The 119,694-nt window shown below is 64.9% G+C and overlaps 11 protein-coding genes across 18 annotated transcripts; 6 read left to right on the top strand and 5 right to left on the bottom strand.

The window, feature by feature from the left end:
- The first annotated feature begins 22,446 nt into the window (after positions 1 to 22,446).
- POLR2H (RNA polymerase II, I and III subunit H) lies at positions 22,447 to 24,785 on the top strand. Of its 2 annotated transcripts, XM_084267288.1 has the most exons (5): positions 22,447 to 22,594; positions 23,043 to 23,126; positions 23,828 to 23,921; positions 24,046 to 24,129; positions 24,265 to 24,785. In XM_084267288.1, the coding sequence occupies exons 1-5, from the start codon at positions 22,522 to 22,524 to the stop codon at positions 24,380 to 24,382; spliced, it is 453 nt and encodes a 150-aa protein (XP_084123414.1). In that variant the 5' UTR covers positions 22,447 to 22,521; the 3' UTR covers positions 24,383 to 24,785. The 2 variants fall into 2 exon arrangements, with proteins under 2 accessions (XP_084123414.1, XP_084123415.1); XM_084267289.1 differs by lacking the exons at positions 23,828 to 23,921; positions 24,046 to 24,129.
- Positions 24,786 to 25,132: 347 nt separating this feature from the next.
- THPO (thrombopoietin) lies at positions 25,133 to 28,731 on the bottom strand. Of its 3 annotated transcripts, XM_084267675.1 has the most exons (6): positions 28,496 to 28,538; positions 27,225 to 27,684; positions 26,228 to 26,355; positions 26,049 to 26,135; positions 25,677 to 25,841; positions 25,133 to 25,577 (listed from the first exon to the last, which is right to left on the bottom strand). In XM_084267675.1, the coding sequence occupies exons 2-6, from the start codon at positions 27,262 to 27,264 to the stop codon at positions 25,434 to 25,436; spliced, it is 564 nt and encodes a 187-aa protein (XP_084123801.1). In that variant the 5' UTR covers positions 27,265 to 27,684; positions 28,496 to 28,538; the 3' UTR covers positions 25,133 to 25,433. The 3 variants fall into 3 exon arrangements, with proteins under 3 accessions (XP_084123801.1, XP_084123800.1, XP_084123799.1); XM_084267674.1 differs by lacking the exon at positions 28,496 to 28,538 and adding an exon at positions 28,684 to 28,731 and having other exon boundaries at positions 25,133 to 25,841; XM_084267673.1 differs by having other exon boundaries at positions 25,133 to 25,841.
- Positions 28,732 to 34,777: 6,046 nt separating this feature from the next.
- CHRD (chordin) lies at positions 34,778 to 42,736 on the top strand (the record flags this gene model as incomplete). Its single annotated transcript, XM_084267358.1, has 23 exons — positions 34,778 to 34,907; positions 35,349 to 35,452; positions 36,015 to 36,141; positions 36,585 to 36,722; positions 36,806 to 36,923; positions 37,728 to 37,824; positions 37,929 to 38,070; positions 38,145 to 38,285; positions 38,770 to 38,852; positions 38,943 to 39,090; positions 39,180 to 39,286; positions 39,376 to 39,492; positions 39,582 to 39,738; positions 39,846 to 40,087; positions 40,179 to 40,292; positions 40,559 to 40,759; positions 40,850 to 40,943; positions 41,067 to 41,123; positions 41,217 to 41,320; positions 41,506 to 41,608; positions 41,711 to 41,865; positions 42,015 to 42,108; positions 42,270 to 42,736. The coding sequence occupies 23 exons, from the start codon at positions 34,778 to 34,780 to the stop codon at positions 42,335 to 42,337; spliced, it is 2,841 nt and encodes a 946-aa protein (XP_084123484.1). The 3' UTR covers positions 42,338 to 42,736.
- Positions 42,737 to 49,656: 6,920 nt separating this feature from the next.
- Positions 49,657 to 58,540, top strand: CLCN2 (chloride voltage-gated channel 2; the record flags this gene model as incomplete). The annotated part of the gene is made up of 23 exons (XM_084267197.1): positions 49,657 to 49,813; positions 50,299 to 50,430; positions 50,549 to 50,677; positions 51,225 to 51,358; positions 51,462 to 51,539; positions 51,665 to 51,743; positions 52,330 to 52,455; positions 52,537 to 52,621; positions 52,732 to 52,833; positions 52,925 to 53,009; positions 53,097 to 53,252; positions 53,660 to 53,729; positions 53,918 to 54,028; positions 54,189 to 54,402; positions 54,502 to 54,635; positions 54,764 to 54,915; positions 55,003 to 55,108; positions 55,179 to 55,252; positions 56,231 to 56,281; positions 57,272 to 57,310; positions 57,503 to 57,607; positions 57,691 to 57,777; positions 57,864 to 58,540. The coding sequence occupies 23 exons, from the start codon at positions 49,657 to 49,659 to the stop codon at positions 58,074 to 58,076; spliced, it is 2,619 nt and encodes an 872-aa protein (XP_084123323.1). The 3' UTR covers positions 58,077 to 58,540.
- Positions 58,541 to 58,645: 105 nt separating this feature from the next.
- LOC311194171 (heat shock protein beta-8-like) lies at positions 58,646 to 60,391 on the bottom strand (the record flags this gene model as incomplete). Its single annotated transcript, XM_084267192.1, has 3 exons — positions 58,646 to 58,834; positions 59,256 to 59,407; positions 60,166 to 60,391. 3 exons carry the CDS (start codon positions 60,389 to 60,391, stop codon positions 58,646 to 58,648), a joined length of 567 nt encoding a protein of 188 aa, XP_084123318.1.
- A 1,809-nt stretch (positions 60,392 to 62,200) lies between these two features.
- Positions 62,201 to 66,505, bottom strand: FAM131A (family with sequence similarity 131 member A; the record flags this gene model as incomplete). Its single annotated transcript, XM_084267454.1, has 6 exons — positions 62,201 to 62,646; positions 63,021 to 63,149; positions 63,379 to 63,561; positions 63,783 to 63,876; positions 64,834 to 64,958; positions 66,475 to 66,505. 6 exons carry the CDS (start codon positions 66,503 to 66,505, stop codon positions 62,201 to 62,203), a joined length of 1,008 nt encoding a protein of 335 aa, XP_084123580.1.
- Positions 66,506 to 68,220: 1,715 nt separating this feature from the next.
- On the bottom strand, positions 68,221 to 86,906 carry EIF4G1 (eukaryotic translation initiation factor 4 gamma 1). 4 transcript variants are annotated; one of them, XM_084267750.1, is made up of 32 exons: positions 86,846 to 86,906; positions 85,391 to 85,499; positions 85,204 to 85,290; positions 83,407 to 83,580; positions 82,939 to 83,038; positions 81,026 to 81,138; positions 79,844 to 79,936; positions 79,690 to 79,756; positions 77,482 to 78,372; positions 76,268 to 76,356; positions 75,883 to 76,069; positions 75,382 to 75,515; positions 74,994 to 75,131; positions 74,626 to 74,799; positions 74,354 to 74,551; positions 74,026 to 74,172; positions 73,695 to 73,931; positions 73,519 to 73,623; positions 72,957 to 73,110; positions 72,750 to 72,850; positions 72,544 to 72,646; positions 72,320 to 72,422; positions 71,426 to 71,679; positions 71,225 to 71,340; positions 70,891 to 71,063; positions 70,604 to 70,729; positions 70,429 to 70,510; positions 70,100 to 70,198; positions 69,860 to 69,994; positions 69,689 to 69,770; positions 69,456 to 69,596; positions 68,221 to 69,332 (listed from the first exon to the last, which is right to left on the bottom strand). In XM_084267750.1, exons 2-32 carry the CDS (start codon positions 85,463 to 85,465, stop codon positions 69,151 to 69,153), a joined length of 4,860 nt encoding a protein of 1,619 aa, XP_084123876.1. In that variant the 5' UTR covers positions 85,466 to 85,499; positions 86,846 to 86,906; the 3' UTR covers positions 68,221 to 69,150. The 4 variants fall into 4 exon arrangements, with proteins under 4 accessions (XP_084123876.1, XP_084123877.1, XP_084123878.1 ...); XM_084267751.1 differs by having other exon boundaries at positions 72,320 to 72,410; XM_084267752.1 differs by having other exon boundaries at positions 74,994 to 75,113.
- A 2,208-nt stretch (positions 86,907 to 89,114) lies between these two features.
- Positions 89,115 to 95,992, bottom strand: PSMD2 (proteasome 26S subunit ubiquitin receptor, non-ATPase 2; the record flags this gene model as incomplete). The annotated part of the gene is made up of 21 exons (XM_084267406.1): positions 89,115 to 89,303; positions 89,388 to 89,506; positions 89,595 to 89,721; positions 89,891 to 89,985; positions 90,089 to 90,257; positions 90,395 to 90,478; positions 90,699 to 90,844; positions 90,933 to 91,034; positions 91,133 to 91,295; positions 91,436 to 91,523; positions 91,636 to 91,763; positions 92,132 to 92,238; positions 92,394 to 92,540; positions 92,829 to 92,889; positions 93,093 to 93,237; positions 93,519 to 93,677; positions 93,782 to 94,006; positions 94,292 to 94,413; positions 94,659 to 94,823; positions 95,083 to 95,139; positions 95,858 to 95,992. The coding sequence occupies 21 exons, from the start codon at positions 95,990 to 95,992 to the stop codon at positions 89,121 to 89,123; spliced, it is 2,727 nt and encodes a 908-aa protein (XP_084123532.1). The 3' UTR covers positions 89,115 to 89,120.
- Positions 95,993 to 97,697: 1,705 nt separating this feature from the next.
- Positions 97,698 to 105,496, top strand: ECE2 (endothelin converting enzyme 2; the record flags this gene model as incomplete). Its single annotated transcript, XM_084267503.1, has 19 exons — positions 97,698 to 97,739; positions 99,454 to 99,540; positions 99,916 to 100,060; positions 100,284 to 100,499; positions 100,598 to 100,722; positions 100,867 to 101,013; positions 101,101 to 101,166; positions 101,296 to 101,484; positions 101,699 to 101,841; positions 101,972 to 102,086; positions 102,348 to 102,458; positions 102,648 to 102,746; positions 102,845 to 102,922; positions 103,134 to 103,237; positions 103,569 to 103,679; positions 103,989 to 104,056; positions 104,707 to 104,897; positions 104,979 to 105,074; positions 105,209 to 105,496. 19 exons carry the CDS (start codon positions 97,698 to 97,700, stop codon positions 105,383 to 105,385), a joined length of 2,310 nt encoding a protein of 769 aa, XP_084123629.1. The 3' UTR covers positions 105,386 to 105,496.
- A 1,113-nt stretch (positions 105,497 to 106,609) lies between these two features.
- LOC311194592 (mitochondrial ubiquitin ligase activator of nfkb 1-A-like) lies at positions 106,610 to 108,479 on the top strand. 2 transcript variants are annotated; one of them, XM_084267739.1, is made up of 5 exons: positions 106,610 to 106,614; positions 106,942 to 107,085; positions 107,318 to 107,405; positions 107,487 to 107,607; positions 107,777 to 108,479. In XM_084267739.1, exons 2-5 carry the CDS (start codon positions 106,969 to 106,971, stop codon positions 108,471 to 108,473), a joined length of 1,023 nt encoding a protein of 340 aa, XP_084123865.1. In that variant the 5' UTR covers positions 106,610 to 106,614; positions 106,942 to 106,968; the 3' UTR covers positions 108,474 to 108,479. The 2 variants fall into 2 exon arrangements, with proteins under 2 accessions (XP_084123865.1, XP_084123864.1); XM_084267738.1 differs by lacking the exon at positions 106,610 to 106,614 and adding an exon at positions 106,653 to 106,735.
- Positions 108,480 to 114,671: 6,192 nt separating this feature from the next.
- On the top strand, positions 114,672 to 117,908 carry CAMK2N2 (calcium/calmodulin dependent protein kinase II inhibitor 2). Its single transcript, XM_084267523.1, has 2 exons — positions 114,672 to 114,892; positions 117,427 to 117,908. Exons 1-2 carry the CDS (start codon positions 114,724 to 114,726, stop codon positions 117,495 to 117,497), a joined length of 240 nt encoding a protein of 79 aa, XP_084123649.1. The 5' UTR covers positions 114,672 to 114,723; the 3' UTR covers positions 117,498 to 117,908.
- Positions 117,909 to 119,694: the final 1,786 nt, after the last annotated feature.

Here is a 119,694-nt window from a genome sequence, read left to right as displayed (position 1 = left end):
CAGGGACCCTCCACCCCCGGACCTACGGCAGCCGCGCTCCCCCCACGCGCTGGAGAGTGGGGCTGGGGTTGGGGGCTGCTCCGGGGGGGGGGCCGAGGCCCGGCCTCCCCCAGTCTCCTCTTTTATGCAGAAGGAGCGGGGTGCCGCCGGCGTGGCCGCCCCGCTCCCGACACACGCTGTGATTGCTGCCAAAAGACTCACTCACCTTTCCCTGAGGATTCACTGCAGCCCGGTTCCTCCGAGCCGAGGGAGAGACTCCCAGCGTGCCTGAGTGTGCGTGAGTGTGTGCATGCGTGCGTGGGTGTGTGCTGGCCGGCAGGACTGTGTGAGGCAATGGGCAGAATAAAGGCAATAAGAATTTTACCAGAGTTTCCTTTGCTCGATCGCGTTCTCCCTCAAGCGAGCCCAGCTGCCTCTGGCTTCCATGCCTGCCAGGGTCCTCTTGGCCAGCCCTGGGCTGGCTCTGTGCCCCACCTCTTCTCCCCCCTTGTCTTGTTCTTGTGTACTCGGGTGGTCTCGCAGGGTCCCCTTCAGCATGGGGGCTGCTGCAGGGTCAGGGTGGGCAGCGATGTTGTACCCACCCTGCAGCTCCCAGGGTCCCAGCGTGTGCTTTCTTATGGGGTGAGGAGGGTGGATTCTGAGTCCCAGAGCAGACCCAGCTGTGAAACTCCATGTAATGCACTTGGAGATGTTCCTCATTTCCCACCCACCCCTCCATCCCCTCCTCCAGCTGGAACCCTGGGGAGCAGTGGGGTTCACTGCCCCTCCCACCACCAGCGCGACCCCAAGGCTTTTCTGCAGACCCTGGGTCCTCTGCTCCCCCCAGGCAGAGGCCAGAGTCCCCCCCCCCTGCGTAGGAGTGTTGGGACAGCCCCTGGACCCCCTGAAGGACTGGCCGCCCCCACTGCGTGGTACAGAAGAGCAGCTGCTGAGCTGGGGGGAGCACACTAGGTAACCGACCCCGGGGCCCTCCTGTCCCTGGGAGAGCCGGGCCGAGGGTTCCCCATGTTCCCAACCCAGGGGGGATCACTCCCTGTCGCTGAGGAGGACCCCAGGCTGTTCCTTCTGGGGGGCTTCAGGTCCTGATGCGCCCCCAGCCCCCTTGCCTGCAGTGCACCTCCCTGGCTTCCTTACAGGCACGCTTTGCTGGTGCTGCAGAGGAACAAATGGGCACTCCCTGAAATGGGTGCACCTCTGTGGGCCGGCCAAGCAGGTCGCTGCCCCTGGGTCTCATTTACCAGCCCTGGGCAGCAGTAAATTGGGAGGGCAGCAGGTCCTGTGCCGGGGAGTAGCGCCCCGCATCCCAGAGGGATGCTACTGGGAATGCTGGCTGCTGGGGTCACTGCACCCCCTTTTCATTAGGGTTTCCTAGCCCTGCCCACCCTGGCTTGCCCCCTAATCTGGCTGCTCCCTGGCCCCCACCATGGTGGGGCCTCAAAGAGGGGCTGGTCAGACCTCGCCCCCCTCCCAGGTCAGGTGAAGCAACCTGATGGTGGGAGGCTTCTAAGAGCCAGTGGCTGAATAGGTGTCAAAGCCTGTTTAGGGCGTACTATCCCCCTTCAGACCGCCCAGCTGGAAGCACTGTGGGTCTCAGGGGCTGCTTGCTCCCCCAGCCCCAATGCTGTGAGGGTCCTGCTGCTGCAAGGTTTTGGGGTCTGGCTGCATCCCAGGAATCCTCACCTCAACCCTCCATCCTGGCGTGGCTTTGTTTTGAGTGAGGAGGTGGGGATTCCCACTAATCTTAAACAGCACACCCATAATACACCCCTCCTTCCAGCCTTCTCCCTGCCCACGGGGCAGGATGCAGCACCCCTGCAGCCAGCCCGGGGTCTCTCCCCCAGCCTCAGCCCCCCAACGCTGCCTGGCTTGCACCCAGCAGCTTCCCACCCTGTACCTGCTGCCTCCTTTTCCATACAGGTACATGTGGGAGGAAGGCTGGGGGGGGGGGGGGGGGAGGCATCAGCAAGGGCGTCGGATGCGAGCGTGCGTTTGTACAAATATTTTTTAACTGAAAAGACTTTTTTTCAATTAAATTATTTAAGAAATTTTATGGAGGTCTGAGGTGCCTGCGTGGTTCTTGGAGGGGCTCCGGGTGGCGGGGAGCCCCGCTGTGCTGGGTGGGCGTGAGTGTCTTTGGGCACTCGTGGGTGTGAGAGTAGCTCCGCAGCAGCGAGTGGGGGGCACTGGCCTCCAGCCTGAACCCCCCCGCAAGATGCTCCCTTGACACCTCCCAGGACAGCTGGTGGGTGAGGACCTTCGAGGGTCTTGAGGGGAGCAGACAGTGCTCCTGAGCCACCGGATGCCTGTGGGAACGTCCTGGGGCAGTGGGGATGGGGATGGCATGGCCAGAATGGGGGGGAGGGGGTGAAAGGTTAGCCTTGCCTGCACCCTCCTGCACCCTTCTGCACCCTGCCTGCTGCACTTCCCCCCTCCCAGCCTGTGCAAAAGAGCCTTTTGTACTGCTGGGTTCCCGCCCCCCCCTCCTTTAATTCCTAACCGGGAGATTAAGGGAAGACAAAGGCTGTGATTGTTCCCGCTCTGCAGAGAGATGGAAAGTTCGGGGAGGGGGGACAGTCCCTTTCCAGACAGGCCCGGAGGAGGGGGTCTGTGCCCCAGATGGGGGGGCCGGAGACACCCCGGGAGCGGCGGGGGCACGGCTGGGGTGATGGCACATCGGGTGCTTAAGGGGGGACCCCGATGGGGCGGGCCGGGGTCTCAGGGCTCCGGCGGGAGGGTGGGAGGCTCTCCCCGGCAGAGGAGGAGGAGGAAGGCTGGGGATGATGGCTTGGCCGGCTCGCCGGCTGCTTGGCGTTTTCCCTGCTAACTCTTGGCTGACACCTCAGTGTCTTGGCAGGGAGAGGATCCCGCAGCCCCGTCAGCCGCCGGCTGGAAGGGATCCTGGCTCGGCACGGCGGCCGCGCCGGACAGCCGGGGCCACGGGCATCCCCCCCACGGGCGCTGCCATCCCTCCTTCCCGCTCCCACCCCGCGCCCACAGCAGTCTCTTAGTGTGGCCATGCCAGGGGCCGCATCCCACACCCGTGCTCAGCCAGGGATGGTCCGGACCCCGGCCAGGAGGGTCATCGCCTCATCCCGGAGCCAGGGACGCGCCGTGGCCCGGGAAAGGGCCATCCCATGGTGCGAGGAACAGGACCCGGCGAGTTTTCCCATGCTCGCAGGGAGCCACGAGACACCCACGAACGCCCCGGCTCTGCTCCTTCTGTTTCCCGTTAAGATTATTTATTGGTGATTGTGAAGAGCGCTCACAGCCTCTGTTCACGTGCCAGGACCCTGCGCGACTTTTTCCCAGGGCTTTTTTTTTTTTTTTTTCTTTTTTAATTATTATTATTAAAAAAAGAGACGGTTTTAATCGTTTTCTTCCCACTCGTTCCTTCCAGTCCACGCTGGCAGCTGGCGGGGGGGCTCACACACGGTGCTGTGCCCACCCTTGGCTGCCATCGCAGCCCATCCTCCCTGCCTGCTGCTGGGGCTGTGTCCTCGGCCCCCAAGCAGGGCTGAGCGTCCCCACAGGAGGACCACAGGGGACAAGAACTCCCTGAGTGGCGCCCGGCATCTCCATGCCAGGAGCAGCCCCGGGATGCTCCCAAAAATGGGATCTGGGGGCCAGGGCTGCCTTGGGGGGAGCAGGAGGCAGCTCTTCCCCAGACGCTTAGGAGCTGACATCGTCTTTGGCAGCGCGCAGCAAACGCGCCCGCATCAATCACCCCGCGCCCGACGCCTCGCTCCAGGAGCAGAATCCGACCTGGCGCTGGACTGGAGGGTGAAAAGCAGCTTTGGGCTGTGAAACAAGACCAGGGCAATGCCTGAACCCGGTGTGGGGGGGGTCTGGTGGTGGGGAAATGTGGGGTGAAATCAGAGGGAAAGCTGCCTCCTCTCCCACCCCCTCGCCCCCGGCCACCCCGGCTGGAGGCATCGGCTCCTTTGAAAATGAGGGGAGCAAATGGGGTGCTGCATGGCCAGGGGCAGTAAGTAGAGATGCCCTGGTCCCTGCCAGCATGCCTCTATGGCGTGTCACTGGTCATGGCCCCTGCCCATCCCCAGTGCAGACCACCCCACAGCCAATGTCACTGCCCCACCACTGCCCCCCTCCCACCCCCCCCCCCCCCCAGCCCCTCCTGCCTCCAAATCTGGCTTCTGGAGGAGTGCTCAGGGAAAACAGGGAGACCCCTTCCCCCTCCGAAGCCCCTTTCCCCTCTATGGCTGCATCCCCACCATCTGCTGAGACCCCTTATTGAGAGCACTCCTGCCTTGATCTCCTGGACAGTATTGCTGTGGGCTGAGGGTGTCACCATGGGCTGAGGGTGTCACCGTGGAGTGAGGGTGTCACCATGGGGTGAGGGCATCACCGTGGGCTCAGGGTATGACCGTGGGGTGGGGGTATCACTGCAGGTGTCAGACAGGTTCGGCCACACATTTCTGGCTAATGAGAAATTTCCTCTCCCCGCAGCTCACCCGGGTTTTTTTTAGCTCTGGTATCACTACCCCACCTCTGCCTCCGTGGGACCAGCTGAGTCATGGGGGCGTGCGGGCCGCCTCCCGGCACGCTCCCTTCGCCTGCCAGCCCGGTGCTTGCCAGGCCCTGGCAGCACCCCCTCCCCACCCCTTCCCCTGGGCATGGCGTGACGGGGAGCCCGGCAAAACCAAAACTCTGATTACCCATCTGGTGCAGCTCTCCAGAGTGATGCCCTGAACCCGGGTGCCACCCTGAAGCTGGGATGGATGGGCTGATCCCAGGGAGGGGGGCAGTGTGGTGGAAGGCGGGGGGTACGGGTGCTGCACCCCACTGTGCCCTGCCACCCCAGCTGCCCCAGTCTGTGCTCAGGGGAATCAGCTCCAGGCAGCTGCCAGAGTTCAGAGGGAAGGGACAAAGCAGCCATCCTCGCACCACAAGGGTTTGGCCTCTGCTTCCTCCACACTCCCCACAGTCATTCTGTGCCATTAAGGGGCTTCCTTGCTCCGAACTTGCTAATGAGCCAGCTGGGGACATGACAGGACCAAGGGCCCACAAACTGGGGTGGTGGAGGAGGTGAGCAGCTCCTCCTAGCACAGCACATGGGGGGCAAGAGGCACCCACCCTAGGCTCCCATTGGGTCCCACCATCTTTTGGGGCTCCCCAGCCATCCCCACTGACCCCCAGCACAACCCTCAGCAGCCCCAGAGAAGGCTGCCCTGTGCCACTACCCCTCAGGGCAGCTCAACCTCTGCCACCACCCTCAACACACGTTTCCCCCATCCCGCTGTCCCCATCGTCACTCAGGCGGGGACTCAGGACTGCCCCAGGAGGGTGAAGCTGAAACCATGACCCATCCCAGGGGTGAGTCAGGCTGCGCCAGGTGGCTTGTGCTGGAAAGCACCTTCCAGCGCTGTCCCCATCTCCGTTCCTTCCCTGTCCCCATCCCCACCCGACAATGCCACGGCACAGGAGGACTCCACAGAAACCACTCATGGAGAGGAAAACAGCTCCAAGGAGGTGGCAAGGGTTTCTGTCTGCAGCCCAGCCTTGCAGGAAGGGGGATGAGCCAGGCCTGAGGCAGGAGCACCGGGGCGGGAGTGCCCAGGCGTCATCAGCACTGCAAACAAACCCACGGGACGGTGCCGGGACGGGGCGAGCCGGGCACGGGGATGGGGGCAGCCCATCCCACGCCAGCCCCAGCTCTGGGGGTCGTGGACCTGGGCAGTGGACCCACGACACACCATGTCCGGGGGCTGGTATGGAGAGGGGCTGCCTGTGACAGCCTGACAGCAGCCAAGCTGCAACCCCAGCCCGTGTCTCCTTGTCCCCTCGGGCCCAGGCACGGGCAGGGATGGAGCGCGCCGGCACTGGGTGCGTGGGCTCTCGTTCACATGCTCCCGGCGGGTGGGTGGTGGGTGATGGATGAGGCATGTCCCAAGCCTCCACGCCGAGATAATCCCATCCCTGCCAGCACCGCCGGTCCGAAACCGGAATTTATCTCACGCCAGGGCTGACGTCACCCTCCCAAGACCCCGGCCAAGGAGGCCTTGCTGCTCGTCCTGGCTTTTCCCAGGGACAAGGGGCTTTGGGCCCCTCGCCCCAGGCTGCGAGCAGGTGGATTTATGACCACAGCCATGCTCCGGCATCCAGGGGACAGGGGAGGCAACGGGGCCTTTATGGCTTTAATACACCTTTCTGACAGTGAAGTTTAAATGGCCTCATAAAACCCCCCCCCCATCACCCACCCCCAGCAGAAGGCTGTGGTTTATTAGGGCTGTAACTCTTCTCCTGGCATTTCATCAGTGTCCTTTTAATCTGCACTCTGGGTTTTTTATTTCTGCCTAATACCAGCAGCTGTAAATGCTGTTAGGGACAGTCTTGTGCAGGAACCCTTCGCAGGGGGACAGGGCGCTGAGGCAGGGGTGCGGTGGAGCAGGGGGAGCTGGGGGCTGGGACATCCCCATCATCATCAAGGGGTTCACACCAGTGAAGAAGAAGAGGCAAATTTTGCCTCTCTGAGCACATCCCTCTGCTGCAGAGCAGGGATGCAGCCACGGTGCAAGGAAAGGCTTCCCAGGGAACCTTGGGATTTCAGCAGTGGAGCCGGCCAGGAGCTAATCCTTTGTGCCAGGCTTCCCACTTTCATCTCATTAAGTCCCGCTCTCTGTGCTGCTGCCCCTTCGGTTTTTCTGGCAGGGAGATAAGTCTCCACGCTCGGCACGGCGAATCCTCCGTGCCCGCTCGCCCGATGCTCCCGGTCCTGCTGACGCTGGCAGGCAGCTTCCATCCAATTACAGTGGGGTGAAGCTCATTTTAATTGCATAGAGCAACTGGGATTATGCAGACTTTATCTCCTAATTCCCTCTTTATCTCTTAACTTCACGCTCGCCCGTTTGTATGGAAGGCAGGGCAGCTTGTGAGGGAGTTTGCAGTTTCTGCAGTAGCCCTTCCTCACGAGCTGCCCCTTTCCCCAGATGAGGTTGGCCCCAAAATACCCCAAAATGCCGGCGCTGGGGAACCCTCTGTATCCCATGAAGTTGCAGGTTGCAGCCCCCAGGACATCCCCCCAGCACTGCAGGGGGGTTAAACCCATTGAGTCGGCTGCTTTGGGAAGAGGGCTGTCCCTCGAGCTGGTGTCCCAGTGAAGGACACTTGTCACACGGAGACAGAGGCTCTCCACAAGTGGCTGGGATGGGCACGGTGCGGGGAAAGGGCTTTCCCCCTTAATACCCCATGACCCTGCCCCAGGCAGCCCAGCAGGTGCTCAGCACCACTGCTGGGACTGCTGCAGGACTCTGGAGGTCCCTGCAAGAGGGTCAGGGTGCTTGACCCCCAAAATGCACTCTGGAAAGGGCAAGCATCTCAGCCCTCTGCTCCGGGACTCTTGAGGACCTGTTATCTGTTCTGTGCACTTAACACAGACGAATGCTGCTCCGGGGCTCTGGGGGCTTGTCTGAGGAGCCAAGAGGTGCTTTTTAATCCTCTGGGTACGAGTAGTGCCCGTGGTACCAACCTGCCCCTAATGGAAGGTGCCCCATCGTCCCTCCCCACAGCAGGAGCGGCACAGAGCCATGGTGCTCTGCCCTTCCCACTCCTACTTATTCCCCCCTTCCCCAAGTCATCCCTCGGTGCCCAGGGCGGGGTGGTTTGGGCATCCAGCAACACCCACTTCTGCGTGCGGACATGTCCACCCTGACCCAGAACGAGCTCTTGAGATAACGAGATAGCCGGAGGCTGCCCGGCCAGGGGCACTTGGCGGAGCCGCCCTGATAACACGCCGGCAGCTTGTCCCCTCTCCCTGCAAGAGCCTTTCCCCGTTGGTCTGATGTCCCTGGGCATCACAGGGAGTGTAGTGCCAGGCTCACCCATGCTGCAGGTGGGTAAACTGAGGCAGCAGGGCAAGGAGCAGGTGCCCGGCTTAGCAAGCTCTGCATCAGTGCAGCTGGGTGCTAATTAGCTGCCATTAGCACACACTAATTAATCTAATTCCTATGACCCACAATTCCTGAGCATGAGAGCTGCTCCTCTCCTTCTGCCACCACTGTGTGTGTGTGGCTCTGCCAGTGCCGTGACTGGTGACAACAGGGAGGGGATGGACCAGGGAGACACAGGTGCCAGTGCCACCCTGCAGATGTGCCCACCCAGGCTGAGCCCTGTGTGGGGGCAACTCCTGGTCTCCCCTCCCCACATACCACTGACACAAGCCAGACCTGGCAGATCAGGCATTGTGGGTACCCGGAGAGCTGCACTAAACCTGACAGCTTTTACTGTGGGAGTGACCATCCCCGTGGCCTCCCATCTGCTGCCCCCGCTCTGGGAGCACCAGAGAGGGGCTGGGCATGCTGGGAGGGGCTGGGTGCTTTGGCACTGGGGCTATGGCAGCGAAAGGGTGTCTCCTTAATCCGGCAGCAGCTGCAGGGCCTGGGCTTGCTTGTTCAAGGGATATGGCAGCTCGGTCAACAATCCCCCAGCCTGTTTCGGGGGGGATTAGCAGCCCCCCGGGGAGGGAAGGGGCCCACATGAATATTGGGCGAGTGGGAACGCAGCCCCGCGGAAACAAAGCTGGCTGGGGAATTGGCGGGGAGCAGGGACCCACCATCCCTGGGCGTCCCTGGGGTGGGGGACGGGGGGCTTGCAGACTGTCCCTGTCCCTGCCCAGCTCTCACACCCCGGGGTGCCGACAGGAGGGAGCTCTGGCTATCATCCCGTGCCGCACCGGGGCGATAACCCCAAACAGTGCTGGGGCAGGTGGCAGCCCCACAACACCCCCTCAACCTCCTGCCTGTCCCCACGTCCTGCACTCCGAGGGGAGATGGCACGGGAAGCACCCAAATGCTGACACCTGGCAGCTCCTGGCAAACGAGGGCAAGTGTATAATTAGTCCTCATTTGCATGGGCAGCCAGCTGAAATCTGGGCTGGGAGAAGTGGTGGGGTGTAAGGGCAGTTTGGCTGGGGCAGGGGGGAAGCTGGGCTCTTCTGAGATCCTCAGAGACTGTAGGAGTTTCCCTGCCGCTCCTGCACTGCCCTGGCCCCTGAAATGCTGGACTGAACCCCAGGGTTCAAACTGGAAGGTTCTGACTTCTGTCTGAGTATCAGGTAGGACCTGGGGGGGGGAGAGCAGGAGGGTTTGCCATTGGGTCCTGTGTTTCCCATGGGAACAGGGTGAGGGGGCTGTGGGGGGAGCCTGTGGGAGCACCCCAAAACACAAGATGTGTCCCTGCAGATGGGCACTCTGTCTCTGAGTACCACTGGCATCAGGGACTTGTCGGCACCCCTCCATCCCCTCTGCACCCCACTGTTCCCTGCACTGGGTCCCAGAACAGCCCCCCTAGCCTGCCTCTGCCCAATATTTGGGGATACCAGTGTGCAAGGTGTCAGTGAGTAGCCCTGCTGCCCTCAGGGTTTGCTGAGCAGCCTACAGTTAAGCCCCGGGGTCTGCCTGAGGCTTCTCTCCTGGGGAGCAGCCCTCGGTCCTGGGGGTGGGTGTGGGTCCCCTGGGGCAACCAAGGCAGGAGGGGGCTGGGGTGTGCATTTAGGCAGGGGTTCCCACACTCAGGGATGGAGTGCCTGCCTCGAGGGGTGGATGCGCCTCAGGCACGTGTGCGGGTGTGTGCATATGTGTATTGGGGTGCTCCCGTGGGGTCCCCCTAAGGCCCCCTCACCCCGTTCCCCGCAGGTGCTGAGCAGGGGCCGCTTTTCTGCTCCGTTAGGCACGGCTGTGCCGGCACATAATGACATGGTAATTGCGAGCTGAGCCCGGCCACACGCACTGCCCGGCTCACTGGCCGGGCCTCGCCGCACCCAGGTTAGCCACTGCCCGGGGGGTCCCACCACCCGCTCCCCTCGCCCACCCGGGGAGGCCCCCGCATCCAGCTCTATCGGGGGGTCTGCCCCGGCGGCAATGTGGGGGGGAAGCCCCCCAAGCAGGCTGCGGTCACCTCCTCGCCTGGGAGCTGGGAAACCTGTCCCCCGTGGTGTTTACACGGGTAAGAGGGGTCCTCTGCCGCTGCACATCGCATTTTCTGCTTGGTCACTTCCATCTGTGTCCCTGCATAATGATTTTTTCTGCTACATTAATTTAACACACTGCGGCGAGCCGAGGCGCTGGGACCCCGGGCTGCTTAATTGTGTCAAAGGAAAGGCTCCCTGCTCCTGCTTTCATCGGCGGCCGGGGCTCCTGCGGGGTGGGTGTCCCCACGGGGGGGTGGGAAAGGGTCTGGGGGTGGTTGTGGGGTCTGGTGGGAGGCAGCAGTGGAAGGGTGTGGGGTGTTTTAAGGGTTGATGTGAGTCCACCCGCTGTGCGAGGGGAAGGAGTCCTGGCTCAGGGTATCTATCAGAGGTTGTGGGGTGAGGGAGGGGGGGGTGTGTGTGTCCCCAAAACATCCCTTCCAGAGAGACTGGCAGCACGGGGTGTCCCACCCCATCCCTATGGATGCTGCAGGATGGCATTAGCACGTCCCAGTGCTCGATGTGTTGCCTGGAGCCGGCCGGCCCTGCACCCCGGGACAGCGGGAGCCGGAGGGTTAAGTGCTGTGTTTGTGTTGGCTGAATGCGATGGGAGCTGAACAAGGCCCCCACAAATGGAGGTGAAGGGCTGCCCAGACGGGATGTGACAGCCTGATTTCAGGGCTGTCAGCCCCAGCATGGTGGGCATTGAGCGGGGACATTCCTCCCCACTGCTCCCCGCTCCCCTGGCTCCCGCGCCCCAGCTGCCAACAAAGCCGATGGGCAGCCCCTGCCCACCTCAGCCCCACCATCTGGGGTGCCATGGGGCATCAGTGGGGCAGTGCCAGGCTCGGGATTGGGCTCCGTGCCCAGCTTTGCCCCCAACCCCCCAGCATAGTGCAGAGAAACGCTCAGTGAGCCCCCGGCTGCAGGGGGATGCCGGGAACCCCCCTCGCCCTCCCCGCCGGCGGCCCCGCCATAAGTGGCCTCCAGTATTTGCAAACATTGTGGTGAGGGGCTGGGAAGGTCTCGGCCCACCCCAGCAGGCGCCTTTGTGCGGTGCAGACCCCCGGGGACTCATTTCCATCCCGCCCGGGCTCTCGCCCTGCTCCTTTCTGCGCTGCCGGGCCTCATTCCCGGCTCTGCCAGCGTGCCGGAGCCTGGCAGCAGCCGCGCCGGGCACAGAGCTGTGTGCCAGCGCAGCACCGGTCCCATCCTGGGCCTCACACCCGCATCAGCGGCAGGCCGTGCCATTGTGTGTGCCACTGTCCTTGCTGAGCTGGTCTGTCCTGGTCCCTCCCAAGCCCACGGAGGATCCTCGTGTCCGTGTGTGCTTGTGCAAGCGTGTGCACACGCCTGCGTGTGAGTTCCTGTGCTCGGTGTGGGCAGCTGCGTGCCCACCTCCCACACGTGGATGCCCCCGCTCATCCGTGCCCACCCCAGCTCCCTCTGCCCTCGTACCCCCACTTCCACCAACTCCAGCCACGCGTGCCCCACCACGTGCACTCCCTGCCCTGCCTTTGGGCTCCCCCAAACCTTCCCACCCCAGCTAACGGCTGTGCCCCAGGCTGGCAGGCAGTGCCCATGGCACAGGGATTCCACAGGTGGCTCTGGGCTCCCCAACGGCTCCCAACATCTTCCTTGTGTACCCAGCTGTGGGGTCACCCCGGCCCCTTTGACGTATTTTGTGAGGCTACATGAAGGCACATCCCCCCCCCAAATGTGGGGACCCAGCCTGGCGCGGCCGGATCTTGGGCAGAGCCCTTCGGTTAACGAAAGCGGTTTATGGCCCCGTGCAGCACCGGCCGATCACTGGCAAGCCCCGATTTGTTTGCTTTTGGTGTCATAAAGGTGAATTAGCTCGTCTGCACCTTCGCAACTGCTCTCTGTTGCCAGGTGCAGGGCAGAGGCGATGGGCGGGGGACAGGACAGTGGGACCGCGGGGATGCGATGCCCATCCCTCCCCGTGCCCGGGGAGCGTCCCAGGGAGCTGGGGTTGCTCTTTTCTCGTGCTTTTTGTGGCCGGTAAATCTCTTTCGGGGGCCCCCGGCGGTGACCTCTTCCTGGGCGCAGCCGCTAAGCTCTTTGTAATGGGATTTTGTGGCAGAACCGGCAAATTAGGGGCGAAGTGAATGTGTTAAGCTGCTGGTTTCTTTCTGGCGGGTTCCCCCTCCCCGGCCCACGCAGGCCAAAGCTGGAACAAAGGCGATGAGCTCTGCTTTTATCTCTGGCCCTTAGAAGTTGGAGCTGTACAGGGCTGCGTGTCCCCCACCCCCAAAAAAGGCAGGCTAGGACAGGGATGGGACAGGGACAGGCAGAGCCTGGGGCTGCGGGAAAGGAGCGTGGGAGGATCCAGCTGCAAGCAGGTTGTGCTGCTGTGCTGGCTGTGGCTGCAGATTTGGGGGGTGGGGGGGAAGGGCCCCATCTCTAGGCTAGGAAGATGTTTCACCCAGGGGTCCCCCTGGGATGGGTCCCCTCAGAAGCTAAACCAGGGCATGGCATTGGGAGGGCAGCGAGGATGGGGCAGCAGCCAGGGCTGCCCCACAGTGAGGATGGTCCCTTGGTGATGCTGGGTTGGGAGGCGCAGTGGGAGCACCCACCTCTGCTCTGGGGTTAGTGTTGTTCCAACACAAGGACTTTGTTAACACCAGCAAATACAGGCAATTAATTCCCGGCACCACTGGTGGCCTTGGGAGCTGATGCACCCCCACTGCGCACCCCCAGCCACCCCAGGGGCCCTTCACCAGCCCCATCCCCAGGGGGGTACTGGCTCTCCCTTGGTGGAGGACAGTGAGTGACCCCCAGCCTGGGGCATCTCCTCCAGGCATGGCTGTGTGCCATACTCGCGTCTGTCCCCCCCCAGGGATGTCACCCTGCAGGGGTACCCCACCAGCCACCCCACTGAGGGTGATGCCTGATCCCACCACCTCAGGAAGCTCTAGGCATCTGCAGCCAGGAGGGAAACACCCGGGGCTGGGGGTGGGGGGGGCTCTACTTTGGCACCTCAACCCCCCCCAAAAGCAGACAGGGGGCAGGCAGGGGACAGCATGCTGCCCCCCAGGCCCCCATAAGGGTCTGATTTATTGCTGGCTCCTGAAGGATGCCGTTAAGGGAGCGGCCGGAGCGAGGAGCGCAGCTGCTGGAGCAGATCAGCGCCTGATTAATGTTGGGCAACTTGTTATATTGTCAGATAATTATCCCCAAACTGTATGACTTTTCTGCTAAGTGGCAGTGCTTAATTGAGTTTTTAATTACACCGCCATCATTGCAGCCCCTCTCCACGGGAGGTGGGGATGCCAGGAGCCGGGCAGGAGAGGGGTAGGAGGCCCAGGACCCTTTGCAGAGGGCATGGCAGGGGCATCCCGCTCCCACAGAGCATCCCTGGGTGTGGGGCACGCAGCTGCGGCCTCCCTGAGCCACGAGGGCTTCAGGCAGACAGGTTTTGGGGTCATCCCTGTCAGTGCTCCCTGAGGCACATGAGGTGCAGGGAAAGGGGAGGGGGTGAGGCGGGGTGCTCCCCCTTGCCCGCTGCAGGCTTCGAGGTCTCGCTGTCCCCTGCGGCCCCTCGGCCCCATCCGGCTGGGGGCAGCCGGGGGTCTGGCTTCCCCTCACAGGCAGGGCTGGGTCAGGGGTCAATGCATTTAAAATTCCTCCTCGCTCTTAAACTCCAGAGTGCGGCCGGGGGGGTTGGCGTAGGCAGGGGGGGCAGCGGCTGCTTGGGGAGCACCCACTGGCACCCTGGTCGGGCAGCTCAGGTGTGTGGGCAGCAGAGAGTGCGTGTGCCTGTGTCCACGGGTGTGTGTTCACGTGGGTGAGGGTGCAGCGTGTGCACGGCTGGGGATTGGGATGATGCATGCCAAGGGACACAGGCCTGTGCGCCCATGCTTGCTCAGCTGGCTGCTGGTGTGTAGGTCACAGGCACAGGGGTGTGTGTGTGAGCCCGGCTGCGTGTCTGTGCCCGTGGAGGAGCGTGTCTGTGTCGGAATCCGCGTGGGGCAGCAGCCGGTGCTGCGTGTAGGGGGTGGGGGGGGAAAAGGCTGCGTGTGCAAATGTGCCTGCGTGGGGTGCAGGGATGCTCCTGTGGAACCCAGGGTGGCCGTGAGGGGTCCTGGCGCTGCCCTCCCCCCCCCCCCACACACACACACCCATCCCAGCCAGACCTCCCAGGCAGCCTTTCCCAGGTGACCCCATGGGGGCCAGCCCTGTGCAGGGGGCAGCAGGGGGAGTAGGTCCCCCCGGGGCTTCAGGTGCAGAAGGCACCTGTGGGTTGCAGCAGCCCCTCTCCCCCATCCCTCCCTGGGACAGAGGTGCTCCTGGTACTGAGAGGGGCAAAACCCCACACCCCTGGCACTGCTGGAGAGCCAGACCCCCATGGGGTTCTGCTGTGCTCCCCAGGGCTGTGGGGCAGCTGGGGCTGTTCCTGCTGAGCGACAGGGTGCTGTGGCTGGGCAGTCCCCACGCCACAGCCCTCTCCATCGGCCGGACACCAGGCAGTGCCGGGAGGAAACCGGGGCGTTATCGGGCGTCTGGCTGCAGCCCCTGCCGCGGTCGTGGCCTCTGGCCTCGAATTTCCTGGCAGGGCCATCATAACAGCATCAGCCTGGGCTTTGCCTTCTCCCCCTGAGGTGGAGCTGAGCCGGCAGGACACATGGCTTCCCCCTGAGCCTTGGGGGTGCAGCGACAGGGTGGATCAGACCCCCCAGGTCCCCATTGCACTGGTGGAGAGGAGTAGACCTGGATTTTGATGGGGAAGGAGCCCATCCCAAGCACCCTTGGTGGTGTTCAGCTGTGCCCCCACCCGAGGGGTATGCAGAGACTGGGACAAGCATCAAGGTTTAGGGGGAAAATAAGCCCCCCTGAAATGCATCCGGATTCCCCAGCCAGCACCCCCTCTTATCTTCAGGGCAGCCAGATGGGGTGTCACCAGAGAGAGGCCAAAATTTCAAGGGAAAAATGTAAATAAAGGTCCCTGTCCTGCCTGTCGCCGTTATCTCAGGAATCCGGAGCGCGCCAGCCCCTTCTCCCAGCCGTATTTCATCCCGGCCATTGCCGCTGGCCGCCGACCAAAGCCGCGACGATGGGGATGGAGAGCGGCTGTGCTTCAAAGCCCACTGGGAACCCAGAACTGGGGGAGCCACAGGGGTTGCGGCCCCCTTTTCAACCCCACAGTGCTGGGGAAAAGAGGGTGGGCAGGGGGTCTGGGTGCTTTGGACTTCACCCCGTGTCACCCAGCCATGGGGACATCAGGATGGGGACACTTTTGGGTCCCTGTCGCCCACCTGGTGTCCCCAGCCAGCAGGGTGGGGGCTCATCCGCTTCCCCTCCCTTCACTATCAGCTGCTAATGATGTCTCCCAACCTGCTCCAAAGCACGTAAATTATTCAGCTCCTCATCAGGGCAATTAAATTAACTCGTCATTGCAGGCCATGAATATTTCAGGGGGGCAGGGGCCTGGGAGCTGGAGGGGGGGCACAAGGGCTAAGCCCTCTCCCTCAGCCAGGAGGTGCAGCAAGTGTTTGTGCTCTCAGCCCAGAGGGGGTAAGGACAAGGGTTTGGGGGGGGGTCTCTGGGAGGGGGGGCTTGCAGACGGGTACCCAGCAGTCTGGGTCCTGCACCCGGCCTCGCTGTCACCCTGTCTGCCCGGGTTACTTCCACTGGCTGCTGATGGAGGCCAGGTGCCCACAGCCCCCCCTCCCCGCCTGAGCACCTCCTGCACACACACCCCCCACCACCATCCCCCCTTTTAGGCTTTGTTGGCACTGCAAGGGGCTACCTCCCCCACAGGGACCCCAAATTCCTCCTGCCCTCCCCTTGCCCCAATCTGTGCCAGCCCTGCCTGCTGCCCTCCCCGGGGCCTGGGGGGTCTCTGTCAGGATTTCTCTTTCCTTTCTTCCTCACACTGAACAATTAATAATTTATCCCGTAATAAAAGAGGAAACGGTTAATGAGATGAAAACAAGCCAGAAACATCTGCTGGGGCTGCTTTCATCGCCTCCCCGGGCCGCCTGCGCAGGAAGCAATGGTGGGAGGGGGTCTGGAGGGGGGGGGCACAGCAGCAGGGGGCTGCCCCCCTGCACCCAGCTATCTTTGCCGCAGCCCCCTCCTCCTCAGGGACCCCCAGGCCACCACAGCCTGCCAACCTCTCGCCCCTGCGCCATCAAAGCATGGCTGAGACCTGCTGGGCTCGGCTCATGAATGGTGTTGGGGGTCCTACTGTGGGGGCAGCAAAGCTCATTGGGGCTGGCGCTGCCCAGTGTCCCCAGAGATGTGCCTGGCTGCCAGAGGGGGACAAGGTTGTCCCCTCCGCCCTTTCCACCCCAGCCCCCATGCCCAGATGTTATTCGTTACTGGTGATCCCATCTCTAGTGAGGGGGAGGCAGCCCGGGGACCCACTGCTATCATGGTGGCAGTGTGACCCCAAATGCTCATGGGGTACTGGGGAGGGGGCGGATGGGGCACGGCACCCTGTCAGCAAAGGGGCTGCAGCACTGCCCCCTCCCCACCCCACCCCCCACCCCCCCCGCTAGTGCCTTGCTGAGATTTGCGGGTCCCCAGAAGGAAGTGGGTTTCATGACGGCAAGGAGAGGTGGAAGGGGACACGGATAGGATGCGGGTGGGGATGGGGGGTGCTGGGGAAGGGGAGGGCAGGGAGAGGGGGCACAGAGAGAGGGAAAGGGAAGGGCAGGGAAAGGGAAGGGGAAGGCAGCAACGCCCGGAGGCTGCTGACGTGCAGCCAAGAGCCGGGCTGGAGGGAAGAGCAGCTTCACCACTGGCTCTGCAGCAGGAGGGGGCTGTGAGGACCCCATGGAGGCACCCTGGGCTGGCGGGGTGGGGACAGGGCCGGGTGGGGGTCTGGGCAGGGGGGAGCGGGGTTCGGGCAGGCCACTGCCGACCGCCTCTGCTTCCAATTTAGCTGATCCTTGCCCCGATCCCTGCAGCTCCCTAATCTGTTTGTCTTCCAAAGCCGTTAAATTAATTTGGAGCCTGGCAAAATCCCCTGACTCTAATCCCAGCCCGCCCTCCGGCTCGGCTGGGTTCTGCGCAGTGGGTCTGGCAGGGGCATGGCAGGCAGCTGCCGGGCACTGCCCGGGCCTGGCGCAGAGCCCCTTGCCATCCCAGAGGAGCGGGGACCCGGGGCCGGGTGCCGCTAAGGGCCATCGCAGGGACAGGCGGGTGTGATGACAGCTGGGGGAGATGGCCTGTCCCTCCACCAGCCCAGCCCGGCCCCCTGCCCCGGTCCTGAGAGGTGTTAAGGAAAAACCGACATCAGAATCAGCCTGGAGGAATTTGGCTGTCCTGGCCCACCCCTGCTAGGGACAGGGATGGGGGGCCTCTGCCATGCAGCACAGCCATGTTGAGCAGGCAATGGAGGGGGAGCTATAAACCCCCTTTCCTTGCTGTGCCCCTTCCTGGGGCCAGGAGCAACCAGATGGGCTGGGAGCATCCCTGGGGTACAGCCATGTCCAGTCCCTGTAGGCACATGCCTCTCCATGGCCCGAGCGCAGAGAACAGCCAGCTCGTGACGCTGGTGACACCCCTGTGCCAGGCAGAGACAGCTTTGGGGGTTATTTCTTCCTTCAGAGCCTCAGCAGGGGTGTAAGGAGCCGCTAATCCCTTCCTGGGGCCCCTGGGGCTTCTGGCATGGTGCTGTCCCTTGGTCCCTTCTGTCCCCCAGGATGTGGCTGGTAGTTCCTGGGGAGACAGTGGCGGTGAGGAAGCTGTCGAGACACGGTGACACCCCCCAGCTGCCCCTCTGGCATCCTGCTCCCCTTCCCCAGCTATGCCACCCTCCATCATCTCCTCATTCCCAGCCTGGTAATTGGTGACCTGGTGACAGACAGGCTCATTAACAGCTTAATTTCGGCTGCTTCTCTTCCTGCTTGACCCCCAGCGCAGGTGGGGGACCAATCTGGCAGGGTGGAGGGATGAGCACCCCGAGGCCACTACACCCCACTGCTGTACCCCATGGGGGCACGTGCGGAGCTGGCAGGAGAGCACGTGTGTGCACATGCATGTGCAACACGCCAGCGGGCAGCGCTGCCCTGGGCAGCCCCACATGGCTTTGGCTCCCCACTGTTGGGGTGCATGGGGGGGGTCTCCCATCCCTGGGCACGGGGACGGTGCCACCCTGTGCCTTGCCACAGAGCCCGCAGTGGTGCCACCCAGGCAGGAGCCCACCCACGGGTGCCAGCAGCTGCTCACTCTCCCAGCCAGGCCCTACCTTTGTTTGCTCCATAACGGCACTGGCACTGCGGCTCTTTTGTGCAGCCGATAACAGGGGCTGCCGCCAGCTCTGAAACACCGGCCCGCAGCCCCACTGCCGCCCCGTACCCCAAACTGGGCAGGGGGTAGGGGTGACAGCAGGGGTGCAAGCCAGACGCGTCAACAAGGGGTGCAGGCAGGTTTCCCATCCACACTCCTCTTCTCCTTCTGCCCTTGGGTCCATATTGTAGCCCAAGAGCCCATCCCAGGCACTTCCCTGGGTTGGAGAACATCCCTGTCCCCTTCCCAGTCCTCATCCCTGCCCTGTCCCCCTTCCCACAAGGGCAGGCAGAGGCAGCCCTCAAATGGCTGAGTTTGGGCACCAAAGGCCTCCCGACCGGATGTGAGCCTGGGCACCTCATAAAAGGTGCGCTTGGGTTGTATAATTTATCTGCAGGAGATAAGAGCCAAGTGCCTAACGAGGCGGGGGGGGGGGGTGAAGGGGGGGATGTTTGCTCCAGGGAGCCTGGCACAGCGGTGCCGGGCTGCAGGGATCCACCATGCTGGGGTAAACTGGCACCTTCCTGGCCACAGCCCGATGGGGTGGGTGGGTGGCTGAAGTGGGTCTCATTTTGTGCTGGGATGGTTTGGGGGTTCCCTGAGGCAGGGGCAGAGCTGGTGCTGTACTGCGTCCTGCTTTGGGAGAACGGTCTGGGTGCTGCCCCCAATCCCAAGGTATGCCTGCCCCAGCCACCCCAAAGCACAGAGAGCCGGGGGGCTATAGCATGAGCCCGAGGTCAGTTTTGGGGGAGAATCTTCACCCACAAGGACTCATGTCCTGGGTGACCCTTACAGCCCAGCGTGGAGGCAGCAGTGGGCACAAGGGAGTCCCGGGATGGGGAAGTGCTGGTCCCAGGGGCACAAGGACAGCGCCTGGCGCCAGATCTAGGAGTGCTTGTTTAATCTCAGATAAGGAGGCGACGCCAAGCACCTGGCTGGCAACAGTATGGAGGGTAGTGCTGACCCCCAGCACCCACCCTGGAGCCATCTGCTCACCCCTGGGAACACAGGGCTGGCATTAGCCGGACACACGGGTCCCTCCAGCCACGCACGCTGCTGTGGCACAGCATGGCACAGCATGGCACAACATGGCACAGGATTGACAAGGCAGCAGGCATGTAGGATAGCCAGGGTAGATGGGGATATGGTACAGGGAAAAGCAGTGTGCTTTGTCCTCTGCCAGACCTGGACCAATTTCCACCATGTCCAGTCCCTCCCAGCCAATCCTGCCCCACAGGCTGCCTGGGCACAGGGCTGAGGAGGGATCTTGGCACCGTGGCCATGCTGCACAACCAGCTCCTGAGGGCTCAGGGCTGTGCCAGGCTCCTGCTGCCACCCCATCCCCGTGGCATCTGGAGGGCACATAGAAACCTGCCCCCCCCTGCCCTCCACCAGCTGGCTCCATGGGTGGCTGTGTGCCCGTGACCCTCGTGCGAGGCCGTGGCCGCCTGTGCCTGGGGCTCAGCTGTGCCCCACTCCCATGAGGTCAAGGAGACAGACGGTGCTGCCGGCTGGCAGAGGCTGTGGGCATCAGCATCCCTGGGGTGCTGTCTCAACGGCTGGCGTGCATGGCCACGGCTGCCTTCCGGCCTGCACCGAGCGTGCCAGGCCTCAGCAGGGGTGGGCAGGGACAGCCGGGAGGGACAAGCCTGGGGTGAGCCCTTCGTGCCACCCTGCAACGGCCCTGAGACGGCCCAAGCAGGGGGCACGGCCATGCCAGGACCCCCAGACTGAATTGCATAGGGATCCCAGTAGGTCCCCTTGGGCACAGTGGGACTGACACATGGGTCCCTCCCCGAAAAACAGCCCTGTCCCCCACATCGCCCTACCCCGGCTGGCTGCCCCCCGGCCGGTGGGTCCCAGCCTTCCTGGAGAGCATCCTGGGGATGCTGGGGGGAGCAACTGGTCAGACTGGTGAGCCTGGCTGGGGTAGAGATCACCCCACACCCGCACAGCCCGGAATGCTCCGCCGTGCCTGGTGTGTTGCTGCCACCCCCTGGCAACGTGCACAGTCCCGGGTGCCCCCAGCAGCCCAGCCCCGCACCCCTCACGGCGGGCAGGGGCACCCCGAAGTGCAGGATGCGAGGCGGGGTGCGGGGAGCTCCTGGGGGTGCGCACACCTCACTCCTTGCACTGGGCAGGGGGCTGGGCACGCCCTCCCCCCACTCTAACAGGGAGGTTTGTGCCCCCCCCCCCGCCCCGGGTGGGCAGAGCGGGGAGAGGATGTGGGGGTTGGGGGGGATATCACCCACATACATGATGATGGGATGGAGCCGAGGTCACGTCCCAGCACATTAAGGCTGTCCCCGCTGAGTGCCACCGCCGCGGGGTGACCCCACCGTGAACCGCCTGCGCGTTCCCACATCCCCCCCCTCGCCCCCCCCCCCCCCCCCCCCCGCGATGGGCCACCAGCCTCCTCGCGACAGTATCCCCTGTGTCACACCAGCGTGTGATCGCGCTGCCGCATCACGCTGACTGCGCTGCGGGGACGCGCTGGCACCGTGTCGTGGGGAGGGGACGCGCCGGGGAGAGGTGACAGCTGGGTGGGTCTGGGTACCACAGACATCCTGCGACGGGCATCCCGGTGTGGATGCTGGGGGCACCTCAGCTCTGGGTGCCGGGGACACGTCCGGCTCACGGGGACAGTGTGGGCTGTGTCCCCACGCAGCCACCTCGCCGCGGCCCAAAAACGTCCCCGTTAAAGGCCTCGTGGTCCCCGGTGAGCTGCTGGCATATACCGCGCCCACGGTGCCGTGCCACCCGCCTTCCCCGGTCCCCATCACACCGGGACAACCGTCCCCGCCACCCACCTCCGGGCGGGCACCCCCGGCCCAAACGGGGCGCAGGGTCCCCCACATCGCCCTGCCCCGGCCGCGCCCCTCCTGAGCCGGGGAAAACTCGGTTGAGGCAGGGCGGCGGTGGAGCTCGGGCCCGGGGGGGTGGGAGCAGAGCTGAACTCTCGACCCTGTCCCGGCAGCTTCCCCCGATGCCGGGCGTGCGGACACCCCGCCGTGCCACGACGCAGGAGCCGCCCCCGGCCCTGCCAGACGCCCCCCCCCCGCTCCCTCACGGTTCATCGGCAGGCCACGGGTGGCCGTCACCCGTCCCTCGCCCACGTGGCTGACGTGGGAGGGGGCAGGAGCCAGCGGGGGTGTAGTGCCCCCCCCAATCCCAGTGCCGCCCCCGCCCCATCGCTGTCTGACTGCGCGGTTCGTGACACCGATGCCCAGCTGCGGAGGACGAGGACGGGGCGGGCGAAGCCCCTCTGTCCCACGCCTCGAATTTGGGTACGGGAGCTGCGAGCTCCCCTGGGGCAGCTCGGACCTCCCCATGCGGGGGCCGCGGACCGGGGCGGCTCCGGGCCGGGGTCCGGCCGTGGGCGCCGCCGTGGCGTGCGCGGCTCCACCGGTGCCATCTGCGGCCTCGCAGCTCCCCCTGCCGGCACCCGGCGGGACGGGACGGGACGGGACGGGACGGGAGCCGCGGCGGCACAGGTACCCCGGGAGAGGTCTAAGCGCATGGACAGCCCCAACACACAACCCGGTGACAGGCTTTGCGGGACCCTGCGGGTCCAGCAGTGCGGCCAGGCCAGGGGTGCTGGCAGCCCCCATTGCAGCGCTCCCTCTGCGGCGCATCCCCCTGCAATGTGTCCCCTCTGTGCACCCCTACCGCTGCGCACCCCCCTGCAATGTGTCCCCTCAGTGCACCCCCACCGCTGCGCACCCCCCTGCAACGTGTCCCCTCTGTGCACCCCCCCTGAAATGTGTCCCCTCTATGCACCCCCCTGCAATGTGTCCCCTCTGTGCACCCCTACCGCTGCGCACCCCCCTGCAACGTGTCCCCTCTGTGCACCCCCCCTGCAATGTGTCCCCTCCCCGTGCACCCCTACCCCTGCTCACCCCCCTGCAATGCACCCCCGCCACAACGCCCCCGTCGCAATGCACCCCCATTGCGATGCACCTCCACTGCCCTGCGCCCCATCTCACCGCTCCCCCTTTGCAATGTCCCCCCTCAATCTCAGGGCACCCCTGCCAGACGCAGTGCCCCCGCCAGCCCCGTCTCTGGGGGGGGGACACGCCACGACCCGTGTGCTCGGCGCTGCACAGCGCGGCGCAGCGTCCCCCCGGGATGCAGCCCACGGCGGGGGGCCGGGACCGGCGGGCGCTAGGACCGCGCGGATAGTAGCCGCCGGCCGGCAGCAACTGCGCAAGCGCGGAAAATCGCCACGCCCACTCTGAGGCTTCTTCCGCCCGGCGGCGGGAAGGCGCGCGCGTGGCGGACGTGGGGGCGCGTCATCGGCGGGCGCCGGGCGGGAGCGGGACGGGAGCGGAGCCGCCGCCATGGCCGGGATCCTCTTCGAGGACATCTTCGACGTGAAGGACATCGACCCCGAGGGAAAGAAGTTCGACCGCGGTGAGCGCCGCCCGGCGCCGGCTCCCTGCCCGCCCGCCCGGCGCCGGCTGCTCCCCGTCGAGCCCCGTCCCGCCCGCGGGGTCCCGTTCCCGTGCCCCCCCTCAGCCCGGCCCTTCCCGCCGGCCCCGGCCCCAGTCCCCTCGCCGCTGTTTGGTACCGGCCCCCCGGAGCGCTGCCGGGCCCCGCTGCCCCTGCTTCCCCAGCCCGGGGGTGTGTGTCCCTCCGCACCACGCTGGCCCCGCTGCGATCTGCTTCCCCTGTCCCTGCCCGCACGCACCCCGGGCCAGTCCCAGGCTCTGGCACCCACCCCCGGCCCCTGCGCACCCCAAACGGCTCGGGTGCCCGTGCAGGGTGCAGCAGAGGCAGCAATGGCTTGGCCGTGGGGCCTTGCTCCCTCCCAGCCCCTGAGGGTCTCCTCTGCCTTGTCTGACCCTGCTGTTCTCCCCAGTGTCTCGCCTGCACTGTGAGAGTGAGTCCTTCAAGATGGACCTCATCCTGGATGTGAACATACAGATCTACCCTGTGGACCTTGGTAAGCTATCAGGCTGCTAGTCCAGAGCGTGCCAGGGTGGGGTGAGGTTAGTGAGGCCTGTGCTGGTGCCTAGGGGAGGGAGACTGAACTTGCAGCAAACAAGGAATGAGCTGTCCCCAAGTTTCTTGGACCCCTGTGCTTGTCCCCGGGTCACAGGAGTTGCTGGGCACTCTCAGCATGCTGGGGCTGAGCTGGATTCTGGTTTGTGTCACTGTATTTGCTTGGGCTCATCTCTGGCCTGATCCTTAGAGATGCTGTGCTTGGCAAAACCGCCTTAGCTGGCGGTAGCCAAGCTTTAAGGGAGACCTTTTGAAATGCGCTTCTGTGGCTAAATAAATAGGTGAGGAACAAAACCTTACCCTCGGAATGGCTGGAGCTGGTGCTGCAGGGTCTCCTGTACATGCCCAGGGCTCAGCCAAGCAAGAGTATCTTGCTGTGTCCCTTGAAAACACTTGTCAGTGGTGTCCTGGTGGCTCTGGTCTTTTCCGTGGTGGTGACAAATGCCTGTGGGGAACAGGGAGACTGAGGATCCAGTGTGATCTTTTCCTCATTCCCCACAATCCTGTTGGAGGACGGAACGCAGGGATGGGGCTTTGTGCTGAACTCACCAGGGCAGCTCCTTGCCACCACCCTGCTGTGGCCACTGCTGCTCTGGCTGTGCCTGCTGCCTTCTCACCATTCCTCTGCCCTCTTCTCCCAAGGGGACAAATTCCGCCTGGTCATTGCCAGCACCTTGTATGAAGATGGCACCCTGGACGACGGCGAGTACAACCCGACAGATGACAGGCCATCCAGGTACGGGGGTCCGGCCGGGGAGGTGGATGAAGGAAAAGGTGAAGTGCTGAGGGGCTTGTGAGGTCCTCAGCTGAAGGAACACCTGGGTTTGGCTCCTCTCTGAGCCCCCATCGTCCTGTTGCAGGGCAGACCAGTTCGAGTACGTGATGTACGGCAAGGTGTACCGGATCGAAGGCGACGAGACCTCCACGGAGGCAGCCACGCGCCTGTGAGTGCCTGTCAGCCAGAGCCGGGTGGGGGGACAGGCACGTGGTGCCCTGGGGTGGTACAGTGGGGAGGCTGGGATCCCAGCTGGGATCTGCTGTGGGATTGTCCACTCACTGCTCCTCTCCTCCTGCCCCAGCTCTGCCTACGTGTCCTACGGAGGGCTGCTCATGCGGCTGCAGGGGGACGCAAACAACCTGCACGGCTTTGAAGTGGACTCTCGAGTTTACCTGCTGATGAAGAAGCTGGCCTTCTAGCAGGCCTCCTGCCTCCCTGGGCTGCCCCAGGGATGTTCTGCTGGCGAGTAAACAGGAGTCCCGTGACCCCGAGTTCTGCCCCGGCATCTGTGCTGCGTGGTCCCTCTGGAGCTGGGGAGGAGGGAGCAGCCCCCCTCCTTGTTCCAGCCTCTTCTGACTCTTGGTGAGATCTGCAGCCCTCTCCTGCATGGAGAGAGGTGCCTGATGGCCCAGTGGAGCCTGAGCCAGGAGCTCTGTGGTCCTGCTGGCTCTGCTGCTCCCAGCTCTGCCTTCAGAAGCCCTGGCCCTGGCCTTCTGGATGGGGACAGCCACCTATCTGCCTCGGGGCTGGGGACTGTGTCCCGAGGAACTGTTCTGGGGACAAGCTGGGCGTCGTGTTGATTAAACTGGGATGTTTTTTCCAGATGTGGCTTCGCTGAGTGTGAGGTGAGGCTGGCAGGGAGCAGGTACACCCGCGAGAGGGCAAAGGGGGCCCCTCCTGCATCCAGACCTCCCCGGGCCCTTCTCTCAGGGCGCCGTGCTGGAAGCAGGGAGAGGCAGGGGGGTGTAGAGGACGAGAAGCGCGTAGCTCACCTCCCGGGTGGGGTCCGGAGCCCGACGGAGCCCCGCTGCCCTGCAGAGCCGGCGGCTGCCGCGGGAGGGAGCTGGGCGGTAGGCAGAGCCCCGGCCTGGCCGAGAAGAGACCCCCGGCGCTGTGCGGTCCCGCTGCCCGGCCCGCGGCGAGGGGGAAGAACAACACCCGCAGCTCTCTAGAAAAATAGCTCTTTAATTGTAAAGCGTTCACAGTCGAGGTGTCTGCCCGGGTGAGAGCGGCGCCCGTGCCCGCAGCAGGCACATGGGTGTCGCTGCTATCTGCCTCCATGGCTGGCTGCATCATGCAGCCCCCGAAGGCTGGAGGAGCAGGAGCTCGCCCTTTCCCTGTGGGAAACGTTTTCCTGGGCACCCAGAGCACAGCTCAGTGTCCGGCAGGATCGCTCTGGCCCGGGATGGGGTGTGAGCCCTGTGCACAGCCTCGCCAGGCCCCGCTCTGGGGGCATTGGGGGGTGTCTCCTCATCCCCCCTGGCCTGCCTTGCACAAGTCGTTGAAGAAGAAGTGCAGCTTGCCCTGCACTAGCTGCCGGTACGTGCGGAAGATGTCGATGATGGGGCTCTGCTCTATGAAGTGTGGAGGGCAGCCCGGCTCCCTGGGTCCCTCCTGAGGAGCGAGGATGGGATGGGGGGGTGACCAAGCTGTTGTACCCACCTCAGCATGGCCGTGCGCTGGGGTGGTCTGGCTCGTGGGGGGAGGTCTTACCTCCCAGCTGAAGGACTGCAGGAGCTGGAAGAAGTTGTTGGCGTATTGCTCAAGCTGGCTGAGCTGCTGGGTCCCACACTTCTGGGTCACCTGGGCCTGGGCCCCCGTCGCAGCACACACCAGCAGCCTCAGGTCACAGAGGATCTCCCGGCGCTTGGTCTCGTTCTGGGGGAGCAGGCAGTGAGTGGGCTGGGCCCGAGTCCTTCCTCTCCCCAGCCGAGGTCTGAACAGGTCCCTCACTCCCCTGTGCTGCCAGGTATGTCCACAGGCATCTTATTAAAAGTTTGGTGCCTGTGCCAACCAGGGCAGGGGGGACTTTCTCCAGCCCCGTGGGCACTCTGGTGCTAGCACTGTCCTCCCAGCCCCTCTCACCGATTTGGATTTCCACTGCTGGAGCCTGAAGTCCACCAAGGGCAGCACCGCAGGGTAGCTGAGTGCAGACAGCGCCTGGCACTGGCCCTGGGGGACAGAGGAGATGCTGAGGTGAGATACCAGGAGCTGTGCCCATCCCTGTCTTGGGGTTTGGGGAAGGGGGGGTAGTGTATCCTCACCGTTCTGTTCTCCATATACTTGGCATCCCTGATGTACTTCTGGATAAGTCTCTTGTCGCAGACCAGCCGTGTTGGGATGGCACGGCCCTCTTCCATGTGCAGGAGGAATGATGTGAGGAGGAATAGTCCTGTGGGAGACAGGGTTACCTTGGGCACTATGCCACCCTTCCCAGGCAGCTCCAGCCCTGGGACATGCCTGCAGCAGCACCCTCTTGCCCCAGCCTGCTAGTGGCCCTGATGACCCTGTGGAGGGGGTCTGGGGGGAGGTCTCAGGGGTGGTGAGGGGGGTCCGGTGCTGCCTTCCAGTCAGTCAGTGCAGGTGCCCAGTGCTTACTGGGGAGAGATGGGAATTTAATGCTGGTGGCATGGCTGAGGGGCTGCGCAGCCATGTCTGTGCCAGGTTTTCCAGCTCTGCTGCGGAGGGGTAGCAGAGCCATGCTTCCTGCTCAGATCAGGGCCAGCCCTTCTGCTCTGTGCCAGGAAGAGCTCTGGCTCTCATGTCACGTGTGCCTCAGGGAATCCCTGCCTGCAGCATCCTGCAGCGTCTGATCCACCCAGCCGAGGGCTTGTCTGCCAGCGCTGCCTTCCCCAGTGCTGCTGGCACGCTCTTGTCACAGGCACCTTTGGCTGGGCGGCTCCTGTGCCCAGTGACTACTCATCCTGTCAGGGGGTATCTCCTCTCCACAGGCCCTTTGTGCATCCACCTGTCTTACTGCCCACCTTGGCACTCACCCTGTCCCCAACAGCCCTGGGCACAGCTGGTTTCCCGAGGCCTGGCACGGAGACACTTGGTTGCCCTCATGCCCTGGCTGGGTCTGACCCAACTGGAGACTCCTTTGAGGATTGCTGCCCGCCTGTGGGGCCTGTCTCCTGGGATGCCCATGCTGGGGATGCTCTGGCTGTGTGGTCATGGTGCCCGTAGTCAATGGGGTGCCCCTTCCCGCTCGCTCCTGTCCCCATCCCCCCCTCCCCCCACCCTTGTAGCCAATGCACTCACTGTTCAGCTCCATGCTCAGCTGGGGGCTTCGGCCCTGCATCTTCCACCCTGGGGCCAGCAGCTGCTGCCCGGCTCCCGTCCCCCTTCCATGGAGGGCAGCGGTGGCGCGGGCTCCCCGCGAGCTGCCCAGCTGGGACGGAGAGCCAGGGGCTGGGAGCGCCCCCGGGGCGGCACGGCGTGGCTCCCTGGCTCCCGCTGGGCCGCCGGGCCGAGGCAGTGCGATTTCCTGTTGTGTTGCCGCTGACCTTCGAGCAAAATCACAGCAGGGGCCCCCCGGGCCCGGGGGACGGCTTCCTGCTGCCTCCAGCCACTTCCTCCCTTGGCTCGGGGCGCAGGAAGGGCGTCCCTGGGCACTCTCGGGAACTGCTCACCTGCCCCTGGCCTGAGTGCGCGGCTGCTGGGACCTTGGTGGTCAGTGTCTTGGCTGTACTCGTCCAGGGGGTGAAGGTGGCCCCGCTACCTGTAGAAGAGATGCCATCAGTGACCCTGCACTGGGCAGCCCTGGGACCATCAGCCCTGATGGGGTCTTGCTCCCAGCTGCCAAAGGCCCACCAAAAACCCTCACCCAGAGGTGGGTTTTTAATTCTGCTGACCCTCATCCAGCGGTGGGCCTCATCCCTGGTCACCCTCACCCAGAGGTGGAAGCCAAGCACCTTCACCCAGAGGCAGACCACAGCCCTGGTGACCCCTACCCAGAGACAGACCCCATGCCAGGGGTAGCCTGTGTCCCCAGTGCTACATGCCCAGTGAGGGCTCGGGTGGAGTTCCCTAGCAGGGCTGCAGTGCCCAGGGACCCGTCTGCACTAGGGAGAGTAATGGAGCACAGGGACCTGGCTGGCATGTGGGACCCGGGGCTATTTCAGCAGGGGTATTAGTGGGGGTACGGGGGGGTGAGTGAGTGAAGCACCCACAGACCCTCCCACCCTGGGCGGGAGAAGCACCGTGGATCTATTCATTGCCAGGCCCTGGCATGGCCATGCCCCACCCCTGGGACAACCACCCCCATGGCCCCTCACCCTTCCCCTGGACAGCTTTGCATGCTGGAGGGTGGCAGGTAGGTGTGCACACACCCATCCTCTGTGCACATACACGTGTGTGTCCCTATGGCACACGTGTCCCTGCCCCACGCATGCACCCTCAGACCTACGCGAGCACATGCGCACTTCCTGCAGCACGCCTCGGGGTGCGCTGCGAGATAACCCCAGGGGCTAAGCAGCCCCCACACACGCTTCCCTTTGGGGGAACCCCCACCCCAGCCCACATCCTCTTACCCCCGCTCTCCCTGCAGCCTGCGTGCTTCCTTCTCACACCCCGGCTCTCGTAGGATCTCGCACGCTCCCACCCCTATCTCCTCGGCCGGCAATTTCCCGGCAGCGCCTGGCCGGGTGACAACAGTCAGAGTAAACACCTCATCCCCGCTCCGCCTGCCCCATGCCCTGCTCGGCCCCTGGCAGCCCACCTTGTGAGTTGTAAGGTGCCCAGACAGGGGGTCCGGTGGGTGCGGCAGCTCCGGGACTGAAGGCTGGCAGCCCAGTGCGCCTGGGGTACGGCTGGCAGCGGCCAGAGCCACGAGCGCCGGGGTCAAACACCTCCAGGCTTACCCCGTGCGGCCGTGCCCTGTCTCTGCGGACGTGACAAGCTGCAAACCCGTCCCCCGGCACCTTCAGCCCCTCTGCCAGCGCTGGCCCCGCTCCCTCCCCGTGCCATTTGCCACCCTGCCCGGGTCCCTGTCCCTCCCTGCTTGTAAAACCGATGATGGTGATGCCAGGCGGGAGAGCAGCGGTGCCCTGCACTCCCTGCTCGCCCTCGTAATTAGGCAAATGAGGCCGTCAGAGAAACCAGAGGGCGGCTGGAAACAGGGTGCGCTGCAGCCCAGTGGGCACCGAGGCACATGCCGTGCCCATCACCCCGAAATGCGCCTTCTCTGCCGTGCTAGAGCCCCAGCCTGTGGGAAGCTGGAAAGGGGAATGCCCCCGGGGGGGTTGCAGAGGAGGATGCTGCCCGCCTGCCGCGTTTCCCCCAGCCCACACCCAGGGATGCTGCGTGCTGTGGAAGGAGGGGACATGAGTGATGTGCAGGGACCCCAGAGGGAAATGGGGGTTACAGCCGGGGGAGGGGGGCAAGGTTCTGGCAGGGGGCAGGAAGTCAGGTGGGAGCCGCAGGGCTGTGCAGCTGGCGTGGTCCCAGTGCCAAGTTTCCCACCTCTCCTTACAGGGTGCAAAGTGCCGGGAATCCCGCTGTGGGGGCAGCCGTTCGCACCCACTTTGCCAAGGTGCTGAGGGCAGCCAGAGGTGCCAGGCGGTGGGGGGGGGGGGCAGGGGCGGGGAGTGGGGGAGGCGGGGAGGAGGCCATGGGTGAGTGGCACAGCTGCTGTACCCGCAGGCCACCCAGATGTGCTCAGTGGGTACCCCCAGAATGTCACTGCAAGGCGGAGGGCGGGGGAGGGTGGGCCATGGGAAGCAAACCTGGGCTTCCAGGGGCAGAGAGGGGGGTCCCAGCCCCCTTTGAAGCCCCCATAAAAGGGTCCGGCATAAAAGGAGGAGAAAGTCAAAGGAACAAAGAGAGCGGCTAATCCCGGTGTGAGCAAACAGCCCCGTTTGCTCAGGGCCCAGCTGGCCCCCGGGCCAGGGAAAGGAGCACAGCAGGGCTCTGGGGGTGCCAGGCAGCGGGGGACCCTCTATCTAGGCTGTCCCCCTCCTTGAGCACAGGCAGCCCCTGGCAGCTGGGTGCCCCCTCCCCCCACCGGGCCTTCTTTAATATCCGTGAATTGCCAATAAACATCCGTGGGGAAATCCCGGTCCCTGCACCCCCACCCCGCTCCCCGGCAGCCTGTCCCCGTCCCAGGAAGCAGGGTGGCACTGCTGAGCGAAGGGGCGCGCTGGCCAGGCAGGGTGGCACATTCGGGGGTGAAGGCTGGCAGAGTTACCCCACCTTTCACAATCCCCAGCAGGCCACACGCTGCCCGGCACCCCGGGTGCTGCCCAGAAGATGCCAGGGGCAAACCCTCCAGCCACTGCCTCACACAGGGGCACCGTGTGCCAGTGGCCCTGATGACATCTGGGGTGATCCCACTGTGCCCCCTTTCCCCATCCTGGCCCTCAGCCCAGCTCCCTGCCTGCCCCAATGCAGGGGGACACGGGGGTGTCGGGAAGGCACCTCGCCCCTCTCCCTCCATCCCGTGGGGTGGTGAAGGGGTTAATGCCAGGCGGCCGAGCCGCAGGTGGGCGCAAGAATGAAATTCCTTCTCGCTGTCCTGCGAAGTCTGGGCACAAATATTTGCCTGCATGTCCGGTGGGGAGGGGGGGGAGACCACCATTGCTCTGGGAGCTTGCTAATCCCCATGCCAAACACCAACACGCACCCCCCCCCATCCATGCCCCACACGCCCCCCCTGCCTTCCTCCTGCCAGGGTCACCCTGCAAAGGCTTTGGAAGAGGGGACATTTGGAACTGGGGGGAACTCTAGCACCTCTGGGGGGTCTCCTATAAACAGGGACCTCTGTGGGGGTGATGGGGTACTGGGAGCCAGCACAGTGCCCCAGGGCATGGCCTGGATCTACTTGGCCTGAGAGCTGAGGCTGTTTCGGGGTCTCCATCGCGCTCCCCAAACCCTGCCCATCACAGCGGGCTGGGATGAAGGCGAGAGCCCCAGCCGTCCCCGCCATGCCAGCAATACGCCCTCCATAATAAACTCCATGTGTTCTCAGACAGAAAACAGCCACTTCCCCCCCACTTCAGGACCCCCCTACACACAAGCTGCAACCCCCCTCCCTATACCTGCCACCCCCCAAAACCCCCTCTGTCCCCCTGCCTTCATCTGGGACGGCCCAGCCCTGCAAGCCGCCTACCAGTTGTGCAAATATTGCCGGAACGGCTGTAATCCCCGTGTCCAACGTGAATTATGAGATATTTCCACCCATTACGACAGCCCCCCCCCTCTCCCCCCCCCCCCGCCCCGCCACGTGTGTGCGGGGCCGGGGGGATTAGTCACGGGGCAAGCCGTGCTCAGCACAAAGCTTTGGGGAGGCTGACGGCTCTCTGCACCCCACTCCAGGGCGGGTTGGTGGAGGGGGGCTTTTTTGGGAGAGAGGGAGTACCCTTTGTGCGGTCCTGACTCCGGGCTCGTGGCTGGCACAGGGTGAGGAGTGGGGTGTTGGGGTGCCAGGAGGCAGTGGGAGGCAATGGGAAGGGGGGTGCCGGGGCATGTGGTTTCGCCTCGACACCATCCCTGGGGAGCAGAGGCTCCTTCCTGTCCCCCCTCAGCCCAGCAGCTGTGAGGGGGCTGCGTGGGGCAGGAGCCCTGGCCAGGGCCCACCATGACACCCCTGTGCCAGGCACCCTACGGCCCTGGCACCAGGACACATCAGGACCCTCAGTTGGACCCTCGCCACCAGGCAGGGCACATGCTCACCAGGCCCCAGTGGTGCTGTACACTGTTTTGGAGGGTGCCGCCAGGAGCACCCCACCCACGCTGCGCCAGAGCAGCACCCCTACGGGGCCACCACCTCCCCATCCAGGGACAAGCTGGGCACTGCCTCTGGGGAGGGATGCCGGGGAGGTGTGGGTGCCAGGCAGGGTGGCCGGGGCTGCTGACGACCGTCCGGCTCCATCCCTGGGCAGCTCCAGCTGCCCGCAGCCGGCATCTCCGCCCGGGCTGTGCCGGTGCCAGGCCTGGCTCCGGAGCGCCCCAGAGCTGCCTCTGTACAGGGCGATGCCGGCACACACGTGGGGGTGCTGAGAAGCAGCTGGTGGGACCCGGACCCCTTCCCAGCACTGCCCCTGGCTGGCACCACCTCCCCCCCCCCCCCCCCCCCCCCCGCCCCCCCCAGGAACCTCTGGGGCTCTGGCAAGCTTCTCTCTGCCCCTCGCCTGGGGACACCCCTTGGCATTTTGAGGGGACAGCCAGGGCTGCGGATGTGGGAAACCCAGGCACGGCTGGGGCATCCATTTCCTCCCTGTCTGCATGTCCCCACGTCCCTGGGCAGGAATGCCTGGCACCATCCCACCCTGCCAGGCCCCATGTCAGCACACCGCCCTTGCAGCACCCCCCCCTCCCTCAGGCTGCCACCCCCTGCCTCAGTTTCCCCCCACTCTGAGGGCCACAGCCGGGCGGACTCTCCATCTCTCCTTCCTTTCCCCGGGAAAGGGGAGGGAGCTTCCTCCACCACTTCCCCACGTCCCGCGGCTGAGCCAGGAGACTGTGACGAGCTCTGGGTGCGCGGAGCCAGCGCCGGATTCCTGGCACCGTCGGGGCAGCTGGGAGCCATCACCCGCCTCCTCAACGCGCAGCCCCGCTCGCGTCCTGCTGTCCCCCAGGGCCGCTGCCGTGCTGCAGCGGGCACCGTGCAGCGACGCTGGCACAGGCACGCAGACCCCAGCCCTCCCCTGCCTGCCATGCTGCCAGACCCCGGGACACCCAGACTGAGAGGAGGGGACAGGTTGGTGGCACCACCCGGGGCGGGGCGGGGGGGGGGGGGGCACCGGGATGGGGGGTGCCACACTGCCAGGCACGGCACCCACTTGCAGAAGACACAAGCGTTGGGCACAGCCGCGCCTGGGGGATGCCCGGGGCCCTGGCAGTGCCCCAGCCCTGGCAATGCCAGTGAGCCATCCCGACGGGGGAAACCCGGCTGCTCCTCGCTGCCCGGTGCCAGCTCCTGCCAGGATGTCTGGGCAGGGCCCCAGCACGGCCAAGCCCCCGCGACCCACTGCCCTCCCCAGGAGAGGTGCCCGCTGCGTGGGGACACGTGCCAGACCGTGGCAGGGAAGGGGACGGGGGTGACTGTGGGTGAGCCAGGGATGGGCAACCCCATGCAGGCTGGCATCAGGGGCACGGGGCAGTGGGCTGCAGCCCCCCCAGGCGCTTGTCGGGCTGCGGGGAGGCCCAGGAGGAGCCTTCTGGGGAGGCAGGGGCCTGTTGTGCTCCAGCTGTGCCGTGTTTCCCTAGCTACACCGTGCAGCTGGCCGGGTGTTTGTACCGCCCGGAGTTGATTTTGGCAGCTCTGCGCTTCCCCCTCCTCCCTTCCCCACCCGCCTTCCCCTGCCTGGGCGCCTGCCCGCTAAGCACCCGCCACCCAGCACCCCCCCTGCCACCCTCGGCAGGGGTGGCACAGCAGGGACACGGGTACCACATGCCAGACCTGCTCCCCACCACCATCCCCCATCCACACAGTGCGTGCCTCAGTTTCCCCAGCTGGATGATGCTCTCCCCAGGCTTTTCCATGGTGTCTGCTCACGGCCCTCACCAGTCTGGGCACACAGGGTGAAGAGCAGGACTGGTGCTGGGTGCTGCTCTCTCAGCCTGCTCCCCAGCTGCCCCCTCCCTGGGCAAGGGAAACCAGGCATCCAGGCTCCTGACCCCCCAGGAGCCTCTGCCTCCCTTGGGCAGGAGCCTGGGGTCCCATTCTGGAGCCTTCCTCTGCCCAGGGTGGTAGCAGCAGGAAGGATTTGGGGATGTCAAGGGCACAAGCTGTGGGGTACATGCAACTTTGCTGGGTGTGGTGTGGATTTGGCAGGGGAACGTGCTTTGGGGGCCTATGCTCAGAGGTGCTGAGTGGATGGCGGATCTCTATGTCCTGGGGAGGGGCTGGGTGAGACGGGAGAGGTCTGCAGGTGGTCCATGTGCCACAGGGGGCTGTGTGGATGGCCAGGACCCTGCAGTGCCCCATGTCCTAGGGGTTCCCGGTAGCCTGTCAGGGCCTGGGTGGAGGAGTCCTCAAGGTGTCCCATGCCTGGGGACCCCAATGAGCCCTAGGAGGGGAGTGAGGATTTGATGCCTGAAAGTGGGCTGTGTGGAGGGGCAGCCCCCAGAATACCCCATGCCCTTGAGATGCCCCATGGCAGGGCAGAGTATATGGATGGAGGGGAGCCATTTGAATTGGGGTGTCCCACAAATGCCTTATTCCAGAGGGGGTTATGTGGATGGGGGGGCTCCTGGGAGGGTCATGTCCTGGGGGAACACGTGGATGGGGGCGTATTGTGTCTGCCCAGTGCCCAGGAATACCCCAAGGTGTCCTGTATCCTGCTGGATGTTGGGGGGGTGGGGGGGAGGGGTAGGGCGGGTGTCCCCAAGATGTCTGAAGGATGTGGATGAAGGCATCCTTCTGGTACCCCGTGGCCTGGGGTTGGTATGAGAATGGGGATGCTCTATACCGGAGGCACCTCGATCCCGGGTGGTGGGCGAGCAATGAATAGGGGGAGGGGGGCTCCCCAGGACACCCCAAATCCGGGGGTACCCCAGACCCGGCAGGGGAGCTGCGTATCCCGGGGTTCCGCAGGCCGGCCGGTTCCCTGCGAGGGTGTCAGTGCTGGGACCCAGGAGGGGGGTCGGAGCGCAGCGGGGGTGCGTCCCCCCCCCGGCCGGCCGCTGCCTGCGCCTCATTAGCGGGCCCTTTGTTTGCACAGGGCTCGCAGCTCCCGCTTGCCCATGCCGCCGCCTATAAAGCGGAGCCGGGGCCGGCGGCCGGGCAGAGGCGGCGGCGGCAGCAGCGACAGGCAGCGCCCGGCCCCCCCTCCCCGCCCCCGGCCGCCTGCCTGCCCCGGCCGGCCGGCACCATGCGCGCCGCCCTGCCGCTGCTGCTCGCCCTGCTCCCGCTCCTGCTCCTGCCCGGCCGCGCCGCCCGCCCCAAGCTCGCCCTGCCCATCCGGCCCGACACGGACCCGCTGCCCCCCGGGGGGGCGGCAGGTAGGAGCCTCCCACCCCCCCCCCCCCCCTTTCCTTCCTTCTTTCCTTCCCTCGCGGCCCCCCCCCCCCCCCACCTCCTCCCCTCTCCGGACACCCCCCGTCCTACCCAAACCGCCGCCGCACCCCCCTCTTCGTGCATCTCTCTCCGTGCATCCCCTCCCCTGCCACCCGCACCCCGTCCGTGCACCGCATGCCTGCACAGCCCCTCCTCCCTGCCCCCCCCGGGGTTTCCTGCACCCCGAGACCCGCTCCGGCCCCCGCCCCCCCCTTCAGCCCCCCCCAGCTGGCCGGGACCGGCACCGGGACCGGCACCGGGAGCGGCCGCCGTGCCCAGCGGGCGGAGGGGCGGTGCCGGCCGCTGTCCGGGGCTGCGGCAGGGGGGTGCCTGCGGCCCGGAGGTGACCGGGGGATGGGTGGGTTGTTCGGGGGGTGTCTCGGCAGGCTGTGCTTTCGGGGGGCACTTCTATGCCTTGGAGGAGACGTGGCACCCGGACCTGGGGGAGCCCTTCGGGGTCATGCGCTGCGTGATCTGCCACTGCGAGCCGGTGAGTGCCCCGGGACCCCCCTTTCCCCAGGGGAGCCCCCAGGGTCCGGCCCCGCTGGGGAGGGGGCTGGCGATTGGGGGGGCGGGTGGAGGAGGTCGACGCCTTCATTCTATACATACATACACCCTCGCCCTATGGAGAAGGGGAGCGGGGATCTCTCCAGCCATCTGGACACCTGGATGTCCCCCACCCCCCGTGGGACTGGGGAGGAGAAGGGGGGGGCTTAAAGGATCAGGCTTCATTCCTCTTGCTCGGGGATGGTCCCCGGCCTCTTCCCTCCCCACTCGCCCCCCTCCGAACAGCCCCCCGAGGCCGGGGCTGGAGGGGCCGCACACAGCTGGGCAGGGGGAGGGGGGCTGAGTTTGGCTGCCGTACAGGCAGCTGGGGGCTGCGCAAGGTGTCCGGGCTGCCCACGGGGGCTCCAGATGGGCCGGGATGGGGAGGAGGAGGACGGAGTTGGGGGGGAAATGGGGGGAGCCGGGCTGTGCCGGGAGCTGGAGCGGGGGAGCGGGGAGCGCACCTTGGCACGGCTCTCCCGGGCTCACCCCCTTCACCCCCGCAGCAGAGAAACCGGCGGGGGAAGCCAGCGGGGAGAGTGAACTGCAAGAACATGAAGCAGGACTGCCCGGTGCCCACCTGCCCCCGGGCCACGCTGCTGCCCGGGCACTGCTGCCACACCTGCCCCAAAGGTGAGGCTGGGGGTGCTTCCCTGCAGGGACACCCTCCTGCAAACACAGGGTCCCCCGTGGGCACGGGGAAAGGGGCACTGAGCACATCACACCCCCAAAATAGGGCTGTCCACTTTGGCTTTGGGGTTTCTGGTGCCCTTGGGGGCTGCCTGCGAGTGCTGGGCAGGGGGAAGCCCTGATGGGCACAGCCGTCCACGAATTCCTGGGAGGGGAGCAGAGAGTGTACACAGAGCTAAGCACCCTGCCCACCTGTCTGCCTGCATCCCGTGTGCCCCCAGCACCTCAGCACACAGCCCCACCGCAATTTGCAGGGCTCATCTTGGTCTATCTCAGGGTGGTGGTGGGGGGGTGAGGGGTGTTATTATTGCCCCCAAGCTCTTGAGCCCAAGGACCCTTGTGAACTGGTCTCCTCCCCTGTGCCTACCCCATACCAACCTTGCCAGGCCCTCCGGAGAAGAACTCTGCACCCCCTTTCGACACCTTCGAGTACTTCCAGGACAAGGAGGATGACCTGGACAAGCCCTACAATGACCGCTCCTACCTCAGCTCTGAGGGGCTGGCCCGTGACGATGCCCGCACAGGTGAGTCACATGCCTGGGTGGGTGGGCAGCAGTGGCATTGGGCACCTCCAAGCCCCCTGCCATCATTGGCATCCCCTCCCCAGAGTTCGTGGCATTATTGACCAGCGGCCCAGAGCCATGGCATCCGACGTCCAGCGCGGTGGCCAAGGCTCGCTTCACCTTGCTGCGCTCCTACCTGCTCTTCTCCATCAGCTACGAGCGGTGAGTCCTCCCCCCCCCCCTCCCCCCCCCCCATCCAGGCTGGCACACCAGGCACCCCACGGCTGAAGGTGGGAGGGGGATGCGGTGATGCTCGTGCCTCAGTTTCCCTTCTGATGTGCCCCCGCGGTGCCACAGTGTTCCCTTAGCAGGGCAAGAGACTTGGGGAATGGGGGCAATGTGCTGAGGGTCTGGCGTGAGCGGGGAGCCGGGATTTTCGGCACACCCACAGCGCCGGCCCGGCCTCACCCCTTCGCCTCCAGGTTTGGAGCGGGAACAAATGGGAACAGCTCCAGGGCTCCGCAGAGGACTTGGGCGCAGCGGGGCAGAGGCGCCGCGCTCCCCCACGGGCTCTGCCGGCCAGCGCCAACGGGGCGCTGCCGCTGGTGCCCCCCATCCGTGCCTTGGTGTCCTCCCCGGATGCCCGCCGGCGGCAGAGCCTCTCCTCTCCCTCCCTCCTTGCCGCTCCGGTTTCTGCTGCGCTTCCTCGCTAACCGGCCCCTTTGCATAGTAAAGTGGTGACTAATTTCCAGCTCCAACGCGGGGAGCCAAACTGAGCCGAAAATGCTCCTAATTTACAGCCGGGCCCAAGAGTTTGGCGGGTCCTGCCCCGCTGCCTTTCCCGGTAGGGACCCCCCCTCCTGCGCGGTGCCAGCTTGGGGGGCCGGGGAGCCCAGGGGACCTGTGCCAAGCTGGCACACGGTGGGACAGCAGGTCTTGGACAGCCCCATGGGTGGTGCCAGGGGAGGGGGTGCTGGGTCGGGGGGGGCCTTGCTCACTGACCCCCCCCACCCTGGGTGCCCACAGGCTGGGGCGGCCGAGCCGGGTGCGGTTCAGTGACCCTGAGGGCAACGTGCTGTTCGAACACCCCGTGCAGAAGAGCGCTGCCCCCGAGGATGGCATGGTGAGAGGATTGGGGAGGGTGGGATGGGGGGCACAGCTGTGCCCCTTCCTCTTCAGTGTGTGCGGTGCCCCCCGGACCCTGCCCAGCCCTGCCCTCTCCTGCAGCTCTGTGGGATGTGGAGAACGGTGTCCAAGGCCAACGTCCAGTTGCTGCACGGGGAGCAGCTCCGTGTGTCCCTTGTCACCCGGGCGCAGCCCTCTGGAGAAGTCCATGGGCACATCCTCAAGCACCGGGCACTCTTTGCAGGTAAGGCTGGCACCTGTGTGCCTACCCATTGGGTGCCCCTTGGGATGCCCCTCATGGTCCCTCTCCCCACTCAGAGACGTTTGGTGCCATCCTGACCTCGTCGGACCCCGCTCACCTGGGTGCTGGTGGCATGGCCATGCTGACGCTGAGTGACACTGAGAACAATCTGCACTTCATCCTCATGGCCCGGGGGCTGCTGGAGCCTGGCATGGGGGGTGAGGGTGGGCATGGGCACCCTCTGGGGCCTGGTGCTGCCTGGGGAGGGCTGTGTAGGACTTTGGTGGGGGGTGCATAGTGTGTGTGTGTCTGTCTCAGAATGTGTGGGTCAGTGCCTGTGGGGTCAGGGCGGTGTGGGGGCTGCATGTGGAGCTCAGTGTGGGTATAAGGGCCATGTGTGGTGTGGGGGTTGGGTGGGATTTGGGGCCTGTGGGGCTGGAGAGCGCTGGAAGATGTGGGGTACAAGGTACAGAAGGATAGGGATGGGGTGTGGGTTGGGTGGAGGGTTTGGGGGGGGTGAATGTGGGTTCATGGTGTATGTGGGAGCCCAGGCATACAGGACAGGGAGCTGGCAAGCAAGTGGGGGGGGGTAGGGCTTAGTGGTTTGGGGGTGGTGGGCATGGAGGGTTTTGTGGGTTTGGGGGGCAGACAGTAGTTCCAGGCCCCCAGTCTAGCAGGTCCAACCCCCTCTGCCATGCCCAGAATCCCCCTGGGTCCCACTGCGGGTTCGCATCCTGCACCAAGGCCAGACGCTGCGGGAGGTCCGTGCCAACATCACCATGGAGGTAAAGCCGCCTGGTTCCCCGCGTGCCCTGGCAGCCACAGTGCCAGCTGTGCAAGGCTGAGCTGCAGCCCCGTGCCCCCCTCCCCGGCAGGACCCCGACTTCGCAGAGGTGCTGAGCGAGCTGTCTGCCCGTGAGCTGCAGTGGCTGGTGCAGGGCCAGCTCCGCATCGTGGCCGAGACGGAGGGCCGGCACCCACGCCAGCTGGTGGGCACCATCACCACCCGCCGCAGCTGTGACAGTGAGCATGGGACAGGCACCCTGGGGTGCAGGGGGGGTGGCTGTACCCCCCATGCCAACCTTCCCTGTGCCTCTCTCCCTGGGCTGAAGCAATCCAAAGCGTGCTGTGTGGAGCGGATGCCTTGCTGCCCACCAAGACAGGAGCTGTGGGCTCAGCCAAGCTGGCACTGCATGAGAACGGCACCCTGGAGTACCAGGTAAGCGGGGGGTACCTGCCTCCCTTCTGGGGGTGCAAGGGGCATCTCCCCTCCTGACTCGATGCTGCCTCTTGGCACCATGCCCGCAGGTGCAAGTGGTGGGCACTGCCAGCGAGGTGGTGGGCATCACACTGGAGACCAAACCCCGGCGGAAAAGCAAGAGGAACATCCTGTTTGACATGACACCCAGCTACAAGGATGGGCTGGTGAGCACTGGGTGCCACTGGGGGGAGCATGGCATGGGGGTTTTGGGTGAGTCCCTGTCCCAAACTGCATGGTCTCCTGCCGGTGACAGGCCCAGGGCACGTGGCAGAGCCCCAGTGCCCGCGATGCCCACATGCTGCTGCAGAATGAGCTCTTCCTCAACGTGGCCACCAAGGACTGGGTGGAGGGAGAACTGAGGGGACAAATCATCTCCCTGCCCTACAGTGGGCTGCTCGTACGCTATACAGGTACCCAGGGGACACTGGGAGTGGTAATGGGGGGGTAGTGGGGCAGCCCCCACTTTACACATAGCCCCTCCCACCCTCCACTTCCCATGACCCCTGTCTGTGTGCAGAGATGCCTGTGGCGCTGGCGGGACAGCTGGTGTCTCCCCCCGTGGGCAGTGGGGCTGGGGGACACGCCTGGCTGTCCCTGGATGAGCACTGTCACCTGCACTATGAGATCTCAGTGGCAGGGCTGGGCCGACCAGCCGACGGCACCATCAGTGCCCACCTGCACGGGGTGGCCGAGCTGGGCGAGATGGGCACCCGTCCCCACCAGCACAAGCGCCTGCTCAAGGGCTTCTACAGCAGTGAGGTGAGGTGGGCACCGCGTTGGGGCACCCTATGGTGGGGGCTGGGTCAATCCTCATGCCCATCCACCCTGTGCTCCTCTCTCTCTCCCCCAGGCTCAGGGGGTGGTGAAGGACCTGGATGCCGACCTGCTGCAGCACCTGGCCCAGGGCACTGCTTTCCTGCAAGTCAGCACCAAAGCCCACCCCCACGGGGAGATGAGGGGACGGGTATGTCTCTACCTGGACAGGACCCCCATCCCCACCACTGCCCAGGGTCTCCAGCCAGGTGACACTGCCCAGAGTGGGATTGGAAAGGGACGGGATGGAGGGCATGCCATGGCACAGTCCAGAAGCCCAGTGTGGTGTGCTCTGTGGTTGTGGGTGCTTAATCCATCAGGTCTGGCCATGGAGGACAGCTGGGCATCAGCAGGGGAAGCACAGGGCTTTGGTGGTCCTGCCTTGTGCCAACAGTCCTGCCCCATGCCCCCACCCAGGTGCACATCCCCAACCGGTGTCACGCAGGAGGGACACGGCTAGCCCCGGGGGACACCGAGGTCTCTGAGGGGACCAAGACCAGGGACCTGGAGCAGCTGAAGAAGGACCCCAACTCCTGCTTCTTTGAGGGGCAGCACCGGGCACATGGCACCCGCTGGGCACCTGACTATGACAAGAAGTGCTCCATCTGCAGCTGCCAGGTACGGGTCAGGGTGGAGGGCAAGCTGGGGGGGCAGGACATGTCAGCCCTGCTCCCCCCCCGTAATGTAGCCCATATCTGCTGCCCCTAGAAGCGCACAGTGATCTGTGACCCCATCCTGTGCCAGCCCCTCAACTGTACCCGCCAGGTGCACCCTGAGGAGCTGTGCTGCCCCATCTGTGAAGGTACCTGGGGTTTGGGGGGTCCCAGGCAGGGAGCTGGGGGAGTGGGGAGGTACATGGGGGGGTGGTGTGTGAGCTCCCTCTGAGCCTATGCACGTCTGTGCCTGGCCTCCCTCTTCCTTGCAGAGAAGAAGATTGGGAAGGAAGAGCTGAAGCTGGAGCGGGCACGGGACAGCAGCGAGGGTGAGTCGCAGCAGGTACAGTCTGGGGGTGCAGGTCCTCCCCTGGCCTCCCCACCGGGGCTGGGCCTACCTCCTCCTCCTCTTCCTCTCCCAGGCTGTTACTTCGATGGGGACAAGACCTGGCGAGGCTCTGGCACCCGCTGGCACCCTGTCGTACCCCCGTTTGGCCTCATCAAATGTGCCATTTGCACCTGCAAGGTGGGTACAGGTCCCTGTCTCCCCCCAGACCCCCAATCTGCTCTGAGGTCAGAGCTGCCCCAGCACTCGCAGGTGCCCTCGGCTGCTGGGCACTGTAGCGGGGTCTCACAGCAACAACAAGGGGGGCACATGCCTGTGTATCAAACACCCCCTGCTCTCTGTGAGACCCCCCACGCTCCCCACAGGGCAGCACAGGCGAAGTGCACTGCGAGAAGGTGCAGTGCCCACGGCTCACCTGTGCCAACCCCGTGCGTGCCAACCCTTCTGACTGCTGCAAGCAGTGCCCAGGTACCTACACCCTCTGCTCCTGACTTCTGCTTTCCTGGCACGGCCCCTGTGTGCCACAGATGCTGCCATAGGCTGGCAGCCTCCCAGTGCCCTTTCCCACAGCCCCTGAGAAGGGTGTCCCCGAGCTGGCTGACACCATGCAGGCAGACGGGCCCCGGGCATGCCGTTTCGGGCGTCGCTGGTACCTCAACAATGAGAGCTGGCACCCCTCTGTGCCCCCCTTTGGAGAAATGAAGTGTATCCTGTGCTGGTGTGTGGTGAGTGTGCCAGACCTGGAGCAGTAGTGGAGGTGCTAGTCCTCAGTGCTTCAGGGATGGGCAGAAGAGCATCCCTGGGGCCACTCTGCACCCTGAAGAGCTCCTAGTGCCCCCAACCCAAGTGCTGAGCTGCCTTTTCTGCCTCACAGTCAGGGGAGACACACTGCCAGCGTCAGGAGTGCCCACCGGCTGCCTGTGCCAGCCCCAGCAGGAGGGACAACCCTTGCTGCGCCAAGTGCCGGGGTGAGTGTGAGCGCTCACACGGGGTCATTGCTCCCCTAAATGCCCTGCTCTGGCCTGGGCACCTCCCCAACTTCCCCCGGGTGCCAAACCACAGCTGGGGTCAACCCAAGCACCCTCCTGGCACCCACTGTACCCCTCTCTCAGCCCTGCTTTCCCCACAGTCCCCGATGCCCCCTCGGATGCGCGGGAGAAGGTCCATGATGCCAGGGCAGAGGTGTGGAGCCGCTGAGCAGTGACCGCTGCCCAGAGTGGGGCAAAAGCGCAGTGAGGCCTGGGTGGCCGTGTGAGGGGGGGATCCCCACCACCCATGCCCCCCGCGCAGGGCGGGGGGCACAGAGGAGCACGGTGGGATGGACACGGCTGGGTGCCCAGCCTGGGCACCCTGTCTGGGCATGGCTGCAATGCCAGGGCTGCCCTGCCCACTCATGGTAGTGGCTGGGCTGGCAGAGGCTGGGGTACCCGCTACCATCCCTGTCCGAGCCCCCCCAGGCCAGCAGGCACAGCGGGCATCAGGCCCACCCTGTACATAGTGTAAAATCCCTCCAGCCCCCGTCTCGCTGCGCCTGCCCTGGCCTGGCCGGGCTCGTCACGTAATTTATGGGGGACGGGGGGTCCCGATGTATTTATTAAAACCAGAAATATTGCCCACCCGGCTCCCTGCCTCTTCCTGACAGCAGCAGCCTGTGCTGGGCTCTGTTGGGATTTGCAGGCCCTGGCCTTGCCGGTTTTGGGGGTGCGCAATGCTGTGGGGAACTATTTGGGGGGACATGGGGCATGGGAACTGCTGCTGGGCTTGGGGGCACCCATGGTGGGCTGTGGTGTGGTGCATGTAGGGTAGCACTAGAGGGGACCAGCACAGTGACCTGTGCCCACATCTGCGGCTGCAGTGCCAGCCCTGCCTGCCCCTATGGCTGGGCAGGGACCAGGTGTCCCCTGTACCTCTACCGTGGCATGAAGAGTTCTCCTCGGCCCTGTGCCTGCAGCACCCGCAGTGAGCTGAGTGCCCAGGGATGGGGTGTCACACAGCTGCCCATCCCAGTGCCAGGCCCTGTGCTCTGGAGCAGGGCTCCCCCAGTTACCCCAGTAGAGCTGCATTGGGACTAGCTGGCACCTGCCCTTAGGCCCCCAATCTGGGGGACTGGGGCACCTCTAAGGACATTGCTGCTGTGCTGGAATGCACTGGAATAATCAGGACAGCACCAGAGCTGTACTGGGCTATACTGGAACAGTGCCAGAGCTGTAGGGGAAGTAAACTGGACTCTACTGGGACAGCACTGCTGTCCTGGGACAGTGTTAGCCTATGCAGTCACACGGGACTGGGCTGGGGGAGTGGGAGGGCAATACGAGGATGGTACTGGGGCATACTGGGCTGGTGCAGAGCTCTGGTGTCCTGCCCGGTGCACGGCCATGCGGGTGCCTGTGCCAGCAGGGCCTCTGTGCCCGCGGTGGCCTTGCGGCGTGCTGGTGGCCTGCGGCTGGACACGCTGGTGGCAGCAGGCAGAGCGTGTGTCCTGGCACGGGGCTGCCCCTCCGGATGAGCGTCCCAGCTGCCACAGGGCACTGCCAGAGGCTGACAAGCCAGGAGGGAGCTCCGTGCCTGGGGACACAATGAGCGGGCAGCCCATTTTATCACCTCCCTGCCTCAAACCGGTTCGTGTCCGGCAATGAACCCTCTCCAGCTGGCGCAGGGCATGTCCCAGCCCTCCCAGCCCTGCCATCGTCACCCACCCTTGGGGGTGCCAACGTCAAAGCGGAGGGTGGTACCCGGGCGGTGAGAACTAGCCTGTTCCCAGTCCCGCGGCACCAGCCCGGCAGTGCCACAGCTCCATCTTTCCCTGCGCCCAGTCCTTGCCACAACGGTGCCACACGGTGCCCCGGGGAAGAGCTCAGCCCTGCCAACCGCCCCGGTTGCCCGAGCCCGTGGTGGCAGTGAGACCGAGGTCCCGGCAGCCAGCCTGCCATGCCAGAGCGCCTCGCCCAAGGATTGCTGGTGCCAAATTTTGCCCGTCTGCCCCTCTGGAGAGGGCTGAGCTGCTGCTGCCCAGCAGGTCTGGCAGCGAAGAGTGGAGCCCACCTTCCTTTCGTGGGGCTGGCAGTCCCAGGGCACTGAGCGGCACCACGGTAAGGACGAGCTCCCTGCCAGCTTCGGCATACCTCTGGTGAGCCCCCACGCTGCCAAGGTGTGCTGCCACCTGTGGGTCTCCCTGTGCCCTCAATGCCAAGGCCTTGGGCACTCTGCCCTTAGACCTGACCCCCACCTGGGCATGGGCAGGATCCCAGGGGCTGGCTACCCGTAGTACCCCAGCACGGTTCTCCCTGCCCCTGCCTTGCTGCCCACATCCCACCGGGGAGAAGCCACAGGGAAGCGGGGATCAGCCAGGCCCGTGTGCCAGCGGGAAGAGGGAGCAGCATGTCCCAAAAGGCAGCTGTACCCACCGCCACCCCCCGCCAGCTTTTACCGCCCCCAACCCTCCTGCACCCACCGGCTGCCCACGAGTGCCATCCTCAGCTGGGGAACCTGTGGGCAAAGGCCGGGGGCGGACGGGACCCCGCGGCAGGGCAGAGCCCCTTGGCCGGGTACCCCCTGCCCGGTGCTCGGCGCTGGCTGCCGGGGTCGGGCGCTGCCGCCGGAGGCGGAGCGCGGCCGGTCCCTCCCCCGGGCAGTGCCCCGGGCCCGCCCCGCACGGCCCGGGAGGAGCAGCGGCCGCCGCCGTGGGCACCGGCACCGGCACCGGCACGGCCAGGAGCGGCGGCGCCGGCGGCACCATGGCCTCGGACAGCGAGGCGCAGCGGGCGCTGCAGTATGAGCAGACCCTGGTGAGTGCGGCGGGAGCATCGAGGGGAGCACCGGGCACCTGGGGGGCACCGGGGGGCACCGGGCACCGCGGGACACTGGACGGCAGCGGGGGGGGGGCACTGGGCACGGTGGCGCATCTCAGGGAGATGGGCGGTTTGGGGGTGCTGCCCCACTCGGGGGGCTGTACCGAGAGCTCTGCGGTGTCTGGTTTTGGGGTGCTACTGACGGGCTGTGGCTGAGCAGGGCACTGGGCCAGGGGGGGTCACTCTGCAGTGGAGGAGCCCAAGTGACCCCCCCTCCCCCAGGGCAGGACTTTTGTAGGCATCTCATCTCCCCCTCCAAAAAGACACCCTCGACACTGGGGGAGGCGGGGGTATATCACCCCAGTGAGGGTCTGAGGGTCACCCCGCCCTGTGGGGGCTCCCAGAGGCACCGCCCAGGCACCCTTCACCCCCTGCGCTTTGTGTCCCCAGCCCTCTGTCCCCAAGATAGCGTATCTCCCCCGCCTGCAACCTTAGTCCCATGTTTACAATTCCTTCCTATCCCATGCCTCCCCGCTGGCACCCAGATGCCCAGCTGTTCCAGGGGTGTCCTCCCTCCCCACTGTGCCCACAGCCCCTCCACTGCCTGCAGCCCTCGGACATCCCGAGCAAAGGTGCTTCTCCCTTACCCTCTGCTTGGGACGGTGCCCGGGATGGCTCAGTAAACGGGTACTTTGCCCTGGGAAAGGCATTCAGACAGGCAGGGCCAGGGAGGAGAGAGGGGAATGGGGGGGCTGAGCTGCTGCAGGATACCCATGCCCAGGGCTGCCCAAGTTTGCTGAGAGCCTGAGCCAGTTGCTGCAAGAGGGGCCAGCCCCACTGAGGCTTGTCCACCTGGCACGTGGGCACAGAGCAGCATTAGGGCACTGCTGTGCACCAGCACCCTCCACATTATCTTTCTAAGCATGCAAAGCTCCTGCCTGGGGTCCCTGGCAGCGCCCACCCCAGGCTGTCCCTTCCCTGTCGCTGCTGGGTGGCTGCAGGGCACCAGCTGGCCATGGGAGCCCTGGCTGTGCCAGCATCTCTACGATCTTATCAGTTCCATGGTGCCTCCTGGGCAGGGGTGAGCCAGGGAGCAGCTGGGGGCACAAGCAGGGGTGTGTGGCACCGTCCAATGAGAGCTGCAGGGTGCCTGTTCCCCCCCCCCCCATCACTGGACTGGCCCTCTCAGTGCTGTGTCTGCTGTGGGTGTGCAGAGAGGCAGAGCTGGGCAGCGCGGGGCGGAGGAGCCTGCGGGCAGCGTGGGAGAGGAGAGGCACATTGGGCTGGCATCAGGGCAGCCTGGCACTCTGCTGGCAGACTTTGGCCTCCTCTCCTCCGGGCGGGGTAGGGCCTGTGCTCCAGGCACCCCAGGTCACCCATCCTTGTGGCCTCTGGGCTGTGGTGAGGCTCATGAAACCGCCTGGAGCTCATGGGTGAGGCTGGGTGCGGGCTCCTGCCCCACAGTCTCACGCCTGGCTTTTGGGAGCCGCCTGGGCACTTGTTGGCAGGGAGGGAGGGGTGCCCAGCCCTCCCCACTGCATCCGAGCCACCATGGACACCTGCCAGGGGGGTCAGGATCGAGCCTGAGCCCACCACAGGCTGCTCCAAGCTGGACCGCCCTGGGGATAGCCCTGGGAGCCGCTCCTGCTGCCCGTGCCCGAAGATGGGGTATTGCAGCCAGGCTGCAGGGCTGTGCCCAAAGAGCCCCGTCCCCACGCCACGTCCTTAACCCGCCCCAGATTTCACCAGTCCGGAGGTGTCACAGCCATGGTGCAACTGGGACCTGGCACAGCCCCAGCCCTGGAAGTCTCCCCACATCACAGCTGTCCCTCCCTGGGGACACCACACTGGGAAAGTGCCCGTGAGAACCCCCAGGGTCAAGGGTGAGGGGTGCACTCCAGCCCCAGTGCCCCCCACATGCCAGGCTGCTGTGGCGGGAAGCAGAGGGCCCCCAGGGTAGGGGGGATTAAGCTTGACAAACTGCCCTTGTTCACTGTGGAGCCGCTCAGGGCGATTAGAGCCTGGCTAAGACAGGCAGCGTGACACAGCACACCCCCCACCCCCAGCCTCCACCTGCCTGCTGCCAACCTAGGGGACCCCTCCCCCCCCCTCCCCCCCCCAATTTTAAATATCGCCCCACCAGGATCACGGTTTGGGGGGGGAATGTTGCCTGGGCCAAGTGGAGGTGGGCATGGAGCTTGGTGCTATGGGACAGGGTGGCACGGGGACACGGCAGCACCAGATGCCAGCACCCGCCATGGGCACAGCATCGCCTGGGCGCAGCGGGCACAGTGGCCTGGCATGGCCAGGGGGCTGCGGCGCAGCCGGTGCCTGCAGCACAGGAGCCCGGGACTGACATAGAGGCCTTGGCCCGTGCCCGTGTCCCCGGGTGCCCCCCGCCAGCTCCCCCCCACTCCCCCCCCCCCGTGCCCGCTCCCTGCCTGCCCGGCACTGTGATTGTTCAGCTGCTTCGCGGCGGAGGCCGGAGTCCTGGGGCTGTTTGTGTTTCAAAAGGCCTTTGTGGAAAAATAACCCGAGCGGGAGGAGGAGGAGGAGGAAGGAGAGAGCCCACCACAGCCCTATGGCTGTGCCAGGGCTGCAGGCACGGCGGCTGGGGCTGCCTGACCTATGCCCCCCCCTCCCCTGGGTCCCATGGCCAGCCTGTGGAGCCGTATCATGGAGCAGCAGGGTGGCACAGGGGCAGTGGGGTGGTGTGGAGTGGCATGGGGCAGTGGGGTGGCACGGCCCCTTTGCTTGCATCCCCATAATTACAAGGGAGGTGGTGGCAAACAGGGCAGAGGGGGAGCAAAAAAATCCCCATCCATCCCCTCCATCCAGACCAGATCCCTGAGACTGGGCATCCTTCCATGTGCCCCAATCCGTGGGCACAGCATGCCAGCCTCTGGCATAGCCCCAGGAGGTGGGTATGGAATGGATTTGGGGGGCAGTCACCCTGGGGGTGCCCCAGTCCCAACCAGTGCTGGCTGTGGGGCTGCAGCGGGGCTGGGGGAGGCGGGGGCTTGGCAGGGGGACAGTGCTCCTTGGGGTGCCGGCCCGTTTCGCCTTCCAGAGGAAACAAGCTTCCCCCGAAGGGAGCCTTTGAACGCCGGGCCCCGTGCGGGGCTGGGGTCCTCCTCTGCCCGCCGATGCTGGATCCGGCCCTCAAAGCAGCTGTGCCGGCATCTTCGCCCGGCTCCATCCCTCAGCCCAGCACGGTTCCGTGGGGTGAGGAGCCATTGGGCCCGTGCTGAGCAGGAGTTTGGAGGGAAAGCCATGCTGGGAATGGGTCAGTGATGGAAATGGATGTGCTTCTTGCTCGCCTCGCCTGCCTCCCCAACCCTCCCTCCCACTGCTGAGCACAACCTGGGTATTAGACAGTGGAGAATCCACCTGGCGCCGTTCTGGCTGCTCTCTGCTCCCTGCCAAGGGGACCTGGGCGGGAGCGATGCCCCACGTGAAATGCACCTTCACGCTGTCCCCGCGGGGAGCTGGCGTGTGCCAGCGGGCCAAAGAGGTGCGAATGGGACCTGGGCATCTGGGGTGGGCACCACTGCCAGCAGCTGGGCTTGGGCTGCCCACGTGCTGAGCATGGTGCCCACCCAGGGCATTGCCCCTCCGGCAGGCGCCAGCGTGGGCTGTGCTGGGGAGGAGGGTGGCTGTGCCGGGCAGCCACGCGCTGTGCCGGCACGGCAGGGCGGGTGGGCACACCATCGGCATGGGGCTCACGTCGCCCCGACGTGGGAGCCTGGCAGAGGCCCCTGTGGCCCTGAAGCCTCCCTTTGTGCAGTGCCAACCTCTGGCACTTGGCATTCAGGTCATGCCGGGGGGGAGCGAGGCGGAAACCAAGCAACCAAGTCCTTGGCAGTGCCCGCCAGCACGGGACAAATGCCCCTGGCTTGGTCGGGAGGACGGGCACAAAGAGCTCCTGGCTGGCACAGGGGGCACTGCCAGGGCTACCCCCCTCCTCCGCCAGCTCCAGGCCACGTGCCGTGGCCAGGCAGGAGGTACAGGAGGAGGAGAGGGTGTGCCCCCCACATTGGCACAAAGTCCCTTCCACCTCCTTGCTCCCCAGATCCCCTCCTCACAGCGCAGGGATGTGCCTGATGCGATAAACGTGCCCCCCCCCCCCACCCCTCCCCCGGGACTGGGGCTCCCCACAACCGTCCTGCCACCCTGCTGCTGGCTGAGACCTGCCAGCTCGTGTCAGGTGTGGCCCGCCAAGCCTGCCTCCTGAAGGAAGGGGAACAGACCCAGCCCTGCTTTTAGCGATGCCAAAGGGAGGCGTCCACAGAATGCCAGCACAACCCGAAAACCAGCCCTCTGTGTGCCTCCCAGCCAGGCTGGCTCTGCTCCCACCGCCGGAGGCCCTTCCCCACCCTTCCCCAGCCCAGCCCAGTGCCCTTGGGTACCTGGGAAGGGCCCGGGACTGGTACCAGTGGTGCAGGCTACCTGCTTTGGGTGCGTGGGCGAAACGCTTGCCATCAATCCCCGCACACCTTATCTGCCCGGTCCTTTTCCACACCCTGGCAAGCAGCTGGGGCAGGGGACACTGCAGCCCCTCTCCCTGGGGTCCCACAGGTGCCTGCCCTCTGGCTTGGCACCCCTCCCTCATGCTGGGAGGCCATGCCAGCGTGCCCACTGGTCTCCCTCCTCAGTTTCCCCACCTGGGCATGGGAGCCAGGGTGGCACCCCCCTGCTCACACCTCCCACCCGCTCCTTCTCCCCCAGATGTATGGGCGCTACACGCAGGACCTGGGCACCTTCGCCAAGGATGAGGCAGCCCGGCTGCGGCTGCAGCAGGGGCATGGGGAGGGGGGCACCCGCCGGCTACGCCGCCCCTCCGAGCTGCTGGAGTACACCCAGGGCCGCTGTGTCCGCTGCCGTGGTAAGGGTCACCAGTCATGGGGACATGGGTTTGGGGGGGCGGGGAGGGGGGATGACACACACTTGTGGGTACAGCCCCACGGCGGTGTGTGCTCTGGGCACGGCTGCCCACCCCGCCTGGCTGGCAGCAGGTAGGGTTTCTCCAGCTGACATGGGACACCGGCGCCGAGGACAATGCCACCTGCCTGGCGGGCAGCAGGGACACAATGGCCCAAAATAGCCGGGCACGCCTCAGGGACCAGGGGGCCCCCAGCCCCTCTGCCTGGGGCCGTGCCAGGGAGGCTGTGCTGGTGCCCGGTGGCATTGTGTGTGGCTGTGCACAGCCAGAGCCCACCGGTCCTGCCCAGATTTGATGGCTGGGCATGGTGGTGCCCCTGCAGCCGATGGTGCAGAATCAGTGTCACCAGTTACGAGCGCTCGTGTCCCCATCAGACAGTGTGCCCATCCCCGGGGCACCTGGCCCTGACTCTGCCCTTGTGCCCTCAGTCTGCGCCTTGCAGTGCCAGCGGTTCCTCATCTCCAAAGTGGGCGAGGACTGGGTCTTCCTCATTCTTCTGGGGCTGGTCATGGCACTGGTCAGCTGGGCCATGGACTTCGCCATCGCCACGTGCCTCCAAGGTGAGCAGGTGCTGGTGGGCTCACGGGTTGGGGGTGGGGGGTGAAGAATGTGGCTGTGCCACAGGACCATGCCAAGCCCCTTGCCACCCATCACCTGCCTCACCAACTGTGCCCACAGCCCAGAAGTGGATGTACGGGGGCCTGGACACCAACGTGCTTCTGCAGTACCTGGCCTGGGTCACCTACCCCACCGTGCTTATCACCTTCTCAGCTGGCTTCACCCAGATCCTCGCCCCCCAGGCTGTGGGTAGGGCACCCAGGGCAGGGCGGGGAGGGGGGAGGGCTGCTGTAATGGGGCATCTCCTCCCTGGGGCTGTGGGTTTGGAGCTGCATGGGTGTCTTCCTCAGCTACGGAGTTGGGGGTTCTGAGTGTCCTCCAAAAGCCATGGGATGGTATTCACAGAGTCTCCTGGGGGCTATGGGGTAGATGGTCTCCTGGGCTATGTGGCTGGAGCCCCTTGGGGTCTTTCCAGGGCTGTGGGCATCTTCAGCATGTCTCCTGGAGGCTCTGGGATGGACATCCTCCTAGGCTATGGGGATGAGGGTCCTGGAGGTCTTCCTAAGGCTATGGGCTGGTGTTCAGAGGGTCTCCAGTGGGCTATGGCACTGGGGTCCTCACAGAGCTATCCATTTGGGTGTCCTGCCTGACCATGGGGTTGTTCCTGCAGACTGTCCCCTGTGTCTCCCTGTGGCAGTGCAGGACTGCAGAACTCCCCTGGGATTATGGGATGGGGGGGGTCCCCAGTGTCTTCCCCTCCAACGGATGTGGCTCAGGTCTGTCTCCACTGTGCCAGGCTCAGGGATCCCTGAGATGAAGACCATCCTGCGGGGAGTGGTGCTGAAGGAGTACCTCACCTTCAAGACCTTCGTGGCCAAGGTGATCGGGCTGACATGTGCCCTGGGCAGCGGCATGCCCCTGGGCAAGGAGGTGAGGGCAGTGCCCCGGGCAGGGCGGGCAAGGGGCCAGGGAGCGGGGGGGGGGGGGGTAAAGGAGGCAGGGGACACTGTCCTCATCCCCCCCGTCCCCTCAGGGTCCTTTTGTCCACATCGCCAGCATGTGCGCCGCCTTGCTCAGCCGCTTCCTCTCCCTCTTTGGGGGCATCTATGAGGTGAGTGGGTCAGGCTGGCCCCAGGGGGGCTCTGCCTGTACCCCCCACCCCCACCCCAGCAGGGTTGGCAGCACCCGGGGCAGGGGAGGGGGAGCAGTGCCTGCTCACCCCCAGCTCGCCCACAGAATGAGGCAAGGAACATCGAAATGCTGGCGGCCGCCTGCGCCGTCGGTGTCGGCTGCTGCTTCGCCGCCCCCATCGGAGGTAGGGTCACCCCGGGCCCCCCGAACCCCCACGCACATCCCGCCCAGGCACCAGGGTCTGCCCGACAAGGCAAGCAGGACCCCCAGGACGGCTGGCATGGGACAGGGCAGTGCTGCTCGGCGGGGAGGAGGAAGGGAGGAGCGGGCGCCATCCTCCCGGAGGTGTAACGTCTGCTCTCGTCCTCTCCCCTGCCGCCCTGCGCTCCAGGGAGCTCCCAGCTCCGGCCCCGCTGAGCCCTGCCCGTAGGTTGGTGACGTGTCTAACTCTTTCCTTGCCCTCTGCCTGCTGCGCTGCCCTATCTATCTGTCTGTCCGTCTGTCTGTATGCGCGCCCCTCGCCCCAGCGCCACCCGCCATGTCTCTGCCTACATCCCCGCGCTACCCTCTCGCTCACGCCGGCTCCTGCTCCTCCTCTGTGCCTGCTGCTGCCAGCCAGGGAAGCCCTTGAATCACCCCATAGAGTGTCCGTTGGGGACAGACCCCCCGCGGGCCATGCACGAGTGTGGGCTGGGGGCAGGAAGCATGCCAGGCGCCGGGGCCCCACCTGGGTTTCGCCGCCTCCCTCGTGCGCTTCCCTCCGGTGCCAGGCGTCCTCTTCAGCATCGAGGTCACCTCCACTTTCTTCGCCGTCCGCAACTACTGGCGCGGCTTCTTCGCCGCCACCTTCAGCGCCTTCATCTTCCGCGTCCTCGCTGTCTGGAACAAAGACGAAGGTACCTCTGGTTTGGGGGGGGAGCGGGGGTTTGAGGGGCCCCCCTTCCCCCAGCCCCACTGACCTGCACTGCTCCCCACAGAGACCATCACCGCGCTGTTCAAGACCCGCTTCCGCCTCGACTTCCCCTTCGACCTGCAGGAGCTGCCTGCCTTCGCCGTCATCGGGTGAGCGCGGCCGCCGTGCCACCCATCCCACCGCAGTGGCGGTGATGGCGGTGATGGCGATGGCGGTGGCAATGGCGGACGTGTGGGTGCTCACCCCTGCCTCTGCCCAGGATCGCCAGCGGCTTCGGGGGTGCGCTCTTCGTCTACCTCAACCGCAAGATCGTGCAGTTCATGCGCCGCCAGAAGACCATCAACCGCTTCCTCATGAAGAAGTAGGTGCCTGGTGGTCCCTGGCACCCGGGCGGTGGAGCTGGGGAGGGGGGGTGCGCCAACATCACACCCCACTGCATCTCACCCTGCCAGGCGCCTGCTCTTCCCTGCCCTGGTGACGCTGCTCATCTCCACGCTGACCTTCCCACCCGGCTTCGGACAGTTCATGGCTGGGCAGGTACCTGCCAGGGGGTGACACACCGGTTCCCCACTCCGGGGCCACTGCTGGCCATGGCTGACCCCTGTGTCCACCCCCCCTCTGCAGCTCACCCAGAAGGACACCCTGGTGACTCTCTTTGACAACCAGACATGGGCCAAGCAGGGGCTCAGCGATGAGTTCGAGTATTTGGGGATCCTGGAGGCCTGGCGCCACCCCCGCTCCAACATCTTCGTCACCCTCGTCGTCTTCATCCTCATGAAGGTGGGTGGCTCTGGGCCCTGCCAGCACCAGGGTGCCACTGAGAGGTGCTGGATTGTCACCAGCAAGGTGACACTGGGAGGCACTGGGTGACTGCTCCCAGAGCTGGGTGCTGCCAACATGCCATCAGAGAGGGCTTGGCTGGGGGCCACCAAGGTGCCGGCAGGAGGTGCTGGGGGGGGGGGGTTGTGCTCCCAGGGAGGTGCCACTGGGGAGGTCCTGGCAGGGTGCCTCCAGGGAAGGGCCACCAGGGAGGTCCTGGCAGGGTGCCCCCAGTTGTCACCAGCATGTGGTGCCCCACAGGAGGAGCGGGGCTGCCCCATGTCAACTGCCTATGGGGCACAGCAGGGTGGGAAACAGGGCTGGGTTGCAGAGGGGGCAACTGATGGGTGCCTGTGTCCCCTGTGCAGTTCTGGATGTCAGCCCTGGCCACTACCATCCCAGTGCCCTGCGGAGCCTTCATGCCTGTCTTTGTCATCGGTGAGCTCCTGTACCCCGTGTGGGCATGGTGGGAGGAGGGATCTGCCTGCCAGCCCACGCTGGCACACCCATGGGTGTCCCCAGGTATCCCCTTCCCCGGCAGTGCTGAGGCAGAGGAGGGGGCATGAGGTTGGGTCAGGTGCCGGGACAGCCCCCTGTGCCTCCTCCCAGCCCTTCTCTGTGGGCAGGGGCAGCCTTTGGGCGCCTGGTGGGGGAGAGCATGGCAGCCTGGTTCCCCGACGGCATCCACACCGACAACAACATCTACCGCATCGTGCCTGGGGGCTACGCCGTGGTGGGTAAGCATCAGGTTGGCATGGGGGCACCACCACTTAGAGGTGCTCCAAGGAGCCAGAGTGCTCCTGGGGCTGAGGTGGTGGTGAGTGTCCCAGGAGTGGGGACACAGCCCAGTGGGCAGCACCTGACAGCCATCCCCATGTCCCCCCTGGACGGGTGCAGGGGCAGCCGCGCTGTCAGGCGCCGTCACCCACACGGTGTCCACGGCCGTCATCGTCTTTGAGCTGACAGGACAGATCTCACACATCCTGCCTGTCATGATTGCCGTCATCCTGGCCAACGCCGTGGCCCAGAGCCTCCAGCCCTCGCTCTACGACAGCATCATCCGCATCAAGAAGCTGCCCTACCTCCCCGAGCTGGGCTGGGGCCACCACGAGTGAGTGTGTGTCCCCTGCCCTGTCCCCGAGCCCCCCTGCCAGGCACAAGGCGGTGGCAGTGGTGTCACCACGAGGCCACCCGTACCCACCCCGGGCAGGAAATACAACGTGCGGGTGGAGGACATCATGGTGCGGGACATCCACTACATCACCCTCAACTGCAAGTACCGGGACCTCCAGCACGTCCTGCACAGCACCAAGATGAAGAGCCTGCCACTGGTGGAGTCGGCTGGTGAGACACGGGCAGGCTGCTGCCCCGGCACCTGCCCCGGCTGTGGGGTGTGCCAGTATGGGGTGGGGGGTGTGGGGGAGGCAAAGGAGTTGTCAGGAGCCAACATGGTCCCTCGCTGCCGCCGGCAGAGTCCATGATCCTCCTGGGCTCCATCGAGCGGGCGCAGGTGGGGGCCCTGCTCAGCAACCAGCTCAGCCCCCAGCGCCGGCTCCAGGCTCTGCGGCAGAAGGCGCTGGCCGAGGACGGGCACCGGCTCTCCGTAGCCAGCATCTGCTTCCAGGTGAGGGGGGTGGCCACCTCGGGGGATGCCCAGCCAGAGTGCCCCCCTGCCCCGCTGCCCAGCCCCCACCACCCCATCCCCCCACAGATCAGCACGGACACCTCCTCGGGCGCCCCCACCCACGCTGCCCCCCGCAAGCCCCTGAAGCCGGCGCTGAAGCGGGTGCCCAGCAGCCTGGTCACGTCCCCCCCGGGTGAGTCTGTGCCCAGCCCTCCCGGCCCCTGCCTGCACCCCCCCGCTGACACCCCCCTCCCTGCCCACAGCTGGCACTGCCGACAACACCGGCATCGCCCTCAAGAACCTCTTCTGCACCAACACCGCCACCGAGCCCACTGAGGTGAGTGCCCAGCCCTGCCTGGCCCTTTCCACCCACTGCCATCCTTTCCCATCACTCCCACTCCACCCCACCCACTACCACCCCCTCTCATCGCTGCCTCTCCCTTCCCACTTCTTCCTACTCCTGCACATTCCTGCCCATTGTCACCTCTTCCCTGCCCACCCTTTTCCCTTTCCTTTCCTTTCCTTTCCTTTCCTTTCCTTTCCTTTCCTTTCCTTTCCTTTCCTTTCCTTTCCTTTCCTTTCCTTTCCTTTCCTTTCCTTTTTCCTTTCCTTTTTCCTTTCCTTTTTCCTTTCCTTTTTCCTTTCCTTTTTCCTTTCCTTTTTCCTTTCCTTTTTCCTTTCCTTTTTCCTTTCCTTTCCTTTCCTTTCCTTTCCTTTCCTTTCCTTTCCTTTCCTTTCCTTTCCTTTCCTTTCCTTTCCTTTCCTTTCCTTTTTCCTTTCCTTTTTCCTTTCCTTTTTCCTTTCCTTTTTCCTTTCCTTTTTCCTTTCCTTTTTCCTTTCCTTTTTCCTTTCCTTTTTCCTTTCCTTTTTCCTTTCCTTTCCTTTCCTTTCCTTTCCTTTCCTTTCCTTTCCTTTCCTTTCCTTTCCTTTCCTTTCCTTTCCTTTCCTTTCCTTTCCTTTCCTTTCCTTTCCTTTCCTTTCCTTCCCTTCCCTTCCCTTCCCTTCCCTTCCCTTCCCTTCCCTTCCCTTCCCTTTCCCCTTCCCCTTCCCTTCCCTTCCCTTTCCCCTTCCCCTTCCCCTTCCCCTTCCCCTTCCCCTTCCCCTTCCCCTTCCCCTTCCCCTTCCCCTTCCCCTTCCCCTTTTCCCCTTCCCCTTTTTTCCTTCCTCTTTCCCCTTCCTTTCCCTTGCCCTTGCCCTTGCCCTTGCCCTGCCCGTCCCATCCCATCCCATCCCATCCCATCCCATCCCACCCTGCTGGTCCCTGCCCGTGGCAGCACAGCCATGCCCTAACACCGTCTCTCCCGCGTGGTGCCAGGCCCAGGGCATGGCCTATCGCAAGGCCAAACACGTCCGCATTTCCATCACGGTAAGCTGCAGCCAATCACAGGCTGGACATGGCTCCTCTCGGCCAATCGGAGCCCAGCACGGGTTCTCTGAACCAATCAAGCACCTAACAAGATTCCGCTTGGCCAATTGTGTTTGGCCCCTGAGTGTGCAGCCAATCCCAGGTGTCCTGATTCTGCTCAGCCAATCACAGTGTACACCCATCCTCCCAGTCCCAAATCCTCCTGGCGAATCACAGCACCAGTCACCGCCATGGGATTTGTCCCATTTAGCCCAGCCAATCACGACACAGCCTGCCTTCTCCCCCACCAATCACAACCCTGCCTTGTCCCACATTGGCCAATCGTGGTGTGACCTGTGTCCTCTCAACCAATCATGTTACGTGACCTGTGCCCTGCCCGCAGCCTGCCCACACACTGCCTGCACGTGCTGCCTGCGCCCTCCCCTGTCGCTGCCACCATGCTGCCTGCAGCCTCACTGTGCCCTGCCAACCCCTGCCTGTGCCCTGCAACCCCTGCCCATGCCCTGCCTGCAGCCTCAATGTGCACTGACACCCCTGCCTGTACCCTGCAGCCTCTGCCTGTGCCCTGCCCACCCCCTGCCTGCAGCCTCAATGTGCCCTCACACTCATGCCCGCGCCCTGCAGCCCCTGCCCGTGCCCTGTCCACAGCCTCACTGCACCCTGTATCCCCCACCCATGCCCTGCCACCCCCTGCCCGCAGCCTCACTGTGCCCTGGCACACCCTAGCCATGCCCTGCCATCCCCTGCCAGCACCCTGCCACCCCTGCCAGCCCCTGCCTGCACCCTGCCCTCAGCCTCACTGCACCCTGCCATCCCCATCCCCCCCGTCCGCGCCCTGCCTGCGCCCTGCCACTCCCTGTTCGCACCCTGCCACCCCCTGCCTGCACCCTGCCAGTGCCCTGCCACCCCTGCCTGCACCCTGGCCACAGCTGCCAGGCCAGCATGCTGCCTGCTGACCAGCCTGGCTGCTCATGCTTCACTCTTCTGCAGGAGGACATGGATCTGGGTGACAAGATGACCCCGGCGGAGGTGAGGGATGGGTAGGGGCAGGCAGGACCCTCCCACACCTGGGATATCCTAACAGGGTGCCGAGGCACAGCGGGAGGTGGAAAGGATGAGGGGGAGATGCTGCCACAGTGCTGGGTGGGCACTGGGGGGCTTCGCTGGCACCCTGGGAGGCTGCACCCCGTCGCCCTTTCCGACAGCATTTGTTCCCCCCAGATCCTGGAGTGGGAGGAGCAGCAGCTGGACCAGACAGTGGATTTCAGCAGCGCCAAGATTGACCCTGCACCATTCCAGCTGGTGGAGCACACCTCGCTGCACAAGGTGCACCCACACACCCCCGGACCAACCCCCCCCCACCCAGATCCCCCTGCCCCAACCCCCAACTGAGCCCCCTCTCCTTGCAGACCCACACCATCTTCTCCCTGCTGGGGCTGGATCACGCGTACGTCACCAGCATCGGGCGGCTGGTGGGCATGGTGTCCCTCAAGGAGGTGAGCGGGAGGACAGCATGGCGGGGGGGACACACAGGGTAGGGGGGCAGCCGGAGCCACCTACCCACATTTTGGGTTGCCCACAGCTGCGCAAGGCCATCGAGGGCTCGCTGACGGCCAAGGGGGTGAAGGTGCGCCCGCCACTCGCCAGCTTCCGCGACAGCACTACCAGCGCTGGCGCTGGCGAGCCCGACACCACAGCCCTGCACCAGCTCTGGGACCGCCACCAGCACCACCCCATGCCCCGTGAGGCCGGTCCCGAAGGCGACAATGCTGATGACGCTCCCAAGGGCCAGTGAAACGGGGTCCCCTCCACATCCCCAGGTGCCACAGGGGCCCGTGGCGGGTGCCAGGGGCTGCCCACCCTGTGCCGGGCTCAGCAAAGGGGTGGGCACCCTCAATCCAGTGCCACTGCCCCCCCCCCCACACACACACCCCATGGCAGGGGCTGGTCAGGTGCCCCCCCACCCTACCTGTGCCCCCCACCTCCCTACCAGCTCTTGGGGCTTCCCACTTTGCTACCTCTGCCACCCCCCAGACCCAGGCACAGCCACCACCCTCATTCCCCCCGTGCCCAACAATCCACGGCCATCCCCATGTCGCTGCTCACAGTGGCACGAGGGTCAGGGTGCCCACGGGGACATGGGTGGGCTCCTCTCGGGAAGGGGCATCCTGCTGTCCACCCCCCCCCCCCTGTGTGCCCCACCCCCCTGTAAATACAGAGATTTTTATATTAATTTAATAAAAGGACTTTATAAACAGCGCCGGCGTGCCGAGGGGCCGCAGGTGGGGAAGGGGCACTGCCGGCGGGCACCGGCCCAGCCTCACCGCGGCACTGGGGGGGCAAGAAGCCTTCCTGGTGGGGGGCTCACAGCCTGGCCTCGCTGCGGTACAGCGGCTGCGGGGGCTCGCCGGGGCGGGGGCCAGCCCGGCGCCGGGCGGTGATGACCAGCGTGCCGGCCTCGGTGAGGCTGCAGCTCACCGACAGCGGGTCCGTGTCCTCGGGCAGCTGGCACTTGTGGGTGAAGGTGTCGCAGACGGTGCCATCCTCAGCCACCTGCAGGGACGCAGCACCAGTGTGGCGGGGCACGGTGCCCAGTTAGCCCAGTAGCAGCGCCCAGTTGCCCCAGCTCCAGCTGGGAGCTCAGCAGGGCAGGTCCCAGTTACTCAGTGACTCAGGGGGAATTCCCAGCGGGAAGCAGCTCCCTAGTTCTCCCAGGCCCAGGGTGGGGTAATTTCCAGTTACCCCAGCAGGGATTGTTCCCGATATCCGCCCCACCCCCAACAGAGAATGCAATGGGGAAGGAGTTCCCAGAGGTCCAGTTACACCAGTGCCAGCAGGGGCCATTCCCTGCTGCTGGGGGGAAGGTGCTGCAGGGCAGTTCCCCCCCTGCCCGACCCCCCCCCGCCCACCCTCCCCTCCCCAAATTGCTCCATGGCCACAGAGGGGGCCTGTGCCCCCCCCGGGGATGCCTCACCTTCTCAGCCTGGATGGCGACGTGGCAGTTGGAGGTGGTCACCACGATGTCAGGGGGCTCGAACTGGCTGACATCAGCCACCACCTGGTAGGTGTCCCCCTGGTCATGCACCCAGGTGCCCAGGCTGCAGGGGCACATGGTGCCCGGGGACCCTGCGGGCATTGGAGGGCTGCCAGGCACAGGGGCACAGTGCCCAGGGGTGGGGCACTGGGGGTGTGTGGGAGAGGCTGGGCACACTGAGAGGGGGACTGGGTGTAGCAGGTGGCACTGACGGCTTGGAGGTACTGGGGGTGCTGTGGGAACTGGGAATTCCAGGAATATTGGGGTTACTGGGTAGTCTGGGGTGGAGGGCTGGGGGTAGCAGGAGGCACTAGGGAGTCTGGGGACACCTGAGGGCAATGGGGTCTGGGAGCACTGGACAACCTGGGGACAGCAGGGGAGTGGTGCTGGAGGCTGGGAACAGAGAGAGAGACCAGGAAAAGTCTGGGAGGAGTGGGTTGAGGGGGGGAAGTGGGGGGATCTGGGGGTGTACAGGTTAATGGGGGGGGTAACGGGACACTGAGGAGTCAGGAGTACAGGTGGATTTGGGATATAAGAACAGCCAGGAAGGTCTGGGAGAGGTCTGGGGGGAGCTGGGAGGTTCACAAAGGTCTGGGGAGGGGAAGCTGGGGGCACGGTGGGCCAGGGGACAGCAGGAACACTGGGGACTTGGGGACACAAAGGAATTGGGCAGGGAGGGGGTTGAAGGACAGTCCGGAGAACCATGGGACACTTGGGAGGCAGTCAGGGCTCCCCCAGCCACCCCCCAGTCAGAGTCCCACACCGTCCCCAGTCACAGGGTGACTGGATAACCCTTGGGGGGGGGCCTTCCCTAGGGTAGCAGGGACCCCCACTCCCCCATCCCCAGTACCTGGGTACCCGAAGGCCTCACGTGCCCGTGCCCCAAAGGGGCTGTGCCGCCGGTCGCCCTCGAAGCGGGGTTCAGCGTGGCCCTGGCCGTAGGCACCAACGTGCTCGGTGCGGTACGAGGAGGCCGAGCTGAAGGAGGCCATGGCGCCCGCCACCCGAACCCCCAGTGCACAGGGAGACGGACGGACCAGGCAGACGGCCGCCCACCGCCGCCACCAGATGCCCATACTTAGGCACCCCGGCCCCAGGAATGCGAGATAAGGACCGAGGCCCCATCATCACCCTATGGGAAGGTGGGGGGAGACACATGCCACCGCCACCGCCAGCCTGCCGCCTCCACCTCCCCCCCAACCCCCTGGGAAGGAGGTGCCCCCCACCCGCACCAAGAGGGGCCCAGCGCAGCGCTCGCACAACGGACTTTATTCAAGACCTGGTGGGATGGAGGAGGGGGTGGTGGGGTGCGGGCACCCATAGATACCCCACGGGTACCACTGCAGTGGGGTGTGGGGAGGGGGACTCGGGCAGCTCCCGTGGGGCTGCACACGCGTGCACATGCACATACACTGCCAGGTGTGCACACACGCACATGCACGCAGGGCAAGGCCCCCCCAGTATGCTCCTGCAGGCAACCTCTAGCCCCCCTGCCCTTGCCAGCACTGTGAGGAGCATCCGCTGTCCCCGGAAAGGGGATGGTGGTGGGTCGCAGCAGCCCATCTGCATGGTGTCAGGCCTGCTGGTCCCTGCACCCCTACACAGCTCGGCCATGCAGGGAGAGGGGAGCCAGCCCCAGGCCAGGCACCCCATGGCGGGGAGGGGGAGCTGGTGCTGTGCCCGGCAGAGGTTGATGGAGGGTGCAGAGGGGTGCGGGAGCAGGGGCGCAGTGGGTGCTCAGGGCACCCCGGGGTGTGGGGCCGGGGTAGGGGGCTGTGGCCGGGCTGGGGGAGGAGCGGCATGCAGTGGGTGAGCGGCCCCACAAGAACACGTGCCATGCAGGAAGGGGGGGCACAAGCAGTGGCAAAAACTGGCATTCCTCCCCCAGATGGCATGCCCAGACCCCCAGCACAGCCCTGGGGGGGGGGAAGGCCCCCAAGGTGGGGTTCCACCCCCAGTCAGGACGTGGGGGGTGCTGGTCACCCTTCATGTAGGCACTTGGTTCCCTGCTAGGGGTGAGTGACTCGGAGGTGGGGACACAGGTCCCAGAACCTGCTGCCTCCCACCTCTCTCCACCCCACGTTGCCCCATGGCAGACTTGGAGGGCCCTGGCTGGGCTGAGCCCCATGCCATGGGGCTGGCTTGGGGGTGCTGTCACTGGTGGCCTAAACCCCCCATGCTGGGGGCCCAGGCGCACCCAGCCCCCACCTCAACCCATAGTCTCCCCCTGGCAGCCCCACACACATACAGAAAGCCCCAGCACTGTGGCACAGCTGTGGCCCCCCAGCATCTCACAGCCCCTCCCCAGCACCCCCCGCAGACCCCACGGCTGCAGTTCACAGTATAAAACTCGGTCCGATAAAAGCCGTCCAGGGAGAGAGGAGAGAAGCCCCCCCGCCACCCAAATTCCCCCCACCACCCCGAGCCAAGGGTGCCAGGCCTGGGGCAGGGGCACCATAGGATACTCGGAGAGGTTTAGCCATGCCAAGGTGGGGGGGGCCTGTGCCCAAAAGGGGACCCCGGGGTGTTTTAGGGGGAACATGCGAACATCCAGCCCCACTGATTCAGTCCTGTCAGTTTTGGGGGGCACACACGGGCATCAGGGCAGGGGTGGGACCTCCCCGGGCCCCCTCCCCTGGCCCCTTCCCTGCTCTCATGCAAAAATCCAGGAGGGCAACGATGTGGCCAAGCAGGGCCGGTTCACAGCAGGGGCACACTGGCCGAGGAGGGGGGGCTGCATGGCCCCCAAAACTCCCCCTGCACCCCTGTGAGGGGGAGCAGCGGGAAGGCCTGTCCCTTGCCCACCGTGGGGTCCGGCCGGAGGGCAGCGGCAGGGGCAGGGGGCTGGACCCCCACCAGGAGAGGCAGGGCACCCCAAAGGGGCATCAGGGCTCTTCAGCCTCCTCCTCCTCCTCCAACGATGCCACGCCGGAGGAGGCGACGTCGGAGACTTTCCGGCGGAGCGGGAAGTCCTTGCTCAGCACCACCTCGTCCTCGGTGGGCGAGAGGCAGGCTTCGGCGTAGGACACGGAGTAGAGGGAGTCCTGGCACCGGAGCCGTGCCAGGCTCCGCAAGGCACTTTGGCTGGCCGGGGGGGGCAGCTTGGGCAGCAGCAGGTCCTCACCCCCTAGGGAGCCCAGCAGTTTGGCAGTGAGTTCGGAGGGGGACACCATCTCCAGGCTGCAGAGGCTGGAGCAGAGGGTCTCGGGGGAGAGGGTGTGCGAGGAGTCGCTCTCGGGCTCGCAGGAGCCGTGCCGCACGCCCAGCTGGCACAGGTGGCCCTGCAGCAGGTCTCGCAGCAGCGTGCTGGCGGGCACCACACCGGTCAGATCTGTGGGGAACCAGGATGCCCAGGGTCAACCAGGGGCCGATGGCACCAGGGGCTGCCAGCTGCCCCCCCCCACCCTGTGCCCTGCAGGATGGGGGCACCAGGATGGGAGCAGCCCCATGTCCCCCTTGCCCACAGACTGCTCCGTGTGTGTGGCACCCATGAGCACCAAAGGAAAAGCAACCTCCCCAGCACCTGGGAGGGTGCTGCACTGTGTCCCCAGCATGGGCACTGCGTGCCATGGTGCTAGCGAGGGAGCTACATGTAATTGGGTAGGGAATACTGCTGAGCACAGGGGACACCCCTCCCCCAACCCTCAACACCGACACCAGGACCCCTCACCTAGCCAGTGGGTGCCCGCTCCACATGGCACTTACCAGTGGTCTGGGAGCTCTCTGTGGAGGGCACAAAGTCCTCATCGTAGGACTCGTCGTTGGAGTCATCTCCGTCCACTGAGGACCAGGCTCGCAGCTTGGCCTCAGCGATGGCAAACTGCTCTGCCACGCCTGGCATGGGACAGGCACAGGTCACACACACACTGAGACCCCCTAAAATCCCCCTGCCCCGGTGCCTCTCACCCCCCGTGCCATGGCATGGATGAGTGGGTGGGTGGAAGGATGGATGGATGGATGGATGGATGGATGGATGGATGGATGGATGGATGGATGGAGACAACTCGCCCCACCACCCCTCCCCTTGACCACAGCAGCAGAGCGTGCCCGTCGCGGTGCCCACCAGCGGCAAAGCGCGCCTCCTGCTCGCCCTCGCTCAGGTGGCAGTAGGAGCTGAAGGCGCTCTCCAGGGCAGCTGGTGACTCCACGGGCTTGCACCAGCCCTTCCACTCGATGAGGTGAGCGACGCGGCCCTGCGCCATGGCCGTCGGCTTTGTCACGTGCTCCTTCACCACCTGTGAGATGCCTGCAAGACGTGCCCCCATCTCAGCACCCCCTGGGTGTCTCAAGGCACCTCCATGCAGTCCATGACCCTGGGGCTCAGCACCCTCCACCTCCAGCCATTGGGGCCTAGCACCCCCATGCCCTCCACTTGGGTGCCCCCTGGGACAAGAGGCCCAGCCCTCTCACCCACAGGAGACCCTCACTTCCCCAGATCCCCCCCAGGCACCCCTGAGCCCCAGTTACCGTGCAGTGAGGAGCGGGCCAGGGCGGCGATCTCCTGGATGGTCAGTGCGCGCCGCGACTTGGGCAGCATCTCGACAGTGTCCTCAACATTGACCTGCCGGAGTGAGCAGGGGTGTCACGGCCCCCAGCCACCCTGCACCCATCCCTCTGGGAGCCCCATCCCCTGCAATGGGGCTCAGTCTCACCCAGTGCCCACCCTGTGTGGCTGGGACGCCTGTGCACATACACACACACATGTGCAGGGGGACAGTCATGGTCACCACACGTCAGTACACGCTGGCTGTGCCATGCTCCCACACCTGTGTTCATACACCTGTGCGTTCATACACGTCACACCTGCACACACAGGAAGGCTCAGAGCACACGCACCAGCGCGTGGCCACTCATGTAACCAAGCGCACACAGACCACAGGCACACGTGTGCACACGCTGCACACACACACAGAGATCACACACATGCCTTGGCTCCATAGGGCCCACCGCAGCACACACACACGTGATGTCACTGCAGACACATGCGTGCTCGCTGGGCACAGTCTGTGTGTGTACTAACTACCCCCCTACACATGCACTCACTGTGTGCACATACTCACCTGCACATGTATGTGTGTGTGGGCACACGTGTGCACCCTGTGCTGGTTGGTGCTGCTGAGCATCCTACCCAGCCCGTACACACACACACACACACACGTGTGCAAGGCTGCCATGCCCGGGCTTCCCGGCCCCGCTCCCCAGTGCCAGGACACCCCACTGCGTGTTCCCGTTGCCCATCCCAGCCACACCAGGCCCCGAGCCCGTGGCCACGGGGGAAGGGATGCAGGATTTGGAGGCGCGCAACAAATTGCATTGCCATGGCAACGAGGCACCATGGACTGATTTCTCCCAGGATACAGCCCGGCTTTCGGCTGACGTCAGAGCAGCCCCGGAGCCGGCTGCGAGCTGGCAGGGACAGGCGGGCAGCAGGGTGGCCAGCGGCGGAGCCCAGCGTGGCCCGGCCACGGCCAGGACGAGTGCCTGGCTGCGGGGTACCATCACAGGGGCACCCTGGTACCTGGAGGAAGTCCTGGCTGTCGAAGGAGGCCTGGCGTGCCAGGTGGGGCAGCGGGCGGGCAGCGCTCAGCGGTGACAGCGCTTTCACCTCCTTCCACTCCACGCACAGCGTCGTGTCCACGGCCACTGTGGGAAGAGCCAGGGAGGCATCAGTACCTCCATCCTGTCCCCCTCCCCAGCAGCCCCCTCAGGCCCCTGTCCCGGGATAGTGGCTTCTTCGGTCTGAGACCAGACACAACTCGGTGCAGGGCTGCTCCGGAGCAGCCAGGTGCTGCGGCACGGGGTGACTCACACCCGGGCAACTCTTCCGCCTGTGTCAGCGGTAACGTGCAGCCCCAGCCTGGCACAGGGGACCGGGCACCTGTCCCGGCTTGGCGGCTGTTTCAGGAGAGATGGGGGTAGCTAGAGCAGGATGGGGGGGATGGATTGGGCCAGGCATTGGATGCGTGGAGGAAGGTGGCACTGGGCCCTGTTGCGGGGGGCTGGCGCTCCTCCTCCATCCCAAACACCCCCCTGCCCAGTTTCCCCATCGCTGGGACAGGAGGAAAAGGAGCAGAAAGGGGCCGGGGGAATAAAAGCATCTGCATCGTCCTCGGCTCCCACAGCCTGACCTCCCAGCACCAGCACCCCAAGGGGATGGGTCCTCAGGACTCCCAGGCATGGGGAGGGTCTCCTGTCACTGTGACCCCCAGGCCAGGCCAGCCCCCGCAGAGCTGGGGCAGGATGTCCCCAAGGAGCTTCATTCCCCCTGCACTAAGGTGGGCCCGACTGACGTAAACCGGGTGTAACGTGGGATACGGGTGGGCGAACAGTGCTGCCCCATCTGGGGGTAGCCCCTGGCTCCCAGAAAAGCTACTGACAGCACCGCCCCCGCCTCCAGCAGTGGGGAGGGGCACCCCGCGGTGATGTCCCAGCATCAACACCCCTGCACCCCTAGCAACAGCATCCCCAGCCCCCACCCCCAGCATCTCTGCAACACTCCCAACACTGAACTGGCCCCCACTGGCCCCCATGCCCAAAACACCCTCGCATCACAGTCCCCATCACCCCCATCCCTCCCACAGCCCTCCCAGTCATCTGCAGCTCCCCCAACACTGCTATGGCACCCCACACCCACCAGCCCCCATAGCCTCCCCCCCAACCTCCCCCCAAACACCCCCATCCTCCCCAGCACTCCCATATCCTCCCAGGCCTCTGAGCACCATCCCAGGCCCACACCCCCTTTGCAGATCCTGCACCCCCACCCAGCAGTTCCCCCAAAGCAGCACCCCAGTGACTCCAACACCCCCAACCCCTACCCATCCTCACTCCCTCCTGTATCTCCCCACACCCCCTGAAGCACCCAGCTGCCCCAGAGAAGCTTCCCCAGGCCCCAAGCCCACCGTCCTCTACAGCCCCCCAAGTCCTCCAGAGCCTGCAAGCTCCCTGTGTCCCCCTTCCTCATCCTTCAGCATCCCAATCCCATATGCCCACCTCCCTGCGTCCCCCAGCCCCCATCACCCTCACCGCATCACCCCATACCCCCCAGTCACCCCTCAGCAGCCTCCCCACAGCCCCCAGCCCCACTATACCCTAAGACCCCACCACCACACACATACACACATCCCCCCCCCCAGGTCCCAGTCCGGTGCCGCTCACCCACCGATGGTGGTTTTGGAGCCGATGCAGCCCATGCTCCCGGGGGGGCCCCGGTGCGGGCACTACCGCCGGCTCCGCGCCGCCCGCATCGCCCCCCGGCCGCATGAGCGGCCCCGGGCAGCGCCTGCGCCCCGCCGGAGGCTGCTGCCGGGCCGGGCCGGGCCGCGGTGCCGGAGCCCCGAGCGGTGCCGGAGCCCCGCGCGGTGCCTGCGCCGGGCCGGGGAAGCAGCACGTCCAGAGACGTCACTGCTGGGGGAGGAAGAGGAGGGAGAGGGGGAGGTGGGAGGGGGGGGGGGGGGGGGAGGAAGAGGAGGAGGATGGGAGAGGAGGAGGAGGAGGACGGGGGAGAGGGAGGCTGGGAGGAAGAGGAGGGAGGTGAGGAGAGAGAGAGGAGAAAGGAGGATGAAGGCAGCCGGGGAGGAGGGAGGAAGAGGGGGGCTGGAGGAAGAGGAAGAGGGGGATGGAGGAAGAGGAGGGGGGCCCAGGAGGAGGAGGATGGACGAAGAGGGGGAGGAAGGCTGGGCACCACGGAGAGCGCTGTGCTAGCACCACGGACAGCGCCGCCCCGCCCGGCACCCCGAGCCCCCCGCCCCGGTGCCGGACCCCCCCCCCTCGGGAAGAGCACGGCCCCTGCCCTCGGGCCTGTACTAGCCCCTGGGCGAGGAGGGGAGAAGGAGCAAGACCGGGACCCTCAAGCACTGCTGCCCCAGGCCAGCCTGCCTGAAGCAGTGGGGGTTCTTACGCACCGAGCCACTCCCAACCCTGCCACACAGACAGCAAGGGGTGCGTGGTGCTCACAGGGGACTGAAGGTCCCTATCTTGCTGGAGATGGGTTTGGGGCAGGGCCAGGACCGATGCCTGGTTGAGGGATTAACATGCAGGCAGAGGCCTGTTCATCCTGAAACCTAATGACAGCTAGTGCCACTGTAGCATTTACCTCTAGCAGAGTGGCACAGGAGGGCGCTTGCCCCTGTGCCACCCACTCCCTGGGCATCAAGGTACCACTGAGCTCTCCCAGCAAGGGGGAGCTCCTCCCCAGCCACTCCAGGCCTTGCCAGCCTTTCCCTGCCAATTGCTTCCTGGCATTAGTGCCGCCAGGGCTGCGAGCTCAGACAGATCAGCCTCTAATCTGGGGACCAGCCTCCCGTTAATTATTCCATACCCTCTGGGCCAGGGCCAGGGTGACTCAGCAAGAGGCAGCTCAGCACAGCAAAGACCAGACCAGCTGCATGGGGGGCCAGTCCCCCTCACCTTTGGCCCCAGAGTTTCAGGGTACCCCAGGGCTGGGGCAGCCCAGCCTTACCCCAGCTACTGTCCATCTGCAAGACAAGGCAGCTTACCCCAAAGTGAGCAGATTGCGTGGTGGGGGAAGGAGTACCCAGCACATCTCCCCTCCCTCCTGCCCCAACACGGAGTCCAAGCAGAGCACACAGGTCCTGCCACTTCTGTGCCCACAGGGAAAGGGAAACATGGGGACAGTGGGGCACTGCTCCAGCCAGGGCACTGGCAGAGTTGCCCCTGCTCTGCCACGGAGAACCTTGTGCCCAGTGGAGCTGGCAAAGTGGAGCCCAGGGGCCTTGCCCCCCCTTTGCCTCCCCCCTCCATCCAGCCCAAGGATGAGGGGTACCTACCGTCTGCCTCTGGGTGCCAGGGGAGGCTGGCCCCTGCCTGGGCTCCAGGCTGGGCCCCCAACACCAGCCCAGGCGCAAAGGACATGTGACAGGGGGCGGCAACAGCGGCACACGGGGCATTATTTAGCAATGTTCTTTTATTTCCAGTTTTAAGGTGAAAAGATGCCTTTAAATCTTCAATTAAATACTCCATAAAGAAAAAAAAAAAAAAGCAAAAAAAATTATTTACAAATTCACGTGACCAGTAATTGAATCCTTGTTTTAATAATTACACGTGCGGCTCATCACATCCGGCGCTCTATAAATACAGGGGAGGCGGATGGGGGGCCGCCCCGTCGCTTGCCCAATTGTGGTCTTGGGAGGATGGGTGGTTTGGAGAGGGGGGGAAGGGGAAGGGGAAGGAGGGGACTTAACCTGGCCCAGAGAGAAGGGATCACTCTGCTCCTCCCCAGCACCCTCCCCAGGTGTCAGAGCAGGAGCTGGGGGAGAATGATTCATATTTAAAATAAAAAACCATTGGGCAGTGATGGAGGAATAGAGAGAGGACAGGGGAGGGGGAGAAATCACGCTCCTGTCCCCAAACCAAATTTAATAAGTTTATATATATATAATCTCTCTATATTTCATCAAGAAGTGGGGAGGAGGAAGGAGGGGGGAAAGGAGGGGAGAGTTATGTCCCCATCCTGTTCCCCCTCCCCATGACATGAGCCTGGGGGTGCCCTGCCCCACTCCCAGAGACCCGGTGTGCCTGCGCTAGGAGGGGAGAGAGGAGGGGCCCCGAGGGGACCCACCGCAACAGCCCCCTCTGTCAGCATCCGTATATTATCATTGTGACAAACTAGTACAGGCTTTGCAAACAGAACCGGGATTGGGGAAGTGGGGAGAAGGGAGAGGAGAATTGAAAAGAGGAGGGGGGGCTTTGGGAGGGCACACCAGGTCCCTCAGCCCTGGCATCAGCAAGTCCAGGGGGGCGGGAAGGGATGGAGTCACTCCCAGGGGTGCCCAAAACCTCCCCTCCCCCCTCTCCCCTCCCTTCTCCTCACAGTTGCTCAGTTGTTGTCCGACTCGTCCTCAGCTTCCCGGAGCCAGGTGAAAAACGCCGTCACTGATTTGAGAGCCACCCCTTTGCCCTGCTGCTCAGCCGGGTCCTTGCTGGACTCCCACTTATAGAAAGCCTCCTCCTTGATGACGTCCTCATCGTAGAGGGCATCAAAGAACATCCGCAACAGGTCTGGGGGAGGACAAAGGGGGGCCCTTGCCACTCCTCAGCCACCAACCACCCTGGCTGGGGTGGGGACGTGCCTGCCACCCCCATTCTCCTCAGCCCCCACCCCCCATATCCCACCACACTCACTGGGAGGCTGGTCCAACTTCACCACCAAGGCTTGTAGGGCGTAGAGCGCCTGGAGCTCCTTCTGCTCATCCCGCAAATACTTCTGCAGCAGCTTGGCTTGGTTGTGGATGACCAGGGCATCCACACGGTAGGGGTTCTCAACTACAGGAGACAGGGTGTGAGAGGGGGGTAGCGTGGGCAAGGGGCACACCCCCCTACACCCACCCCCAGCCCCACCTCATTCCAGTACTCACAGATGATGGCCGAGTGGCACACGGATGTCATCAGGGCCCTGATAAACGTGTTGGACGAGACCTGCTGCTCACTCAGGTTGGCCTGGAGGAGGGAGGGTAGAGGGGCTATAAGGTGGTGAGGGAGGCAGGAGGGAGACCCCAGACCCACAGGTGCTGCCCCCACACCCTCACCTCGATCCAGTCATATATTCTTTGGTTGTTCGGGTTCTCCTTCAGCAGTTTGTCCATTTGCTTGCACAGCTCCTCTGAGGTCAGCTCCTTGCGGCTTGGCGTGTCCGAGCTGTCCCCCATCGTGTACTCCAGTTTCTGGGGGAGAGTGCAGAAACGAGCTGCTAAAAGCAGCAGGGGGAACACCACGCTCCCAGCATCAGGGTCTCCACAGGGTCCACATCACCACCACTGAGCTCCCACCTGCTCCGTGACAAACTTGTTGACATCCTGGTCCTCGGGCAGGAACTCCTTCCAGCTCAGGCCCCCGTCCCGCCACAGCTTGCCTGCGGTCTTCTGGCTCTGCAGGACAGACAGTCAGCACCAGCCCCACATGCCCTCCCATCTCTAAGGAGAGGGATACTGTGGCTTGGCCATGCCATCCCCACGATCCAGACATGGCAAAAGATGCCCCCACCATTCCCTCTGGGAGCAGAAGGGTTCGATCCCCACATGACAATCCCCTCCCTCCCCAAGCAGGCTGCCCATCCCCGAGGCAGCAGCTGGCAGCCACACAAGCCCTGTGCACTTACCATGCCCTTACACAACAAGCCCAGCACCTCGACCAGCAGCGTGGTGGCCTTCCCAATGGGCACCAGAGGTTTCGTTATCTCCCTGCAAAGCACAAGAAACCTGGTTGAGCTACCTGCCCCCAGGAGCCCCCTATGGGACCACCACAGCCCTGTAGTGGGGGCCCACAGCTCTCACCTGAACAGCTCCTCCATAGGGATACCCTCCTCTTGCAGGATGGGGGTGATCAGCTCAGCCAGGTACAGCCAGATGTGTGGGATGTCGATCTCCATGTCTTCTGCAGCCTCCAGTATTTCCCGCAGCCTGCAGGGAAGAGGGGGGAGTTGGGGTCCAGCAGCCCCTGTGCCCTGGGCTGGGAGGGACCTCGGGAGGCCTCAGTGGCAAGCCATGCTTGAGGCAGAGCTGAATTCAAAGGTGGACAAGGACAAGTACCAGCTTGGGGCCAGGCAGCCCCTGCCCCTCACCCTTTGTAGTACTGCTCCTTGGAGAGTGTGCCTGTCTTCACCAGCTGGCAGAGCAGGACCCCCATGTGCTCGCGGGAGATGGTGCTCCTCTCCAGCGTGGACTCGATGCCGTTCTGCACGAAGATGTAGAGCGAGGAGGGGCTGCCCAGCTCTTGCACACACTGCAAGGCCTCCTGCAGGATAAAGGGGGAATATCAGTACTGCCCCATGGCCAGCCCTAGCTCCCCTGAAGCTCCACTGGCACCATCCTGTCCTCCAGCGCTACCGCCCATGGCAGTGGGCGGTGTGTTACGGGGAGCACATGGCGCTGTCTCTTGCCAGCCTTTCCTCTCACCTTCATGTCATTGATGTGCAGGTATTCCTCTATGATTGCCTTGGATTTCTTCTCCAGCTCCTCTTCCGACAGGGCAGGCTTTGGAGATGCTGCAGGAGGTGCCGGTTCTTGTTTAACTGTGAGGAGAAAGCAAGCATCGGGCACTGTCCCAGACAGGCAAGCCCGATGTGGTGGGCACACCCCCAGAACAGTGCTGCTCACCAGTCTCTCGGCTCCTGTCCCGCTCCTCCGTCATGCTAGCAGCCTTGCGCACGGCCTCGGGGCCGCCCTGCTTCTCCCGTTCTCGGCTCCTGTCGTCTGCCTCTCTGCTGAAGCTCCTCTTGGTGAGGCCAGACCTGTTCCTGTCTCCCCGCTCCCCCCGGTCAGGACGCTCTACACGGTCGCTGCCCTTCTCCGAACGTGACTCCCGCTCTCTGTCCCCAGCCTTATCTGACCTGTCGCGGCTGGAGCTGCTCCTGGGCGGGAGGACGGCAAACACAGAGTGAAGAGCCCATCGTCACCCTCCCTGACCCCAGACTGCAGAGGCCTCTGAGGCAAGGCTGTCCAACACCAACCCTGGCTCTTCCCAGGGCCAATTCTGGCACTCGACTGTTGCCAAGGGAAAACACTTCCCCTTGTTCCAGCTCCTCTGCCTTTCACTCTGCCCCTTGGCATGGCTGAGCAGAGGATGGCCCCATCCTGCCCATACCTCCACCCTGCCACACTGTGGCGAGACTCCCTTTTGTTTTCTCACTCTCCTGAACAAACCCAACTCAAAGTCTCCTCAAGGACCTTGTGTTCCAGCCTCCTTGGCACTCCCTCCAGCCCATCAACGTCTGTCTGGTCCTGGGACCCCCAGACCAAAACCAGCACCCAGGTGTGGCCCACCAAGCACCAAACAGCAGGGAAGAAGCCCAGGGTGGCATCAGCCACCTTTGCTGCAAGAACTCGCCATCGACACTGAGCTCACCCAATTCCCCATCCCATCACAGCATTATTCCAGCCCAGGCACCATACATTTGCCTATGCACTGACTGACCACCGTGTGATTTGGGGGGTTCCCTCTCAGGCTGCAGCCCTGCACACCCACACAGCAAGGCAGGGCTGGCCCCTCACCTCTGCACCACACGGCGTGACTCCAGGCTCTCGGCAGGCGTTGACTGCTGGAGCGCCGAGAAGCGGTTCAAGGTAGTTGTGGCCGGTCGCCCTGAATCAGATGCTGGGCGTGAAAAAGAGGGGAGTCTCAGAGTTCAGCACCTCCCTGGTATGGGAACTGCCCAGGGGAAGGATCTCCCTTCCCACCCCATCCAACAGCACCCAGCCAGCCCCACGCTGCTTACCTGAATCTGCAGGCTTCGCGCCAGACCCTCCACTGCTGCCTTTGCCCCAGCTCAGCCGTCCGCCCGGCGCAAAGAGCTGGTTGTTGGAGTCAATAGATCCAGGCTGCAGGTGGAGAGACAGAGTCAGGTCTATCTAAGCCCCACACCAAGGCAGGGCCCAGGCCGGGCAGCCAGTCCCGCTGCCCACACCACACCCCCAGCCTCACCTTGGTGATCTTCGTGAGCCGGGTGGTGTCAATGGGCCGGTTGCCCTTGCTGATGGGCACCGTGTTCCAGCCATCATCCGCGACCAGGCTCCCGCGCCCACCTGGGCACAAGGGAGACAGATGTCAGGTGCAGCCCGGGCACAAGCAGTGATCAGCAGGAGTAACCCACCCCTGGCACCCTCTGGTGTCCCCAGCCTGGGCACTCACTGATGGAGGATGGTCCGGGGGGTCCTCTCCTCTTGTCCTTTGACATGAGCTGCTGCACTTTGATGTGTTCCCGATGCTCCTCCATCTCTGCTTCCTTGTGGATCTGGTCGATGGTTTTGGGGCCCTGGTCTCCTCGTCGAGGTACCCAGCTATTCTGCAGAGGGCAGGGAAGGAGGGAAGAGGGTGCTGAGCTGGCTGGAGGATGGAGGCAGAGACATTCTCCCTTCCCAGCTGTCCCTCAAAAGCCTCAAGCTGCTCTCCTGCTTTGGCCGTCACAGTTCCCCGAGTGCTGTGGCAGCTTTTGGCACAAAAGGGCTCAGTTCCTGGAGCCCCCCTGCATTAAACAGCCGCCAGTTACTGTGTGCCCACTACCATTACCATGCTACCCAAGGGCTGGGGGCTAGCATGGTGTCTCTGGGGCTGGCCACTGCTCACATGCCCACCTCTCCCTTCCTGGGGACACAGGGACTGCTGGCACTCGGAGGACACAGGCCAGCAGCTCCATAGGACCAAGCAGGAGATACTGGACAGTCCCCAGGCAACAGCAGGCCCCTCGCCTTACCCGTCTGAGGTCAATCACATCCTGCAGCATGAAACGGATTCGGGATGATGTCTTCTTCTCTTTGATGATCTTCTCCATCTGATTGAAGTACTGGTCCATCCTGGGCTATAGAGGGACAGAATCATGCTCACATCCCTCCCAAAGGCAAGGGTAGGACAGGGCAGAGCAAGAGGTACCTTGGCCTTCTCAAAGTCCAAGTCCTTGCCAATGGTGGTGAGCAGTCGGCAAAGGCACTCAAGAGACTCCTCATCGTGGTTTTTGAGCAGTTTCACCACACAGTCGTGCATGATGGCTTCTGTTAACATCTTCAGTTTGAAGAGCTCTCCGATGAACTTGATGTTGCCCAGGGATCGCCGGCGGGCCTTATCCCTTGCCTCCTCCAGCTCATCCTTCATGCGCGCCTTCTCCTCGGGCTGCAGGGAGGGCACAGCAGGGCAGCTCAGAGCCCAGAGCCACCCCCAGGACCCCCACACCAGTCCTCAGCCGCAGCCTCCCGCCCCAACTCACAGCGCTGGCATCGTCCATCTCCTTCTGCCGCTTCTCAAAGATCTCGTCATCGTCCTTGTCCTTCTCAAACTCCTTCTGGCAGCGGTTGAGCAGCAGCTTGCGGAAGTTCACAGTCACCGTGGGCTTGTCTGTTGTGGGCACTTTGAGCTGCGGGGAGATGTACAACCCACAGGCAATGAGCACAAGCCATGCCTCCCCCAAAAGCCAGGCAGCTAAGACCCCTATTTCCCCACCCCACGCAGGATGACCTGCACCCTGCTGAGTTCATGTGAGATGCCTGGACAAGCCCCTGCCAGCTCAGTGGGAGACACCCCGAGCTCCTGCTCACCCCCATAAGGCAACGGCACATGTTAGCATAGGCAACAGAGAAGTTTGGCTCTGAGATGGCCTTCTCGAAGACGAGGTCGATGACTCCCTTGAGCCGCTCCTCCGTGTCGATGGACAACTCCATCACCTGCTTCATCAGCTGCTGGAACATCTGGGGCGTCAGCTTGTTGAGGATGCTGCGGACACGGCGGAACAGTTCCTGCAAGGACAGCAGGGTCAACGAGAGCCGGGAATGTCCCCTACTGCCCTCCCACCATCTGCCCCAGCTCCCACCTGCGTCTTGATGTTCTCAGGATCCTCCTCCTCAGAGGCACGCTTGCTGCTGGGCTTCCAGGCCTTCTCAGCCTTGTTCAGCTTGACGTCCTCATTGAGGGACACAGTGGCAATGATTTTGCGGGGTTCCTTCCTCTGGCTCGGCTGGGAGCGGCGAGGACCCAATCCTGAGGGCTGACACAGGGAGAAGAAATTCAGCTCTTTGATGTGGGACCAGCTGGGCTGGCTGCAGGGGGCTCCCCATCCACCCGCTCAGATCCTCAGTTCCATCACAGACATCAGTGGCCCAGACACAACGGCTCGAAAGCTTGATCATCATGGAGAGGCGGAGGGGGACGGCACAGGTGGAGCGAGGAGAAGACACTCACCAGGCCCCGGTTGCCCATGACGGGCCGTCCAAGGTTGGCGAAGGAGGGGGTGAAGTCAGGACTGCAGTTCATGCTGCTGAGGCGGATGGGGTCGAGCGCCCGCAGCGGGGTCTTGTTGGCCTGCAAAGGTACACAGGGCTGAGGATGCCCGGGGGCAGAGGAGTGGGATGATCCATCCCCTGGCCTCAGCGCCGGGACAAGGAACTGGAAAGAAGGCCCCAGAGGTGCCCCCACACACCAACCCCAGGCTCAAGGCTTGTTGCAGGTGCTGCAACAGAACCCCGAGCACAGCAGGTAAGCCCCTGCCCTGCTGTGACAAGCCACAGACAGGAACCAACCCCCCACCCAGGCACCACCCATGAACCCCTACTTCAAGGGCCGCACCAACCTTGTCCAGCACCACATCTGTGATCTGGGGCAGCCCCTCAGGTTTCTGCATACTGGCAAAGATGAACTGGAAGCCCAGCAGGAACTCACGGTCATATCGCTTCTTCTCCTCGGGGTTCAGCGGCTTCCATTGCTCTGCAGTAGGAAGCAAGAGGGAGACGCTGATGTGGTCTGTCCTGTGTCCCTCACCCCAAGCTGTGGCAGGTCTGGGCCCACTCAGGGACTAGCAAGGTCTGACACAGACAACTGCAACACTGCCCCAGCCCAGTATGCCACAAGCATGATGCTGCTTAAACAGAAAAGCCTGATGCCACCAGCTCCCTACCTCCTACCTGGAGCCTTGCACCAAGGCCTCTATCCCCCAACCCACACCAGGCTTGGGAAAAAGATAGGAAAGGGTGAGGTTTAGGATGGCTGGAGCACGCCACCGCTACACCCCAACCCTCCCCACAACTGGTGGCTCCCAGCAGAGCACAGGCACCAGGACGAAGGCACTGCTCACCTTCCTTGTAGCGGTACTTCTGATCAGTAGCTTTGCCCTTCTCCGGGGCCAGTTTGTCCTCCTTCTCCTCCCACGTCTCCTCTGACTCTTCATTTGGACGGGCAGGGGCCACGTCCTCCGCTTCGCGGGCAGGGGTGGATGCGGGGGGCTTGTTCTCCGCCTCCGAGGCACTGTCGCTGATCTGAGACTGTGTCAGGAGGGATGGGGAGAGCCGTCACCCCATGAGCCTGGCTCAGCCCCCTCCACCCCACCCAGGTGTCTGCCCTCCACTCAGATCCTCATTACCATCACGGAGCATCAGTGGCCCAGACACGATGGCACAAAGCAGAGTTCATCACAGGAGGAGACAGGACACACAGGACCCCCAGCACCCCAGGACACTCACCTCTTTAAAGGCATCCAGCAAATCGCCTACTGCCTCCTTCTTGTTCAGCTCCTTCATCCTTCGCTTCTTCTTTGGCACCGACACGGCGACTGGGAGGAGAGGCAGGGAGGTGACGGACAGGAACCCTCTCAGTGCCCCCATACACCGACATCACCAGTGAGGCCCCAGTAACACCAGGCAAACTTCAGGATGGGACTGTGGCGAGCGACAGTGACGTGGTCCCGCCACTCCAGCACAGCTCGTCCCCAAACACACTGTGTACCCACCTGGGCATCTGCAGCCCTGTGGATCCTACACGCAGACCACCATGGAACCCCACTTCCTAAACATGGGCCCCAGAATACACCCTATATGGCCATACCTCACACCTCTCCTCATCTGTCCACTGCACCCCAATTTACCCTATGCCTTTTAAAAGCATCCCATCCACACCTCTTCCCCAGCACAGTGCTCCCCATCCTCTTCAAGGGATCCACGCAAACACCCACACTCCTCTCCAGGGCAGCCCTTATGTGGACACCACCCCTCCCCCCCGGCTCTACCTCCACATGCACTCCTCTCCCTGGCACCCCTTTACACCACCCCATGTGGAGGTGCCCCCCAGAAGCCTGTCTGCTCCCAGGTCACCCTCATATAGCACCCTGCACAGGGTTCTCCATATAAACACATTGTGTGTGCCCACCTCCCCCAGCACCCCTACGCAATGCCCTGTGCACAGTGCTTTAAAAAACCCCAAAAATACCAACCAAAAAAAACAACCAAACAACATCTCTTTGCCTCAGCACAGCCCTAGGGCACCTCACTTTCCACAGACACCCCTATGCACCTGCATACAGCCCCACATCTCCCCTACCACGCATTGCACCTCCCCGTGCCCCCAGACAGCTGGGGACAGCCCTCAGATACACCCCAACACACCCACCCTACACCTCTGCATAAAGCATCACATGAAATACGCTTCCTGCATGGCACCCCATGACCCAGGGCACCCACACCCCCGCCTCTACACCCACCCCATACTCCTGCACCCAGACATCTCCCCCACCTCACCATCCACAAGCACACTTCCCCCCATGCCAGCATCCCATACCCCTAGGTACAGGGTCACCTAACCCTGTCCCCTTCTCCCAAGCCCTCCCTGTACCCCATGCGACCCCCCAACACACCCACCCACCCTGGGGGCATCCCGCACACCTCAACCCAACATTCCCAACCTTGCGCGGTCGCCTCTGAGGTCTGCGAAGGGGCAGGGGCTGGGCTCAAGCTCCGCTCCTGGGCCTCACTGGGGCCTTCGCTCTCCTCTTCCTCCTCTTCCGCCGGCGGGGAGGCAGGGATGCTGGGCTGGGCTGGTTCCTCAGGCTCCGAGATGGGGCTGATGTCCGACTCGGGCTGCTCCTCACTCGGCTCCACTTTGCCGGTGCCCTCCACCCCATTGGGCAGGGGCAGCTCTTCGGGCTGGGCAATGGGGGAGTCCAAGGTGGGCGCGGGCACTGGTGCGGGCACCAGCACCGGCTGGCACACAGGCACCTCAGGGACCGGCTCAGGCGCCTCCTCTACAACCCCGTTGGCCTCAGCTGGGGGCTCGGGGCAGGGCTCTTCCCGGGGCGGCGGGGGGCTGGGGGAGGCGGGTTTGGCGGGCGCTTCAGGGGCCTGCGGTACGATGGGTGGCGGCGGTGGCGACGGTGTGGCTGGCACCAGGGGCACGGCTGGCATCAGGGGGACAACGGGCACTGGTGGCGCCTCGGGGGGCACAGGTGCCTGCGGGGCAGGCTCTGGGAGTGGAATGGCAACCTCCTCCTCCTCCTCCTCCTCCTCCACAGCCATGGTGTCCATGTCGGGTGCGGACACGAGGGGCAGCTCCATGGCCCCTGGCACTGTAGTGATGGCGCTAAACGTCTTGTGCGGGTCGGGCGGCGCCTCGCCCAGCTCTGCTTTAGTGTCCGTGTCCACGGGGGGCTCCATTGGCACCAGCGTCACGGCCGAGAGCACCACGGGTGGGGGCTCCACCTCGGGGATGAGGGGAGGGGGAGGCGACGGAGACGCTGACTTGCTGGGCTCCAGGGAGATGGGTTTGCTCACCTCCAGCGCAGGTTTCGGGCGGTCATCTGCAAGGTGGGCAGCATTAATAGGGGGCTCTCCAGTCCCCCACTCACCCCACTTTCCTCCCCCCCCCCCCCCCACCTCCATCTGTAGGGACAGGGACAGATGTGCCAACCCACATCACAGATGGGTGATGGGGACAACAGTGGTGCTCCAGTGCCCAGGGGACAGCTGGGGTGAGTAGACAGTCTCCATAAACTCTCCTAGACTAAATCACAGAATCATAGGGGTTGGAAGGGACCTCGAGAGATCAGGTCCAACCCCCCTGCCAAAGCAGCTCCCTAGCTCAGCTCCCTAGCTCGTATTGCACAGGTCAGCATCCAGACAGGTCTTAAATATCTCCAGAGAGGGACACTCCACACCCCCCTGGGCAGCCTGTCCCAGGGCTCTGTCACCCGCACTGTGTAAAAGTTCTTCTGCATGTTGGTGCAGAACTTCCTGTGCTCCAACTTGCAGCCATTGCCCCTTGTTCTATCCCCACAGACCACTGAAAAGGGGCTGGCCATTTCCCCCTTCATCACATACTTAAAGATATTTATAAGCATTAATAAGGTCCCCCCTTAGTCTTCTCTAGGCTGAACAGTCCCAGCTCTCTCAGCCTTTCCTCATAGGGGAGATGCTCCAGGCTTTTAATCGTCTTTGTAGCCTCCTCTGGACTCTTTCCAGGAGATCCCTGTGTTTTTTATACCAGGGAGCCCAGAACTGGACACAATACTCCAGGTGGGGCCTGACCAGGGCAGAGTAGAGGGGGAAAATCACCTCCTTCGGCCTGCTGGCCACACTCCTTCTGATGCACCCCAGGGTCCCATTGGCTCTCTTAGCCACCGAGGCACACTGCTGGCTCATGGCCAACCTGTCATCAACCAGGACCCCCAGGTCCTTCTCCACAGAGCTCTTCTCCAGCAGGTCATCCCCCAGCCTGTACTGATTCAAGCAGTTATTCCTTCCCAGGTGCAAGACTCTACACTTGTTTTTGTTGACCCTCATTACGCTTCTCCCTGCCCAGCATTCCAGCCTGTCCAGGTCCCGCTGAATGGCAGCGCAGTGTTCCTGTGCGTCAGCCACTCCTCCCAGCTTTGTATCATCGGGTATTTGCTGAGGGTGGATGCTATTCCCTCATCAAGGTCATCCACGAAGATATTAAACAGGACTGGATCCAACACCAAGCCCTAAACATGAGGGCATCAGCCCAGCCCCCAGGTATATATGGCACTTATTTGATTCCACTAGCCCCAGGTGAGCAGAGGAATGTCAAGGGAGGCTGGCATCTCATGCCCCACAGCACCAACACCAGGAAGCCCAGCCCCAGGGCAGGCACTTACCTGGCCGGACAATAACTGCTACATGGGGGGTCTCTCCATTAGCCTGGGGTTCTAAACCGCTTCCAGCCTGGTGGGGGGGCAAAGGAGAAGTTCAGAAGGGCCAGTGAAGAGCACCGTGCATATTCCACCACCCCAGTCAGGGAGATCCCCTTACCTGTGGAGGGGTGGGGGTAGATGAGGTCCTTGCTCCGGACATGATTTCTTCAGTGATGTCTTTGCCACCTTGGTTGGGATCTCGTATCCGGATCTGTCGGTGGGTCAGAGTGGAGAAGGAAAAGCTGTCAGTGGGGTGGAGGACAGAGCACACGGACCATCCCCTTTGCCTGGGTGCGACACCCCCAAGTGCACCCCCTTCTCACAGAGAAAGGATGAGAGGCTCATTCAGCACTGTGCCCATCCTGGCCACATGCAGCCTGGGGACTTGGGGGTACCATCTCCCCTCCCCATGGGGAGTGGCCCACAGACACCAGCCAGTCTCAATGCCTGGGCAGGCAGGGACACCCTGAGCCAGGGCAAGCCTTCGAGGCCACTGTGCCAGGTAGCCAGAGCCAGCACCATGTCCCCAGGCCAGTGCCCATCTCCAGGGCCCAGGGAATGCTGCAGCATCACCACACTGACACTGGTACTGCAAGAACTGTCCCCCCCACCCCTGACTCAGAGACAGCACAGGGGACTGGCCTCTGCACACAAAAGCCATGGCGAGCTTCGTGACACCCCAGGCACAGCCCACAACCCTGCAGCCTCACTGGCCCCAGGCCTGCCGTGGGCACAGCAGGAGTTGTGGGGGGGGGGAGTGGGGAGAGGAAAGGGGGGGCACAGTGCAGCCAGGGGTCTTGCCCTCCCCATTCCCAAATATGACCCGCTCCCAGGGCGGTGAGAGCAGAGCCCAAGGGACAGCAAGACTGCTCTGCCGAGGAAGTGCCAGTATCCCCCCTCCTCAGCACGGGGCTGTGCCGGCAGCTGCCCGGCTCCCCGCTATAAATAGGCCCCACGCGAGGCCTCTGAGTGCCGGCATCTCCGGGAGCAGACAGCAGTTGGCAGCCGCGGCACCCCCGCCCCCCCCACCCCCCCCCCTCCCAGGAGCTGTGACTCAGCACAACGCTGCCCGCTGGGACAGCCAAGGTCGCCAGCACCCACCGTGCCCCCCAGTCCCCAGCTGAGCTCCCCAACCCAAGGGACATGGCCCTGTGCTACACCCACCCCCTCCCCAGCGTGCTGCACCCCATCCCACCCCACACTTGGCAGACACCAGGGGCTGGCACCACTCCCTCCTGCATGCAAACAACCCCCCCCCCACCCCCCCCAACCCCGTGCCCAGAGGCAGACGGCTCCTTACCGTCTTGCGCTCTCGTTTTTGGGGGATTGACGGCTGCTGGCTCACAATGACCTGGGCGGTGGGGACACCCGCCGGGAACTGCTGTACCCCCTGCGTCGGGTAATAAGCACCCGCTGGAGGAGAGGAGAGAGCGTCAGATGGACCGTCCAACTCAGATACTCCAGCCTGACCCGGGGACCCTTCGATCCCCCAAACGCAGGGGTCTGTCAGGAGCCTGGGGAGCCCGTGCCACTCTGCAGCAAAACCCCATCGCATCCGGCCCAGATTGTCCCAACCCGCCCGACAGGCCTGACCAAATTCCTTCCCCGTGAAGCAGAGCGTCCCCGCGCCACCCCCACGCCAAGCCAAGCCGGGCCCCGCAGGCACCTGCCATGCCCACCGGCTCCACGCCACCGACAGCCCTGCTGGGACACTCGGCCATGCCGGGTGCGGGTGTCCCAGCCTCACGGGCGGGCGGTCGCCTTCCTGCTGGTGCTCTTATCTCCTCAGAGCCAGCTCCAGCCCGAGGGCGGCACCAGGCAGCCCCATCCACACCCTCCATTCACACCCAGGCCAAGGGGCTCAGGCTCCCCGTGCAGCCCCCAGCAAGCCCAGCCCAGGGGAGGGAGCCATGCTGGGGGCAGGAGGCAGAGCTGGACCCCATCCAAGGCTGGCACAGCCCCCAAGGCATACGCTCCTCCCAGGGCATCTGCGTGCATCACCCCCAGTGCAACATCATGAGAATATGGGGGGGCGGGGGAAGGAGTGGCACAGGCAGAGCTGGGCCCTGGCCCCCTCCCACACCAGCACCTTCCCAGCTGTGCTGAGCATGGACCTTTGTCACAGTGCTCTGGCGACTGCCAGAGCCAGGAGCTGCTCCCTCTGTCTAGGGGAGATGCAGGGGCAGTCCAGAATGGGCGAGGCATGGGGCAAAGGAGGGTGGGTGACCCCCAGCTGCCCAGCCCTGTAGTGAAGACCCCAGGAAGACTGGCCCACCTTGCACGTCGAGTACCACACTGTGCCAGGCCACCCACCCGCTCTCATTGGCAAGGGGCACTGCTGCCAGCTCACCTGGAAACTGCCACAGCCCCAAACAGGAGGCTCCTCGAGGAGCAAACCCATCCCAGGACCCCACAAAAGACACCCAGGGGATGCCCCAGCGCTGGGCACAAGGGAACAGCTGTGCCCTGGCTTGAGCATGGGAGCCAGCCACTGCCGGGGGCCACCTCCCTCCTCCAAGGGGCCGGCTGAGCCCCAGGACAAGCAGGAGGGAGGACTGGCACGTACCTTGCTCAGAAGCCCATTTCTGCCCCGGTTACGCTTTGCTGCGGTGCTGGGCCCGGAGGCCTCAGCTCACATTTCTGTGTCTGCCGGGCCTCCCCAGACCAACCAAGCCTAAATATAGTCACAGCCCGGGTGGCCACATGGAAGCGGGGGGAAGAAGGGCGGGCTGCTCACACCACCGCTCCCCAGCGCCAGGAGAGGGCAGGCACGACGCAGCACAGCCCCAACACCCCTGGCTTGGCTCCTTGGGGAGTGGGGAGCTGGGAAGGGGGGGCAGTAAGCACAAAACCGCTCACCACCTCGACAGCAAGCAAGTGGGAACAGGGGATAAAGTCTGCGCCGGCCCTCCGCCAGGAGAGTTAAACATTAAACAGCCCCGATTTGGAAATGGGCGGGAGGGGGGGTGGATGGACCGGTGGGACACGATGCACAGCTCTCAGTGCTGCTGGGAGATGGGCAACACCCCTTTGCCCCCCAAAGCAGCCTGTAATGGAGTCACAGAGATGGCTCCAATGAGCTTGTGAAAACAGAGGGGTCTGTGCTCAGCTCCAGAGCACAGGGGCTGTGGGGAAGCAAAAAAAAAATAAAATAAGGGAGTGCTGGCACTGGAGGAACACTGGGGAGCAGAGCAAAGCCCTGTCTGTCCATACCGTAAGTCCCAAACTCTGTGGGGCTGGCTCCAGGGTAAAAACTTGGGGCGCCAGGCTGGACTGGGTACTGTTGGGTTGGGACAACGTATGTGGAGCGACCCTGCAAAAGGGAAGAACAAAGGTCAGTTACCTCCGCTGGAGGGAAGAGACGTACCCCAGACCACTAATGTATCCCCCAAACCTGCCTGTGAGCCAGCTGGGTGTCAGGGCAGGGAGCAGGACGCAGGCAAAATGGGCACCGGGGACCTCAGGGGGGCTGCCAGGGAGGGGGATCAGTGCTGCCTGCTGCCTCTCTACAGAGCTGGGCAACACCCTGCTCAAACCAGTGGGCGCTCAAGAGAGCCCGAGGGGACTCCCTCTGCCCCCCCACCCCACCCCCAAAACACACATGGACTCCAACCCCAGGTAACACCCCCCACCAGTGCCCACCCCAGCCCCCTCCCACATAGCCCAGGACACAGCCCTCACCTGTCCGGGAATGTAATAGGCTCCTTGGGAAGGTGTGTAAGATATCTGGGAGGGTATCATCATCACCTGGGAAGCAGCTGGATACACATGGGCAGGGGGGCCGGGCCGGGCCGTCGTGTTACTCTGCACGCGGGACGCGCTGGCGGGAGGCTGCGTCCTGTTCTGGTAGAAATGCTTGGGGAGAGACAGGGCACGGCATCAGGCGCAGCGCCCGCACCCCCAGGCAGCCCCGACACGCTTTGGGTGGGACATCCCCCCACCCCACACCGCAGGGAGCAGCCCAGCAGCGTGCATCACCCTAAAAAGTCAGCCTGGGCACGGGGAGAGGGGAGCAGCTCTGGGTTGGGGTGGGGGGGGCAGACAGGGAGAGGGGAGAAACCCCCCCCACCCCCACTCCCCACCCCGGGATGAAGCCCCTCCCGCTGCCCCCCCCTTCCCCTCCCAGAGCTGACCCCACCCTAGCACCATCCTCTCCCCACGCACCTGTGGGGCCACCTGGGTCCACCCGACCCAGCTCATGCCCGGCAGGGCCCCCTCCCAGCCCAGCGGGGGCCGGCAGCTCCAGCGCCCGGAGCTGGCCACGGCCGCACGCAGCTCGGTGGCGGCAGGTCCCAGCGTGCTTCGCAGCGGTTCCTGGCGCTCGCATGGAATGCTGGGACCTGTAGTCCCGCCGTGCCGAGCCGGACAGCCAGGGCATGCGGAGCCGGCTGTTCTCCCCTGGCCTACGCCATTCATCCCAACCCAGCTTCTCTGCCGGGCGGGAGGATCCCCGGGAGCAGCAGCTCAAGCCCAACACTGAGCGGGCAAAGGAAGGGTCTGTGCACACACCCCAGGGCAAGGAGAAAGCGTTACCTGAAGAGACCTGAATCCTCCCTGTTAGCAAGCGCACGCGTACAGAGGGAAGAGGGGAAAGAGAGAGACAGGAGTTACCCGTATTGGGACGGTGCTTGGAGGCAGTGTGGCTGGCAGAGGAGGGAACAGGAGGCTGGGGAGCTCTCTGCCCAGTGCCCACATCCCAAATCCACCGGGGTCCCCTGTAGGGACCCCTCCCATGGGGAAGGAAAGGGTTTGAGGGGCTCCCAGCCAGCACAGCCAAAGGACGTCACCACATCTGTCCCCAGCAGCTCCTCCACACAAGAGGGCTGATGGGAAGTCCAGGCCTTGCATGGCATCGCAAGGCCTTGGGAGATCCCCCACAAAGTGGGGAGGAAGAGGATGAGGAAGGGCACAGGCAGAAGCAGCAGCCTGGGCTGGGGTTAACACAGGCACAGCCACATGCTGCAGGCTTCATGCAAGGAGAAAACTGGGGAGACACTGCAGGGAAAACCCCCCAAAGTTGAGCGGGTACCCCCGCTTTCCCCAGACCGGTCAATCCCATGGGTCTGGGGTCCCCACATGCTCCCCAGCCCCTTCGTGCCCAGGGTGGGTGTTTCTGTGCAGTGTCAGGGCAGGATGCTTGGCATGCAGTGAGGGAAGCGGGTTAGTACCTGCTGGTGAATAGCCCGAGGCCCTGCTGCAAACTGAGAGAGGAGGAGAGGGAGGTTTGGGGCAGGGGAGGAAGGAGAGAAGAGCAGTCACTCGGTAGGCGTCCCTGGCCAGAGGTATTTATCCCCCCCACCCTGGGGCCAAGAGGTCCCTGGGCAGCGTCCGTGGTCTGGATCACAGGCGTGCTCCCCCTCGCAGGCACACGCCGGCCCAGGGGGCCACCGCGGGACTCCTTGCATCCCTGAGCACCAAGAGGCAGAAAGCTGCTGGATCCCACCCACAGCTCCCTCCAACCCAGGGCAAAGCCCTTACCTGGCGCGGCTGAGAAGGCGTATTCATTTGTGAGGTCGGTGCCGGGTTAAAAACCACAGGTGCCGTCTGACCAGGTGGGAATGTCGGCTGGAGGCAGGGAGGGAAGGAGATGGCACTGCTGCCCTCAGCATGAACCAGGGAGGCAAAGCTGGGGTCCCCCCACCACCACCCTGAAGGAGACAGTTACCTGCGGCAGTCCGGGAGAAGGGGCAGGGTGCGGGGCTGTCGGGGCTCCTCCTGTGGGCTGTGGAGCTTTGTTCATTTCATGGGGTTGTGCATAAGGATCCCCTTGCTATCTGCAGGGACAGGGACAGCAGGCATGAGCTGGAGGCAGGTAGTACCCTGGGCATCTGCCTGCTGCCCATGCCAGCCCCCAAAATGGGATATCGCCAGCCCCTCAGCATAAAGCCAGGCACTGGTGACACCCCCGGCCGCCACCTCCTGCCCCACCAGAACACAGGGAGAAGGTGGGCACCCCCAGGCTACCCACCCCTAGCAGGTCCCCACACCCTGTGGAGCAAAGCCCCCCTATCATGCCCCAAACGCAGCCGTGCCTACTGTCAGGACTGACACTCCCTCTCCCTGCCAAGGTGAGCCTGCAGAGCCCAGCTGGGTGCCTCACAGGAGCAGACACCGGTGCCCGTGACCTGCTGCCAGCATGCAGGCCACCACCAGCTCCGGGGGGCTGGGTGGGCCGGCGGCACCCCGGCGTCAGCCATGCCCGGCTCCACCCCGGCTGACCTACTAAGCGCTTCCCCCGGCCGGCCAAACCTGTTCCTGCCGTGGCGCTGGGTCCCCGGTGTATGCCACAAACGCCTACCTACCGGGGAGGGCAGGGAGCAGCTCCCATATCCCATCCCGTCTCCCCCCCACCCCCACCACCAATGCTCCTGCCCACTGCCCTGCCCAGGGGAGCCTGAAGCCCCCTGCTGCCACCGACACCCAGGTGGCCTGGGCACCCTCCCAGCTGCCCTGCAAAGGACTTGGCAGCCAGCACTACTCTTCCCCGCCCCAGTGCAAAGGCCACCGGGCCAGGAAGGAGAAGTGGTGCCCCCCACCCCCTGTGGGGTCTCCTGCACCCCATAGCACCCACTGAGCCTGCTCCCGGCCAGGGCACCCGAGGGAACAGCCAGCAGTGCCTCCTGTAACCTGACGCCCGGCCGCGTCAGCACTGCCAGCCCTGCCGGGCCCCAGCCCTGCTGCGGGGCACTGCCAGGCACGTCCCACCGGCACCAGGCCCCAACGGTGCCCCCGGGATGCCTCGAGCCCCCAGGGCTGTACCCCAGCATTGGGGGTGCCACCCCATGTCAGGGGTCCACGCATCTACGACCCCAGGATAGATGAGTCTTGCTGGGGGGTCTGGGAGATAGCAGGGGCTGAGCTGCGTGCTGCCGCTGCCCTCCCCACCACCACCCACCGAGGCACCCACCACATGCAGCCCAGCACACCGCCCGTGTCCTGCCCCGGGACACAGCCTGGGCCATCCTGGCTCGGCCTTGGCACCGGTTGTGCGAAAAAAAGAAAAGGGGGTGGGGGGTGTCACACCGGGGAAGGGGACCCCCGGGGACACCCCCAGCTCAGGCAGCCCCGTTCTCCCCAGCCCTCCACCGCTGCCACAACCAGGAGCGAGCGGGATACTCACCCCCCCGCGGGAAAAACCTGGGCCGGCTGAGCGGGCCTGCAGAGACCGTTCATCCGACTGACTTGGAGAGAGGAGGGAGGGGGGGGAGAGACAAATCAGCCCGGGTTCCGCCGGCGGGAGAGCCCACCCCAGGCCTCGCACTGCCCTCTCCTCCCCGGCCGGCCCGGCGGTGCCTGGGGCAAAACAGGTCCCGTCCCGGTGGCGGGAGTGGGGGGGGAAGGGGAACCGCCGGGGGGTTTTGCAACAGGAGCTGCCGCGGCCTCTGCCTCCCCCGCGCCGGGAGAGGCCGAGGCCTGCGGCCTGCACTGGGCCCGCAGCCGGGGCGGGGAGAGAGGGGGGGGATTGTCCCTGGCCGAGGCCGGGCCCTGGGTGGGAGAGCCGGGACAGCCAGGCCCCGTCTCTGTAGGAGACTTGGCAGCGAGAACGAGACCGCCGCGACCCGGGGGGGGGTACAAGGAGTCGGGGGTGTCCCGGCGGCAGGGCCGGGTCAGAGCGCGGCGCCGGCCCCGGGAGCAGCCGGCCGCGCCGGCGCCTCGGCCTGGGGGCGAGGCCATGCTCGGGCCTGGCGGGGCCGGCTGCTCCCGGGGCCGCGGGCAGGCCCGAGGCGCCGGCACCATCTTGTCGGCGGGAGTGGGGGGGGGCGCGGGGGGGAGGCCACGGGCGGGGTAAGGCCGGGGCGGCGGGGCGCGGCGCGGGGCCCGGTGCGGCATCCGGCGGCCCCGCTCCCCCCCGCGGCGGCGGCGGCCTCTGCCAAGGACACGTGTCACTGCCGGCCGCCGCCATGGCCCGCGGCCGCACCGGCACCGGCGGGCGCGGCGGGGGCGGCGGAGCGCGCACCACGTGCGGCGGCAGCGGCGGGCCTAGGCGGGCGCGGCGGCGGCGGCGGGAGCACGTGCGCGGCGCCGGGGCGCACCGGCCGGCACGTGGGCGCGGAGCGGCAGGGCGCGGGATCGCCGGGGCAGCGGGGCCGGGACAGCACCGGCGGGGAGCGGGACGGGACGGGGGCAGGGAAGGGAGGGGAAGGGAGCGGGCCGGCGGCGGGGCGGCGCCCACGTGGTGGCGGTGGCGGCGGCGCCGGTGGCGGCGGGGCCCGGCGGCGCGAAGGCCCGGGGCGGCGGCGGCGCGCGGCTCGGTACCGGTACCCCCCTTACCCTCCCCGCCGCCCGCTCCCCCCCCCCCCCCCCCCCCCCGCGGCGCGCGCCCGCCCCGCCCCCGCCCGTTACCTTCAGTCTCCTTCAGCGCGCGCGGCCCGACGCAGCCGCAGCGCAGCGCAGCACGACCATTTCCGGAGCCGCGCCGCGCGCAGGGGCGGGGCCGCGAGCCGCCGCGGGGGGAGGGGCGCGCGCGGGGGGGGGGGAGTAGGCGGGGCACCGGCCGCCGCGCCCGAAGCCGCTCCGGGCACCGCCCGCCGCACGTGACGCCGGCGCCGCGCCCCTGCCGGCGCGGTCACGTGACCTGGAAGGGGTTCCTCCCCCTCCCCACCACCACCACCACCACCACCACCACCGGGGCCCGGGCCGGCGGCGGGGTGCGGAGCGCCGCTCCCCGCGTCACGCCCTCCCGCCGGCCACGCCCGCCGCTCCCGCCTTCCCCCCCCCGCACTACCCCGTGCGGGAGCACGTGGCGCGCCGCCGCCACCGGGATTCTACCGCAGCGCCCGCACCGGCACCCTCACCATCACCACCCCCCCTCCCCAGCCCCGGTCCCGCGGCCGTCCCGCTCGACCCTGGACTCTGCACTCCGCGCGGCCCGGCGGGACAGGGCCCGGCCGCTCCCGGTTCGAGGAAGGACCCGGTTTTCCTCTCTCCTAACACTACCGCCCCGAACCCCGTTACAACCCCCATCGCAGCGGCGGAGCAGCCCCAGGCGCCCGCAGAACCCAGCACAGCCGGAGGGCAAGTGCAGCCGGAGACTCCCCACCCTTCCCCAAAACCCCAGCCGGGAACGGGCAGCGCTGGGCTGAAGCAGGTGCCGGTACAGGGCAGAGGGGAGCTGCACGCCGCCCCGGCTGCACCAGGCACAGGGGGGAAGGAGCCCAGGAACAGCCCTGACCCCACACGCAGACCCTGTGTCCAGCCCCTGCTATGCCTGGCCCCCAAAAGCAGCAGGAGCACACGAGGGAGCTCTCACTCAGCCCCTGTACAAGGAGGGCAGGGCAGCACTAGAGTCTCCACACACTTTATTTCCTTGACTCTCAGTAACAAAAACAAACTAGTTTTTCTCCCCGTCCCCCTCATCCCCCAAACCGTCTACCCACCCCCCAACCCCCCTCGGCTCAAACATCATAGTTGGGGTTCTTGCGTAGGATAACAAATCCCTCCAGGATGGGTGTCACGGGCACGTGCTCCTCTGTGGCCAGCTCTGCCCGCTCCCCGTGTGCCAGCAGCACCGGCGTCGTGTGAGTCTGGAAGCCAGTGATGGTTTTGGGCTTGCCTGCCTGGCCCACCACGTCCACGGCCTGCAAGAGAGGAGGGAGGTAGGAAGAGCTGAGGCTACACAGAGACATCAAAGCACCCCAGGCCAGGCTCCGGCTGCCCCTTACCTGTCCCACCCGAACAGACACAGGCAGAGGTCGCAGCTCCTCATCGAAGGTGACCAGCATGCGTGGCTGCATGGCAGCAACGAGCCCGTAGAGAACGTAGTGGGACTTCCCCAGGATAACTGGAGGGGAGGTAGAAGGAGGAGGCTGAGTGATGCCCATCCCACAGGACAGAGGGGTGCCCAGGGCAGCCAAGCCCACACTACTCACTGTTGCGCACATCCAGGAAGGACACGAGGACAGTCAGCAGCCCAGCCACAGCCACCTGGCTCATGAGCTGGCGATCGCTGTGGTAGGGACACAGGGTGAGTGTCCCCTTGCCCAGATGGGTCAGGCCCTGGCGTGGCAGAGAAAGCATGTGAGAGGACAGTGGGACAACACCTGGGACCCCCAGCCCTGCTGGGAAAGACAGTGACAGCCCTAGGGTCCCACTACCCCCCTGGACCCAAGGCAGGGACCCCACCCCACCCCTTCCTCCCCACAAACACCAAGCGTAGAATGGTCACCTGGGCCAACCGCACCATGAAGAGGTTGTTGGGATCCTTGGCGTGGTACTGGGCGAGCTGCCGCAGCATCGCTGCCAGGCGGGCATTGTTGGTACCTGGGGAAGGGGGGGTAAAGGCAGAGAGTAGGGTACAGAGCTTGGGTCTCCCACCTTCTGCCCCCTCCCAGGAGCCCCAAAGCAGGCCCTCCCACAGGCTTACCACTGCCCACCATGCCCATGGCAAAGATGGAGTTGTAGGAGACCTCGGGGTCAGCGTCATGAGAGAACTTGCTGAGCGTGTCGAGGATGTTGAGCCGGGGGTTGGAGACCGAGATCAGTGCAAGAGCCAGGGGCACGGCTCGGCGGAGGGTGGGCTCCCCGTACCGCAGCTGCACAGAGGGGAGGGGGGGGTTAGACCTGGCTTACAGGCAGTGAGGCTTGCAGGGACGTGAACCAAGAGCCAGTCTCTATTCCAGGGTCCCTTCTCAGCTCTGTGCTGTCCCCACTCCCTGCCAATGTCACTCACCAGGTGGCCAAACGTGCGCAGGGCCATCTCTGCACCGATCTCCTCGCCCATAGCGATGAGCGCGATCCCCAGCACCGCTACGCCCTGTGGGACAAGGGCACTAAGCACCAGGCAGAGGCTGCTCCCCTGCCTAAAACCCAAGTTCCTACAGTCCCTGCACACACCCTGAGCCCAGGGGGACAGGGACAGCAGGATATGCTGCCGTGGGCTCTTCTCTTCCAGCTCTGATCCTGCAAGTGGCTTAGGGACACCCTAAAGCCAGCTTCTGCACCTGGGATGTAGGTCCCAGCTCCCCTTTCCCCACCTGGTGAGCCCCCATGTCGGCTGAGCTCTCTTTCTTCTCCTTTTCTTTCTTGTCCTTTTTGTCCTTGTCCTCCTCTTTCTCCTTGGAGTCAAAGTGCTCACTGCAGATGTGCAGGAGCTGTTGTACCTTCAAGACATTCCCTGACCCTGGCAGGAGAGCGGAGAGCCAGGATCAGCAGGAGGAGGAGGGCCCAGGACCTGCTCCTGCCCCTCCTGCTGTATCAGCCCAACTCACCTGCGTAGGCGCAGATGTCCACCAGGGTGTTGGCGAAGCTGCGGAACGGCTCTGACACCACCTCCAGCGCTGCCAAAATGGCCTCAATCGCCTCTCCCTTCCCTGCCAAGAAAGATGCAGCCGTTAGAGCACAGCAGCAGAGGGATGCTGCCACCCTGCCCCTCCCAAACCTGCAAGCCACCGGCACTGCCCAGCCTTACCCAAGTGGTTCAAGCCCAGGCCGAGAGGCAGCCACCGGGCATAGGTGTCCTTCAGCTCCATCTCTGATTTCTCCATGATGGTCTGGAGGATGGTTGAGGTGACGTCCCCGTTGCAGGAGCCCACTGATATCATCCCACAGGCCAGGGCGGTCACACCAGCCACCTGGTGAAGGAGGGAAGAAGATGTGCTGCACAGGGGCACAGTGCAGAGTGAGCTGGCCCCCAAAACAGCACAGCCCCAGGAGCTGCTGCAGACCAGGTGGGGAAGGAGGAACCCCAGGTGAGCCCTGCCTCACTCCCTACCTCCATGCTGGACTTGGAGTCTCCCATCACAGGTAGCAGCAAAGTCAGGACATCCTCACGGTTGGAGCCTGCGTACGCCAGCCCCAGCCTGCAGAAAGTCCAGGGGTGTTGAGGGGGGGAGACACAAAGAGGGTGGGGAGCACAAGGAGGGAGCCAGACAACCCAGCACAGCTTGGGAAAGGTTGGGGTTAGGCCCTTACCCAAAAATGGCCCCAATCCTCATAGTGTTGCTGTTGTGGAGGACGTAGTCGGACAGGAGGGCCAGGGCAGGATCACACTCATTCCTCACCCCCGAGTTGACGATGCCACAGGCCAGGAGGGCTCCTGACTGCAAGGCAGAGGGACCATCATGCACCAGCCACCAGCACTGAAAGCTCCCTGCCAGCCAGCCACTGGTATCACCCTGCACGTTACACCCACTCCCCAGGATGGGCAGGTGGGTGCCAAGTGAGCAAAGCCAGGCTGAATGCAGCTGAGCAGTCCACAACTTGCATCTCCATGACAACAGGACCCCATAAGTGCCTCAGGCAGTCCCCAGGAGCAAGCCCCTCAAAAACCTGGGACACGGGGCACCTGACCCCTCTCCAGACAGGAGCCAAGACACAGTGGACCAAGGCACAGTTAAGCATTCCCCAAGCCCACAACAGGGCTGCCCCATGCAGCAGCAGAGCCCGCACTGAGGTCAGTGCTACAAACCTTGATGTAATCCTCTGAGGAGTACAGGTACTTGTCAATCTGTGTGAGCCCTCCGTCCACGTCCCACAGCAGTATCGTGCCCAGAGAGGCTGCAGCACTCAGCATTCCTACAGCACCAGGGGAGAAGAGCCCACATCAGCCCCAAATCGATGTGCCAAGCCTGGAGCAGATGGTGGCCAGGGATATGGGGCAGCCCCACTTTCAGCAGGCCCCCAAAAGGGACAGAATAGTGACCCCAAGGCACCTCCAGCCCCTCCCTCACCGTGGTCTTTGTTCTTGTACAACCATTTATTGCCATCATCCGTCAGCAGCTTGTCCTGTCCAAAGGCAGCATTCACAAAGCCGTTCACAAAGGAGGAGGCCAAGTTCATCCGGGCCGAGTCCACTTGGGAACCGCTCCCCCCGAACCCTGGGGAACGATGTCAGGGTGAGCTGGGCAGCTACAGCCCTGCCAGCCCTTCACCACACAGCTGTCTCATGCCATGGGGAGGGGTGAGGACCTGTCCCGCCAACAGCGGGAAGGAGCAGCCCAAATCCACGGCAGGCAGCAGCATCTGCTCCACACCAGGTCAGAGACCCTGGCTGGGCCATCTGCCCACCCCAGGATACAGGGCTGACTGCACCAGCCCAGATGTGCACTGATACCCCAGGAGGTCCCCACCAGAAGGATGACAGAAGCTACCACATGAGCCCTTACGGTTATTTTCCAGATGGGTTTTGTAAATATCGTCTGGTACTTTGGGCTCCATGATGTCCAGCTGCAGAGACAAGGGAAAAGGGGGTTATTTCCCAGCCAGCACATCCAGGGCAGCTCTCCTAACAAGGGCCACCTCTCCAGGTAGTGCCCGGCCCAGCTCGTAATGACAAAGGATCTCTTCCCAGATCTTGCCACAGAGCTGAGTGGCCAGGGCAGCCACAGCTGGAGGCAGCCCAAGGCTCTTTTCCCAGCCAGGACACTCACCTCTCTGGCCAAGGCCAGGAAGTTGCTGTTGAGCTGGACATTGGACATGATCTCAGTCAGGTCCTCGTACTCCTCCACATCCTCATTCAGCTCTAGGAAGACCCCGTGGCGGCCCAGCATGAAGGCCATCTGCTTCTGGACAACTCTGCGCAGAGGGGAGAGGTTTCACAAGTGCCCAGACCCCTGCCAGCCCCAGAGCAAACCCATGTTCACCAATGCTAAGATGGCCCACCCTGCTCTAAGCACACACGAGCAGCCCAGAGAAGATTTGCTCTTGCCCATCTTGATTTCAGGGACAAGAGTGTCCATACAGACACAAACTCCTCCAGTGTGGGCACGATCCAGCCCAGCTCTGCCCAGATGGGCAGCTGTGCCCCACCACGGCGGGCAAAGGCCCCAGAGGGTGAGGAACAAATCTCCACTTACACATCTTTGCAAGAAGTGAAGATGTCCTCCACCAGTTCCACGTCATTGAGCATCAGGGCCAGGCGCAGGGCTTCAGGGTAGCGGCTGAACTTGCGGAAGATGCCCAGGGCACAGCGCAGCAGCGCAGAGTTCTCTGGCTCTGGGACGTAGCTTACACAGCTTTTGAGGAGGAGACAGACACGAAGGTGACAACACCATCAAGAAACCTTGGCATACCAGAAACCAGGCCCCCTTTGCCACCTCAGCCTGCCACGGTCCCTCACCTGGTCAGGTAGAGGCAAACTTTGGAGTAGGCGTTGTCATCGATGTACTTCTCCAACATGTCCATCTGCTCGATCTCCATGAGCAGGTCACAGGCCTCGTGCTCTGCGTTGTGGGCCATGTTGTAGGGGACGATTTCCTTGACCAGGGTGAGGAGTGTGTCCCTCTGAGCCTTGTCAGCCTCATCAATCTCCTGCCACTCTTTGGCCACCTCTCCAGCCAAGTGCCTGCACGAGCAAAGTGACATCACTGTGTCAGAAACCAGCCCAGAGGATGGGGAGCATCTGCTGCCAGTTACATGGGGCTGTGTATTGTTCCCAGGGGCTCTGCATTCCTGAAAGAGCTTATGGGGGACAAGCCCAGAGGAGGAACAGGGTTAAAAGCAGTGATTACAGAGGCCACGGCAGCAAGAACTCTGCAGCTAGCAAACCACTGTGAATAGAGGATGAGGTGACACCACCCCCCCTCCAAGCCCCTGACCCTCCCAGAGTCCTGCTCCCACCCAGGCTTACCTGACATATTCATGCCCCCAAGATGCCAGCTCCTCCTGGGAGCCCACCAGCCGGTACTTCAGGCACTCACGTTCCCCGCTCATGGTCATGGCCAGGACAGAGATGATGTCTGCTGCAAAGCGCTGGGGGAAGAGACCAGAAGTCCAGACACCCACCAGGTACAAGGAAGCAGGGGCACCCAGGGACACGGCACCCTCCCTGCACCCACAAGCTGTCACAGGCAGCAAAGGCACAGCCCTGGCAAATTATAATCCACCAGAGCAAGTCACAGAGGCTGATGCCAGACCAGAGGGTCCAGAGGTCCAGGATCACCTGCCCCAGCACTGTCCCCCCAACCACGCCGGATGGTGGGGCCAAAAGCCTTTACCTTGTTCTCTCCTGGAGCCATGTTCTCATAGATCTCCTTCAGCTTGCCATAATGCGGCCGTAGGAACTTGAGGGGTTTGGGAACGGAGGTCATGGAGGTGGTGGAAGAGCGGATCTGCCTCCGCAGCTCCTCCAGGGCCGGGCGGTAGAGGGACGTATCCTTCTCCTGCAGAAGGAAGCTCTGTGTCAGGAGGCAGGGGGCTGGTTCCCACGCCATCACCCTGCCAGCCCTCCCCAAGCATGAGTAAAGTGAGGTGGAGGTCCCTTGGGCAAAAGTCAATCCAGGGAGCAAGGCTGGGGGACAGGCAAGGAGGGGCTCTACTCAAGGTGAACCCACACCCCCTATCTCCAGCTCACAAGTGAGTGACAGACTCAAGTCCTGGGTCAGAGGCAGCTCCCTGCGGAGGGGAGCGGCACACACTTACCCCCAGGCGCTCCACCAGCATCTCCAGCTCATCCTGCAGCTGTTTGTCCTCCTCAGACTGCCAAAATCCAGTGGAGAAAGCAGAGTTACGGGTGCCCAGCACAAACACCCCCGGCGTGACAGGGGTGGGGGTGTCACCCCAAGCCAGTGGCACAGTGACACTCCCCACCAGGACACCCTCCTGCCCCAGTGTACCCAGTACTGGGACACCAGTACTGGGTACTCATGCCCCACGGCGAGGGGCATGAGGGGCACGCCAAGCACAGCCCTATGGGGAGGCACCTCCAGCGCCCACAGCCCCCCCAGCCCGTGGGGAGCCGGGTGCCGAGGCCACCCCCGTACCACACAAAGCGGGGACCCCTCCCCAGTGCCACCGCCACACGCACCCCGGTTACACCCCAGTTACACCCCGGCTTCCCCAGGCGCCCTCGGGTGACAGCAGGCCCGGGAGCTACCGCCGCACCGACACACGCACACACCCAGGCGGGAGCCTTCGGCTGCGTCACGGGGCGTCCCACAGACGTCACAGCCCCCCGCGGAGGCATCCCCCGCCTCGGTGACGTCACGCCGCCCCCCTCCCCGGGGGAGCCCCCGCACGCCGGTGACGTCACGCGCCTCCGCCGGAGGGAGACCCGCAGACGCCACAAGCGTCCCCGCAGGGGTGCCGGCCGCCCCCGTGACGTGGGATGACGTGACGTGACGTCCCGCCCCGCCGGTGACGCGGACCCGGCCGGGCCGTGACTCAGCTGCGGCCCGCGGCCCGCGGCGGCGCTCACCAGCTCCTGCTCCTTCTCAGGCCCCGCGGGCGGGTCCCGGCGGTCCCGGCCCCAGGGCGGCGTGGGCTTCTCATCGCCGCCCGACCCGGGGCCGCCCTGCACCCGGCTCTGCCCGCCGCCGCCGCCAGCGTCCATGTCCGCTCCGCCGCGCGCTCTGCGCCTGCGCCCCGCACACGCCCACCGCCAATCGCCGCCCGGCGCCGCCGTGACGACACCGCGGCGCGACGGGGGGCGGGGCGAAGGGGCGGAGCCAGAGGCGGGGTGGACCCACGTGTCCCGGCGCTGCGCGGCGCCGGGCACCGGCACCGGCACCGGCGGGAGGAGCGGGGAGCGCGGAGCGCGGCCCGGCCCGGCCCGGCCCTACCGGGGAGCGCTGGCAACGGGGGCCAGGAACCCGGAGCTCCGCCAGCCTGGCACGGGGCACCGGGGCCGCCCGCGCCCGGCAAGCGAGGCAGCATTGCCGGGGCTGGCGGGCTGGGCAGGGCCCCGCCGCGGCACCGACGCCCATGGGCGCCCCCGTGCCCCTCCACCCGTGTGCCCACACGCACCCCTCCTGCGTGCCTGTGCCACGCTGTGCCCCCCGCCCCGCAGTTCAGGCGGGTGGCACTGCCTTGCCCAGCCCTGCCGGACACTGTGGGGGCACCTGACCCCCTCAAAAGGGTGGAACCCCAGGCTGTGCTCGACAGAGACCACCGTGGCACCGGGCACGGTGCCACGCGTCTCCCCCACAAACGTTTTTCAAGGCACAGCTGCCCAGGCACACGCTGCGTGCCCTGCACACCAGAGGGTAGGGAGGACCCTCCCTGCACCCCTGCAGTGAGACGCCCCCGCACACCGATACCACCCCCTGAGGTCACCTGCGGTGACAGCCTGTGCCGGGCACCCGGGGTCGGGAGGTGTGAAAGCGGGGCGTGAGGCTGCACGCACCGTCACGGCCTCGCCCGCGCTCAGCACCGCAGCCGTGACGGTGGCTGCGCCCACGTGCGCGCATGTGGCTGCGTCACGCCGGGCGTGGGGACACAGGCCTGTGGGTCACCTCGGGGTGATGGTGACGTGGGGCACGGGGGTGGAGGTGTCAGGGTATGTGCGCATCCAGCCGGGCGTGCGCCGGTGCAGCAGCGTGTGCCGGGAAGCAGAGCAGGATGTGGGGCTGCGGCTCTGTGCTGTTACCGCCCCGCGGGCACGGTGCCGGTACCCGGTGCTCCGTGATGCCATGTGCCTCCCCGGCTGCTGAAGTCCAGTCCATGTGTCCGTGTGCCGGTGCACATCACGGGTGCCCAGGTGTGAGCCCGGGCACTGCTCCCCGTGTCGGTGCGGGTGCCGGTCCGAGTGCCGGTGCGGGCGCCTCTCCCACCGGCCAGGGCGCGGGTGCCGGTGCGGCTCCCCCCGCCATCCCGGTGCCGGTGCTTCTCACCGTCCCGGTGCCGGTGGCGCTGCCGGTGCAGATACCGGCGCGGGTGCGGCTCCCGTGCGGGAGCCGGTGCGGGGCTCCTCCCGTGCGCCCGGCGGTCACCTTGGCGGCGGGGCCGGGCTGGGTGGACCGGAGCGGTGCGACCGGGCTGGGCACCGGTGCCCTCGCTCCAGCTGCCCCCGAGGCGCCGGCCCCAGCCATCCCCGCCCTGTGCTTGCGGGGTCGAGCCCAGCCGGTACCAGCCCTTCGCGGCTCCATCCCTCCGCCGCGGCGCCGTCCCTGCCCAGCCCCGGTCCCGGTCCTGGTCCCGGTGGCGGCGCGGCGCCCGGTGCGGGCCATGGCGGCGGCGGAGGCAGGCGGCGCTGCGGCGGCGGCGGGGGCCCGGCGCGGCCCGGGCGGGGAGCGGAGCTAGGTGGGAGGCGGCCTGGGATGGCCAGGATGAACGTGGCCCTCCAGGAGCTCGGACACGCCGTGAGTGCCCGGGGCAGCGGCGCGGACCGGGCCGGGGCTGGCGGCGGGGCAGGGCGGGGGCAAAGGGCGGGGAGTGGGGCAGGAGGGGGGCGCGGGGGACACCGGCTTGGGGGGGCAGAGGGGACGGTGGGTGGTCCAGGCAGAGGAGAGCCCGGCGGCTGGAGAGCTCAAGCTGCGGGACCCTGCAGGAGGAAGGGATGGGGCAGCCCTGGGTGGGGTGGGGACGGGACGAGAGCCTGGGGGATGCAGGGGGCTGCGTGGGGCCGGGACTGGGGGAACTGCGGGGCTGGAGGGTTCCGTTCCCGCCGGTGGGGCTGAGAAGGGAAGAAAGGGCTCCCCCCAAACACCTGCTTGGGGTGGGGCAGAGGTGGTTCGGAGATGGTCCCATAGACCCCGCTCCACCGAGGCATGGTGCCCACCTGGGGGATAGGGATGCTGCTCGCAGGCTGCCCCCCAAGGCAGCACCCCTGGAGGAAATAGGGCGCCCTGTCCCCGTGGGTCTCAGCCCCACGGAGAGGGCAAGAGGGTCCCCAGGACCAGATCCTGCTCCTGCCTAGAGGGTGCCGGGAGGTGCTGGGGAAGGGGTGCTGCCGACTGGTGCCTGGGAGGACAAGGACCACCCAGGAGGAGAGAGGAGCATGTTGGGGGAGGTGGTGCAGTGGGGGTGCCAGGCTGGCTGAGCTCCCACAGGATACTGAGCCGTCCCTCCTAACGCCAGCAGCTCCCAGGAACCCACAGCGGCGGGGGGCTCCTGCCAGCTGCCAACTTGTGCCCTCCTGCTGCAGTAGCACTTGGTGAAGCCCCCTCCCTGTTTGAGCAGTGTGGCAGTGGGCAGAGCTGGGCACGGGGCACTTGCTCCGTTGCTGCACTCCCTGCCCATCATCCTTCCTGGCCCCCAACACCAGCCCTGCAGGCAGCCCCGGGGGCATCCACCTCAGTCTGCAGCACAGATGGGAAGGGGACCTGCAGCCCACCCCTGCATTAACTATGAAGCCTAAGGATGGCTTGCACCCAGCAACGTTGCTGATTCTCTTCAGCCAAAGCCTCCAGCTTTTTCTTCCAGCTCCCCCTCCCACCCCACCCTCCAAGCTGCTGGCTCAGCTCCATCACATCCCTCTCGGCTGAGTCTTCATCAGCCCTCACTGTTCAGCCGGTGCATGCAGCCCCCGCAGGGCTGCCCCACAAGGCCAGGGGTGAGGGGGGTCCTACCCTGCCGGCTGACACCCCCTGTAGTGCCCACTTCCCCCCCTGCATGCTTGACTTTATGCCCTGGGCACCTCCAGGACCAAGATGGGGTGGGATGCACTTCCAGATGTTTCGGACCGGTGCACATCTGCATGGAAAGTTCCAGGCGGGGGAGGAGGGGCGAGGTAGCAGCACTAGGCAGTGGTTGCCTGGCAACGGGGACCACGTCTCCGTGGCGATGTGGCACCTGTCGGTGAGGCTGATGCCACGGCTGCCATGGTGATGCAAAGGGATGCTCCGGCACGAGCCCCCCCGCCTGGAGCTCTCCCCATGCTCCCCAGGGCCACCCAGGGCTGGAGACAGCCTCTGGGAGAGGTCCAGGAGCACCAAGGGGGGTCAGGGGCTGCCCCAGTCCCCCCTGTGCACCCACTGAGAGGGCACCAGCCCTTGCAGCAAGAGCTGGAGGGCACAGTGGGCAGGGGGCAGCCGCCCCCGTGCCCCTGTCCCAGCCTGCTCCCTCCCTCGGCAGATGCCTGACTACAAGCGTGCCACGCTGCAGGACGACGAGGGGCCCGAGCCAGCGGGGGATGCCAGCGCCTCTCCCGACAGCGTGGAGGTGAGGTCCGCCCTGGCCCCTTCATCCTGCCCCTCTCCATCCTCCCTGGCACCCCTCCTTGCCCACAGCCGGGTGGGCAGCAGGAGCGGGGCCAGGAGCAAAGCCAGCCCTGGTTGTCCCCAGGGATGTGCTGGGAGGCAGCCAAAATGCGGCAGAGAGTGTGCCTGGGCTATCATCCTTCCTTGCGGCAGTGGGGGGCTGCCAGCACCCACTGCCGGCTTGCAGGGCTGGTGCCTTGGGCACCTGCAGAGGCATGCCCTGGTCCCCACCTTGTCATGCAGCTGAGCCAGGCACTGGGGAGTGGTAGGGGAGGGAAGGGGGACCGACAAGTTTTGGTGCCTCTGTGGTGCAATGGCAGGTCTTGCTCCTGCCCAGGTGGGGTTTCGGAAGGGGCCGGGGCCGCTGCTGAGCCGCCTGGCCGCGCGTAGCCAGCTGGAGCTGGTGCTCTGTGCCGTCGCCATCTCCTTGGCCCTGCTGCTCAGCGCTGCTGTTGTCACCCTGGCCATCCAGTACCGCAGAGGTAGGGAGGGGCACCGCGGCTCTGCCGGGACAGCGGTGGCATCCCCACACTCTGGGGGGAGGGAGGGCTGGATGACACAGTGGGATGGGCAGGGATGGGTCAGTCTGGGGCTCCTGCTCTGGGTGTTCTGCCCACCCAGGGGTGCAGGCAGGGCCTGGCCTCGCTCCGTGCCTCAGTTTCCCCCAGCACACACATACAGCACTGGACATGCCTTCCCTGCCAGATCCCTCTCACAGCACATGCCTGACAGACGCCTGTGTCCGGGTGGCCAGCAAGATCCTTGAGGCCCTGGATGCAGAGACAGACCCGTGCCAGGACTTCTACCAGTACTCGTGCGGGGGCTGGATCAAGAGGAACCCGCTGCCCAATGGGCGCTCCAAATGGAGCACCTTCAACAGCATCTGGGACCAGAACCAGGCCATCATGAAGCACCTCCTAGGTAGGCACTGGGGGATTCATGGCCACCGGGGTGGTGACCCCTGGGCACAGGCGGGCAGAGCCCCGGCATCCCCAGGGCTGACCCGCAGCCTCCTGCAGAGAACGCCACCTTCAACTCCAGCAGCGAGGCGGAGCGGAAGACGCAGCGGTACTACCTGTCCTGCCTCAAAGAGCAGAGGATAGAGGAGCTGGGCTCCCAGCCCCTCATGGAGCTCATCGACAAGGTGGGCGGCCGTCCAGACATGAGCCGAGCTGTTGGGCCTAAGCCCGGTGTGTCTCCTGCTTGGCTCTTCACATTCCTGGGGAGGGGGCAGCCCTCGGGGACCGACCCTCTCCCTCCTTGAGGTACTGGGTCCATCTGCCAGCAGATTGGGGGGTGGAACATCACCGGCTCCTGGAACCAGACCAGCTTCATGGAGGTCCTCAAGATGGTGTCAGGCACGTACCGAGCAACCCCCTTCTTCACCGTGTACGTGGGCGCAGACTCCAAGAGCTCCAACAGTAACGTCATCCAGGTTGGCACCTTGGCACCGAGGGGTGGCAGACACCGTGGGGCCACCACCGGGCACCGGGCTGCCCATCCTGCCCCTTTCTCTCTCCAGGTGGACCAGTCAGGGCTTTTCCTCCCATCACGGGATTACTACCTGAACAAGACTGCCAATGAGAGGGTGAGGCTGGGTGCCAGGCAGGCTGCCTATCAGGGTGGCACAGTGCCCTGGCAGCGGGACTGCCCCCTCTACCCAGGGTGGTGGGATGAGCTGCAGCCAGGGCTGAGCCAGGGCTCGGGGTCCCACCAGGTCCTGGCAGCGTACCTGGACTACATGGTGGAGCTGGGCACACTGCTGGGGGGGGCTCCCGAGCCCACCCGCCTGCAGATGCAGCAGGTGCTGGACTTTGAAACCCAGCTGGCCAACATCACCGTGCCCCAGGCTGAGCGGCGGGACGATGAGAAGATCTACCACAAGATGAGCATTGCAGAGCTGCAGGTGAGCACAGCGTGGTGCAGCCTGGGGAACCCCGCTGGGGATGCAAGGGGATTTGTCCAGGGGTTTGGGGCAGAGGAGAAATTTGGGGTAGTGAGGCACCTTGGGACCTTTCTGAAGAGCACAGCCCCTGCCCTGGGGGGATCTTCCCGTGCTGGGCAGGATGGGGCAGAGCTGTGCCAAGCTCCCAGGTGCTGCATCCCCATGTTCCCCCCAGGCCCTTGCCCCTGCTGTTGACTGGCTGGATTACTTGTCCTATGCCCTGGCCCCGCTGGAGCTGGCTGACACGGAGCCCGTGGTGGTGTATGGGGACACCTACCTCCAGCAGGTCTCCGACCTCATCAACGGCACCGACCGGAGGTGAGGAAACTGTGAGCCCTGCACTGTGCCCCACTGAGTGCTGCCCCCATGATGGGGGCATGATCTGTGCTCACCGGTGGCTGGGACATTCCCATTGGACCATGCCCATGGCACATCTCTGCCCCTGCAGCATCCTGAACAACTACCTGATCTGGAACCTAGTGCAGAAGACAGCCTCCAGCCTGGACCAGCGCTTTGAGACGGCCCAGGAGAGGCTGCTGGAGACACTCTATGGCACCAGGAAGGTAATGGGGGGCCCCGGGACCAGCCCTCTCTGTCCCCAGCTTGGAAGCAGCCAGGACCACCCTTGTCCTTGGGATGCCCTTGGGATGCCCTTGAGATGCCAAGCTCTGGGTGCTGCAGAGGCAACCCAAGGATCATCTTTTGGGATGGGGTTTATCTGCTGAGCATGTCCCCCTTTGGGAGGGGGTAGAGCCAGGCTGGGGAAAGGAAGGGGAATGGGGAGGGGGTTGGGGGTCTCACAGACCCCCATCTCACTCCCACAGTCCTGCACGCCCCGCTGGCAAACCTGCATCTCCAACACTGATGACACGCTGGGGTTCGCCCTGGGCTCCCTTTTCGTCAAAGCCACCTTTGACCGGGACAGCAAGGCCATCGTGAGGACACTTTTGCCCCCATTCCCTCCCCATCCCTGTCTGCATGAACCCCTCCTTTCCCCACAACACTCCAGGGCTGGAAGGCGGGGAGCAGAGAAACGTGACTCCTGGCCCTGCGGAGGTCACATCCTGCTCACCCTGTCCCTGCCCGAGGGGCGGTGCGGGGGCTTCACTCCCTGCCCTCCCCAGGCTGAGGAGATGATCAGTGAGATTCGGGCAGCCTTTGAGGTGTCCCTGGACCAGCTGGACTGGATGGACGAGAAGACCCGGCAGGCTGCTAAGGAGAAGGTGACCCTAGGGAGAGCAGCGGGTGGGAGATGCCCCCACCCCCCTTCTGGGAAGCCCCCCCGGCTTCCTTGTCACTGCCGGGGCCTCTCCCCAAGCAGGCGGATGCCATCTATGACATGATCGGCTTCCCTGACTTCATCCTGGACAACAAGGAGCTGGACGATGTCTACGATGGGGTAGGGAGTCACCCAGCTTGTGGGGAGGGGGGATCTGGTCCCTACTCACACCAAGCCCTGGGGAGGGCCCATGGTGGGGTGATGTCCCTCTCTGGGGGACCCATTTGGGATGGGGCATTACAGAGAGCCACCCCGGTACCATGCGCATCCTGACCAGGGTGAGGGGAACCAGCCTGCTGGAGCCCTCCTCATCCTTCCTCTTCTCCGCCAGTACGAGGTCTCAGAGGACTCCTTCTTCCAGAACATGCTCAACTTCTACAACTTCTCGGCCAAAGTGATGGCTGACCAGCTCCGGAAACCCCCCAACCGTGACCAGTAAGGGGCAGGGTATCAGGGTGGGGGGAGCAGAGGATGTGACAAGGGCAGGATGTCACAGCTCTGTCCCCAGCACAGCCTGGGGGGCACTGGTTCACCGGGGCACAGGGCCCGGCGTCAGGTGGCTCTGCATTGTCAGTTACTGGTGGCGACTCCGGGTTGTCCCCCAGACAGGGTCCCTTTGTCACGGGGTGGGGGCAGCACTGCCAGCCCTGGGCAGGGCAGCATGGCAGGGGGGCACATGGTGGGAGGTGGCACAGGAAGGTGCCAAGGCAGGAAGGAGAAGGGACACATCCCTACCCACCCCCCTGTCCCCACCTCCTTGCCCCAGGTGGAGCATGACCCCACAGACTGTCAACGCCTACTACCTGCCCACCAAGAACGGGATCGTCTTCCCTGCTGGCATCCTGCAGGCTCCCTTCTACGCCCGCAACCACCCCAAGTGAGCTTGGCACGGGGATGGGGACATCTCCTGGGGGTGGGGGGCATGGGCTGGATCGGGGCCAGCACCCCACAGAGCCCCTCACAGTTGTGAAGCAAAGTCTTGGGGGGCTTGAGGGTCCCTCAAGGCTTTACATCCTGCAGCCAAGACAGCCTGACACGTCCTCCTGAAGCCACCAGTGTCCCCAGCAGGACTCATTCCCAGCTGGGTGCCAGCTGGAGCAGAGTCTCACTGGGTACCCAGGCTGGAGGCAGGCTGCGTTAGCATCATCCCTCCACACTTACCTGTCCCTCTCCCATGACCCCACAGAGCCCTTAATTTTGGTGGCATCGGTGTGGTGATGGGGCACGAGCTGACCCACGCGTTTGACGACCAAGGTGAGAGCCTGCGGGCAGCGCCGGCCCTGGTCCCCGTCACCTTCCTCCCCTCCCCCGGCCTCCCGCCTGCCCCCTGCACTCGGCATGGGAAGGGGGTGCCACGGGCACACGGGGGGGGTCCTGCTTTGCCATCCATTGCATCATGCGTGCTCATGCCCTCCTGGCCGCCCCCCCTTCTATCGTCCTGTCTCCCCAGGTGGCACCCGCCGATAGCTCCCCCCGGCTTCTCTGTGCAGCTTTCGCTCCATCTGCTTGGTGAGGACACGGTGTCTGCAGCCCCGGCCCCCTCCTCATCTTCCTCCCCGTGGGGCGCGGGACGGGTCCCTCTCGCATCCACTCTGCTTTGCACCTTCACTACAGTCATGGAGCTGAGATGGGGTCAATGGGGGAATTTGGGGTGACAAATCCAGTTTGGGGCAGTAGGGGTGCACCAGGGGATGGTGGGGACCCAAGCGCATGGTTGAGCCCCAGCCGGAGATCATCCGGAGCAGGGGCTGGGGGACACCATCTCCCCTTGGCACAGACCCAAGCCATCAGGTCCCCTGGTGTCCCCTGGGGCTGTCCCCACTGCACCCACCACACACAGAGCGGGAGTTCTGCAGGGGCTGGCATCCCCCCGTCCCACCCTACCCCACTGCTTGGTCCCACAGGGCGGGAATACGACAAGGAGGGCAACCTGCGGCCGTGGTGGCAGAACTCATCCCTGGAGGCCTTCAAGAACCGGACAGCGTGCATGACAGAGCAGTATGGCCGCTACACTGTCCACCGCGAGAAGGTCAACGGCCGGCAGACGCTGGGCGAGAACATCGCTGACAACGGTGGGCTGAAGGCAGCCTACAACGTGAGTGCTGCTGTCCCGAAGGGACACGGAGCTCCGTGCCTGTCTGTGCCTCTGCGGGGCTTCAAGGTGCATCTCCCACAGGCGTATAAGTCCTGGCTGCAGAAGAACGGGGAAGAGAAGCGCCTGCCAGCCCTGGGGCTCACCAACCACCAGCTCTTCTTCGTGGGCTTTGCACAGGTAGGGCAGAGTGGAACGGTGAGTTCCCCATCCGCCCCAGCCCCTCGGAACCAGTCCACAGCCACCCCCCCCCCCCATCCCACCCAAGGGGCTCTGCCTGCCCCCCATCCCTAAGGCTGCTCCCACTCTGGCAGGTATGGTGCTCCGTGCGGACACCTGAGAGCTCCCACGAAGGGCTGGTGACTGACCCCCACAGCCCCGACAAGTACCGTGTCATCGGCACCCTCAGCAACTCCCGGGACTTTGTCGAACATTTCGGCTGCCCCCTGGGCTCCCCCATGAACCCCGGCAAGCACTGTGAGGTCTGGTAGGGACGGGGAGGGTGCTGGGGACAGAGAGGACAATGCTTTGCTGTGTGTGGTTCCCCTTCCCCCTCCTCAGACACCCCCTACCCCCCCCCCTCCCGCCCCGGCTGCCGGAGCTGGCCCACGGGCAGAGAGCGGGGCCACGCCCCGGGTCACCCCCCATCGCGGTCCCCCCCAGTGCACACACCGCACGCCGCCTCGCTCCACCGCTGCCCGCCCCCCCCCCCCGCCTCCCCAGCACACACGGCCACAAACCGAGCACCCGCCGCAGCCCCCATCCACAGCCCGGGGCCGGGCACGGCCAGCATAGAAGCCGTAGCACCCCCAAAACGCAGCTCTGCACCCCAACCCTGACGGGCACAGCTCAGCCCCCACAGCACTGCCTATGTCCCCCTCCCGGGCGGGCAGGTCAGAGGGTCCCAGGGAGAGCACCACAGCCGGCAGCCCCCCCGCACCCCCCCCCCCCCCGCCGGAGATGGAGGCTGGGGGCCACCCGGCTCCCCCCCGTCCCTCGCCCCCTCCCGATCCGGCTTGGCTTCCCACCCACCTCTGCTGGGACCAGCGGGCGGCAGCGGGGGCTCCGGTGCCTTCGGCTGTGGGTGGCTGGCGCTGAGTTTATTTAACGATTAAAAGCAGTTTCCACTTAACTCCGGCGGTTGCGGGTCCTTTGCGGGTCGGGGGGTGATTCAAAGCGGGGGGGTGGGGGCGTGTGGGACACGGGCTGTCCCGTGGGACCGGAGCGGGACACGGTCCGTGCCGTGGGACCGCAGCGGGACACGAGGGACCGGAGCGGGTCAGGGGCCGCCCCGAGGGACCGAGGGATGGGAGCAGGAGATGGGGCCCCGAGGGAGGGGCGGAGAGGGGGGGGGAGCAGCCGCGCGGGAGGAGAACGGCAGCACCGGCGGGGTGGGCACGAAGTCACGGTCACGGTGGCCGTGCTGCCGCCCCTCCCCACCCCGCGCCCCCAGCCCCATGCTGGGTGCCCCCCTGCGCCCCCACACTGGGACCCCGGCAGCCGCGGGGGGCTCGCAGGGGCCGCTGGGAGTTGTAGTCGTGGCAGCGGCAGGCGCACTGCCCCGCGGGAGCCGCGGTTCGGCGCGGGGGACGCTGGGGGATGTAGTTCCGAGCAGGGCTCAGCCTACCGCCGTGCCGCGGGGCCGCACTACATTTCCCGGCAGGCAGCGCGGCGGGTCCGGGGTTCGGGCCTGGGCGCCTCCGGCTTCGGGAAAGGGGGGGTGAGGGTGGGGGCACGGGGGGCGCCGGGCCGGCGTGAGCGACAGCGGCGGGACTGGGACGGGGTGTCGGTGCCGGGACAGATCGGAGGGGCCGGGCCCGGAGCGGGGCTGCCGGGCCTAGGTGGGAGTCTGGACGCAGGGCCCGGGCAGGGTCATGGGTGCAGGGCAAGAGGGGTGACTCCGGACCCCGGCTGGGCGAGGGGCGCTGGGTCGGGCCGAGGCACCTGTGGGTGCCGGAGCTGAGCTGCTCCCAGCGCCGGGACACCCCTGCCCTGCCCCGCCGGGCCGGCACGGCCCCGTCCCCCAGCCAGTGTGCTCACCTTGCAGGCCTGCTGCACGCCCGGGCCTGGCACCATGGACGCACCAGCCATCACTCCCGGGGAGCTGCTGTGCCTGGGCTCCAGCCTCGCCTTCTCCGGCCTCTTCTACTACCTGTACAGGAAGAAAGCCAGAGTGGCGGCACGCATTCAGGTAGCCCTGTCCCTTCCTCACTGTCCTGTGCCGCTCTAGCCCAGAGCCTTTGATTTGTGTGTGCTGAGCTGGTGACTGCAGCCTGCTGCATCCTCTGCTGCTGTCATGAAGCACAAGATGAAGCAGGTCGCATCCTGCCAGAGATCCCCACAAAGCCTTGCAGGAGACACCACCTTTGCTGGCCAGCCCATTCCTTCCAGCCTGCGTTCACACTCAGTCCCTGCTCTTCCAGGAGGCCCCAAAGCTCCAGGTTGATGATGATTTACCAGCACTGGTGTCTGCAGCTGAAGGGAGGTGCCTGCCTTACGTTGCACTGGAAGGTAAGGAGACCTCGTGGCTCCACACTGGGGACAGGGACTGGGCTGTCCTCCTTTGGCCACAATGGATCCTTCTGTCCTTAGGCATAGTGCTGCCAGCCAAGGCTGTGCTGACAAGCCATTACCATGAAGGGCTGCAGGGTGTGATCCAGAAACTGCTTCTCAAAGAGCATCGTCTGATCTGGAACAGCTTGGCCAGGAGCTGGTGAGCGACGGGAGGGGACAGCAGGGGTGGGCTTGCCTGGGTGAGCCCAGATCCCATCCTCTGGGGCCACTCAAGAGGGAGAGCACGGCTCAGGTAAAGGCTTAGCCCCAGGAGCTCAGAGCTCCACCGCCTTGTCCAGACCCCAGAGCACTGTGCTCTCTGCTTGCAGGAGCGAGAGCGAGCGGGTGCTCTCAGAGCAGGTCTACACTGTCCCCTTCCTGCTGGCCTCACCAGACACCGAGGCAGTGACGCAGGTGAGCGTGGAGAGCCCGCTCCAAGCAGTCTGCCTGCCGCTGGAGACGGTGTACGAGCGGTTCCAGCAGCCAGCCCACGGCTTCCGAGACCTGCTGGGCCAGTACTTGAGCGGAGAGAAGCCCAAGGGCATCCTGGAGACGGAGGAGATGCTGCGGGTCGGGGCTGGGCTGACGGGTATCGGGGAACTGGTCCTGCACCCCGACAGCTCCCTGCACCTCCAGCCGCCGGCCCAGGGGGGCGAGTATTTCTTGTGCCTGGGGGACTGGCAGACAGTGCTGGCGGAGCTGGAGTCGGCCAGAGGGCTCTGGAAAGGGTTGGCCACGCTGTGCGCCGCCGCGGGCCTGGCCGTCCTCCTGCACGCCCTGTGCCGCGCTTACCGCCGCGCCCGCCCCAAGCAGCAGCGCGAGGACAAGGGGCCGGACAGCGAGGAGGACAGGGAGGGGGTGCCTGAGGACTCCTGTGTGATCTGCCTGACGCGGCCCCGTGAGTGCGTCCTCTTGGGCTGCGGCCACATCTGCTGCTGCTTCCGCTGCTTCCAGGCCTTGCCTGCCCGCCTCTGCCCCATCTGCCGGGGCCCCATTGACCGTGTGGTGCCACTCTACCAGGCTTGAGAGCAGCTGGGGGGTGGGGAGGGGTGGGCTCAGGGAGGAGCAGCATGAACCAAGCCTGGAGCCTGCAGAAGTCTCCTCTCCTCTCACATGCAGCTGAACCATTCCTTCCCTTTCTATAGGAGGGAAGGTCCTGGTGTGCCTCCCTGTCTGTTTTTGCAAGGGGCAGGGTGGGAGAGGGAGAGTTCTAGCCTTTTCATCCCTTCTGTGTCTGCCAGAGGGACCTCTTCACCCCCCCCCAACATGGGGGAAAAGGTCTTAATGTCTGGGTTGAAGAGCCACATCCCTAGCCCCAGACATCTCTGGCAAGTGGCAGTTTGACCCACACCCCTTTTCCAACCCTGACTCCCCCAAAGCCATGCAGGACTTTTCCCTTGTTTGGATTTATACCTGGGGAGGATAGGGGGGGAAGCCTCAGCCCCCAAGCCAGGTGGGCGACAGAGACCCACCCCTCCCCACAGTGACACACCTTGGTGCCACCTTTGCGTGTTCCCCCTGAAATCCATGTGCCTACAGCCACTGCCTGGACAGCTCAGGGCCAGCTGGAGGCTGGCAGGGATGAAGTACACCCACCTTCACCGGTTGCTGTGCCACCCAGGGAGGGGACCAGCATCCCTCCATCCCTACCTGCAGGGTCCCTGCTCTCCTTTGGGAGCAGGGGGACAGCTCTGGGGCACCCTGGAGCCTGCCCATGCCTCCAGCCCCCACCACGCTCAGCTTTCCTGCCTCCTCCCAGCCAGGAGTAGTTGGCAGCCGTGTGTGGAGCAATAAAGCCAAGGAGCTGAGCTTGGCCTCGCCTCTTCCTTCGCGCTCTGAGGTCAGGGGATGCACTGGTGGCCAATGCGCTCCCCGAGGGAGCCAGCCTGGGGCACATTGAGCAGCAGGGGGTGGGCAGAGAACCCCTGGCCCTGGTGCAGGGGGTATACAGTCTGAAAGAGGGGGACGAACAGGACTGTTGCCAAGGCAAGTGTGCTCCTCCGGTTTCCATGGTAACCGCTCCCCTGGACCGCTCCCCATCACTGCCTGGCTGCAGTTGCCCAGGCAACCCACGGGCTCTCCTGACTCCTGCGGCTTTGGGGCACCCAGGATTTGGGGGTGGGGAGGTGGGAGAAGGTTTCAGCACTGGCAGCCAAAGATCAGCGTTGGGGTGGGGGTGATGTGCCCCTCCCCTCTCTGGGGCAGCATCCCCCATTGCGACCAGTTTGAGGCTGGGAGCTTGCCTGGGGTGACAGTGCCCCTGTGACCTTGCCCACCTTACCCCCCCCGCCCAGGGCCTGTAGCCAGCTGTGATGCCCCAGAGAACCCAGTGAAACCTCCTGGGATCCATGTGCGTTTTTAGGGTGCACGGAGGTCCCTTCCTCTCCACCCCTCCAGTCTCCCAGCCCATCCTCTTCCCCAGACCAGCACGGTGACTGCCACGCTGCAGAGTGAGCAGTGGGGCCTGGGTGTCCCCCCCTCCTCCCCTCCCCAGAACTGGGCATCCTCCCCGCAGCAGGAGGGATTTCGGGAAGGCGATAAATACCAGATGGGAGAAGGCTGGGCTGCCAGGAACACACTCCCTGCGTGCCAAGAGCTGCTGGCGCGCGTGGGCGCGTGGGTCGGGGAGGGTGGGGGGTGCCCGTGCTCCCTGTGACTGCTCGCCTTGTTCCCCAGGGCCTGGCAGCCAGCCAGGGATGGTGACAGAGAGGGACCTGCAGCCACACACTCCCCTCCGGCCCCACAGGTGCTGAGGGTGCCCAGGGCAGGGGGTACATCCCCAGTGACACCCCATGGTGGGGCACAGGGTACCCTATACCCCTCGCTGGGGTCTCTGCTACCCCCGGGACACAGACCCTGCTGAGCAGCCCTGCCTGGCGCTGCTCTGGGCAGCAGTGTGACTCAACCCAAGCACTCAGCTCACCGCCAGCCAAAGCCTCACCACGCCAAACCGCCCGGCACAGAGGCTGCCCGGCCGTGCCGCAACGCCTGTGCCCCCAGGCGACCCCACTGTCATCTGTGTCCCCCCGCTTTGCCAGGAGGTTGTGGCTGGGACCAGGACAGCAGGGAGCTCACAGTGCCTGGGCTGAGCCCTGCCCAACCTCCCTCCCCATCTCACAGGGCCCAAGAGGGGGACCCATGCATTCTGCCAGCTGCCCCCTTGCTGCCGGGTCCCCATGGGTGCCAGCCCATGGCCCCCACCACCAGGGCTGGCAGCACACTCCCACCTGCCTCCCTGTCTGTTGTCATGGTGACCAGAGATGTGGTGACAGACGAGGATGGAGCCTCACACCCCAGCAGTGCTGTGCACCCTCCCGATGGGGTCAGCCTCCCTCACTCTCCTATTCCCCTCAACTCCAGCCCTGGGCAAGGGACACTCTGATGCTCCTGCCCCAGGCAGTGTGCTTGGGGGTGGGGCATCTGCTCAGATGCAGTCATGGCATCGCTGGGACCATAGCTGTGCCCCTGGGAGCTCACGTGAGGGATGGGGACAACACCCTCCCCCTTCCACCTGCCCCAACTTACACTGGGAATCCCCTCAGGATCACCCTCTTCCCAAAGCTGGGCTGTGTGCTGAGAAAAGACAAACTCATCTCACTAGTGACAAGCTGCCAGATGGCTCCAGCTCTCCTGTGAAGGCTTCAGCCCTTCTTCCCCAGGAAAGGTGCTTCCCCTCCAGGGAGGGCTTTTTGGCCTCACCTTCCCCATCACTGGCTGCAGAGACACAGCCGCTGTCCCGTGCTTGGCCTGGGTTCCCCCCACAGAACTCCTGCAGAGCAGGGTGCCCATCCCTTGTCCCCCAACATCTCTTCACTGCAGTGACAAGGGGCACCACAACCATCAGCACATGTGGCCATCCCCACAACCCGCACCCAGCCCCAGTGTGTGTCTCCACTCCCCCAAAACTCCCGTACAAAGGAGCTGCCCGAGCACTGTGCAGGCACGGTGGGATCCCCACCCAGGCTCTGCCTTTGGCCACCCGAGCTGGTGGTGATATGATACCCGAGGGGCAGACATCCCTGACCTTCCTGGTGACCTTTACGGGTTCCCCCATGCAGGACCGGGGGGGGGGCTTGGAGAGGAGCTGTGCTGACAGCAGGGAGCTGGCACTCAGTGAGGCCCCCGGGCTGCAGCTGCCACGGAGCAGAAGTGCCATTTCACGTTTCTTGGCAGGGCTGAAGCAGCACAGATGGAGGCACCAGAGCCAGCCCCCAGGCACGCCTCTGCAGACCCCAGCCCCACGGGGCCAGCCCTGGGTGCTCTCCACCCTCGGTGACAGCACTGACAGGTTCCCAAACCTGCACTGGAGAAAGCCCTGGGTCTGGTGGCTGATGCCTCATGCCTCCTCTGAGCCGTGTTTCATCAAGCCAGGGACTGTCAGGCCACTGACCCCATCCCTGCCAGGCCTTGGGGACCACCAGATGCTCTCAGACCACCAGTCTGGGTCACTGCCTGGGAGTCCCTGCAGAACCTGAGCAGGACACATCCCACCACAAGCTGTTTGCACACACACAGGGTGTTTCTCTGCTGTAAACCACCTGAAGCAGAGAACCCCTTCACCCCCACAAAAACACCCAGAGCCAGCACCCAAACCTCCACCAAAGGCTCGGGGCAGCACCCAGATGTGGGGCTTGGCCATGACAGGTGACAGTGGGCTCGTGGAGCACCACTTGAGGCCAGGTGAAGCAGCATAACCTCTATTGCCAGCCCCACTGCGGCCAGAAGCCCAGCTGTGTGCCCCCTGCCCAGCCCCATATCCATCCCAGGGGGATCAGGGCTGGCCTCCAGCCTTTGCATCACCTGCAAGGTGCCCCAGCTCAGGGGCTGCAGCCCAAGTTTAAGGAGCCAGGGCAGGAGACACCTGCTTCCTGCTCCCCTCCTCTTCGTGCTGGAGCTGGCTTTGTGTCGGACAAAAGGCTGCAAAGGAAGCGAGAAAGCAGATTACGTGGCTGCTAAAAGGCGGATAAGGAAGGTGGGATAAGAGCCAGGGGAAGGAAGAAGCTCTGTCTGGCTCACCATGGGATGCACTGGCGGGGGCTGAGGGTCTCTCCTGCATCGCCCTGCTCACCCACCCACATTCAGGTCCCTGTTACCTCCTTTCCCTGGGGATTCATGCCCTGCAGCACCCTTGGGAAACCAGAGACATCCCAAGGAGATGCAGTGCCCAGAGGCACAGCACTGTCCTGTCCCACCTACAGCCTGCTGTGCCAGCGCAAATCCAGTTCTCCTCTTGCCTGGCCAGAGGGTCCCTTCCGCACCCCAAAACCCTCACCAGCCCCAGATGTCTCCCCCCCCAAACCACAGCCAAACTAAGCAGCGACTCCAGGGGCAAGGCGCTGTACGGATACAGGTGTGGGATAAGCAGGGCCATTCCCAGGGTGACCCTTCTCCAGCCTCTTCCCTAGAGCCCGTGGGGCTGGGAACCCTCCCGCAGCGCAGCACCGGCCCCCCTCACATCCCACACAGCCCATCTGCTCCTCTTCTCGCTCCCCCCCGGCCCTGTGCGTGCCACGGCCTGCCTGTCCCTGCCCACGGGCAGCGGCACGTGGGCCGGGCGGTGGGGAAAGCAGGCCACATCTCAGCGTGGGCCTCTCGCCTATTTTCCCAGGCGCTTTTTGTGCGGGAGCGGAAGCCGTCACATGAAAAAGTTCAAGCTGGTTCCTCAGCAAAGGCAGAAGACCAGGCATCCGTGCCCTGTCCGTCCCCATCTCTGCTCTGGGAGGGGATAGCGGAGCCCCATGTTCCGCAGAGCCCAGCACAAAGGGAGAGGCATGGCTGAGCCTTTCCCAAAATAGAAGTACCTGCCCTCTCCCACCGACCAGCCAGGCTGACGTTCTGCAGCACCTTTCAACAGGATCTCAGGCTACAGAGATGCTGGCATGGAAAGATGGACCACGGGGCTGCCTGTAAAACCCCACTCTTGCTGCCTCCAGAAATTCTCATAGGACTCACACATGTCACAGCCCAACACACCCACACGAGCAAGGGGGTCTGGATAGGAGGAGGCAGTGGGAACAGAGCTGCCCCATGGCAGGCTGCCCCTCTCCAACTAACCTGTGGTAGTACTAGAGCAACCATCCTCATCCATGGGCCAGCCAGATCCCCAAGCAAGGAGCAGCAGGCCCAGTCTGAGCTTAAATAGACCCCCCAGCACCAGGTGATTGGGAATGGGGGTCCCAGGTGAGGTCACTCAAGGCTATGGGTGCCAATTATTGCAATTGCTGCCCTGGCAGCTGAAATGCAGGAGGAGACATCAAGGGTGGGTCTGGGACAGGGGTGTGTAGAGGGGACACAAATGGGGCTCTGGTGGGGACATTGGGGCTCTCTTGTAGGTGTCTCTTTGCTGACCCATGGCAGGTCCCGTGAGGAATGGCTCCACTTTCCCCTCATCCGCAGAAAGCCCCAGGGAAGGGCAGATCCATGGGGCAAGGGACATCCTGGAGCACGGTCCGTATGAGACCACGTTCATGGGCATCTGCAGAATCACCCCGTGTGCCCCTGCCGCCCTGCAAACCGGCATGTGTGTCCATACACATGCACATGTGTGTGCTGGGATCCACACATGAAGGGCCAAGGGGACTGATGGGGTTGGGGCCCTGAGAGTGGTGGGGGGCTGTGGGAGGGGGTGCCTGGGTGAGTTTTGGGCAAGGGGCACAGGTGGAAGGCTGGGGGCAGCCTGGCTGGGGAGACCCAGCGGAGAAGCTGGTCTGGGAGAGCTGGGGGGCTTGAGCCTGGCGGGGCTGCAGGGGATTGGGAACCGTTTTGGGGGTGTTCAGAGTGGTCTGGGGGGTCGGCACAGGGTGTTGGTGGGGCTGTTTGGCATCACCTTGGCGTGCTGGGGGAGGGCTTGGCTGTGCCCGGTGGTCCTCAGCTGCCTGATGTGGGGGTACATGGCTGCGCCAAGGGCTGCGCGCTCCACAGGGGTACTCCGTGTTTGGGGGCACCCCCGAGCGGGGGAGACCACCCCGGCAAGGAAGTACCGAGGGGACCAGCCAGCGATGGGGCCGGGGCTGGGGCGGGGGGATCTCCCCCGGGTCCCCCCTCCCATCCCAAGCGGGTGGGCGCCGGGCACCCAGCCGCAGGGGACCCTGTCCCTGTCCCGTCCGTGCCGGGCCGGGCCGCGGCGCTCCGGAGCCGCCCCCCGCCGGGGGGGTCCCCGCTCCCCCCGGATGCATGACTTCATCCTTCCGCCCGGGTTTCCTCCCCGCCGCCGCCGCCGCCGCCGCAGACCGGCTCCCGGCTCGGCGCGGCGCGGCTCGGCCCGCTCGGCCCCGCCATGTCGCAGGTGCTGCCCTACGGCGAGGACAAGGTGGGCCGCTACGGCGCCGAGCCCGAGGCAGGGGAGCTGCCCTTCAGCTGCCGCCTCCAGGACACCAACGCCTTCTTCGGGGGCAACCAGGGCAAGCGGCCCCCCAAGCTGGGACAGATCGGCCGCGCCAAGAGAGGTACCGCCCGACACCACCCCACCCCCCCAACCCCCCCGCTTCTGTCCCCCCCCGACCCCCGCCTCAGCCCCACGGCATCCCCGGCGCTGCCCCGCGGCATCCCCGGGACCCCCCGCATCTGCCCTTGCGGCATCCCCGGCATCCCCGGCGCTGGTTCTCGCGTCTCCGGCGCTGCCCCACGGCATCCCCGGGACCCCCGGATCTGTCCCTGTATCCCCGGCGCTGCCCCACGGCATCCCCGGGACCCCCGGATCTGTCCCTGCATCCCCGGCGCTGCCCCACGGCATCCCTGGGACCCCTAGATCTGTCGCTGCATCCCCGGCGCTGCCCCACGGCATCCCCGGGACCCCCGGATCTGCTTTTCCATCCCCAGCTTTGCCCCGGGACCCCCGGATCTGCCCCGCCGCTGCTCCCCGGCATCCCCGGCACCGGCCCTCGCATCCCCAGCGCCGCCCCACATCGCCCTCGGGACCCTTGATTCTGCCCCTGCCTCCCCGGTTTCCCGGCACTGGCCAGTACACCCCCGGCACCATCGGCATCGCCCCACAGCATCCCCGAGACTGCCGGCTCTGCCTTGCATCCCCGGTGCTGTGCCCTGGCACCGCCGGCACTGCCCCCCAGCATCCCCAGCTCTGCCCCCCAGCATCCCCGGCTCTGCCCCCGGCATCCCCAGAATCTCCGCTTCTGCCCCACATCACCCCCGGCATTGTTCCCTGGGACCGCGGCCACCCCTGGGACCCCCAGCTCTGCGACCAGCCCCCAGTGCTGCCCTAGAACCGCAGGCCCCCCCCGTCTTTACCCCCCCGTCCCCGTCCCCAGCTCTAGACGCCAGCGCTGGCCCCCTCAGTGCTGCCCCACACCCCCCGCAGCATCCCTGGGGCTGCCCCCGGGACTACCCTGCAGCATCCCTGGGGCTGCCCCCGGGACTATCCTCAAGCATCCCTGGGGCTGCCCCCTGGCACAGCTGCGAAAGCCCCCGGGACCCCCCGGAACTGCTCTTCATCACCACTGGGATTGCCCCCACATCCCCTTGGACTGCCCCTCCTCACCACTATAAACAAGCACCCCCCAGCATCACCAGGACCGTCCCCCCAAACCCATAAACCGCTCTCCCTCCCTCCACATCTCTGCCTGCCGCAGAGACCCCCATCAGCAGCCACCGGCAACACTGATCAACAAACATCCCCCCACCCCCCCCATTTACTGTCCCCTAGGACTCCGTGTATGCCCCCCTCCCATGCTCTACTGCCCGCTGCAGAGACCCCTATCAGTAGTGCCCCTGCTTCCACCTGGACCCAAATAAATGTCCCCCCTCCTCTAAACCCCAATCTGTCACCATCAATCCTCCCCAATGCCTTGGGGACCCCCAAGAACAGCCCCTGCCTTCCCTACAGCCCCCATCCCAGCTGCTTGGGGGAACCCCATAGGCAAACACCCTCCTTTAATTGCAGGGGCAAAAGTGCAGGGGGAACAGACCCCCCCCCCAGCCCCGAGGGGGGGATGAGCTGGTGCCTGCTCCACCTGACCCCCTTACGGTGGTGGTGGATGGGTCTAGCAGACCCCCCCGGGGCTGATGGGGGGATCCAATTCCCCCTCGGTACCCTCGGTAGTGATGGGTGGGGGGGAGTGCTCCCCTGGTGATGCTGGTAATGGGAAGAGAGGGGTCCAATCTGTCCCCAGGGTGGCAGTGGGGGGGGTTGCTGCACACCCCAGTAATGGTGTTGGGGGGGTGGTGTTTCTGTCCAGCACCCCTGAGGGTGATGTTAGTGGGAATCTGCCCAGCTGGTGATGTTGATGTGTGTGTGGGGGTGTCTGTATGGCCCCCCCGATGGTGGTGTTGATAGGGGTCTGTCCATCCCCTCAGTGGTGATGCTGATGGGGGGGGAGGGCTCAGCGGGTGATGCTGACGGGGGCTGTCTGGAGGTTGATGCTGACGGTGGGGCTGTTCAGCCCCCCACGGTGCTGCTGTCGGTGGGGGTCCCTGCTATGCTGACGGGTGCTGTCCGGCTCCCCCGGCGGTGATGCCGATGCTGTGGGGGGGGTGTGGGGGGGTGTCCTGCGCAGCGGGTGATGCTGACAGGGGTCTGGCTGCCACCCCCGCCGAGCTGGCGTTGCCCCCCCCACCCTCGCTGGGTCATTACCCATTCCAGTCCTGTTGCTCTCATCAGCGCCTGCCGCAGAGAGGAGGGGGGGGTCCTTCCTGGTCTTTCCTGTCCCCCCCCCCTTTCCCAAACCACCCATCCAGCTGGCTGCGGGGTGGGGGGTTGGGGGGAGGATGCTGCCCCTACCCAAGCCGCGCAGGGGGGGCGATCCCCCCCCTCCCCGTCCCATCCCCATTTCACCCTCCCGCACCCATTCACCCTGCTCCCCAACATTTGCGGGGCGGGGGAGGAGGGGGGGGTGCCACATCTGTATCCCTCCCGGGGCGGCGAATGGGGCGAGAGCCGGGGCGGGGAGGCGGGGGCAGGGACTGGGCTGGTGTCCCCTCGCCAACGCGCCCCCCCCCCGCCATCATCCCCCGCCTGTCCCCGCAGTGGTGATCGAGGATGACCGGATAGACGAGGTGCTCAAGGGCATGACGGAGAAGTCGCCGCCGGGGGTGTAAGCCGGGACCCGCCGCCAGGACCCGCAGGCCGAGCCCTGCTCCCAGCCCGCCCGGCCCCGCATGCTGGCTGGGCCGCCGACCGGAGGGGGAGGCCGTGCCCGTGGCCCCCCCCCCGCCCCGGCCCGGCCCGGGGGGGGGGCCTCTGCGGCCGCCGCCACCACCACCACCACCACCCCCCTACCCCCCGAGCCATGCACTTTACCCCTCCGCCTTCCCCGGGGAGGGGGGGATTGGGGGTGGGGATGGGGGGAGTGTGGGGACAACACCCGCCGAACCCCACGCCCTGGGCAAAGACCCCCCCCCTCCATCCTCCCCGGGGAGGGTCCAGCTCCCTGCTCCACGGCGCGTCCCCCCCCTCACATCCTCCTTAGCGGGATGGGGGGGGATGTTCCCAAATCCCGGGTGGGATCTGACCCCACAAGCGGGGAGAGGAAGGAGGGGGGGTTAGGGGGGAGGAGGCGGGGGGAGCGCTGCTGTCCAGAGACATTTTTTGCTCCATCGTTTTTTGCATGAGCTTGGTGGCCCGGGCGCCCGGCCCTGGGGCCGAGGGTCAGCCCCACCACTCCGGCACGCTTCTTTTTAAACAGAAAACTCCTCATATTTGTATTTTTATATCCGAATCTTTGTTAAAAACGATCTGCTGACGTCGAGATATGTCGAAGTAACCGCATCGGGATAACCAAGCAAACAAACAAACAAACAGACAAGAAAACAAGAAAAAAAGGAAAAAAAGCAAAAAAAAAAAAAGGAAAAAAAAAAAAGGTTCATATTTTTTTCCATAAGAAAAAAAAAGACAAAAAAAGAAGAAAAAACCGAAGAGGGGGGGGCGGGAAATAAAGGGAGGGGTGAGAAAGATGGAGCTCGAGGAAAGCCGAAGATGTGGGGAGGGGAGTAGGGACACCCCCCACCTCTAGCCCAAACCCCACCGCCAGCAACGGGACCGGCCGGAGGGTTTGGCAGCACCATCGGCCACCACAACCCCCTCCCCACAGCCCTGTGGGTGCTCGAGGTCGGGGGGGGGGGTGGGGAGTGGTCCCAGCGCTGCCCCACGCTCGAGGGGAGTGTGGCTGAGGAGGGGGGCGTGGGGAGGGTAGGGATCGGCCTGAGTCGTTGTTTTTAATTTTGTACTTTAATTTAATTTTATTTTTTAAGAAGCTTCTTGGGGGGTCTGATGTGCATGAGAAACTCGTCATCTTTTTCAATAACCTACGAGTGGCATTTATGGAGACGACGACGCAAAAAAAAAAACCCAACGAAAACCCCAACCACAACAACAACAACAACAACAAAACACCAAACAGAAAACCCAGAAAAAAATACAAAAAAAAGAAAAAGGAAAAAAAAAAAAAAAAAAGATACTTGTGTCATGATGTTCTACGGATGATCCATTGTAAATTTAAACGCCATTTTTCACTGTACTGGTGAACAAAATGCGATGAATAAAATACCTTCATGTATCGAGGCGAGGCCGGCAGTCACTTGCTCCTTTCTGTCCCTCCCAAGCACCAGCTGGTTTTTGGGGTGCCTGCAGGATGGGGTGGCATGGTGGCGGGTAGGGGGCTGGCCCTGGAATCCTTTGCCAGCTCCCAGCGTGGGGGGAGCCACCGGCTGACCCACATAAGCCTTTTGCCAGAAATAGCGGCCTGGTGGTCACGCCTCTTCGGTGTGTTACCCTCCCTCCAAAAAGGGGTCCTCTCTGTGTTCTGTGTGTGTCTCCCCCTGCCCTGCAGTGTCACCCACCCAAAGAGCCCCTGGGGACACCCCCAGTAGCACCCGCTGCAGTGGCCACCCAGGCACAGCCAGCCCTGGCACAGCCCTGGCACAGCTGCCAGCCCCAGGCCAGCCACGATACACCAGGGTTGTCACCGCAGCCGGCGTGGAGTGGGACAGGGGTGGATGTGCCACCTTGCCCACACATGTGCCCTGCCATGCCCCCAGCCCTACAGTGGCACGTCCCAGCCTGGACCCCCCAGCCCCAGGCTGAGTCTGGGAGCGGGGTGACAAGGACAGCATGCCCTTGTGCAGCCCCACAGCCAAGGAGGCTAGTTTGAGGGTGCAGTGGCAGGATGGGGGGCAGCAGGGACCTTCATCCTACCACCTGCACCCAGTACCAGCATCCCTCATCCTGCCTGCAGCCTCTGCTGGGGGGGGTGGGGGGGGAAGGGAGCCGCTCCCCACAAGATGGATGGGTGGAATT

This window comes from Gallinula chloropus (genome assembly GCF_964237585.1).
Source record: "Gallinula chloropus genome assembly, chromosome: 8".
In the NCBI taxonomy this organism is placed as follows: domain Eukaryota; kingdom Metazoa; phylum Chordata; class Aves; order Gruiformes; family Rallidae; genus Gallinula; species Gallinula chloropus.
Note: the sequence above shows the minus strand (reverse complement) of the source record. Positions and strands in the feature narration are given on the sequence as shown.

Excerpts from the sequence above, each read along its gene's own strand:
- THPO (XM_084267674.1), bottom strand. The coding sequence starts at position 27,264 with ATGCAGGGCCGAAGCCCCCAGCTGAGCATGGAGCTGAACA. Across the intron at positions 26,136-26,227 it reads AGTATATGGAGAACAGAACG|GGCCAGTGCCAGGCGCTGTC; the intron begins GTGAGGATACAC and ends TCTGTCCCCCAG. Across the intron at positions 25,842-26,048 it reads AGCAGTGGAAATCCAAATCG|AACGAGACCAAGCGCCGGGA; the intron begins GTGAGAGGGGCT and ends CTGCTCCCCCAG.
- EIF4G1 (XM_084267750.1), bottom strand. The coding sequence starts at position 85,465 with ATGAACAAAGCTCCACAGCCCACAGGAGGAGCCCCGACAGCCCCGCAC. Across the intron at positions 74,173-74,353 it reads TGTGCCGTTGCCTTATGGGG|CTCAAAGTGCCCACAACAGA; the intron begins GTGAGCAGGAGC and ends ATCTCCCCGCAG. Across the intron at positions 69,333-69,455 it reads GAAGTTGGACCAGCCTCCCA|ACCTGTTGCGGATGTTCTTT; the intron begins GTGAGTGTGGTG and ends GTCCTCCCCCAG.
- POLR2H (XM_084267288.1), top strand. The coding sequence starts at position 22,522 with ATGGCCGGGATCCTCTTCGAGGACATCTTCGACGTGAAGGACATCGAC. Across the intron at positions 23,922-24,045 it reads ACAGATGACAGGCCATCCAG|GGCAGACCAGTTCGAGTACG; the intron begins GTACGGGGGTCC and ends GTCCTGTTGCAG. Across the intron at positions 24,130-24,264 it reads ACGGAGGCAGCCACGCGCCT|CTCTGCCTACGTGTCCTACG; the intron begins GTGAGTGCCTGT and ends CTCCTGCCCCAG.
- LOC311194592 (XM_084267739.1), top strand. The coding sequence starts at position 106,969 with ATGGACGCACCAGCCATCACTCCCGGGGAGCTGCTGTGCCTGGGCTCC. Across the intron at positions 107,406-107,486 it reads GCCTTACGTTGCACTGGAAG|GCATAGTGCTGCCAGCCAAG; the intron begins GTAAGGAGACCT and ends TTCTGTCCTTAG. Across the intron at positions 107,608-107,776 it reads AACAGCTTGGCCAGGAGCTG|GAGCGAGAGCGAGCGGGTGC; the intron begins GTGAGCGACGGG and ends CTCTGCTTGCAG.
- CAMK2N2 (XM_084267523.1), top strand. The coding sequence starts at position 114,724 with ATGTCGCAGGTGCTGCCCTACGGCGAGGACAAGGTGGGCCGCTACGGC. Across the intron at positions 114,893-117,426 it reads GATCGGCCGCGCCAAGAGAG|TGGTGATCGAGGATGACCGG; the intron begins GTACCGCCCGAC and ends CTGTCCCCGCAG.